Here is a 124,302-nt window from a genome sequence, read left to right as displayed (position 1 = left end):
ATATACACACATATACATACACACACATACACACACATACACACACATACACACATACATATACACACATATACATACACATACATACAAAAATACACACACATACACATATATACACACAAATACACTCACACATACATATACACACACATACACACACACACAGCAAGAAAAAGACAAACAGAGACAGAGAGACAGAAAGGTCTTAAAAATAAGGAGAAAGGTCTTATAAATAAAAATAATTAAAGATGAAATTTCGCCTTTGTGGAGAGGTAGGATTTGCTTTGAAGGATACACAGGATTTATGCAGTCATGTTTTGGGAAACTGTATTATTTGTTGCTGCTTTAACAAATTATCACAAACTTAGTAGCTTGAAACAATATACCTTGATTATCCTCTGGAGCTCATTTGTGATTTAGGGAATTGAATCCAGGCTCTCATGCATGCTAGGCACACACTCTACCACTAGGCTATATTCCCAGTCCTGCCTCAAAGTTTTGAAGGCCAGAAATCCAAAATAGATTGCTGTGGTAATTTGAATGTAATTGGCCCCCGTAATCTCATAGGGAGTAGTATTATTAAGAGGTATGGCTTTGTTGGAGTGGGTGTGGCCTTGCTGGAGGAAGTGTGCCATTGGGGTGGGCTTTAAGGTTTCCTATGCTCAGGATACCACCCAGTGTATCAGTCAACTTCCTGTTGCCTAAAAGATGCAGGACTCTACGCCATTCCTCGAGTGCTGCCTGCACACTGCCGTGCTCCCCAGCATGATGATAATAGACGGAACCTCTGAAACTGTAAGTGAGCCTCCTTAATTAAATGCTTTTCTTGTAAGAGTTGCCAGGGTCATGGTGTCTCACAGCAATAGAAAAAAACCCTAACTAAGACAATGCCGCTGTGTAAATATAAAGTTGTCAATGGGGCTACTTTCCTTCCTGGGAACTGTAAAGGTGATTCTATGTCTTAGAGCTCCTTTCCCAGCTGCCATGTTCCTTGACTAAGCCAGCCAGGCATGGCCATGTTTTTGATATGGCATCATAGCTCTGATTTGGACCCATTTACTGTTCTTTGTCCTCATTTGGGTGTCACGTGACTGCACTTGCGGCCACTTGGATAATAACCCAGCCTAAAGTCTTAAAGTCAGATAGCTAGTCCTTTTCATTTCATCTGTGACCCAAGTTCTCTTTTGACACACAGTGTAACATATTTGCAGATATGGGATTAGAGCGTGAATGTGTTTGGAGAATAATTGTTTTTCCTAACATGGGGTCCTTCAGCTCTCTTTACTTATAAGCAACTGACATTGTCTAAATTAAGTATATTGGGAATTTAATACTTGGGAAGAGTTGAGCTTATGAATTATAGAAAAAGATGTTTTATGTAAAAAAAAATAACCCATGAATTGAAAATATCTAGAAAGTAAGAGATAATTGGCATTCTCTTTTAACAAACTCTACTGGCTTGAAGAATCAGCTCCAAAATGTTTTGTTCTCATACGGCTCAATATTAAAACTCCAAGGAGACAAGGAGAAGTGTGCCAGTCTACACTGAGTGATGTATACGTTTCTTAACTGGGGATAGGATGAACAACTTAGCCGAAGAATCCACCAAGAAGAATTGCCAAGATTGTTGGCAATAGGAAGGGGGTTCCTCATCAATGGGAACCCGAGGTATTAGAGTCAAAAGAGAAGCAGTATCATAAACAGACAAGCAATGGAACTCCCACTGGACCAGATAAAGACATGCTGGGTAACAGAAGCAATGCCCACTTACTTGTGTAGAACCCTAATAAATTGGATACTTGATGAACAAACTTAGTTTTGCTGGTGTGGAACCTACAAATGGCCTTTATAGGGCAGCAACAGGAAGGGAGTGGATCTCATGGTATAGAACCGTCCCTGAATAATGGTGAAAGAGTTTGAGTCAATGTCAGAGGAATGGGCAGCTAGCAAGTGATTCAGGGTAAGGATACCAGAGCTGGAACTATCCTGGGAGCCTCAAGTAGTGTCTTCATTGGCAAACGGAACCAGAAGTTAACTGAGAAGTATATTTACAACACAGTTCTTTCCTAGTTATTTCTACTCTCACTTGTATTAGAAATGCAACTTCTGGTTAGTGGCAGACTAGTCTGGTTTACTAGAGATCAGTGGCCTCTTCAGACCTTTAGGGAACAAAGTAAGAGTTAAGGCTGTTTGTGACTAGGGCTGGAATGTGGCTATGGTTCAGTGATAGGTTTTTCCCAGTGTGTACAAGGACCAGGGTTCGGTCCCCAGTGCTGGAGGAAGAGAAAGATTTTCCGTGGCTTCACCTCTATAAGCGCCCACTCAGTCTCTGTATAACCTCACATAATGACATCTACCAATACACACACAAAAGTACTCCTACCGCACTCCTTTTCTTTGTGACTGCCACATTTAACATTTTTCTCTCTTTGTTCTTCCTACTCAGGAAGCGTTCCTCAGTTCTTCAGGGAAGGAATTATGTATTCAACCAAGCAGAGTCCTTAGCTGAAATACATGCCACATAAAATTGCTAGGTGATTCTCAAGGAAAGTAACAAAGAAAGCAATTCACTCTAAGGGTGATCTTTAGGCTTCTCAAGGAGAAATTACTAAGGTAAGTCATCTGAAGGTTAGAAATGTTTACAACTTAAATACACACCACAAAGATAAAAAGAATTTCTGGTCAGACCTGCTCCTCGGGAATTCTGGAGGCAATGTGTAACCCAGGCTGAGTCTCTCGAAAGGAATGCAAAGTATTAACAAGTGCAAGCAATGTGCTGTCGTCGTCACTGCCTGGAAATACTTCCCCCTGCTTCTGAAACAGCATCCTTTTTATCTGCCTTAGAACAGTCCCTCTTCTCTCTCCTTGTTTTGCTGGCCAGGGGAACAGATGAGTCATTTTACCATCTGGGCTAAAGGAAAGAGAGATGTATGGCTGAATAAAGCTGAATATTATCTGCATAATGATGGCCTCACGGTCCAAAGTATCTCTTTTTTGGAGTGTCCTCATCTACACTTGCATCTCTCCAAAAACAAAATTAAAGGGTATTTTACAAAAGCAATTTGTGGCTACTTATTCCTGTGTCTAAGTTGACATTTCCAGACTTTTGGCAGTATAGACAACTAAGGCAACACTGGGTTCTCAACAACCTGGGAAAGTTGAATTCAAATAATTTAGTAAAAATATGTAGTGCCGTGTTTTGTTTTTTAAGTGTCATTCAAAATCTTCAGCCGCACCAATCCCTCAAACCAAAGTCAAGAACTGAAAAGAAATAAAGCCATTATTTGCTTGTAGGTAGAATCAGTGCTGTTCAAAGGTTGCAGAATTTCAAATTGTGTGTGTGTGTGTGTGTGTGTGTGTGTGCAGAATTTCAAATTGTGTGTGTGTGTGTGTGTGTAAATGCTGATAAATGTCAAGTCAAGAAAGTAGACATATTTCTTAATCTCATGAAATACATAGATGAGTAAGATAAAAATTATATTTTTTCTTCTAGAAATATGAGACCTTTACTCAAAATATCATTGTTATTCTTTTGTTTAAAAAGAAGAAAAGAGAAATATTGAGACAGACATATTGACTATAAGTTTATTATAAGGACCGGCAGAATGGGGAGACTAAGAGGAGGAACAGGGTAATGGCTGACTGCCATGGCCGGTCGCCATAGAGAGACAGAGCGGGGAAACAGAGAGAGGGGACAGAGAGCAGGAACAGGGGGAGAGAGAGCGAGAGAGGGCAGGGGCCTATCTTTTAAAGGGGTCTTCTGCACCTGCGTGCAGACTTCTTTCCCATGGAACCTTGGGCTGACCAGGGTATTGCCTGAGTGAGTTCCACCAGGTAACAGGGGCAGGCCAGCATAATGCCTGAACCTTTCAATCATAGTAGATAATTCTTGATTATCTAAAATTAGAGTTATTTCTTTCATAAATAATAATGAAGACCATATATGGTTTGTGTATTATATTATATATTTAAATATACCTTTATACTCTATCTATTTTTTCAAATATGAGTAAAAGTTCCATATTGAAGTAACTTGAAGAAGTAAGTTTATTAATACTAGCCTACTAAGTACTATATCCTAATAGTAGCATCGACAAGCATTTCTGAGGAAGATAACAAAATCTATGAGTCTTGGAATCAAATGATACAAAATTGTAATATAATACAAAATATAATTTAATTTCTCCCTCAGATTTTAATCACACAGGTCCTAAAATCCTTGTTATTCTCTAAGTTATAATGGTGAGCAGATTTTTTATTTTGCTATTTGGTCTTTAGCCATGGTTCCTGACTCAAGGTTTATTTTCTCAATGACAGGGATTTCTCTTGCTCTAATGACATGCTCTTCATGGGTCCTGGATAGTTTCAGGGCTAGTACAGAAAGAACAACCATGATTGGCAGTTTGGAATTTTCAGCCCCAACCCTCCAGGAAGAGAAGAGCCCCTGACTATTAAGGGTGATGGTGCTGATGCCTCCTGAAGCCAGCAAGGAATCCCAGCTGTTTATACTGGGTGCATATATGCTCACACACTGGGCAGGAGACACCCAGCGTCTTCTCAGGTAACTCTGTGTTCAGGCCGCCCCTAAGCCTTTGCAAGCACTTGATGATGGAGTTTTTCTCTGCGTCCTTCGACATACCCCTTCTAACACACTGCGGATATGCTTCTCCGAGTTCTACCACCCATCTTAGTTGTCGAAATCCTGATTTGTAATCAAGTAAGCAACAGGTAGAGTGACTTGGCAACTCACCAGGCGAGGTTCGCATCTCAATCTGGGGCCAGTCTTCCGGACGGGGAGCTCTTAGGTTACTAATGCTGGGTAGATAATGCCTTGGAGGAATTGTAAAATAGTCGGCCAGTATTGGAAATCAGCCAGTGTAAAGAAAAACAAAACAAAACAAATAAACAAAACCCCCAAGTGTTGGAAAAGGGTAAGTATAATGGAAGAAAGATTCCTTTTCATTCAGTTTCCTGTATCATTTCTATAGGGAATAGCCAAGGGAACCATAATATTTATTCAGCATGAAAAACGGATGACGCCAGTGTATAGAGATCTTGGAATTTTGAACCATCAGAACTACAACTCACGGGGCTATGCTGTGAGACAGCATCTTATCTAAGGAAAAAATTTCTAACATTTCACCTTTAACAGTTTACAGTTAGAATGAACTCCACAAATGCTGTTAAGTGTTCAACAGTTTTGGAGAGGGACTTCCTATTGACTGAAAAAAGCAGTATCAGTGTCTGGGCTCATTGTTTGTCAACCTTACACAAGCTAGAATTATCTGAAAGGAGGGAACCTCAATTGAGAAAATATCCCCATAAGATGCAGCTGTAGGGCATTTTCTTAATTAGTGATTGGTGTGGGAGGGTCCAGCCCAGGGTGGGTGGTGCCATCCCTGGGCTGCTGGTCCTGGGAAAGCAGGCTGAGCAAGCCATGGGAATAAGCCAGTAAGCAGCTCCCCTCTATGGCCTCCGAGCCAGCTCCTGAGTCTAGGTTCCTGCCCGGTTTGAATTCCTGCCCTGACTTCTCTTGATGAACAGTGATAGGAAAGTGTAAGCCTGATAAACCCTTTCCTTCCCGAGTCGCTTTTGGTCATGGTGTTTCATTGCAGCAATAGAAACTCTGACTAAAACGGTCAATTCTTCTAAGTTTTTAGATTTTATTTTTTTCACTACACAGTTCATAAAGTGTCATGGATCCCATAGCTTATTTGTCTCTGTGTTTGGCAATTTCTGTAATTTAAATGTATACAGTAAGTGTCTGAAACACCCACATATTGGGAGCATGGGGGGAGGGAGGGAGGAAAAAGAGGAATGGAGAAGAGGAGGGGGGGAGAACATGAGGGAACAGGAAGATTGAGTGGGGAGAGGAACAGAGGAGAACAAGAAAGAGCCATCAATAGAGGGAGCCACTGTAGGTTTAAAGAGAATCTGGCACTAGGGAATTGTACAGAGATCCACAAGGATGACCCCAACTAGGACCCTAAGCAATACTGGAGAGGCTACCTCAAATGCCCTTTCCCTATACTGAGATTGATGACTACCTTAAATGACATCCTAGAGCCTTCATCCAGTAGCTGATGGAAGCAGAAGCAGAGATCCAGAGCTAAACACAGAGCCCAATTCCTGCAACCCAGTTTCAGGGAGGGAGGAGTGTCGAGCAAAGGGGTCAAGACCATGTTGGGGAAACCCACAGAAACAGTTGACCTGAGCAAGTGGGAGCTTAGGGACCCCAGTACGACAGCTGGGGAGCCAGCATAGGACCAAACCAGGCCCCCTGAACATGGGTGTCCACCCTGAGCACTGGGCAGTCTATGAGGCCTCTGACAGTGGAACCAGGATGTGTCCCTAGTGCATAGACAGACTTCGGGAGTGCATTTCCCATGGCAGGATATTCCCTTAGCCTAGATGCACAGGGGAGGGCCTAGGTCCTGCCCCAAATGACTTGACAGATTTTGAGGATCCCTCATGGAAGGTTTCACCCTCCCTGGCTAGTGGATGGGAGGTGGGATGGGGCGGGCGGTGAGGGCAAGGGAGGGAGAGGAAACTGGGATTGATATGTAAAATAAGATTGTTTCTAATTTAAATAAAATTTATATAAAAAGAATTAATGCTAAATGTTCTGATATTGGTCAGGTACCCTGCAGTGGGCATTTGTCATTTTGTTCAGAATCTGAATTTCTTTCCTATTTGAAGAATTTCCTGCTGTATGAATTTTATACAGAGGCGGACCTTCCTATTATAGCATCAGAAAGTCAGCTACCGCTGTCCCTCTCTCTGCTGGCGCATGACTTAGGCTCTGGTAACCAGATGCCCCTTCCAGGGACTTTGGCTCAGGACCAGATGAGATGAAAAAGCGTGGTCAGAAAAGGATTTGTTTTGGCAGAGCAGCAGCCGGTTCTGAGCATTCAAGTAGTTGGGAGCCTGTACCAGAGCTGGCCGTGTCATCCCATCCCATGCCCAGTGGAGTGGCTGCTACGTCCTTGCCAGTTTGGTTATGCTGAAAGCCTCAAGCTCTGAAGCTTCATAGCCAACCTCCTCTTGCTCCTGCCAGTTTTCGAAGTCAGCCACTCCAGTCTTCTGGGACCTATCTTTCAGAAAATAAGCCTTTCGGTTATGTTCTTTGTTCTTTAACCAGCCAGTTTCTATTACAACCCTGTTACTGTTCCCAACATAAGGAAATACGAGTATCCACTCAGTTTGACATCTTCCCCTTAAAAGTATGAGATTCATTATGAGTTGAACAATTCTGTGCCGTAAATGGTGCTCTATTCTTGCCAGTGCTTGAGACACACATGGGCTTATAACCCAGAGTGTGCCTGCTAGGCTTGAATAATCTATCTGCCAGTGTGTGTGTGTGTGTGTGTGTGTGTGTGTGTGTGTGTGTGTGTGCATGCATGTGCGTGTGCATGTGAGTACACGTGTGTTCAAAAAGGCGTGTTGTCTCTTATTCCTCCTGAGTACATTAGAATAACATTAGAGCATTTTCTAACCACAAGCCAGAATCATGAAGAAAATGGGAGTGAGGACATCAGTACAGAGACAGCCACACACTGTTAGAAAACAGCTTTGAGTGTTACTGATGGATTCAGACACGGAAGCTACAGACTCAAAGCTATTGGGAAAGGGGTCATAGTGGAACTGGAGAACAAGAGAGCAAAGCTGATCCCCAGGCTGTTTAGCATTTTAGAATGCTAGGTTTTGTTGCTACATCAGCCGGTAGGAAGAAAGACCGGGATCAGAAAACAGGCCCATCTTTATGGATCTGATCACATACATCATTTTTAGTTTTCCAGAAACCCAACTTGAAAAGTAAAAAGGAAGGTAAAATTAAATTTAAAACTAATAAATGTAGAAATTGTTAGTGACATATATATTTGGGGGTTTTAAATCTTTAAAAACTGTTTTATACTTTGTATTTCCATGTATCTTAGTAGGATGTGCAATGTCTGAGGACCACACAAAGCTATATGTAAAAACATTTAAAAAGAAGATATCTTTTCTCTCAGACAGACAAAGGTAAAAAAAAAATCCCCTGTAAGTAATTTTATTGTCCCAATTCACATGTTTGTCGTTTGTCATTATAATATTTGGAGTTTTATCAGTAAAACAGGTAGCTACTCTTAAGGTAAGGGCAGTCCATAGTCACAGAAGTTCCAATAAATGTATTACTTTCAGATCCCAAAGCAAACCAAATGTCGTCATGCACACGAAGAAAGAGGAATGCTGAAACAGGAAGATGCTATCAATGGCACTAAAATAAATGAACTCATTCTAGAGAAAGGAAGAACACCTCCCCCCTCGAAGAAAAAGAAACCTTTAAGTTGAATCTTTGGAGAAATTAAAAATATTATCTTAATAAAGAGCAGTGTGTTATGAGAAGAAATCATGGAAATGAAAAATACAGTGATTGAAATAACAAGTGAAAAGAAGCAATTAAAGAGAAAGTGTAAGAACACTCACAGAAAGACAGACAAAAAGATGAAAGGGTGGTGTTAAAGAAGAGTCTGGACACACAGAGATGGGAGGCTACTCGAGGAAAGTTTCCCCTTTGATCTAAAAGTCTTCACACAGAAGGATTTTCCCAGTGCCCAGGAAGAAAACCAAAAACGATCCACATTCAGAATAGATCATAAAATTTTAGTTCTTATCCATAATGACACTATACTCACGTTTTCCAAAGGAAAAACTGGGTCACCCACAATACTACTTAGAATCATTCTAGCAAGTTTAGGCAAGGTTCACACTATGTCAGGGGAGGCTGGTAGAATAGACTCAAATGAAATTACATATATATATGTGATATATATATATATATATATATATATATATATATATATATATATATATCTCAAAGCCACACGGGGATACCAAGAGAACTTCTATCCTCCCCACAAGAATAAGACAAATCAAAAACCAAGAGTACCTAGGGGTGTTAATCCAGAGAAATTTATTGCTGCAAAGCCCAACTTGTGCAAACCACTCTGAGCACAAGCCACACCAACAGAATTCCAGTCTCAACTCCTAATGCTGCACTTTCACAGAGCTCTGTACCAGACAGTAGGCTGGCTTTCCACCACAGCTCCTGGAGGTGATTGTCAGCTTTGATTTGTCACATCCTTGTACAGCCTGGGGACTTCCCTGGCTGGGGCCACGGGGGAATCAAGAAGGGACAGACACAAGGACACAGAAAAGCTGGGATCCAGTGGTCCAGGCTATCTACTGTAGAAGTTGCAGCATCCCAGAAGCTCAGTTTGTTTATTATACAGCCTGAACAGGTAGAAGTGGTTATTCCATACAGATAAACAAGGAGGAAGGGGTTAGGTCGTCTCATAGGAACAGTCTCCATAGGACAGCATCTTCGAGCCCTAAAAATGGGCTGAGGGAAGGGCTACCTGGACGTTTTCCGTATACACTGTCAGCATGTGACCTTGGAGCCAAGGAAGTCTATGCCATCCCTCTGAGCCCATTCAGGGAAGGCTATGCTGCTCCCATAGGACTGAAGCATCAGTCCTTGAAATGGCTGTACTCATGTCCACAACACCCATATTCACCCAGGAATGCCTCTAATTGGCTGAACCTACATTATATGTGGAAGTCTGGAAGGAAAGGATCTAAGTGAATTTCTCAGCTTTTCAACGACTCCAGAATATAGGAAAGTATATTAGTAGGTTGTACTGAAGACAGAGGAAGCAATTCTGAATGGTCTATCACACACACACACACACATACACACACACCTTCTTTCCATGTTTAAACTTGTACACAATAGTTGCCATGTAACTGTATTTAAACTCTACAAAATGGGAGAGTCAAAATCTTATTTTTGTTAATCTCAACCTAATGCTGATGTTCACTATAACTCAATATTTCTCAGAAACTACCCTGTGTTAGAGTCACCCACGGAACTCTTTAAAATACGGATCACAATGCCCCATTCCCATTGTGCCTGATTTAACTTGTCTGTTGATGTCTGTTGAGGTAGCCTCAAAATTTGAGTTTATAACAGTTGCTGGATGGTGCTGATATTGCTTGGTCAGTGACAACCGTTTGAGAAGTACAGATAAAATCTACAGGGAAAATGATGTCAGAAGATGTAATTGATAGTGTTTCTAATTTATTTTTTAAAACTATTTCCTGGTCCCTCAACCACCACTCAGCTGGTCAAATAAGGCATTTGGATTATAGCCTAAAGAACAACTTCTCCCATTTCCTATGCTCTTGTGCCACTAGGTCAACTCCATGAGTTCTATGCGGTTAAACAATATCATTTTAGTCTTGAAGAGATATTATCTAGAGTGCTTAATTACGACACTGTTTCTTAGAAGAAGCAGGTGCTTGGAGGATGGCATGCAACTGACATAAGATGATGAAATGGTGGGTATGCAAACCATAGTCTCAAAGAATTAGGTTAAAGTAGCTAACATGGACTAAAGATATGGCTCAGGGTCTTAAGAGCACTTGTTGATCTTTCAGAGGACCTGGTGTCAGTTCTCAACACCCACCTGGTAGCCACAACTATGCATAATGTCAGTTCCAGAACGTCCTACACCCTTTTCTGACCTCCATAGATACCAGGCCCATGTGTGGTACATATACATACATGCAAGCAAAACACATATAAACAAACAAAATTAAAACAAAGCAAAACAACCCTAGCTAACACTGCAGTGAGACTCGGAGGTAGACACAGTGCCTGTGGAGTCTGTAGTTCCAGGAGCAGAGGCCTAACAACAGATATTACTGAGGCGCTAGCAAAGGATAAGATGAATCAGATGGGCAAGAAGTGGCTACTTTTAAAAATAGTAATTAAACAAATTCCAGAAAATTTGAACTACAAATGAGTAGAAACAGGAGCCTCCAAACGAGGGGAGGTTTTGAGCAACAAAGGTTAACCAAGTCTCAGGCCTGCCCTTCCCACCCACGCCCGATGGCCTCCAAGTAGTCACTGTTAAATTGAAAGGCAGGCAAGGAAGCCAAAAATTAAGCTGGACGAAAATTAAATGGGGGGGGGGGCAGGACACTGAATGTGGCTAATGACTCACAAAACTACCTGGAAAAGGATGTATCAGATGTTTACCAAGATTTAGGAATTCTATTGTTGAGGAATTCTATGTGTCTAGACCAAAAAGGTGTTTCCTTGCTAGAACTTCAAACGCCTGCCTGGTCAGCTCCCAGTTGCAGCTGCTACTGATAACTTCTTTCAGATTAACCTTCCTGCTGAAAGAAAAGACAAGCAGAGCAATACTATGGCTGAGTGTCTGCTTGCACTGAGGAGTTAACGATGCTTAGGCCATGACTGTGAAAACACATGAGCTAAGCTCCCCATTCATCCTGACCTTGGCCAAAACATGTTGTTCAAGGGAAGTCCAAGCAGAAGGTGACATCCACAATGTCCTTATTACCCACAAGACAAAGATTAGGGTTCAAATTTGTCCAAGAGAATTTTTTAAAAACCCTCATTGGATGCAACAAAGAAAGAACCTAAGAACCTCTGTAGAAATCAAATCACTGGCTGAGCCAGTTAAGACACATGCAAAGACCAAGTGGAAGACAACAGCTGGTGGAATGTGGCAAGTGTACCCATCCCTAAGCATGCGGTGTTGCAGGTTGTCTTGATAAAAAAAAATTGTCTTTATCGAGACAACCTGTTGGTTTATTTCTAGAGTTCTGGGAAAGTTGTTTCTGACAGTTTTGCTAGGATTCCCCCGGCTTACATCAGTGGTTCTCAATATGTGACCCATTAGCAGTGACCTCCAACTATAAAATTATTTTCATTGCTATACATAACTATAATTTTGTTAAGTTATGAATTATAATATAAATGTCTGATATGTAGAACATCTGACATACCACTCCTGTGAAAAGACTGTTTGATTGATTCCCAAAGGGATTGTGACCCACAGGTTGAGAACCGCTGGCTTAGCTAGAAAAGAGCATTTCCAGAAGTCTTTATATTTCATGTTTGTTGACTTCACTCTAAGACAATGATTAGAACCCAGGGCCTCTCAGCTGTCCGATTCTTTGGCTTACACCCACAGCTATTAATGTATATATGCATCAGGATTGCCTGGAAGGGTTGTTATATACAGGTGGGTCTTCACAGGAGTTTCTGATTCAGGCCTGGAAAATTGTGATTTCAAAAAGTTCTCAGCTGAAACAGATGCTGTTGTTCTGGTGAGTATTCTTTAAGAGTACACACACACACACACACAGAGAGAGAGAGAGAGAGAGAGAGAGAGAGAGAGAGAGAGAGAGTACAGCATTCTGTGTGGTTGCTGCTTTAGGGAGTGCTTTCCAACTACACAATCAATAATTCATTTACATTAATACATACTATTATCTCATGTGCATACAATAATATACTTCATAAACTCATGTATTGAGTACTTGATTCTAGGCATGATTTTTTCATGTAATGGGTTGTTTAATCTGTACCAACAATGCATAAATGGGTGTCATTACTATCACATGTTGAAGTGGTAAATCCAGGCTAGAGAGGTCAGTAGATTACTGAGAAGTACATAGTTACAAAGGCGGGAGCTAGTGTGAGAACAGATCTGTCTGGGTTTAGAGTTCATGCTTTAATGCCCCTTCCCAGTGCTTCTCAGACTGCAACATAAATAAATCACTTGTGATGACTTGGATGACTGTACTTAGGACATGCTTGCAAGATTAAAAGCAGTGACTCACATAGTGAGAAAGTGATTGCTATTTTGGGTCTATTTTTCTATCTTTTGATGACATTGCAATAAAAAATGTCATTCAAGTGCTGTGTCTTTATCATATGTCTAATGTTTGATAATGTACCCTTACAAGAAAAAGCCTTTAGTTGGTGTATTAGTCAGGGTTCTCTTGAGTCACAGAACATATAGATAGATAGGTAGATAGATAGATAGAGAATTCCATATATATATGGAATTGATTGGAATGATTTACAGGCTGCAGTCCAACCAATCCAACAGTGGTTAGCTCTGAACACAAAGTGCAAGAATGTCCTAGTTGCTCAGTCCCACAGGCTGGGCATCTCAGCTGGTCTTCAGCAAATGCTGGAATCTCAAAGAAGCAGGCTCCAATGCCAGTGAAGGAAAGATGTGCTAGCCAGGTGAGGGCACGGGTTAAGAGCAAAAGTTTCCTTCTTCCATGTCCTTGTATAGGCTTCAAGAAGAAGGCGTGTCTTCGCACCTCAAGATCAGGATCAGAGGTGTGTGTCTTCCAGCCTCAAAGATTCAGACTACAGCTGGCTTCGCCCCGCCCCGCCCTATCAAACCAAGCAGATTATCTCTTACAGGTGTGCTCTCCATTTCTGGATTGTAGTTCATTCCAGATAGTCAAGTTGACAATCAAGTGTAGCCATCCATCACAGTTGGCAAACAGATTCAAAAGCTACTATTTTGTATTCACTTTTTTTTTAGTTACCCTCAACTTACTTGGAAGGTGATATTGTTTTCCACTTAGGGTACTTTCATAATCTTCTCTTTACAAATTGAAAATACATTAATATGAGAAAAATAATACTGCAAGCAATATACACAGATATGGTATGGAAGCGATTGAAATTTGAGAGACCCTGTACTTGCCAGCCGGTTAGTGTGTTCCATTGAACCAATCTGCAAGAACCTAAAGGGGGAAATTAGAGGAATGTAATTAAAACGTAAATTCTCTTTCAAGAAAGCAAGGACTTGCAAACGCGTAAAAGAGAGTAGTATCTTTTTTTTAAAAAATAAAATATATGCTACTGCAGCATTATGGGAATTAAACTTGGTTTCAAAAAAAAAATGTCAAGCAAATTCTCGTAACCTAGGATTCTACGGGAAATTTCGGATAAATTGTTTACATCAATGGTGGAAAATAAATAGCTCCAGTTCCCTGGCGGATTTTACAGTTGAAGGACATCACAAGAAGTGGGGCTCTTAATTCGTGGGGTAGGCGACGTGATAAATATATCCCGGGCTTTGCGCACTGGGCGATGGAGCTGGAGGTGGAGGCGGGAGTAAGAGAAGAAATCGGATCTGTAATCAGAGAAGCGGCAGGCCTCGGGATGAGAGGAGAGGACACGAGTATCACTGACATAATGAACTTAAACTGTGACTGGGTTTAAATTAAGCAAGGTGTCCAGGGACTTCAGCTGTTGTATTTATTTTGGTTACATGTGACGGGACCTGTTACCTCCCAGCCTGACAACCGATTTAGCTGAGAGATGTCAGCTGCTAAACTCCGGTCAGGTCAAAACTACATGTCGCCTATACCTGCCCTGTGGGAACAGAATCAGAGACCAGGGCGGGGGTCGGGCTGGTGGCGGATTAATCGTCGCGGAGAACCGCCTGGGCTAGCAAAGAGCTCTTCCTCGGGTGCTTCCTCCTTCCCCCACCCCCCGCTGCTGCCATCGGAACTGCAACCGCCTGGGGTGGGGGGTGGGGGTGGGTAGGGTGGGGGTGGGGGTGAGGTTCTTGTTCGTAAACTGCACATATTGGGCATCTTGTTCTTAAACTCTGCAACCCCTGGGCATCTTGTACTTAAGCTGCAAACCCTGGGCATCTTGTACGTAAACTGCAACCCCTGGGCATCTTGTACTTAAGCTGCAAACCCTGGGCATCTTGCACGTAAACTGCAAACCCTGGGCTTCTTGCACGTAAATTGCAAACCCTGGGCTTCTTGTACTTAAACTGCAAACCCTGGCCTTCTTGTACTTAAACTGCGAACCCTGGGCTTCTTGTACTTAAACTGCGAACCCTGGGCTTCTTGCACGTAAACTGCAAACCCTGGGCTTCTTGCACGTAAACTGCGAACCCTGGGCTTCTTGCACGTAAACTGCGAACCCTGGGCTTCTTGCACGTAAACTGCGAACCCTGGGCTTCTTGCACGTAAACTGCGAACCCTGGGCTTCTTGCACGTAAGCTGCAAATACTGGGCTTCTGGTGGCTCGGGGTCGAATTCAGCACCTCCATCTTGCCGGAGGCTGCGGGAAGGCTGGCGACTGAAACTGCGCCAGTCCCCCGCTGGGCTCCGCACACCCCCTTCCCGCCAGGAGACCCCGCCCTTCTCTCCCAGCCCAAACCACAAAAGGCCGAACCGCCTGGGCCTGGCCGCGGCGCCCCGCCCCCGCTCCAAACGTCGCAGTGCTGCAGGGGCGGGCGCTGGGCCAGGCGGGAGGCGGGGCCGAGCGCGTCTTCCCGCGCCTCGGCCAATCGGCGGAGGCCCTCGGAGAGGGCCAGGGCAGCGGGGCGGGGCGACGGCTGGAGTTATTTTTTCCCTTTTTCTGCCACGTCCCACCATGACGTCAGCCCACTTCTCGGGCTGCGATTGGGCGCACGCATTTTCCCCGCAGAGGACCGTGAAGCCTATTGGCTGTGGCCCCGGGTGGGCGGGACTAAGGCGCTCACTTCCTCCGCCCCTTTCGCGGCGCAAGGGGCGGGACGCGCCGCTGCCGCCGCCGCCGCGCCGCCGCCGCCGCCTCTGCTTCCGCCGCCGCCGCCGCCACCGCCGCCGGCGCCGCCGCCGCTGCAGCCGCTGCGCGTTCGGCGGGGGAGGAGTCGGAGGCGGAGAAGAAGGCGGTGGTGGCGGGTGGAGGATCGAGCGCAGCTCTCGCTCCGGAGCCGCTGCACATTCCGGTGAGGGGGACTTGGTGGTTTTCAGCTCCGATCGGGCTGGTGTGGTCGAGCGGGTCTGGGGGAGCGGGGGAGCCGCCGCCGCCTCGGCGCCCCGGCTTCGGGGCCTGCGGAGCGGGCCGGGCCGGGCCGGCCATGGTGGGTGGGGTTGGCGGCTGGGCGGCCGCTCGCCTCCGGGCCTCGTCCAGCCCGCTCGGGGCCGCGCTCTAGCCCGGGCCCCCGCCGCTCGCCCGCTCGCCCGCTCGCCGCTGCCGCCGGCCCCGCCGTCCTTGGTGCCCCCGCCAAGGACCCGGCGCCTCCCCCTCGGGCCGGCCCCGCGGACCATGGCGCCGCAGGCCTGCGAGCGTCTGCCCGTGCGGCACGCCCCCTCCCTCCCTCCCTCCATCGCGGCCTCCCGGCCGGCCGGGCCCCGCCGCCCCCCGCGTCTGCGTCTCGTCCTCCCCGGTTGTCACCGCGGCCCAGGCCCCTCGCTCGCCGCTCGCCCGCTCGCCCGGCCTGTCAGACGGTGCCAGCGGCCCGGCCCGCGGCGTTAGGCCCGAGCACGCCTGTCAGAGGCACCTTCAGGGCCGCCCCCGCCCCCACCCACCCACCCCACCCCCACCGGCACCGAGAGCCCCACGGCCCGTCGTTTCACGTCGTTTCATGTCATTTTTGCGCACATACAAAATGGTGAGTTGAAAGCTACGCAGACCAAGTTGAAGAGAACGGGAGAAGGTAAAAAAAATAATAACAGGTTTTTCTTTTTCTTTTCGGGCTGGAGAGAAGAATCGGGGAGGTTTTTCCCCCCCTCATCAGGCATTAAAAAAAAAAAAATCGTGTCTACCCAAGACAACTGCTTTGAGTCATCTCGTTCTGTCAAGTATACGACTCTTTCTTAAAGAGGCCTTAGCTGTTCTATTTTTATCACGAAATATTTGCTCGTATTTCTTTTTAAGATGGCAGTCATCGTTGCTGAAGACTTAACAGGTCATTGGAAGAGTATGTAAATAACGTAAAAAAATAACAGAAATAAAGGTTAACATTTTTTGTGATTTGTCTTCTGGATTTCATGTCGTTTTTTTTTTTTTTCTAATATGAAATAACTTGAATCTCTTATTACAGACGTGCAACCTTGGTGTAAAGTTCGACAGTATAAAGAAAGGAGGATTAGGTAAAATGTCATATTTTCACAATCCAGTGCCACATGAGAGCATTCAAATGTGTGGTCATCCTCCAGGGTGCTTTCACAAATGGGCCTTTAAAGACACACATACACGCAGAGTTGTCTGACGCAGGGGTGGGGGTGAGGGTTCCTCCCCCTAATTACATATCTTGGACATACCCCTTGTTTGATGTAGGCCTCCCTAATACTTTCCTAAGAGTACGTATTTCTTTAATTTGATGGACTTTGATCATGACTTCCTATTGAAAGCCATAAAGTTATGGTTTATGCTAAGGGTAATTCATTGCTTGATGATAGTAAGCTTTAAATCCTTGATTTTAGAACATTTCACAGTGTGGAAGATTGCCATGTAAAAAGCAAGCAGAACCCTTATAGAGTACCTCCATCCCAGGATTCAGCCGTTGTTAATCATTGAAGACACAGTGTTGTGGTCATTTCTGAAGCACGGATCCATGTACACAGAGTTGCAAAGGCAAAGGATTTGAGTATTTAAATCTGATAGTCATCTAACCCTCTTTATTTCTCTTTTCAAAGCTATTTTGACTACTTCCTGAGTGTTTTTTCTAGGTGATCTTCAAGCCCCTTGTGATTTGAATTTTAAAAACCCTATTTTGAATAAGGTTATGGATAAGTTCTTAGAACTGTTTTATAGTGTTCCGGCCCTCCCAGTTTGTTCTCACCTTGTATTCACACCTACATCATGGTAAAGCTTCAGTTATCCCCACATGTGTCTGACACTCCTTTTCAGGGTCTCCAATTCCTTTATGCTTGGGTTGCTGCTGTAGATGGAAACTCTAAGGTAACTTTTTTATTTCCTGTTTCTGGCAATATAAAAGGGTTTTTTTTTTTCTTTCTGTTTTTCATGAAGCTAATATTTTTAATTATTTGTAATGATCTGGAAGTAGTCAGTTTTGTGGTTTCCTTTCTTATTTTTATAACATTCTGTTCATTGCTTTGCCTAGTAGGAGGTAACTACATATTGAGTGGTAGAGCTAATATTTAAAATATATTGTTATTTCTTTCTTTAAAGTGAATGCTAGCATCAAATATGATATTTCACAAAGCTCCCTAATAAGCCAATATTAAGTTAAAACATGCCCTTCTATTTTTAGCTTACCAAGATAATGTTATTTTTATTTTTAAACACATTTATTTAGCGTGGGTGTGTGGGTGTGTCTGTACACTTGTGTGTTGCTATGCCACACATGTGGAGGTCAGAGGAAGCTTGTGGAAGTTGGTTCTCTCCTTCTGTCACAGGGCTCTGGAGGTTGAATGCATCTTGTCAGGCTTTGTAGCAAGCACCCTTACCTACTGAGCCATCTCATTGGCTGTTATTTCATTCTTGTTAATATTTTTTTAAGACCTTAAGTAGTAGATGTGAGGTTTCTTTTTCTTTCTTCCTTTCTTTTTTTTTTTTTGACATCTTTTCAATTATATATGTGGTCTATTTGGGTATTTTGTTACCAGTGGTTCTTGTGTACTAGTTCTCTGAAAGGTTATCTTTTCAAAAGTCAATTTTATGGAGAATAAATTAGAAATAGCAAAATGTACATATCTAAAATGTGCAGCTCATTTGTTTTTATAAAAGTATACTCTTATGTCATTACACAAGAATAGAATAAATAACACAATCAGGATAGTATTTTCTTCTCTGAAAATCTCCCTTCTGTCCTTTAGTAGTTAGCCTCACTTTGACCTGGGACCCCACGAAACCACTCACCTTTTTCTCACTGTACATTGGTTTCATGTGCTCTACTATTTCATATAAATGAAATTATTTCTTTTATATTTGCCATTTCCCAGTATCATGTTTTTGAAGGTGTGTGTGTGTGTGTGTGTGTGTGTGTTATATTTAGCTGGTTCACTTCCTTTTTTTGTGAAGTAGTTCATGATTGTTGATTTCCTACTGTTTTAGTCATTTTATCTATTTATGGATATTTGGGTTGTTGCTGATTTAGGGTTGTTATTAATAAAGGTGCTGTGAACATTAATTTTGAGTTCTTCTGTGAATTAAAAATATTTCTTACCTGAAAAAAAAATCTCTGGAAGTGGTATTTCTCGGACTGTGTGGAAAGTGAATGTTTAATCATTATCGAATTTTACTTGTCTGCTATTGTCATGACAGTTTGCTTTATCCCCATTCTCACACCCTTCTAGTATGTGTATAGTGACATCACACTGATTTTTACTATTTTTTGTTGACTTGTTATTATCTTGGTCTTTGTGATAAGAAATCTTGCTTTGTAACTGAGGCTGTCTCAAAGTCAGTATGTAGCCCAAGCTACCCTTGAACTCTCAATCCTGCCTCAGGCTTATGGCTACTGGGATTCCAGGCATCCCTTCATTCCTGACTCATGGTGAGTTCTAACTTATATTTGCTGGATGACTAATGATGCTAATTGGCTAAAATGTGTATATTGTCATCTGTAAAGGTTTCCTGCAGATTGTTCAGCTACTTTTAAAAGTCAGCCTATCTCCATGAATTTTAAAGCTTTTTTCTTAAAAATATTTTCTTCATACAGCAGCATTGACCAACATGAAAACACACATTTCAATATGAAGATTTTTGTTTTGTTTTGTTTCCAAACTATAAATGAGAGGAGGTGCTGGGAGATGGCTCTGCAGTTAAGAGCACTTTCTGCTTTTCTAGAGGACCCAACTTCAGTTCTCAGCATGCACATTGGTCTGCTCACAAATGCCTGTAACTCCAGCTCCACGGAATCTGATGCTGCCTCTGGCTACCACAGACAATTTCACTTACGTGGCACACTCAAAAATCTCTTTAAAAGAGCTTTTAACTAGAATTAATTTGGCTGATAAGTTTATGACTTTAGCTTCCATGTCCCAAGAATTCTCTGCCAGTTGCAAAGATGTACAAGTTTCCTCATATTTTTGGTTGCATATTTAATATTTTTGGTGTTGGGTTTTTTGTTTGTTTTTTTGGGAGGGGTTGTGTCCCCCTCTCCCCCTCCCCCAAGAAGACAGATATATATTTGTCTGTATAACAGTCCTGACTGTCCTAGAACTCACTGTAGACTAGGTTGGTCTCAAACTCACAGAGATCCTCCTGCCTCTACCTCCTGAGGGCTGGAATTAAAGGCATGTGCCACCATACCTGGCAATAATTTTGTTTTTTATATCAAGATACATAATACATTCTGAGTAAGTATTTTGTTTTATGATGTGAGGGAAAGTTTAAGGCTTGTTTTCTTAACTACTGAATGTTGGTTGAGAACATTCCTTGTTGAATTTAGTTGAAAATCAGTAGGTCACAAATATGACCCGCTTCTGGACTTATATCTGTGCCTGCAACTTTGAAAATACCACACCGTCATGGCATTTTTATTTGGCAGTAAGTCTTGAGATCTGAAAATATAAATTTTTGAGCTCTTTTTAAATATCACTTTGGCTGGGGCTGGAGAAGATGGTTTGGTAGGCAAAGTGCTTGCTTCTTAAGCAGGAGGCTTGAGTTCAAATCCCTGGCACCCACATTAAAAAGGCCTAATATGGCCATGTGCGCTGTGACTGCAGCACTGAGGGATAAAGACAGGTGGACCACAGGCAGATAGATGACTGCTCAGAGCTTGCTGACCAGCTGGTCTGCCCAATCAGAGGCAGATGGCCACCCAGGGCTTGCTAGCCAGCTGGTCTACCCAGTCAATGAACCCCAGGTCCAGGGAAGAGACATTGTACACACACACACACACACACACACACACGAGCAATAGAGTTACTTGGTCCAACACCTAACCTTGACCTCTGGTCTCCAGATCTTCATGACCAATGGACACAATCTACATACAAACATGGACACATATATTACTGGTAGTTTGAATTAGAAATGTTCTTCATTGCCTCATGCATTTGAACATTTGGCCCCTAGATGATGGCACTATTTGGGGAAGTTGAGGTGGCACAACCTTGCTGGAGGATGCATGCCACCAAGGGCAGGCTTTGAGATAAAAAACAAAAAAATAAAAAACAAAATAAAAACCCTTGCTTCCTTGTGGTTTGCTCTATCCTTGCTTCATGGCATGAATTGAAATGAGTTCCCTGGTTCCTGCTTCCCTTTCATCGTGCAGCTGCTCACTGCCCTGTCTCCACTCCATCGTGAGCTCAAGCCCCTGGAACCATGAGCCAAGACACATTCTCTTCCCTGTCTGTGGTTATGGTTCTTTATCATAGCAACAGAATAGTATTCTCTCTCTTTCTCTCTTTCTCTCTCTCTCTTTCTCTCTCTCTCTCTCTCTCTCTCTCTCTCTCTCTCATATATTTTGGCTGTTCTAGTTCTTTATAGAATTTTAGAAGCATTGTGTTTCTTAAAAGCCCAGAAGGAATTTTCATTTTGATTGTGTTAAAACACAGATCAGTTTGGGAAGAATTAGTATCTAATTGCATGTCCTAGTTTGCAAACAACCTATTTCCAGATATCTAGGTCCTTTTGGTTGTCTTTTTATAAGCATGGTACAGTTTCAACTTTCAGATATTATCACCAATTTTGTGTGTTTATATTCATAATTTTGATGCTGTTATAGATAAATATTTTCTGAGATTTGTTTCTATTTTACTGCTATTGTATAGAAATGCAGTTGGTTTTTGCTTATTGATCTTGAAATCTGAAGTCTTCTAACTTGTTGTGTTAACTTATTTCATATTTTTTTTTTCTGATTCTTTGTCATTGTACTTAAGGAGTAGTTTTATTCTTGTGTGATCCCTGCATTATCCTTCCCTTTCCCTCGCTGCACTGGAGGGACTTTTCAGGATGATGAAGAGTAGCCATAGCAGATGTCCCTGTCCTCTTTCTGATTTCAGTCTTGCGTTACCATAGAGTGTTGCTATAGGCCAAGTGCTTGTGTCCTCAGAATTAATGGGTTGAAAATTATCCCCATTATGGAAATATTTGGGAGGACTAGAGTTTGGGCATGTGTGCTGTTGACCCGCAAATGAGGGTGCAGTGAACAGTGCCGCCTCGGCACTGGAGAGCAGCCTCTGCAGGTCAGACTTGACCCCTAGTGAAATGACCTGCCAGAGATTAGTTTCTGCCGGATAAAAACCACCCAGACTCCCAACGTTTGCTAAGCGGCCTAAGAGAGCAAGGCAAGTGGCCTTTTGTCTTACTAGGTTCATCCCATTCTGTTAGAGACATTGAATTTTAACTCTAAGTATAGAGTCTGGTTAAAGAAAAGTTTTTGTTTCTTCCTATATTTAGGGAGTTATTTTCTGTAGTTTATAAATGTAACAACTTTATTTTCAAATTTGTCACCTTGCATTCTGTGGTTAAACCTTAATTAGTAAGCGTTTTTGTTTTTGTTTGTTTTTTTATCTGTCCATGAGGATACCTTTTTGTTTAATTCTTCGTATTATGATAATGCTAGCTTGGAAATACATCTTTTATATTTTTTTTAAAAATGTTCAAGTGCAATTAGTGTTCTTCATCTTTAAATATTTAGAGGACTTTTCAAACTAAACTTTTTTTTTTTTTTTGTAGTTTTTCAAGAAAAGCTTTCTTTGTGTAACAGCTCTGGCTGTCCTGGAACTCACACTCACACAGATTCACCTGCCTCTGCCTCCCAAGTGCTGGGATTAAAGGCGTATGCTATCACTTAAAATTTCACTTTTTTATTCTCTTATTGTGTGGTATTTTTCCTGGTTTTTGCCTCCCCCCCTCCTTTCTTTCTTGTTTATAATAGTTTGGTTTGGTTTTAATTTTGCCCTTCTTTATTTGTATTGCTCTTTGCAAAGAACCAACTTGTTATTTTTCTATTTTTTCAGTTTGGTGGTTTCTGTATTTTTTCAGTTTGGTGGTTGTTTCTGTTCATGCTATTTCTATATATTTTCTTTTCAAAGTGCCTTGTTGATTTCTCAAGATGTACACTCACCTTGAAGACATGACACCTTCTTTCTAACAACTGTGTTCAGTGCCACATATATTTGATAGTTAATATTTTTTAACGTTTTGTGTTTGGTGATTTTAGTTTGACTTTGTGGGGGGGGTGAGCAGGGCTTCAATTTGGTCATCTTGGCATATGCTTCAGGTATTCTTCAAAATTGTGCTTTTTTTTATTTTGAATACAGTGGGCTCTTAGTCAGGGCAAGTTGGCTGACTTCCTTTAACTTAATGAGCTGGGGGAGGGTTTTTTTTTTGTAGTTATTTTGTTAATCACTTAGAGAAGACTTGAAGTCTCCAAGTATAATTGAGAATGTGTCTTGTTTCTTTCCTGTCTGTTTTGCTTACTGTCTTTTAACCTCTCTTGGTTCAAGATTAGTGTGCATTGTGATGCCTGGACCCCATTATTATTAACCCATGCCCCTCACCTCTGAAGTCTATTTTAATATTAATACAGATTCTCTAGTACTCTTTTGATCAGTGCTTGTGTGATAAATCTTCTCCATCCTTATATTTTCATTCTCTGCTATTTTATTGAAAGTGTGTTTGATTTAAGCAGCTCATTTTTTAAAAACATTTTTGTATGTGCTGTGCCTGACAGTATAGATGTGCACTCTGTGCATGCAGGAGCTTGAAGTCAAGTGTTGGATCTTCAGGAACTGGAGTTAGTTTAGATACATTGTGTAGATGCTTGGAATTGAACTTCCCCTTCCTCTGCAAGAACAGTAAGTGCTCTTAACGACTACAGCGCCATCTCCAACCCTGCAACTCACTTTTAGTAACAATTTATCTTTTCATTGAGATGTTTAGGTCATTTACATTTAATGTTGTTATTGGTAGATAAGATGGCTGTCTTAAAGTAACTGTTGCTGTGAAGAGACACCATGGCCACAGCAACCCTTGTTATGATAAATCTTTCTGCCAAAAGCTGCCTGAGCCCCACCGCCATGTGTGAGCTTTACGCCAGCTGCCCACCCGAGTTAGGCCCAAATGAATACACAGAAACTTGTATTAGGTTCAAAGTTGCTTGGCCAATGACTAGGATTCCTCATCTGTTAGCTCGGTCTTAACTATCATACATCTACATATTTTATAAGACTTATCGGATGCCTTATTGGCGTCTCTCCTTGTCAGTGGCTCACATCTTGTTGCTGGAGGAGGCGAACGGGGAAAAAAGGCCCCTTCCTGTTTCTCCTTTGATTAAATATGAGTCTCCTTGCTATGTCATTTCCTGCCTGGATCAGCACTTCTCTCCTACATTTCCCAGAATCCTCTTTGACTCCTAGTCCTAACTTGCTGTCTCATTGGCCAGACAGTATTTTATTCAATAATCAATAAGATAAACATACACAGTACATTCCCCATCAAACACTTATAAAGGAAACATTCAATTGGGATGGCTTGCTTACAGTTTCATTGATTCAGTCTAGTATTATTATGGCAGGGAGCATGGCACCTCCTAATAGTGTCACTGCCTTTGGGGGCCATTTTCTTTTAAACCACCACATTCCACTCCCCGGCCCCCAAAGGCTTATAGTCATATCATAATGCAGGGAAAAAAATGCATCCAGTCTAACTTTAAAAGCCCCCATAGTGACTTCTGAGACCGAATAGTAATCCAACTATAATGCCCCTGTAAAATTCAGAATCAAAAAGTAGATCACATACTTCTAACATATAATGACACAGGATACACATTAGCATTCCAAAACACAGGGAAGGGAGCACAGTGAGGAAGCACTGGACCAAAGCAAGACCAAAAACCCAGCTGGGCAAACTCCAAACTCTGCATCTCTATGTGTGATGCCAAAATGCTCTCCAGGTTTCCTGATCTCCAGTTCTGTTACACACTTCTTTCTCTTGGGCTGGTTCCGCTCCTTGTTAGCAGCTCTCCTCAGCAGATATCCCACAACTCTGGCATCTCTCACATCTTGGGGTCTCCAAGGCAATCCAGGCTGCAACCTCACAGCTTCGCAATGGCCTCTCTACTAGGCCTCCATTCTAAGTTGAGCTTTTTATAGCTGTGAAGAGACACCATGATCACAGAAACTCTTATAAAGAAAACATTGAATTGTGTGGCTGGCTTACAGTTTCAGAGGTTCAGGCCACTATGACCATGAAGAGGAGCATGGCAGGCAGATGTGGTGCTGGAGCTGAGAGAGTGCTACATCTTACAGGCAACAGGAAGTCAACTGTCACACTGAGTGAAGCTTGAGAAGAAAGAAACCTCAAAGCCCGCCCCCACAGTGACACACTTCCTCTAACAAGGCCACACCTCCTGATAGTGCCACTCCCTTTGGAGGCCATCTTCTTTCAGACTACCACAATAGCTATTCTTGGATGTCAGCTTTAACTATATCTGGAATGAACTGCAGTCCAGAAATGGAGGGCACACCTGTAAGAGATTGTCTGTTTGGTTTCAAGAGGGTGAATCCACTCCTAGTCTGGACCTTTGAGGTGGGAAGACCACCTTTAATCCAGATCTTGATGTGGAAGACACACCTTTCATCTGGGCCACACACTCTTCTGAAGGAAGGGTTGGTTCTTCTGTTTGCCCTCACCTTGCTAGCACATCCATTCCTTTGCTGGCTCTGGAGCCTACTTCCCCAGGCTTCCAGCATATACTGAAGACCAGCTTAGACCCAGCCTTGTGGGACCGAGGAACTACCAGATTCTTGCACTTTCCATTCAGGGCTAGCCATTGTTGGACTTCAGCCTATAAGTCATTGTAATAAATTCCTTATGTATGTATATGTGTGTATGTATATATTCTGTGAATCTAGAGAACCCTGACTAATATAGTAGGATTAGATTTAAATCTGTTAGCTTACAAGTTGCTTTCTGTTGAGCTTACCTGCTCTTTACTTTGCCTGTCAATTCTTTGGGGCCAAATGATCCTCCTGTCTCAACCTCGAAATAGCTGGGTCTCTTTATACATGAAGAAGCTATCTCAGGCTTAAAACCTTCACTACCACCCCTTCTACCAGGAGTGCTGAAGATCATCCAGGTAGTAGGCAAGTGTTATACATCCTGCCCATCTACCACCCAATTTTAGCTTATCTTGACTTCATTAGTAGATAGAATATACATGTGCTTTCTCTCTAAACTACTATGGTTGGATGTGACCTGCTACCTCCAAGCTCATGCCTTTTTGTTTTTGTTTTTCATTTTTTTTTTTCAAGACAGGGTTTCTCGGTATTGTTTTGGAGGCTGTCCTGGAACTAGCTCTGTAGACCAGGCTGGCTTTGAACTCACAGAGATCCTCCTGCCTCTGCCTCCCGAGTGCTGGGATTAAAGGCATGCGCCACCAACGCCCCGCAAGCTCATGCCTTTGAGTTACTTGGTCTCTGGCTAGTGATTCTGGTTTGGGAGGTTGTAGAACTTATACATAAGTATAAGTTGTTTTGGTCTTTTAAGACAGGGTTTTTCTGTAGCTTTGGAGCCTGTCCTGGAACTGACTCTGTAGTCCAGACTGGCCTCGTACTCACAGAGATCTGCCTGCCTCTGCCTCAAGCATGCTGGGATTAAAGACGTGCCCAGCAGGAGGTTGTGGGACTTTTAGTTCCTTTTTGCCAGGTATTTATTGGTCACAGCAATAAGAAAATTAATAATAGAATTTCCCTATTATTTATGTTTCTAATTAAAGACTATATTCAAGCAATATATGAGGTTGTTCCTTCCTACTGTCATTTATGTCATTGTTGTACATTTGATTTTACATATGCTATAAATTCATAATTCCTTCTTGTAATTGTATTTGGCATCTGTAGGACTTACTTCTTAGGACCCACTGTGGATACTGACACTTGGGGATATTAATCCTTTATAGAAAATTACATAATGTGTCACATCTATCTACATTCTTGCACATACATGAAATATTGATTATAATGTAGATGTTAGGAGTAGTTGTTATCCTACATTGAATAATTAAGACAAATAAATGAAAGGCTATTAATGTTCAGTGTTGGTGCAGTCTTTTTCCTTAGAGTCATTTCCATCTGAGTTTCACAAGGTAATCACTAGGGAGTGTAGCTGTTGCGTTTGTAGTAGTTACTATATGGAGCTGGAGCAATAGCCACTCTTGGAGTTATCAAGGGGTGCAGTCAGTTGCAGTATCACTAAGTTATCTTGTTCATTTCAGATTTTTTCTTCAGGTTACTTTCTGACTTTAAAAATAGAATTTTCAACTTTGTAAAATTTCTTCTTTCACATTTTTGTCTAAATCATCCTTCCAATTCCCATTCCTACTTTTTTCTTGCCTTCAGCTAGATAGAACTTTGTATATTTTCAATTAGAAATGGAGATTGGGCCAGGCGGTGGTGGCACATGCCTTTAATTCCAGCACTTGGGAGGCAGAGAGCGGTAGATTTCAGTGAGCTTGAGGCCAGACTGGTCTACAGAGTGAGTTCTAGGACAGCCAGGGATACAGAAAACAACACACACACACACACACACACACACACACACACATACCCCAAATAAAACTAAATAAAAAACAAAACAAAAAATGGAGATTGGGTACTTTTTAAAAAGTAGTAATTTCACCATTCAATGGCTATAGATTTTTTTGTTTGTGTTTTGTTTTTGAGACAGGGTTTCTCACAGCTCTGGCTGTCCTGGCGCTCGCTCTGGAGACCAGGCTGGCCTCAAACCCACAGAGATCCCCCTGCCTCTGCAGTGCTGGGATTAAAGGCGTGCACCACCATTGCCCTGCTTGCTTGTAGCTTGTTGATTGATAAACCTTGTCCTGAGAAATTGATTTTAATTTTTAAAGTATTCTAAATGAAAATCAGTTTTTCCCCTGAATGCTTTTTCTGCATCCAACAGAGATGACAGTGGATGATGATATAGTTAATTACATCTAATGATGACTGTTTTGGAAGAAACTCACTTTATACCATTTGGTATAATTATTTGGCTTTTTATATTACTTAAATTTCTTTGTATCATTACTGCTGGAGTGGTTCTGTAAATTTTTTTTGGTAGTTTTGTTGTTGATTTTAAAACATTTTTTAAATTTATAAAGTATATTTTGAAACAGAATTTCATGCAGCCCAGGCCAGATTCAGCTAGCTATGTAGTCCAGCTTAGCCTTGAACTCTCTATCTTCCTGACTTTACCTCCCAGGTGCTGGGATTACAACATGTCTCCCTCAAATGCACTCCACTACACATCCCTGGCTCAGGTCCTGATTTTTCTGTGCTTATAAAATCAGCTACATGTTTTTGAAATTATATTAACTTTTGTGCTTTTTGGAGTGTAATATAATTATCTCCCTCGGATGCATGGTAGAAATATTTATTAAGTCCGATGGGACCAGTTTTCTCCATATAGGAAGAGGGCTTTGTTTTTTGTAATTACACTTATTTATTTGTGTACAGGGTAGGGAGTAGACAAATAACCAGGTGCTTTTGTGGGTGTCAGAGGATGACCTGTGAGAGTTGATTTCTTCTTCTGCTGTGTGGCCTCTAGGAATTGAACTCAGCTTTCCAGGCCTGATGACAAGTGCTTTTATTCACTGAGCTCTCTCTCTAACCCTATCTGGATTTTTTTAAGTGATGAAGGATAAGACTTTATTTTTATTGTATCCACAGATGTCAGAATAGAGTATCAGATCTCTTACCGGTGGCTGTGATCGGCCTAGGTCCATGATGTCACTAGCCCTAGGTAGTTGGCTAGGTTTTCACTACCTGGAATGGTACCCTTTTGTTGAGTGGTTCCTAAGTCTGATTAGAGAACTGTTGGTGACCACCAAGGTCACCCCACTACTAATGTTCCATGCTGCTCATTGTGGTCCATACACATCAGAGCTGATTGGAGCTGTTGTTTGCTTCCCTGCTTTGCAAGTTTGTGTAGTGATATTTATGATTTATTAAAGCTTGCCTGAGGATTCAGAAAGCAAACAAAGACACAAGCCATAGAAGCCAGGCACACGCCTTTAATTCCAGCAGCCGGAAGCTAGGAGGTGGTGGTACTCACCTTTAATCGTAGGACTCAGGATGAAGAGGTAGACAGATCTCTGGGAGTCCAAGGCCACCTAGATCTACACAAGAGTGAATCAGTCTAAAAGAGAATTATAGCTCACACCTGTAATCCCAGCACTACAGGGGTATAAAAGACATGAGCAAGGAGTCAGGAGGAGGCTTTCATTCCCCAGCCACACTGAGGAGAGGTTACATACAGTCTGTGGCTTGGTGAGAGCTTGTGGAGACAGGACCAGCACCTTCAGCCTGAGGTAGAGGTGAGAGCTAGTGGCCAGCTGCTTTGCTTTTCTGACCTTCAGCTTGAAATTCGAAACCCAGTGTCAGTCTCTGGGTCTTTTGTTTTGTCATGTTAAAACCTTGTACCATGATTGCTAGTCCTCAGGGAAGAGGACTTGAGGTCAGATCCAGCCCAGGAGACTTTGGACCCCATGTCTAAAGTACATGGTGCCTTTAGCAATAGGACTTACCAAATAGACGTAATACATACCTACATACATACATACATACACATATATACATACGTGTGTGTGTGTGTGTGTGTGTGTGTGTGTGTGTGTGTGTGTGTGTGTAAACCATTTGTGAGGTAGACTTTTTTAATTAATTAATTTATTATGTATACAACATTCTGCTTCCATGTATATGTGCACACCAGAAGAGGGCACCAAATCTCATAACGGATGGTTGTGAGCCACCATGTGGTTGCTGGGAATTGAACCCAGGACCGATGGAAGAGCAGTCAGTGCTCTTAACCTCTGAGCCATCTCTCCAGCCCCGTTGAGGTAGACTTTTAACAATTAGAATTGGAAGTAACTTTTTTTTAACAACTTAGAGAAGATTTTTGGCCTAAAGATGCCTCTGATTAAATATACAGTGTTACTAGGTTATGTTTGTAATGTAATTTTTTCCGTATGGTTTCTAAGTTTATTTCTCTTTAGCAGTGTACAGAAATGTTCTTAGAGAATAGTAGTTAAACATACTTAACCTTTTCTGTTTAGCATTGGTTATAATGGGCCTAGTAGCAGGTTACTTTTTGATGTTCCTATGAACAGTTGTACTTTTCAAAAGGTTTATTGTTACTATTTAGGTGTATGTATGTGTATATGTGAATCTGTGTCACGTGTGTGGGTGCCTAAGGAGGCCAGAAGGGGGTGTTTGATACCTGAAGCTGGAGTTACAGGCTGTGGTGGGCTGCCTGATGTGGGTGTTGGGGACTGAACTCAGGTCCTCTGGACAAGCAGCCACACTCCTCTGCAGCCCAGCAGTTGTACTTCTTTTTCTTTTTTCTTTCTTTCTTTTTTTTTTTGGTTTTTCAAGACAGGGTTTCTCTGTGTAGCTTTGGAGCCTATCCTGGCACTCGCTCTGGAGACCAGGCTGGCCTCGAACTCACAGAGATCCGCCTGCCTCAGCCTCCTGAGTGCTGAGATTAAAGGCGTGCACCACCAATGCCCGGCTCAGTTGTACTTCTTAAATTGCTACTGTTGAAGTCTTTTAATCAGCTCTACAGTTGTTCCTTTGTTGTATATTGAAATATTTGTTTCAGCTTCCAATTACAGTGGTTATAGGAGAAGAGCAATTGTTTTTCTGTAATTAGCTATGCTAATGTGTCTAGTTTTTATGAGATAGAGGAATGATGTCACCTATCCTTTCTTATCACGTGTCTACCAGTTAGGAAACAGATGTATTATAGACAAGCATGTGTGGTTATGGAGAGGACAGAAGAGCTAATGCCCAGATAAGCTGCAGGAATGAGCTGCTGCAATCATTAAGTGAAAGCTTTGATGTTACTCAGAATTTTTCACATATTAATCTCTTGAAATATGTGCTTTGCCTTAGCAGCTGAAAATAGGAAGATAAGGCTATAAACTAAATTACAGTATAGTTGATTCTAAGATTTGTGAAACAAAAGTTAGAAATATTTGTTTTAAACTCTTTTGCCAGTCTTATTCTTAATTTGTAGCTCTGATGTGACCAGTGGTATAAAAGTTTCAAAATTCTGTGTTCCTGAGGAATTACTTTTTATATAAGTAATGCAGATTAGGTAATCAAACAGAAAAATTTAAATGCATCTTAGGGTACTTTTAAAGCAGATGTATAATGGTAAAATGTTGGCAAATGTAAAATAAATCTTGCAATAGAATTGGAAGAATAGGGAAAGACTGACTTTAAATAAGAATGAAATTATATATGTTTGTCAAATAGAACTTTTTTTTTCCCCCAGAGGAAATACTAAGTTATTTTCATAAGTGCATGAACCCAAGCTGTCAGTTAAAACATGTATCAGCCCAGCTGATTTCACCCTTTCTCTGCTAAAACAACATGTAAATTAATTCTAAAAAGGCGCTGTTGCTTTGTTAAAAGACTAATGTGTACCTCTTAGGTGATAGTGGCATGTGGGTAGCAAGCATCAGTTCTGAAATTGCCAAGAAGCAAAAGACCAGTATATTTAATATTGATCCTCCCTTCCTCAGTCTCTTCTCATTCAAAATAAAAATACAGTTTCACTTTTCTAATAATTGAAAGTATAAGAACATTCAGTATTTAAACACTTTATATTACTTACATATGTTATCTATCGAAGGATAACTTGTAATGTGTTAATCTTCATTAAACTTAGCAGCTTAGATATTTATTGTCTCACAATTTCTGTAGGCCAGAAATTGAAGAGCGGTCTGTCTATGTGTTTTTTTCTTCAAGGCCTCTCCTGAAGTTACAGTCATAGAGAGCAGTCATATGATGGCTTGACTAGAATCTGTTTCCATGTGAAAGAAGACCTCAGTGACTCTTGGCAGGAGAAAGGCTGATCAGTATTTCACCATGTGGCTCTTTGCACTGGGCTAGTTGAGTCATCTCCTAATGGAGCACCTGCTTCTCCCAGAGTGATCTGAGAGAGCACAGGGAGAAATGTACAGTAACTTCCTTAGAGTCACTAAAGGGGCGGGGGAAGGGAGGTCTGCTATTGAGAGCAGATATTTGTTTAAGCACCACAGTTTGGCCCATTGTATTCCCCAGCTCCTAGCCTTCTTTCTGTTATCATATTTCCATTTCTGCAGTTACTGTCTAAGTATTATACATATTATTTTTATTGTTCAGGGTTCTCCAGAGGAGCAGAACTTAGAAAATCATATATTTACGATTAATGGCTTACAGGCTGTGGTCCAGCTAGTCCATTAATAGATACCTACCAACAGAAGGTCCAAGAATCCTGTAGTTGTTCAGTTCCACAAAGGCTGGATGTCTCAGTGTACACCAGAATCCTAAAGAAGTAGACTAATGCCAGTGGAGGAGGAATGGGCTTGTCAGAGACAAGGATGAGCAGGCAAAGAGCAGGCTTCCTTTCCCATAGCCATTACAGGCTACTAGCAGAAGGCATGATCCAGATTCTCAGGTGGACCTTCCTATCTCAACAGATCCATACTAGAAATGGGTCTCACTGCTTCAATGACTTAAGGGGGAAAAAATCCCTCACAGTTGTATCCAACCACTTGTGTTTTAGTTTATTCCTGATGTAGTCAAGTTGACAAACAAGAATAGTCATCACAGTCTCTTAGATACTGTAACAGACACAGGAGCTGGGTCCCTCCAGTCTACATGTTGGAGCAGAGGATGAGGAACATAAGACCGGTGCAAGTGCCCCAAGGCACTCACCACAGATGCACAGGTCAAAGCAACTAGCAACACCAGAAAGAGACTCAGGTGACAAGGCTCTGTGTGTTTCATAGCATCATTTCTCCCTTGGTGCTTAGGGCCTCACTCCATGCTTCAGGATCATCTTCAAGCAATGGAACAAAGGGGGCTCCAGAAACGGAGCTGAGGGAGATGGAACTGGCATAGGTACTGATGATAGTTTTTTGCTTCCACTGGGGCATTGCCTTCTTTGCCTCTTTTTACTAATTTTAAGGTTTGATCATCCAGTTTATGTTTGTTCCAGGAATTAGTTATCTCTTCCTCATGATTAATATCCTTACTTCCTTAAGTATTGTGATAAAAAATCAGAATTAATGCCCAGGTGACCCAAAATTGAACAGGACTATTTCCCCCTTGTTTATATGCATATTCAATATTCTTTTGGACTCTGTCCCATACTTCATCAAAAGTTCCTTCTTCTTGAAACTAGGAATTATAATCATAAACAATTTGCAAGCAATCTGATACTTGTGATTTTGATACTTGTTTTTCTCTAAGAAAAAAAAATGCACAAGTTCAATGTAAGACAGGGCCTTCTCTCCCTGGTTTCTGCTCCATGGTTCTCACTCACCTCCCTCTGGGAAGGCCCCGGGTTCGAGAGGGTCCCCACTCTTATCTCATGTCTGACCTCAGGGCCCTGGCTGAGGTGCTGCTTGTTCACTGGTTGGCAGTGGGGCCTGGGAGAATGAACCAGTAAATGGAGTGGACTACAGTCTCCCCATATAACCAGCTTTATTCAGAGCAGCAGACTATTTATACTCTTGAGTGCTGGGAGCAGTCCATGAGTAAAGTGTGCAACCACGAGGATGAGCAGCACTTGGAGAGTAAGCTGCATGCCACAGAAACATGTTTCCATAGAGGCAGATAAACAAATAACAATAGCCTATTTAGGCTATTTGATGAAGTAGCCCATTAAAACAGCTATATAAAACTGTTCACTGTTCTTCAGGACTATTCCCTGTCTTTCCATCTGTAAAGGGGGATGTTATAAATCTGGCTCACCCCTCCCTGCTTTCCTCCTTTCCTAACTATTACTTTTTGCACATTATAGACTAGTACTTGATTCTTGGGGCTTCTCATTACAATCTTTTCTTCAGTAAGCCTAGAATGTTCTTTCCCTGTGCTCCTCCTCTTTCACATGTTTGCTTCAATGAGCCCTATTAGTAACACTGCTCCCATTAATAACTTTGCTCTCTTTTTAATCTAGGATCAAGGTCTATGGCATATATTTATTCCTTATTTTACATTTATTCCATACTATAGTTTTAGGTCAACAGATATATCCATTCATTTTACACATTGTTATATTCTCAGCTCTGAAAATAGTGCATGGAACATGTGAGAATATAGCCTGACCTAACAAGACTGGATAAAGTATTTGTGATGTAAACTTAAAACTGTGATAATTCTTAAAGACTGCCATGCACAACACAGTGATCTGTGAAGTTTGGTTATTTCAGACTTTGTTAAAAAGCAATGTTAATGAGAACCTGTGTGTTTTTTTTTTTCTTTGACAGCATAGTAAAATTAAGATTTTTATACATTCCTTTGATTTGATCCAGATACATTAGAAGACAGCATGTTCCTCAAATTTGTTAATTTTATAAATGAATGTAGATATCTGCTCTCTGTTGTAATTAAAAAAAAAAAAAGAAAGAAAAACTGCATGAGAGAAAGACACCAGGGGACAGGGTTCAGCAGAGGGGAAAGGGGAGGGGGTAGACAGGCCTCCAGGGACAAGAGCAGCAGGAGAGAGGAAGTGGGGGCACAAACAGAAGGAAAGAGAGAAGTGGGGTGAAGGTGGGCGGGGCCCTTTTAAAAGGGAGGGGAGCATCGTGACTGTACACAGGCGGTGTTCTTGTGGCTGCAGCTGAGCGGATTCTGTCAGAACCCCAAGGACAGGTCCGTGCAGATGGCTGAATACTAACACTCTCTAAGTAACAACAGTCAGCATAACAACCCATTTGTGGAGTGCTTATCTAATAAGTTTGTGTTACTGGTAGAAAATTAGTGGTAGTTTGTGTGCTCAAATATTAAAGTGTTTAAGTACGAAAAATAAGCTGCTAAACTTAAAAAATTCAACTTCTATAATAGTAAGTGTATTAATTTCAAACATGGGAAGTTGGCTTTTTGTTGTTGTTAATGAATGCTATGTGTTAGTCTTCACTGGTTTAGACTAGGTTCTGGGTTAGAATATCTGATTATAACTGATAAGGACATTGTTACTTGTATACTTTATTTCAATTTTTCATTAGGCATTGTTAAGGTAAATATTGCATTTTTAGGCTTAACAAGAATTTTGCTAATAAGAGCTCAATGAATTTCTGGAAAGGCCAAGATAGCATGGTGTAGACACCAGCATAATTAGGTCATTGTTTTATTTTCTCACTGTTGCTGTGATAAAGCAGTGACCAAAAGCAATGCTGGGGAAGAAAGGGTTTATTTGACTTATAGGTTAGTCCATTATTGAGGGAAAAACAAAGCAGGAACTCCAGGCAGGAACTAAATTGGAGACCATGAAGGAATGCTGCTTCCTGGCTGGCTTCCCACAGCTTGTTCAGTTTGTAATCCAGGACCACCTTCCCAAAGATGGTGTAGCCTACAGTGGGCTGTGTTCTACAACATCAATCATTAATCAAGGAAATCTGTTGCAGGGAATTCTGTAGTTGGATGTTCTTGCCCCCCTCTTTCCTTTAAAGGGGTCATGCTGGCAGACAAGAAGCTTTGCCTCTGTTGGACATGATAGCCCAATGTCATGGGCGGCAAATACCCACTGCACTATTCCTCAGCTGAAGTTTCTTTTTCTCAGATATGTGTAGGTTTGTGTCTAGTTACCCAGAAACTTACCAGCAGTGTCACATTTTACAATCAGTTCCTCAACAATGTGTTTGATTATTTACTTACAAGTTATATATATATGACTGGTTGAGGTGTCTTTTGTCTGATTCTTGTTGGTTTTGCCAGATCAAGTTGTATTTCTTTAAGTAAATGAAAATCCAACAGTCTTTACTACTATTACCAAATTTTGCCATCTTTTATTCTTTTGTTACTAATATTTTGTTCAATGCATTGTTTCTTTATAGGAATCATTTGCAGTTTATTTACTGTGTAAGTAAAAACCAAATCACATCCATAATTGTACTGACCTGGGAGCACAGACGCCGCCATCTATGTCACAGTGCACTGAAAAAGAACCTGCAGGTAACGAAGACACATGCTTATTCTTCTACATGGAGGACTTCTTTTTTTTTTTCTTGAATATAGTGCTCACACTTTTAATCCCAGCACTTGGGAAGCACAGACAGGTGTATCCCTGTGAGCTCAAGGCCAGCCGGGGCTACATAGACCTTGTTTCAAAAAACAAAAGCATAAAAGAATATTATATATGACATGTTATATCCTCTGATAGGTGATCTTATGTAAAGACTCATTTTGAGTCATCTGTAGCTATTCAATATTTGTAAAGATTTATTTCTAACTTAATTTAAAACACCCCCTCATTTCTATCATCCATTCCATTTTGGAGGCTGTTCTTTTGGAGGAGTAGATGATTCTTACATTACTGTAACAAAATGTCACTGTGTAGTTTAGGCTGTCCTTCAGTTTACTGTCTCCTTGCCTTAGTGATGGAGTTACAGGTGCATGTTTTCACACCTGACTTCTTAATATTTATTTTGACTTTTGAGTGGTTAACATCTCAAGGTTGTTGAAAGGATTAAATAAAAATAGTATAATATTTGATAGCATTTGAGAAATAGAAGTTTGTTATTTGTACTTTGAAGTGATTGTTTTCCTTTAGTGCAAAAACAAAAACTGAAAACTTTCACTTATTGATTATACTATGTACTGTGAGGAAACACCCTACTCTTACATAGACTATATAATAAGTAATTGACTAAGCAAGTTTAATATATTTGTGTATAATACTATACTATTTAGTAAAAGGTGAGTTAATATTCAGGTTTTTTAAATGTTGTGGCTTTTCTTAACTTAATGTCTGCCATCCATTTGTAATTTTGAAGATGTAGCATGTGTTTGATTTCTTCTGTGATTACTTCCTTTTAGAGAATTGTATCTGACCCTGGCTTCAGGGCATAGGTATGTACTTGTTGTCATCCATACACCATTTTAACAAGACACCTGTTCAGTGGGTTAGTTTAGTAAATAATAAGCATATTTGTTGAAGCACTTTCCCCCCAGCTTGTTGCCATAGTAAAGGTCATTGCTGACCTTTAATTTAATTTATATTTTCAGTAATGGATCAAGAATCCAGTAAGGCAGCTTGGCCTAAACCAGCTGGAGGATATCAGACTATAACAGGCAGGAGGTATGGAAGAAGACACGCATATGTCAGTTTTAAGCCATGCATGACCAGGCATGAGAGAAGTTTAGGTCGGGCTGGTGATGACTACGAAGTGTTGGAACTAGATGATGTTCCAAAGGAGAGCATCTCAGGTACGTAACATGCAGTCGCTCGCTCAAAGGCTGCCTTTTGAAAATGCGTACTTTTGAGTGTAAATGTGAATTCTTTGAGTGTAAATGTGAATTTTTCTCTACGTTTGGACGTTTGTATTGAATTTGCTAGCAGTACCATATTCATTAAATATAGAAGATTCAATATGGCCGTCCACTAAGATGTTACTGAGTGTTATGGCAGTGATCACACAGCCACATCCATGAGCTAAGTCCTCTCCCAAGTCTGTCTCCATTTGTCAGTCTCATCTGTCTTTACCTTTACAGCAGACGTCAGTGTGCATTACTTTCCACTGGCAAGCCTTGCTGACTCACTCCCAAGACCTAGGGGAGCTCAGGGTTTTGTTCTCAGTGCTTTCCTTAGGAAGATAGACGATGCCAAGTCTGTAATGGGAACGCAGAGTGTTTTTCCCTGCATATTATATTTAAGTATCTTTTAATTTCCTCTAAATAATTTAGCTTAGCTTATTTATTTTTTTTCATTGTTTTGTAAAACATGAACACCAAGATATCTGGTAATAGTTATTCAATTAAACCTTCTTAATTATCCAGTGGTTTGAAATGTTATATACAAATTCCTGTACCATAGTTACATAGTTATGTATTATATATATAAAGTAGTAGTTATGTATGTATATAACCTAGTTTTAGTTTTCTGGTTCTAAACAAACTGGATAATTTTAGAATATTTTCATTGAAATTTGTATATCAGAATGTAAATTGCTAGCTAAGTCATTCCAAGACAAGTCTTTTCTAAGATTAAATTTCAGTTATTTTATGGTTTACGCACTTGATTACAACAGATCTCAATATTTTTGTGAAATTAATAATATAAGATAGTTTAAAATAATTATAGATTTGATTTTCTTCAAGTGTCAGAATTCTGACAAAGTATGGCAAATTGAATCAGTATACTCACTTATTTTTCACTTGTATCTCTAATACCTAAATTATAAATGTATTAACAGTACATTTTAGTCATAGAAGTCTGATGCATGTCTAGAAACTTAGTTGTAATTTTTTAATTAATACCAAATTACAATTAAAATCTCATTTTAAAATCTATTACCTGGGAATAACATTATATCAGTCATAGATTGTTTATTGAAAATTTTTTAAACTTTGTAATTAAAAGGTAGCTTTGTAGAGTAGTTGGAGGTAGATTTTTCTGACTGCTTTGTGTCTCATTATGTAGCTTCCTGTTAGCTTCATTTTTGTCATAGAGAAGATGTTCAGTATTGGGACTTAAGTTTTAAAAACAAAATCTGTAAAAGAAGCACAAGGGAAGGTGATGAGAGGCTGTCCAGGGGTAGAGCTGAGTTGGCAGTGTAACCAGTCTGACTGTAGAAAAGTCGGGACTGTGGAAGAAGCATTCGGCATAGTGTCAAATAGATAATGATTTCCATGGAACTGATAAGATATATAACATTTCATCTAAATAAATCGTCCAAATTGTTGTCTTCTGTTCTTTTTATGAAGGTTCCAGTTCATTGGATCAAGTCCATTCTTCTTTAGCCAATGAACCAACATTTGACAAAAGTGAAACAGAGATTCCCACTTGTGGTCCAGCGCTGACTCAAACCCCTGAGAGCGGTCCATCCATTGCCACAGTGTGTCATAGTGAGGCGGCCAGGGAGGTCTTAGAAAGCAGTGCACATCTTCAGCATCACGCTGAGACAGAGTATACTCCAGCAGTTTGTAATGTCTCAAGTGTCCAAAATGGAATTGTGTTGGTTCATACTGGCTCTGATGACCCAGGCAGCAGACATGGAGAGAATAACGGCTCTCTTCGACTCTCTGCAGGAGCTGTGGAAGGCGGTAGGTGTCAGGAAGTGTTAGGCAGTGCAGTGTTTGAGCTGGAAAATGGAGAGGTGGAGATGTACGCTGACCTTTCACCATCTGTTCCCTCGCTCAACTGTGAAATGAGTGAGCAGTTTGAAGAACTAGATTCAGCACCTTTAGAGAAAACTTCTGCTGTGGATGCTGAGCTTGTCCATCAGAGTGGACAGGGATTTCAGAGGGCTTCTGAAGATGGCACTGTTAGAGAGAGGCAACAAGACCATACTGGTCAGGAGAGACAGGCAGAAAGATCAGCTGAAGATGCAGACTGTGTTCCAGGGCATATTTGTAGTGAACAAAATACTAGCGATAGAGCCAACCACCATGGAAGCTCTCCTGAGCAGGTAGTAAGGCCCAAAGTTAGAAAAGTGGTAAGATCAAGCCAGGTGGACCAGGAAATCGGTTTTAATAGGCATGAGGCCAAACAAAGAAGTGTTCAGAGGTGGAGAGAGGCTTTAGAAGTTGAGGAATGTAGTTCCGATGACCCTATCATAAAGTGTGACGACTATGATGGAGATCATGAGTGCATGTTCTTGACTCCACCTTACTCAAGAGTTGCACAGAGGGAAACCGAAAATAACCGTGCAACATCAGAAAATGGAGCTGTAGCTTCAGGAAGGCAAGATGCTCGGGATAATTCCTTTTGGAATGGCTGTGGAGATTATTACCAACTCTACGACAAAGATGAAGACAGGTAAGCTTCATACAGTTTTTGGTTGACACGTGTATTGAGCAAGGTTTTCTTTTTAAAAATATTATATATTCATTATACCAAGTATAACATTCTCACACATGTCCATCTTGTACTTTGCCTGGCTGCCATGTTTTACCCCGCCTTTCCACCTTGCTGGCTACCTTTCTCTTCTCAGATAGTCCCCTCCCATTGTCATGTCTAGATCCTGCCCAAGAGAAAGCATGCAGTTGTTTTCTGGGTCTGACTTGTTTTGCTTTACATGATAATCCCTAGTTTCATCCAGTTCTCTCCCAGGAATTCTCCTCCTCTGGCAGCCCCGCCTACCTTCCTGCCTGGCTATTGGCTAATCCATGTTTTATTCATCAGCCAATAAGAGAACCATATATACAGAAGGACATTCCCCCATCATCATTCCCTGCTCTTTATGAATGAACAAAACTGCATTGTATATGTGCATCACATCTTTATCTGTTGTGTCTTGATGGACATTTGGTCTGATTCCTCAGTTTGGCTACTGTGAATAGAGTTGAGATAGAGCCAGTGAGGTGGCTCAGTGGGTAAAGGTGCTGACTGCCGAGCTGAACCTGGTGACCTGAGTTCAATTCCTGTGTTTCACAAGGTGGAGGAGAGAGTTGGTTCTCAGCAGTGGGTTTCTGACCTCTCCGTATGAACTGTGGCACACTTACATTTACATACCTACATATGTACATGTCATAAATGTGATTTTAAAGGTGAACTAGTGCTGAAATAAACAAATGTGCAGGTTGTTTGTGACATGCTGACCTAGACTCCTCTGTACATTTATATCCAAGGTGGTATAGCGTGGTCAGATTGTAGTTCTGTTTTCAGTCTGTTGGGAATCGTCATACAGATCTCCATAGTGACCAAATACAAATTTCCATTCCCATTAGCTGTGGATATGGATTCCTCCGTTTATACATGCTCCCTGGCATCAGGTGTTTGTTTTCTTGCTCACAGCCATTCTGACTAGGGTGAAATAGACTCTCCGTGAAATTTTGTGTTTCCTTGGTAGCTAAGGATGTTGAACCTTTTGTAATATTTTTTGGTTGTTTGTACTTTTGGGAACTACTATTTGTTCAGTTCACTTGGCTATTTATTGATTATATTAGCATTATTGTTTCTTTGTGCTTGTTTTTCTGCACTAATCCCCTGTTGGATGTATAGCTGGTAAAATTTTTGTCTCATTTTTTAGACTCTTCTCTGTTAAGTGTTTTATTGTGCAGTCTTACCCATCAGAAAATCCTTGCCTATTCCTGCACCTTAAAGTGATTTGCATCTTTTTTTTCTTGAGACAGGGTTTCTCTGTTTTTGTAAAGGGATGTGGGGGATATTCAGTTTCGCCAGCACTATTTATAAGAGACTACCTTTGTTCCAGTGTAGGCTTTTGGCTTTATTGTCAATATCAGGTGACCATAGCTGATGGGTTTGTTTCTAGATTCCCTGTTCTATTCTATTTGGTCTGTCTGCTAACAAAGTGCCTTATTGCTAATAAGATGGGCTATCTTATGTGATAGAAACTAGACATCTTGATGATCAGATATTCTGAGTACATACCGTACATGTGAACTGCAGAGTATTTTGCTTTCTCTGAGGCATTTTTACGGACATTAGACTTTCAGATACATAATGGTTATTACAAAGTATAGATGTTGATTATTTTAATTCATGGTATTTCAGTGAATGAAATGCAAAGTATGAATTTATTGCATTTTTTAAAATCTGTGTTAACACAATCTGTTTAAACAGTAAGGTCACTGTTGATTGGCAATACTGCATTACCTTTGTTAATAGTTAATGTTATGTTAATAGTACCCATTTCTTTCTTTATTGGGTCCTTGTTCCCTCTTCCTATCACTAAGCTTACTTCTTACTTTTTAAAAGTTTAATTTCTGAGTATGGTGGTATAGACATGTAATCCCATCATTCTTGAGGTTGAGGTAGATCATATATTCAAGGCTAGCCTGGACTGCATAGGGAGATCATATTTCAAGCAAAAATTCCCATTAGGAGTTCTGTATGGTAGGTGCTGTTTTTCCTCTGTCATAGATGAGGAAACAGGTATAGAGAATTAACTAGTTGGTATGTCGTAAGTATATGAGTGTTACAGCTAGGATCTGATGCCGTGAACTCCAAGAGGCTGTGCTCCATGACTGTACTGTTACTGTCAAGACTTCCTAACTCTGTGTCAAATATAGATTTCTTACCCCTTCTCCACACCATGTGAAACAGTGAGGGCAAAGGTCGAGTTTTTTTCATACAGCTGCTCTGTTTTTATTGCCAGAGTCCAGATTTTTGTACATCTTTTTAAGCTAGTTGCAACCCCAACAGTTCTCAGTTAATACACATATTTTACAAACTATTAAAAGATAATTTTAATTAGAAAGTAGCATAAAGAGAATTTACTAATCTGGACCTACTGTTTCTTTGTTTCATTTTTTAAATCGAGAGTTAAGTCTTTTTTTTTTTTAATTTTACTCTCAGAGTTCAGTACTTAACAAAAAAGATTAGATACTGAAGGAGAAAAAAAAAGAGAAAGGAAATAATGGGAAAAACAACAACTGACATATCACTGAAAAATATGTGTTGAAATTGATAAAAAAAAAATGGAGAGTGTACAAACTCAGTGTCAGCTTCTAAGTTGGAAGGAATCCAGAGGTAATTAATTCTCTTGTGCTCTATGCAGCCCTTCGTTAAGTCACCCCAGGTTCTCTCTACGAGGCTGTGTTTGACAGCTCTCTCCTATAGAAAGGTAGGGTTAATGAGGATGCTACCTATGGATTTAATTCAGCAAAAATATTAAATGTTTGATCAGATGACATTGTTATAAATAGCTATTAAATAGTGGGATTAAAAATAACTGGGGTAAGTTCTGATCTCTAAGAGTTAGGGATTACTAGAAGACATACAGCATACAGAAATGTAGTAACTAAATCTACATTGCTCTAAGCTCTAGATAAACAAATTTCTTAGGAGACTACCTACTATTTAAGTTGAGAGTAAAGTTATTTCCCAATTTATATGTATCAGTTGGAATCCATGGTCTTTTATTCAAAATCCACAAAGTTTCAAAATCATAAATTGGCCATAAAACTTGATCTGAGATTAATTTCTCTGATAAATTCTCCGTATTGAAACTAATGAGATACTTTCAAGCAATTTTGATCAGGAAATATCTGTATGTTTGATAACTATTTTCTGGCCTGGATTCTATCGGGTGATGTTAGCCATTGCCTATGAATTTGGGAGAAAAGATTTAAATTCCAGAGCATTGAGCTCCAAGATCTTTTGATTTAATTGAGTCTCTATATACTTCTAGATAACTATTAAAAAGAAAAAAAAAAAGACAGTGTACTGTTTTTTCCAACTACACATTTCTTCAAAATTATTTGACTTGTCTGTAGCTTCACTATTGTGGACCCATGAAAATAAAACAAAATAAAGACTCTTAAGCTTTGCATGCTCTTTCAAATGAAACTGCTAAAATCTTCTTTAAAAAAAATCAGCCTTAGAACACAATATAGATGTCTTTATGGGTTCTACTTTTTAAGAAAATGGTTGGATTTTCTCCACCCAGTTGTAGGACATGTTTTTGTCTAGGGAAATTTTAAATCGCTATAATATGTTTTTGTAGTATATTTAGAAGTGATGTCAGTATTATATGAACAGTGATAGATTTTTGTAAATATAATGGACAGTAGGAGAAACTTAGTGTTAATACAACCTTTCCTTTCAACTCTGTTGCAGTGTGTTGACTGGTAGAACTGGTAGTTGGGTGTGCCAGAATGATGGGATTTAAAACACCCTGAAATGCAAGACTAGGTTTGTGTTATTTGTTTAAGAGTTATAGAAATTGGACATGGAAGCCGGGCGTTGGTGGCGCATGCTTTTAATCCCAGCACTGGGAGGCAGAGACAGGTGGATCTCTGTGAGTTCGAGGCCAGCCTGGTCTACAGAGCGAGTGCCAGGATAGGCTCCAAAGCCACAGAAAACCCTGTCTCAGAAATAAAAAAAAAAAAAAAAAGAAAGAAAGAAAAATAAATGGGTCATAGAGGCACACACATGTAATCCCAGCACTTGGGAAATAGAGAGAGGTAGGAGATCAGGAGTTCCTGATTTTCTTTGGCTATGTATTAAGTTCAAGGCCAGCCTGACTTGCATGAGATCCTGTGTTAAAAAAACAAAAACAAAAAACAATTACAAAATAAATTCTGAGAAATAATGAGTCTACTTTAGACGCCAATTGTATTTTGTAAGATTTAAAATGTATTATAGGATTGAACTAATTCAATTCTATCTCCTGCTCTTATCTGACTCTGCTAAGTATTCCTGCTAAGGATGCCTTTTAATATGGTACTAGCCTAATGCCAAAACAGAGCAGCCTCAGACTGTAGTGTAATCTGACCCTCACTCATCTACATGTTGACTTTCTGTGAACTCAAATAGCAGTACACTGAAGAAAGGGAGAAACAGTGATCACTTTTCTAAAGTGTCTGGAGAAGGAATGTATACAGAACTTTGAGTCTAAAAATGTTTTTAGAGTTAATTCTCTCCTTTTTAAAACTTTGTTATGTTTGTATTATAAAGGTAACAACATTTATCAAGAATACAACTAAAATTCATTTGGACACTATTAGGTATTTTAATCTGGCTACTTTAAAATAATAGGTGGCTCACCGGGTGAGAACATTTGTTGCTCTTGCAGATAGCCCAGACTCAGTTCCCCGTAAACACATAGTGGCTCACAATCACTCGTCACTACCAATCCTGGGGATCTGACACCCTCCTCTGACCTCGATAGACACCAGACTTGCATGTGTACACATAGACACCAGGTAAAAGCTAAATACACATGCATAAATCTAAAAACTTTTAGTAACGAATATTATAAGTAGAAAAGAGTTTGACTAATATGTGGTCACTGTCTTCCCTGAAAAACTTAAGTGATGACTTAATCATATTAGAACGTTGCATTCTATAGGATAAACATTTCTGCCAATAGCATTGTTCTGGGCTGTTTTACAGAAAATAAGTGCTCCACTGTTGAATTAGAAATGCAAGGGGAATTTTAACAGGCAATGTATAACGACCAGACCTGGTCTCAGACCAAAGAACTGTAGTGACTGAGGACAAGAGTTAAATTAGGGAGAGGGAGGAGTAATAGAGCACATTTTAACCTTGGGCCTGTCTGAAGAGAGACATGCCATCTACTGACCATTTCCTACAGCACTTGAGGCTTCTTTCAGACATTTGCCTGTCGCTTGGACTTAATCTTGCTTAAAAGGTTAAGCAAAGCAAAACAAAAACACCTTAACATGGAGGAAAACCATTGGATACAAATCATTTTAAGTTGGGCCTGGAGTCCCAGGTATACAGGAGGCCAAAGCAGAATGACTGAAACCTGCCTGGGATACAGAGTGAGTTCAAAGCCAGATGGGCTACTTAGCAGGACCCTAACCTCAACTTACAAAATAGAAGTGGGGCCAGCACAGTTGGAGAGTTTGCTTTGTGTGTGTGAGGCCCTAGATTTAATCCCTATAGCCACACAATTGCAAACCAAAAAAAGGTACCAGACTCTGTTACAGGTGTTCTGTAAATACATAACAATGCTCTCCATTCCCATGGTGACCACCGCCTTGGAGAGAAAGGAACAGAACACCCAAGTTCATTGCTATAAGGCTGAGATCGACTCTTTGCTGTTCTGTGTAGGTTGTCTGAGTCTCACACACAAAGAGATTTTCTGACATGCAGGTACAACAGCCAAGAAGACGTCAGACATCCACAAGCAGCCAAAACAACTCCTAAATCACACACTCAAACATTTTTACAGATGTTCCTGACTTGTTTTCAAAAGAATTTAGTAATCCCAGCACTTGGGAGGCAGAGGCAGGTGGATCTCTGAGTTTGAGGACAGCCAGGGTTGCTGTTGCAAGAGAAATACTGTCTTGAAAAATCAAAAAGGAAAAAAAAGGATAATTTAGGAGCAAAGTAAAAAATTACATACCTCTCTAATCTTGATGTGGTTATTGTCCCTTGGTAGCACTTACAGTTACATTCAAAATCAGTAATTTAAACTTTACCCGCTTTAATCATTCAGTTGACAACCAAATAGTTTTTTAAGTATGTTTTTTTTTAATAATTGAGACTATCGTACAGTGTATTTTGATCATAATCACTCCCAATTCCTCCCAAATCCCACTCTGCCTCCTACCTTACCTTTAATTCTATAACCTCTTCTGCTTCTTTTTTTATTATAAACATCTATTTTAATAATTCAATCAAATGAAATACTTTATTTGTAAGTCTCAAGTGAAAGTGAGATCCAAAAACTACTGTCCAAAAGCACCATCCCATTCCCTGGCTCCCCCGGGACGTGGTTGTTTTGTCTTTCTAGGCTTATATATCCATGTATACATGGCATTCAGGGTAGTGCCACGTCCAGATGATGATAACCTTTGTCTGAACCTCAACTCTGAAGACAGTTTTTAAAGGATCATATTGAGTGGGTATTTTTGATTTTGTGAATAAAAAAAGAGGAAAAGGATTTAATTCAAAATACATAGAATTACTTAGATTCTAACCATTTAAAATTGGAAAAAAATCTTAATTTCTGTGTCATGAAGAAACAGGTGACCTAGTTTAGGTGATGGTCTAGTTTGCTGGTCATTAGTATTAAAAAAAGACTGAAGTTGGGTTTCCCGGGAAGCTGATGTGGCCAAGACAAATGAGCTGGTGTAGAGTAGCTTTCCTTTGGCACAGAAAAGAGAGAAATAGTGATGAGCCAGTAAGTAACCTCACTGAAATATCTACATACCATGCTTTAAAAGAAGCCCATGGCTGCCTTTTAAAACTATTCACCACTTTCCAAAAATTATACTACACATTTTGTTTCCAGATTTTAACCTAAACATTATTGTAAGCTTGAAACTGAATGTTAATGATGTCACCCTATAAATGAGGAGATTAAACACACAGAAATTATTCTGGATTCTAGGCCATATTCTGACTGGTTTCAAAGCCTGTTCATAGAAATTGGATAACATCAATAGTATTTGTGTCTTCAGTAAAGAAATTGGCTATGGCTGTAGTAGGAAGTTGTGATGTCTTCTGACCTTCTAAGCCAGTTTAGGCTTTTAGAGTTACCAATTAGTAACAAAATTATATTGTCATAATTAATAACATTCACATTAAAATAGTATGAAGTATGCTCATGTATTTCTATTATTCATCACAAATATACATATACTTTTGGAACATTCTTATAAATGCCTACTGCTAGCCTTTCTCAAATCATATAATGTCAATAAAATTTTATATTTGAAGCTGTGTGATCTTTTTATAGTCTTTTTATTAGTTCAAATGAGAAACAAGGCTGCTTCACATGTCAATCCTTTCTCCCTCTCTCCCCTCCCCCCAGCGCCCCCCAGCTCCCCCCCAGCTCCCCACCTCATCCCCCCTCTGCTCCCCAGGGAGGGTAAGGCCCTTCATGGGGGTTCCCAAAAGTCAGTCATATCATCCTGGGCAGGGCCTAGGCCCTCCCCCATGTGTCCAGGCTGAGAGAGCATCCCTCCATGTAGGATGGCCTCCCAAGTCCCTTCTTACCCCAGGGGTAAATACTGATCCACTACCAGGGACCCCCTAGAGTGCAGAGGCCTCCTCATTGACATCCACGTTCAGGGGTCTGGATCTGTCCCGAGCTGGCCTCCCAGACAGCAGTCTGGGAGTCCATGTGCTCCCCCTTGTTCAGGTCAGCTGTTTCTGTGGGGTTTACCAGCCTGGTCCTGACCTCTTTGTTCTTCACTCCTCCCTTTCTGCAACTGGATTCCAGAGTTTAGTTCAGTATCTGTGGATGTCTGCCTCTGCTTCCATCAGCCCCAGGATGAGGGCTCTAGGTTGGCATATAAAGTAGTCATCAGTCTCATTATAGGGCAAGGGCCTTTAGGGTAGCCTCTCTGCCATTGCCTAGATTGTCATTTGGTGTCATCCTTGTAGATCTCTGGAAATCTCCCTAGTGCCAGATCTCTCCTCGGACCTATAATGGCTCCCTCTGTTATGATATCTCTCATCCTGCTCTCCTCTATTCTTCCCCTGAATAGTCTTTAGTACCTACTAAGAGCTTGTAAACATGTAGCTCTTCTGTCTTCTTAAAAGCTTCTGGGAAGTTATTAGGAAACCGATTTATATTCATATAACTAGAAAAATACCTTAAATCAGTTAAATTTTGTAACGTTTGTTCTAGTACAACAAGACAAAGATAATTCATGAATTGGACATCTCCTAGAACTAGAGCAGGATGAAAAAGTTACTCCAAAAAACACAAGTAGCTAGAGTTTGGAAGGTGGGTGTGAAACATAGGAAACAACTTACTGACTCCATCTTAATCCATCAGTTACAGCTCTGTTCATTGGCTAGAAGGCCATCTATAGCCAGCCAGAGCTTTGTGGGATGAAGCTGTAGGTGCTTTTCATTTGTTGAGCCCAAAATCCCTCGTGGGCGCTTAAGGAAAGTGAAAGGCACTGTTTAAGAAGTAGCAGCAGTGCAGTGATTTGGATTGAATAAGCCAAGTGCCGAGGCTATGAGTAATTGCCCCCCTTAGAAAGCCATCTTATCTAGAAATATCTTGATAGAAATGAAGTCTGGTCTAGTCCTGAGGGGTGAGAGTCACCAAGTGTGTGGGAAAACATTTTAATGAAGAGAGAAAGCACTGAAGTAAAGCACCATGTGCAAGGAAAGAAGAGTTAGTTACAAGAAGAACGTGGGATTGTGTTGTTGTGAATTACAAGTGTTATTCAAAGAAGTTTTCATGCTGTTTGTAAGCTAGCATTTCCAAAGTAAATATGTCAAGCGGCTCACAGGTTAAGGTTTGTGATTTTAATTAGCGCTTATTTGAATGAGAGTTTAAAAACTGGCTGGCATATCACACCTGGGATTTAATAGATACAGCTGATGCTGTAACTAAATGTATTTGATTAAAAATATGTTTTTAAGGAAATGTTTTTGCTGACAGTTATTTGTGTCTTTCTATTTTGCAGACAGTATAGTGATTGATATAACTTTCTTGTCTCTCACATAAGCTCCACAGCTGTTAGATACTATTAGATAGTTGTATTCACCTAATATGTGGGAAAGGAAAGCCACACAGCAGTTTTCACAATTGACAAGAGGTGGATTTAGGGAAACTAACTTAAGAACCCGTATGGTCATCTTTTGTACTTTAGTGAAGACTGCAAATACTGAATGGCAGAAGTTGTGAGAGTGGTGGATGTCTAACTTAAGAGTGTGAAGTACTGCCTTAAGGAGAAAAGAAAAAGCTTTGAGCCGTTTGTGGAGCTCTCCTGTGAAGGTGCCACTTAATGTATAACTTGAAATGATGATACTACGCAGAATGTGTTTTTTAAGTGAGTGTAGGAAATGGGACTAAATTTAGGAAATCAGTTAATAGATTCTATAGGTATAGGCTTGTAGAAAATCTCTTGAATGTTTTTTGTTGTTGCTGCTGTCATTATATTGTGGGTTTTTTTTGTTTTGTTTTTTTTTTGTTTTTGATAGTGGTAGAAGTTTAGGAAAAGGTATTAGGATGTAAGAGCCATATACAAAATAGAATGGAAAATAAAGGATTTGAACAAAGAAAATTGGGAAAGAGTTAAAAATAAGTAGTTTCCAAAATAAAAGCATAATGACACTTCATCGAATAGAAAGTAAGTTAAGGGACTCATCCGGCAGATGGATTTCTATAGTAAGAATATAATTTGAAAGGAGTGAAAATGCTCAGTGTCTATTTAGTATTATAAGAGCTTAGTAAGGTGCTCATCGCTGGCTAGGGTTACACTTAATAGAGGGTTACTATGAGTATTGATGATATAGGCCCAGAGTCTGTAAGTACTTAAAAAAGGGGTCAGTATGTAATTCGAAAATTGTTTCATTTAGATCAGGTTATCATTCAAGATACTGTTTCTGATTCCCAAATGACATTTAAATTTTTATGTGGAAATATGTCAAAACTCTTACATATGCCATGATCATTTGAATGGGTAACATTCTGTTGAGTGTTTGTTTCTGTTTTTGTTGTTGTTGTTGTTTTGGCTTGGTTTTAAGTTTTGAAAAAGAATGAGCACCTGACTAAGCAAGGGCATCCATCAGCAGTCCTAGCTATCCCATAATGCCTGATAGAGAGGAACTCAGTAGTGACAGTAGTTTTTTCTGTTCTGGTTTGCAGTTCAGAGTGCAGTGATGGGGAATGGTCGGCTTCTCTGCCTCACCGCTTTTCTGGCACAGAAAAAGACCAGTCCTCAAGTGACGAGAGCTGGGAGACCCTGCCAGGGAAGGATGAGAATGAACCTGAGCTACAGAGCGATAGTAGTGGCCCTGACGAGGAAAACCAGGAATTGTCTCTTCAGGAGGGGTACGTTTAACAGTGAGGTTCGGTCTTGAGATTGCATTACACAGGAGTGCTGCACATGCCACTCAAGTGTTGTGTGTCCATCAGTCACATTTAGAAGCCCATGGTGAACACATAAATTGACTGACTTCACATGGTGCTTTGGTATTTTGTAGGGAGCAATTTTAAATGCTAGCAATTTCAGTATTTTTATGAAGATATAATGTATGTTTCCGTGTTACTTCCTAAGGGAAATTTGAGCATTCACAACAGTAGTCCTAATGCTGTGACCCTTTAATACAGTTCCTCATGTGGCGACCCATAAGATTATTTTGGTACTTGATAAATGTAATTTTGATACTGTTAGGAGTTGTCATGTAAATATTTTAGAGATAGGGGTCACAACCTGCAGGTTGAGATTTGCTGATTTCAAAGGTCATTTCAGCTAACTTAGGAATAATTGAATTAATATTGCCCATTGCCATACAATGCAGAGACTTGGGAGAACATTCTGCCTTGAGGTAAATCAGTGTAGTAAATTACACTTAGAATGTCACAGTGATTTACTCATAGAAATTGAGGCAGTTAGTTGTAAATAAATATTTAATATATTTTTATCTAGCTCGATGGATAATATTCAGAACATCAGAGATGTATGGTAAACATCTCTGACTTTATAACTTGAATGGAAATATTCCTAAGCTAGGGGGTTCTCAAATTTAAGGGGCGAAAAGCCAAATAAATATTGGTTTTGTGTGCCTGTCTGTTGCACTTCTCATCTGTTCTAAGTAATGGCAGGCTGGAAAGAACCTGTGCTCTCCTCTTAGCAATCCTTACCAATCCGAGTATTCCACCTGTGAGAAAGGGTGAACCCATTTCATCTCCCTCCCCCACCCATCTGTGTGTCTCTGTGTGTCTGTGTCTGTTATTTTAGAAGCTGTTGTGAATGTAATTTTTCCCTAAATTTATTTCTCAGCAAGTTCATTTACTTCTATATAGAACATACTCATTTTTTCTGTTTATTTTTTTCTGTTCTTCTGCTTTGTTTGAAGTGTTTACTGAATGTGTAAGCTTTCTGGGAGAGTCTGTGGGGTCTTGTAGGAGTAGAAACACCATCTGCAAGCAGAGGGGATTTGACTTCCTTCCTACTTGTTCTCCTTTCATCCTTCCTCTGGCTTTATTGACCTCGGCAAGACATGAGTAAGCGTAGCCAGTAGTCACCTCATTCCTCATTCCAGAGGGAAACAGTTTTTAAGCACATTATACAATAACAACTTTTTATCTATTTATGGGATTCTGCCAAGAATATTGAATTTTAAGTCTTTTCATTCTCCATCCTTACTTTTTAAAAATAAACCAAACATGGCCGGGCGTTGGTGGCACACGCCGTTAATCCCAGCACTTGGGAGGCAGAGTCAGGCGGATCTCTGTGAGTTCAAGACCAGCCTGGTCTCCAGAGTGAATGCCAGGATAGTTAAAGATATACAGAGAAATCCTGTCTCGAAAAACCAATATATATATATATATATATATATATATATATATATTATCATGTATATATAATATATTATATATATACAATATATATTATATATATTATATCATGTATTTATATATATATATTATATATATATCAAACATGATCATGTAATCATAGTTTAATGTTGGATTGTTTGCTATTATTTTGCATAGGTTGTAACTGTTGAGATCTTTAAGCATGGTTTCTAGATTTTGATTTCAGATACTTATTTTCCTATAAAAAATGTTTTTGTACTCTGCCTCTGTTGATAAAATGTTATTCATCTGGTAAGCATTAGCATTAGGTGATGAAACACCATCTAGCTATTTTATTATAAAGGAATACCTTTGATTATTTAAATTTTTATGATGACAGTTAAACTGTTTCAAATTTTAGTTTCTCATAGGATATATTTTCATAAGTTATATTTTTCTTGGACTAATATTGACACTTTCATGTCTTGAACTGCATAAATTATAAAAATTATTATACAAATAATTTAGTTAGGTATTAATTATATAAAATAATTTAGTTAGGAAAGGTATATAATAAGAAAATTAACCAGGCAATGGTGGTGCACCCATTTAATCCCTGCACTCAGGAAGTAGGGGAAGGCAGATCTCTGTGAGTACAAGGCCAGCTTAGTCTACAGAGCGAGTTCCAGGGCATCCAGGACTACTAAACAGAGAAACCCTGTCTTGAAAAAACAAACAAACAAAAAGAAATAGAAGGAAGGAAGGAAGAGAAAAGTATTAATTACAAACTGCTGTTTACTACTGAGAGAAGAAGACATGGTAGCTAATAGAAAACATTAATTAGAGTGGTCAGAGGGATGCCTGAGAAACTGACAGCGCCCCCACTCCCACCCTCACCCCCGAGACAGAGTTTCTCTGTGCAGCCCTGGCTGTCCTAGTACTAGACTAGTGCTGGGATTAAAGGTGGGTGACACCACGGCATGGCTTCAGAAATTGACTTGTTTATTGAGATCTAAAAGATGAAAATTGGGTGGGCAAAATGATTCATTGGGTAAAGGTACCTGCCATGAGGCCTGAGTTTGATTTCATGATCCATATGCTGGGGAAAAAAATAATAATCAAATTCCCTTGTAAGTTGTCCTCTGATTGCTACAAAAATGTGGTGGCCTGCATGTACCCACACACACAACAAATAAATAAGTCAATAAGAATTTTTAACGGATTTTTTTAAGATAAAAGATAAATTTAATGGTTAAGGTAGGGCTATTTAGGTAAAAGAAAAGTTAAGAAAGGAAATATTGAAAAAGAAGAGATTTGGTAAAGTTGGTGATGGTGGTGGAGCTGATGAGATAAAAGTAGGTAGGAACCAGACTGCAGGCCATCTGGAAATTTCTGAAATTTATTCAGAGAGCAGTGAGATTTTTCTTCCTTTCTTCTTTCCTTCCTTCCTTCCTTCCTTCCTTCCTTCCTTCCTTCCTTCCTTCCTTCCTTCCTTCCTTCCTTCCTTCCTTTCTTTTCTCTCTCTCTCTCTCTCTCTCTCTCTCTCTCTCTCTCTCTCTCTCTCTTTTGCAGGGGGGGGGCGGTAGGGTGGCTAAGACAGTTTTCTCTGTGTAGTCTTGGCTGTCCTGGAACTCACTCTGTAGACCAGGCAGGCTGGCCTTGAACTCACAGAGGTCCTTCTGCCTTCCTCTGCCTCCCAAGCGCTGGGATTAAAGGTGTGCATCACCACCTCAGCCAGCAGAACAACAATGAGATTTTTAAATGCCAAATTAACTGACCTGATAGGCATTTTAAGAGATTGTTGTGTGCTGATTAATTGCAAATGGACTAAAGTTTTTAAAAGAAGAGGAATTGTTCTGGTGAGTGGGTATTTGTGAATTTTAGAAAACAAGCTTTATGGCTAAGCCTATAACTCTGTGGTAGAGTACTTGTTAGCATCCATAAAAGCCTGGGTATGGTTATCAGCCCCAGCCCTCTCCCTCCAAAGGGGGGGGGGGGTATTTTGAAGTTTCAAATAATAAAATAGATGTTGGATGTGGGAAAATGAGAAACAACTATTGTTTAAGTTCTCACGTTGATTACTAAACATATATTGATCTTTGCTTTTATAAGGTAAAGCTTATCAGAATTTTAAAACCTAAGAAGGGACATTTAAAGTGTAAATATATAGAAAGATTAAAAGGGAAATACAGTATTTTAGGCAAACACTAAACTGGAAAGAACTAGAAGAGTTATATTAATATTTGCAAAATAAACATAGATATTTAAAAAAGTAGAATTAGAGGCTGGAGAAGTGATTCAGCAGTTGTGTCACTTGCTGGACAGTCTGAGGTCAGAGATCAGCTCCCTGCTCTCAAGTCAAGTCAGGCAGCTAGCTCATACCTGTGACCCCCCTCGGAGGGCTTGTTGGGGCTTGCTGGCTTACAGAGAAAATGCAAGTCCCAGGTTCAAGGAGAGACACTGGCTCAAAGGAATCCGTGGAGCCCTAAGACGAGGATACTTAATCCCTTCTTTTGGCTTCTGAGTTATGTGTACAGGCATGCACAATCTGTACACACACACACACACACACACACACACACACACACACAGAGAAATCTTTTTAAAAGGGTGTGTGTGTGTGTGTGTGTGTGTGTGTGTGTGTGTGTGTGTGTATAACTTGTGAAAGTTGGTTGTCTCTGTGTGTCCTGGGGCTTGAACTCAAAGTCCTTAGGTATGGTGACAGGAGCTTTGACCCACTGTGTCATCTCACCTGCCCATTTATTTTCTATTGAAACACTTTTGCAGGTGAGAAAACCCTTTATTTAGAATCTAAACACTACAAAAATGTAATATTACATGCAAATGTAGAATATAAAATATGGTATGATATGTTTGAAATTTTTTTCCTCCTTCTAAATGTTTGTATTAGGGAGCAGACATCCTTGGAAGAGGGAGAAATTCCCTGGTTACAGTACAATGAGGTCAATGAAAGCAGCAGCGATGAAGGAAACGAGCCTGCCAATGAGTTTGCGCAGCCGGAAGCTTTCATGCTGGATGGCAACAACAACCTTGAGGACGACTCCAGTGTGAGCGAGGACTTGGACGTGGACTGGAGGTATGTGGCCACCTACGACATGCTGTGACTCGCCAAGGAGCGCTTCGGCTTCGGCGGGGGCAGGGGCGGGAGAGGCATCTCTCTTTTCTCACCCTTCCTTGACTTCACGTCTTCAGAGCATGGACTTTAAGAGAAAAATTTTAGAGGCTGTTGTTTTGAATGTGTTAATACCTGGAATAATTTTGTAATTAGAGAAAAGTAGAAAGATGGTAGAGTATTCCCATGGGTCCTTCACTGAATCCCTTAAATGTTACTATTTTAGAAGTCTTCCTGCCATATTCTCTTTCCTTTTCTCCCTCTATTCATCGTAAGAATTCTTCTGGCCTTTTTATGAATAAGCCCACAGGCATTTATTTACCTATAAAAAAACCTAATATGAATTTCTGAAAAAAAAAATGAACGTTTTCCTGTGTAACACAAAATTGCTGAAACTGAGAAATTAGTATTGGTATAGTACTAATAATGTAATCCCCAGAACTTATTCTAATGTCCATAGTTATCTCACCACTGACTTTACAGAGAATGTTTATCTGTTCTAACCCAGGACTGCCATTGCCTTATTGCCTTTAGTTAAGGTTTTTGGTTTTTTTTGTTTTGTTTTTTGTTTTTTTTTAGTCTGGACATATCCTCAGTTAATTCTTGCTTTTCATGCCTGACAAATATTAGAAGTTTAGACCATTTATTTTATGGACTATCCCTCACATTGTATTTGTTCAGTAGCATACATAGACTTACATATTTTAGCAACAAAAAAGATATAATTTGTCTTTATAGTACATATCAGAAGATACTTTGTGGCATATAATTTTGATACTAGTGCTGTTAATTTTGTTCATCTGGTTATGATGTAGCCTTTCAGATTCTTATACCGTCCAATTACCGTTTCCCCCTTTTATGGCTATTTTGAGGCTATAAATAGCCTGTTTATCCTCCAGCTATCAAATTTCCATCTGCTAGGGTTAGCATCCATGAGTAATTCTTGTCTGAAACATGAATTTTTAACCAGTTACAACTATGTATCAGGTCGTGCATGTTTAGGGTTGTTTATACTACTGAGGAAAGAAAGATTAAGTCATTTGAATGGGTTTTCTACAGTAAGTGGACCTGTTTGTGTCCAGGAAGAGGTGAAAGTGTTATGGAGAAGTACTTCTTCAGTTTTAATCTGACCTATTGAGAAGCAGTGTGCATGGGAGGGCTATTTCTTTAGTGCTGTGTGTGCACTCCCATGCCTGGATTTTCTGATTTTGAAAATCTTAGTAATTTGAGAGCCAGGGAAAAAGGTAGGAATCTGACTTGTAGATAAAGGAAGTAGCTTTAACACAAGAGACAAATGTATTTTTCATGAAAGGATCATAGTCTTTTGGAACCAAAAGTCATAAAAATGAACAGTTTGGCTTGGCAGTAGTGGCACATGTTTTTAATTCCAGCACTAGGGAGGCAGAGGCAGTTCAAAGTCAGCCAGTCTTCAGCCTGGTCTACAGAGTGAGTACCATAATAGCCATGGATACACAGAGAAACCCTGTCTTGAAAAACAAAATAACAAAAAACGAGCAGTTTGGGAAATAATAACTTTCTAGCTCTTAATAAGTGAAGGAGGCCTGATTCTCAGCCAAAGGGAAGGAGAGAGATTGAGAAAATAAAATCTTGCAAAACCCAAAGTAATTAAGCAGTTCAAAGTGTGTGTGTGTGTGGGGGGGGGGTCATGACTAGCGATAGAATTTAAATACAATAATTTCCTTTCTCATATTTTCACCTTCACCCAGATTGGAAACTAAATTTAACAGAAGGAAAAATATAGGGAAAGGATTATATGCATAAAAATACTACCAGTCAGCAGGCTTTTGAGTCAGAAACATGAAAGGAGAATTTCCTGCATGTGTAGTAAGGTAGCAGACTGGGGAGCAAATGATGTTATTTTAATTCTTTATATTTAACACTTAGCTTTTCTGTTGTTTTCTCTGTTCTTCAGCTCACACAGTTTTAGTTTTCTCCTTGAAAAACTTGTACAGCCCATCAATATGGTAATATAAAATTATCCTTAACTGTATGATTTCTGACATCATAGATATGGATCTTGTTTTTTTCAGCCTGTTTGATGGTTTTGCGGATGGACTGGGAGTTGCTGAAGCTATTTCTTATGTGGATCCTCAGTTCCTCACCTACATGGCACTAGAAGAACGCTTAGCCCAGGCTATGGAGGTAATTTTATAACTGACAAATACATGGAAAATTGGTAGAATATAAAATAATTTAAAAACTTTAATGGTTTCTTTTTTTTAAACTTTGTTGGAGAGACAGTGAATGGTTTCCTTAGCAATTTAATAACTGCCTAGTAGCTATTGTTATTAGTATGTGTATATGGAGTCACTTGCTGCCATACCTATTTACTTCAGATTGCAGAACTAGTTATTATCTCATGAGCTGTTTCTAAAGGGTTTCTTTTCCTGATATTATTGATCTCATGTAAGAGCTCTTAAGTTGGAATTGTGACCATTCATCCAAAAAGTGCAGTTATAAAGAGCAAGTAGATGATTATTAAAACAGGACATAGCTTTACTTGTGATAGGTTAGGCTTTCTGCAGGTGGTGTGTGTGTGTGTGTGTGTGTGTGTGTGTGTGTGTGTGTGTGTGTGTGTGTACGAATGCCATGTACTGGTGAGACATGGGTATTTGACTTAATGATCGTGGTGGTGGGTCTTTCGGAAGGGAGCTAAAGGGACAAAAGAGTAACAGAAAAAGAATACGAGAATATGATAAATGTAATTTGATGAGACAGCTTAAAAATAGTTCCCATTACTATTTTAAAGAATCTCCTAACAAAGAGCTATACTTTTCTTTTTCAGACTGCACTGGCACACTTAGAGTCTCTTGCAGTGGATGTTGAGGTGGCTAATCCACCAGCTAGTAAGGAAAGCATCGACGGGCTTCCAGAAACGCTTGTTCTAGAAGATCATACTGGTAAGGCAGGTCAACATTCTCAAGTCTGGGATACCATATTGTGTGCTTTGATGTATTATTGGGGCAACTCAGTGACCAAGTAGTTGATCATTACGTTTTTATAAGAAGCTGACAAACTTCCACCTAGTAGAAAATGCTTAATAAAATATATAGAGACCAAATGTTTACCCGGTCAACTTTTTAAAGAAGTAATGTTTATGACATTCTAAATTAGCATGCTAGAATATGCTTGCCAGTTACTTGATAAAACTGCCTCTTCCATCTTCATAGCCATCACAGTGATTAGTTTTGTTAGCCCTGAACTTCACCTTACGGCTTGATGGATGCGCGTTGTTTGTGTTCTCAGCTATTGGTCAGGAGCAGTGCTGTCCAATCTGCTGCAGTGAGTACATCAAGGACGACATAGCCACAGAGCTGCCCTGCCACCATTTCTTCCATAAGCCTTGTGTCTCCATCTGGCTTCAGAAGGTGAGCTTTAGATGTACTTCCTTAAAATTAACATTTATATAGCTTCTTCTACAAGTAATAATTGTACATTAAGCATATAGTCATAGTATTTCACATTAAAGACTGGCTTCTTTTGTAGAAATTTAGACAACAGTAACTATTTAATATATTTTCATTCATAGCTCTGAAACTGCTTTCAAAAGTATCTCAAAAGATTCTTTTACATCAACCAAAGTACACTGTAATAATAAGAAAGTGTTCTACAAGTGTGCATGGGTGTTGCTGAAAATGTATGAGGAAAGTACAACCAAGCAAATAACCCCTCTCCTGCTTTTTATGTGCCTACGTTAAAGACGTACCAATCATTTGAAGTGTATTTGAGTTACTTTGGAACTAGAGTTTATTTACATCCCATGATCTCTGTTGGCACATGAAGATACTTATCGTCTAGCTCAGTAGAAACCTCTACGTCCTTTCTTGGCATTTTTCTTGTGGTTATAGCTCCCTCTTCTCTATAAACACTCCTACCCAGTCCCCTCTTCTTAGCTCTTTCTCTCCTTTTTTCCTGCTTTATTCTTCACTGTCACTTTATCCTCTTAAAACTGCATTGAAAATCTCTGAGCACTAATGTAGAGATGTTCACTATTCCTTTACAAAGTCTGAAGAATCATTGTTGCTTTTGCCTCCTGTGTTGTGGTTAAGTGTATACTTACTTTCTCATTTGCTAAAGTCTTTATTATTCCTCTGAATCCCTCAGCTGCTGCTTTGCCCTACCTCCAGTAACCAATACTCCTACTTACAGTGGGCAGATTTACATGTTCCCCAGTTGCTGACATTTGTGGGATTGTTTTTTTGCTTTTATTCTCCCACAAAAGGATTCCACAGTCTTTTTTAATACATAATTTTAAAAATTTATTCCTGAGTACTTTTTCTCTGTACAAACTTTAAAATCATTTTACTTATTTGTTTTTCTCTCCCAAAATAATTTGTTTTGGCTGAAATTTATTATTGTGATGGCATTAAATTTATACATTCTGCTGTAGACTTGCTCTGAAATACTTTTAGAGTTGGATTAATGAAACACAAAAATATCCATGAAATGCAGTGTTCTTTTGAGTTGAAGTTGAGAGTTTTATCCCTATTAGTGCTGGCTTTTTCTTTTTAATTTTAAGGTTTTTTAAAACATCCATTGTTTTGGAGATGTGTATATCACACCATGTTGTGAAAACTAGTTTGATATACTAGGAAGCAACCAGGGCCTAGTAAATGTTAAAACATAAATTACATCAATCCTATTAGTAAAAATTAGAGATGGCTTGTTAATAATGAAATGGCAAAAAGAAGCTTAATTTATGGTACAAATTGCAAAGACCTGCCAGCAGACTTCAGTAAACTACATATTAACAAAATGATTGCTAATCAATTAGTGCAAATAATGGGTGTTTGAAGTCTCTTGAGACTTCTGGCATTCCAGGTATTTTGTTTTGTTTTTTTTCTTTAACTGCTTATTTGGCATTGTGTTGATTATAGTATAGATGGCTATATCAAACAATATAATCTGTCTACCTTGAATATAAAGTTGAAATAGTCCATATTGAATTTAACTAATTACCTATAAACAAATAACTGGTATAGTGAGTTAGCAGAAGTTAAGTTAGCATTAAGTAGGAAAGAACGTGTAATCCCTGTGCATGATGGCAGAGGCGATGCAAGAGAGAAGGCATCTCTGAAGTTAGCAGGGAAGCCATGTATGCACCCAAGCTTGTGGTTCATGTCCACTCCTGAAAATCAGGCCAGCCACTTTTACTTCCTTGTCCGTGGTAGTTGCCTACTTTATTCCTCATCTTCATTGTAGGTGTTATCTGAACTGTAGCTCTGCTCATGTTACTTTGCTTGCCCTAATGGGAGAGATTAGGTTGGTTTTCCTTCACTTGCAGAAGAGTGGATTTCTGTCTTGGCTTTCAAGGCTTTCTGTGCTCTAGCCCCCAAGCTGTCTGTTCAGATTTGTTATTCTGTACACTTGGTCATGCTTCTGTACATTTGTTCCTGAAGGCTGACTTCCCTCCGTCCCATCTGTAAGATGAGGTGGTGTAAGTAGAAAAGCTGAGACCTCACCTTTTCTGTCTTGGATACAACGAGCTTTCTTTACACTCTCACTTAGTTACAGAGATTTAAGAAGGACACAGTGTTGTGTCCTCTCGGTTTCAGAAACCAGTAGACGATTCCCCTGTGTTTGCCCACTTTGTCCGCACAAAGGACTGGAAAATGTCATGGTGTTCTAGTCCCTAGACCAGTGATTGTTACCTGGGTTAAGATGATATAGCTGGTCCCGTCCAGGCTAAAACTGCACTCACTTGTATGACAGTGCTGATAGAGGCCATTCATTGTGGCAAGTACATCGTCAGTGTGCTTGGCTTTGCTGTAGCACAGGATAACAACCTAATTTTTGTCCTCTGAGGAAAGAAATTAGTATAAAGCCTCCCCTGGGAAAAAGGTTCCCAAAATGAAATTCTTTGTCACCTTCAACAGCATGGTAGCTTCGCTGCCCTTCCTTCTATCAGAGAGATGCATTTGGGAAAGGCCAGACTTGCAAGGACATGATGTGTCTTCTGTGAGGTGACAGGTCTCTGGGCTTCCATTGGTTTTAAAGCTGTTCTCTTCCCATCTTCTGTCCCAGGTCTGTGGTTAGTTTGTGTTGTTACTTAGAAGGCACATAATTGTCTCTTTTTAGAAAGGGGTTACCTGGCTAATAAAGTAAGGTCTGAAGTCAGTCTGGTTGATCACATCTGTCTACAATAAAGTGAGGCTTTCATGTATGTATATAACAAGGATGGGCCTGATGGGGCTGTAATTTTCTGAGCCAAAATTGTGTGGGGTCTCTTGTATGTGCCTAATAGATAAATTATTGGGTTCAGGTCATTAATAAGCTTACCTGACTGATTTCCATGAGACAATGTACTGATTCGTTGCTCAGCTTTGACCACAGCATCCATGCCAAGCATGGAAGCTGTAAATAAAAATTCATTGAGTAAAAGGTGAGTTGAATCCAAGGTACAAACATGATCATAACGTGCTGTTTTATATAAAAGAAATTTGAGCTGGGTGGTGGTGGTGCACAACTTTAATCCCAGCATTCAAGGGGATGGAAGTGTGGCAGAGGCGGTGGATCTCTTGAGTTTGACCAGCCTGGTCTACAGAGCAAGTTCCAGGACAGCCAGGGCTACACAGAGAAAAAAGACAGAAAGAAAAGAAATTTGGCATTGAAATTTTTGAGATGGCATTAAATAAAAGGCATTAAAATTCTGTCTTATGCCGTGTGGGTGTGAAGTGTATTTTTTGTTTTTAATACTTGATTTGGGAGCTGGAGCAGTTAAAAGTGCATGTGCACTTAGAGGAGCCGAGTTTGGTTCACACCCGTGTCAGGTGATCACAATTGCTGGAGCCCTGCTCTGGAGGAGTCTGGCACTGCCTCGTGGCTCCACAGGCACCTGCTCCTACGTGCATAGACACACACACACACAGAATGTAAGGCAACAAATGTGTTTTTAAAGGGCACTTGATTTGTTTGCAGCTAATGATGCTATGATTTTCTATGACGATAATGCTGGTCTATTGTTGTGTTGTGTGTTAACTGGTCTGTCTGTCTGTTTCCCTGCAGTCGGGGACCTGCCCTGTGTGCCGCCGTCATTTCCCACCTGCAGTCATTGAAGCATCTGCAGCTGCTTCCTCTGACCCTGACCCTGATGCCCCGCCTGCAAATGACAATACTGCAGAAGCCCCATAAGAGAAACATGGAAATGACACCTGAAGTCTATCACAGTAAATCTGCAAATTTCCTCTAAATCTGATGTGCAAATAATTATATATAAATATATTTAAAATGCTATATATAGTATATGCCATAGTTTAGAAAGAGAATATTAACCTTTCTAAACTGAATTTAGGTTTGCAGAGCATACTAAATATTTGCAAGCTGAATGCTGAAGCAGTGCATCCATTTCCTTTAGTTGGCTACATCTTAGACGTAACCCCGCTGAGACGTTAGGTAACGCAATATTCAGTGAACACTGGATGCCTTTAAAGAAAGGCTAGCAAAGCATGTGAATGGTCTGGTGTGCTCAGTGCTCGGCACAGTTACATGTGTTTGGCTTACGAAACACTGTCTAAGCCCTTATCAGTCTGCTTCTACTTGTTAAATACTTGAAGGTCCGGAACACTCTTGACATCCTCGTTTAAGAAGCTGGCTCTAGTTACTTTAAGGTCGTTTGGTTTCAGAAATAGTTTAGAAGGTCTGAGGACTTGCACATGGCCATGTTTGTAACTGTGTCACCCCAAATAAAAATTGCACAGCTTTTAGGTGATCACATGAGCAGGCAAGTCTCTACAGATGAGAGTGTAATAGGTGGCTTACAGATGTCAACACCAGAGAGGAGTGGCTGAGACGGCACAACACGGGAGCACACAGCGAGTGCACATCTGCCTGTCCATTCTGATACAGCTGCAGGAATACCTACAGAGCTTCTGAAATGCACAGCTTCATTTCAGTTGTGTAATATCTGAGTAGTCATTCTTTCTTCTTTCTCCATTCTTAAAAATAAGTGAATTTTCACTGTTGGCACATTTGAGGCTTCACTATAAGGAATATAACACTTGCATTCTGATTTTTGCATATATTGTAAATGTGGCTGGTATAACAGCAAAATACTGTGTATCCTTTTATGGGTAAAACAAGTGAACATTGCATGCAAGTAATGTGGTGAATTTGTAATTTAGGGGTTCTGGGGCTTCTGTGACTTTGGATGCTTACATTCAGGCCTTAATGTTGCGCTAGCTAGCATGCTTCCTTCTGATGTATATAGTCAGCATTGTACAAACTAATCTTTGCTTGTTTTCTACTCTGTGGTCTTTCCATACCATATTTCATGGATGATGAGTCAGTGTCAAGAAGTCACACGAGATTCACATTAGTCCTCATGTGTACACTGTGGAGGTTTGTGGGTTGTGTGGTTTGTTTGTGTGTTTTCTTTTATGTACTGTTGATTAGTTGTGGCACTTACTGATTAAACTTACATTGCTGCAGATTGCTTTGTAACAAGCCACATGTTATGTTTAGTCAGTAGTAAGGGACCTTGATTTTTATTCTCCTAGATAGCAGCTGTCCCAAAGAAAATATTTCTTCTTTGCCTATTAAGATTTAGCTATTATCTGCCAGTTGTTAAGAGGTTTGGTTCCAAACTCAAGCAGAGAGTTGAACGTAAGATAGCTGTTGTCCTTTTTGCTTTCCATCTGTTACCGTCCTTCATTGTTGGCTCCCAGCTACGTATACACACAGCTGCTGTGAAGAAGAAAGCTGAATAAGACTTGCTTTAAATTTTTTAAAAAGAAAAATGAAGTTCTAGAACTTTGATGGTAACAAGCCAGTATAATCTGAGGCTGACAAGTTCAGACCCCAATATATTATTTCATCTTTTTGCAAAGTTAAGAGTATATGAAGGTAAATTAGAAATAGTAAAAATATTGATAAAATGTCATTTATCTTATTTCTCTATTTTTTGTTGTGACTTGGCCTAATAATTTTAATTTTTTGAACATTTTATTTCTTGTAATACGAATGCTGATATTTAAAGTTAGACTCATGTGGATTTCTTTTGTTTCTTAGTTGTTTATCTCTAAGCTAACTAACTTCTAAGATTATTTGTGATATGGATTTATATATAAGCTGTTAAATATATATGAGCTGTTAAAATGGAATGCAAGGTTTCAAAAGCCCAGGTCTAACTGTAATGATTGGTTTATTGTTATACAATCCCAGCCCGCCATTTTCCGTGTAAATCATAAACAATAAACAGGATATACTCGGTGGTCATTTCTAATATTTAATTGTGTAATCCTATCACTTCTGTAGCATAATCCTTAAAGGATTTAGAGTCAATAACAAAGAACCCAACTTAAAAAGAACACTAGACAGAGCAGACAGGGACTGTGTAGAGAGGAGCTGGTGGGCTTGTGGTGTTCCAGAGGCTCTGAAGGAGGGGCTGCTGCCCTTTTCTGCCTGATACCCTCAGCAATCCCAGGCTTCTGCAGAGCCCACTTCTGACATCCTCAGCAATCCCAGGCTTCTGCAGAGCCCACTTCTGGCCTGACGGAGACTGTGGAGCCTTTGAGTTCTTGGTGCTTCACTCTAGTGGCTGTCTCCAGACCCAGTGCAGGACTGACTGTTGTCAAGTATGCCCACTGAGGATGACCTCGTGGCTCACAGACGGCTCAGGGATTGTTTTTGAGTCAGTTGGGTAGTGAATAATGTCCACATTATTAATTAACAAAAACAAATTTTGTACAGAAGTGTTAGAATTCCATTTCCTAATACGCATGTTAGAAAAATACAGTTGAGTTAAGAATAGCAATGCTGTGCATATGCCCCTGCGTAGTACCGAAGAACTTCTCAAATGGCATCCTTTGGTCCAGCGGTTGCTGGTGCAGCCTTTTGTACCCTGCGAAGGCAGGGTTTCTCTCCAAAAACAGCATCATTCAGATCTCTGTAGAGCATACAGCTCTTACCTCTTCCTATCCTCCCTCAGGCTTCACTGTTTTAAGTGTTCCATGATGTCTGACCCAGACCCGTCTAAGGCTGACTCTTCCATCATTCACTTAAAATGTTTGCTCACAGGCTAAGAGTTCTTCTGTAATCTTACCAAAATATGATTCAGACACATTTTGGCAGCTTCAAAATTATTCTGAAGGCATAGGTGCAGTTAGTTGCTGTCATCCTTCTTAGGCAAGTGTGTTACATGGCTGAAGAACTCCATGGGCATTGCCATTCCGCCTGTGTCTACTCCTAACGCAGTTTCTTCATAACCTAACTGAAGGGCACCACTCTCCGTCTCTACTATAAACACGTAAATGCCTCGAGGCCTCTGTCAGCGCCAGTCTTGATGAAGCATACTTTTCATGTCAGGGGCTTGTTTGTTTTCTGAAGTTACTGTTGAGTGTTGAGCATTGTCTACAAAGCCACAGTAGAGCATTGTGGGCAGCCCTCTAGGTTGGCACTTAGACTTCATGGAACTACCCATCACCCACCTAGTGCGCCTGTTCCATTCCTTCCTGGAAAAGACACCATAGAATGTTTGCCATGTTTCAGAGATGTGTCTTTGAAAACACTTGGATCTGCTAGTGCACTCGATTAAGAGGGAAAGGGAGGCAGCTGGAGACGCCTCCCTCCTTAACAAAGCTGCAAACTCTGCTTCCTGTTGCTCGTGTGCCATCTGCTCAGTAGGCTGTTCTAGAATTGATAAGTCTTCAGTGTCAAGTTAATCGGAATGTCTGGAACCTACCTTTTCCCTGCTCAGAAGTTATCTTTGAAATAATACATTGACAACTCATATAATTACTCTGCTTCCAATTTTGCTATAAAGTGATGAATCTAATTAGGTTCTGTACTATTGTTCAGGAGTAAAAGTTTGAAACATTTTTTTGTTGTTTATGTACAGTCCTGACGGGAATATTAAGTGCTTGGTTTCCACCATTGCTTTTAGCAATGCCTTTGGAGTTTGAACATTGCACATATTAAATTGTAACCCCCCCCCCAGAGATTGGGAAATACTGACAGGAGAACTTGAATAAGTAAAATAAGATTTGTAATCCCCCTCAGAGATTGGGAAATACTGACAGGAGAACCTGAATAAGTAAAATAAGATTTGTAACCCCCTCTCCCCCGCCCCGAGATTGGGAGATACTGACAGGAGAACCTGAATAAGTAAATTAAGATTTGGGCCCCAGGAGATGGCTCAGCAGTGAAGAGCATTTACTGCTCCCCCAGAGGAACAGTGCGCATGTCAGATCTCACATCTGCCTGGAGACCCAGCTCCAGGCTGGCCAACAAGCTTCCCTGGCTTCTGCAGGCAGCTTCACACACATGACACGCAGTCACATGGACACACTCACATAAATACAAATAATTTTTAATCTTCAAAACAATTTATTTTAATTAAAGGCCTGGAATAAATGCACTAAAAATAATAAACATTTGATCACTTGTTATATGGTCTCATAGCCAGTTATAGTTTTTATAGTGAAAATTGGTGAAGGGGTCTTTCTCTTTTACTTTTAAAAGGAAACTACTCTTAAACTCCTTGTCAGCAAGAGAAATTTTGACAGCCATTATGATTTTTCCTTTTTTTTAACAGCATTTATTTATTTATTTATTTATTTATTTATAAGATTGATTTTAAGCCCAGTTTATAATAGCTCCTATTTACAAAGTATTTAGCTGAGTGTTAGTAAGCCCATAGCTCCCTGTTGTAACTGATCTTCTTGGTAAATCTGAAGGTCACCATCTTAAAAACAAGATCCAGAGAGATCTAAGAGCCCTGGTATACTACCTCACACTCATACCTGGTCAGTGTTGTTTACCTAATTCTGTGAGATGTGATCTAATTTTTTTTTAATGAAATGTTCTTAGGAGGAGATATATCTTTACTGAGCATGTGTCTAGGCTTGCTTTCTGATCACAACTGCTTGAAGTTACATTGTAATAGGTATTATAAATAATGTGGAGGTGATTGTGATACATCAGTCATATACAGAGTATCATATGCAGATACTCTACTGTGTTTTATGCAACAGCTAAGCAGCCGAAGATTTTGGTACCCACAGTTGTCCTGGAAGCCGTCTTCTACAGATGAAGAGGGATGGCTGCTTTATGCTAATGCCATAGCCATTTTTACACTGCTAACCAGAATTTTAGTGATGCTCTGGTTCGTGAACTACATTTCTTAGTCACTTAAGTGCTGGTGAGAGCTTGCTGCCTTTGCCTGATGACTGGGATTAATATTTATTCCTAAGAGGCTGTCTCTGGCTTGAGATGTGTAGCATCCTGTTGTCTGGTTAGCCAACCTAGACCTGACTGAAAAAGAACACAGTAAACCTCCCCAACCCCCCCACCCCAGTTGACACTAAAAGGCAGTCAGTCAGTAGGGTAATGCATGTTACAAACATAGTGTGACAACTGTCTGTGTGACTAGGTCCCCCATTGTCATATGTGTGTGGTATGTATGCATGTGGCTCATGTGACTAGGTCCCCCATTTTCATATGTGTGTGGTATGTATGCATGTGGGCTCATGTGACTAGGTCCCCCATTGTCATATGTGTGTGGTATGTATGCATGTGGGCTGATGTGACTAGGTCCCCCATTTTCATATGTGTGTGGTATGTATGCATGTGGCTCATGTGACTAGGTCCCCCATTGTCATATGTGTGTGGTATGTATGCATGTGGGCTCATGTGACTAGGTCCCCCCATTTTCATATGTGTGTGGTATGTATGCATGTGGCTCATGTGACACTGCACATGCACGTGTCATCCTCAGTTGCTCTTCCGTCTTATTCGTTGAGGCAAGCAAGGTCTCTCAGTCAAACCCAGAGCTTGCTCAATGGGTAGCCTTATTCTTCAGCTGGACCCGGGTCTCCAAGCTTGTTATGTCAGTGTTCTAGGTTTGGTTTTTCCTGAATATCAGGTTTGTTTAGTTTAAATCCACACTGAAAGCAGGGAAAATTGGTAGTGGGGTGCTTTCAGAGTCAGTGTTGTCTGAAAGCTAAGGATTGTCTCAGCTTTGATTGTTGAAGAAAAGCAAAGTGGGACTTGTTTGCAACCCATATCTAAATGAGTCAGTAGCACCTGAAGCAGCATGTCTAGACTTTTAAAGCCATAAGTTTGTGAAAATAATACATAGGACGTCAAACTGTCATCCTCCCCGATCTGCCCAGAAACATCACCAAAGCCAACAAGTTATCATTTGCATAACCTTACCTGAGCCATTTACTATATTTACTGAATGCCTAGTCCATTGTAGGGAGAAGACTGCCTGTAGCCCCAGCTCTTGGCCCCATGTAGCAGGGTTTCATCTGTAAGAATTCCATCTTAGGGGGCTGGAGAGATGGCCCAGCGGTGAAGAGCACCAACTGCTCTTTCAGAGAACCCAGGTTCAATTCCCAGCACCTCCACGGCAGCTCACAACAATCTGTAACTCCAGAATCCTCACACAGATACACACATGGGTAAAACACCAGTGCACATAAAAACAAATACAGAATTCTGTGTTAGTGCCTTGTGCTCAGGTCCCTAGCAGATGCCATGTGGTCACCCAAGCTGAAAACAACCAGAGTAGGGAGAACACTGAAGTCCGAGTCCCCCAAGGGGATGTTAGCTATCAGACCATACCAGAAGCTAAAGGACCCATTGCTAGGCAGGAGACCTTAGGGAGTTCCCCATACACCCTCCAGGAGCCGTGATGTCTCAGCCACAACAGGATCATAACAATGCGTCTGTGTGTGATGGAGAGAAGCCAGGGTTTCATTTTCTCTGAAATGTATTACCTTGCTCTAAGACATTTCTCACGAGCTTCCACTAAGGCCTGACCTCAAAAGGGAACATAAGCTAGACAGTTCTGCAGCCCTGCTGGCAGAGCACTCCTCTGTTGGGGTGTGGGTAAATTTTGGTGACCACAAACACAGTTCCCTAGAGACTGCTTTACCAAAGGCTTCCTTCCCAAGGAATAAAAAAGACTTCCTCCACCATGGCCCTCACAGCCGCTAAAGAAGCTCTATGTTCTCACACTGAGCCCCAGAGGGACTAACCGCTGTGCAGGCACATAGTCACGCTATGACAGCCTGCTTTAGCCAGCGCCACACCATGCTGTCCAGTCTGGTCCTGTAGGCAGCACACTACAAAACAGTGTCCGACACAGTACAGCCACAACCCCTGTGCTTCAATGAGGTCTCCTGTCTCTGCCGGGTTCTACATTCTAACAGAATATGTGAGACACCTGAGTCAGCGACTGGTGACTGACTTCTAGCCTAAGTGTTGGAACTGCATCTGATCTCAGGATGACGCAGAGCTTGTTGGCAGCAGGTGCTGTACAGTCAATAGTTTGTGTCACAACTGAGGAAATCAGCCTGAGACAGCTACTGACAAACCTACCCTGGAGCATGGCATCCTTCTATCCTAGAGCAGGAAACAGATCTGTCCTCTGACCTGAGGGGAGCAATTCGTGCCTTTAAAATTGCTTCTGCAAGGGTGGCTTTAAAAAGACAAAACCCAGCTACCCATGCTTGTTGCCCAGAAGGCATCCAGAAACAAATCCCTGACCAGGGTTTTCTCCAATACCCAACTTTGCTAATGCAACAAAGATCACAAAACCCACTGTGCAAGAGTGCTTGCAGAGGCCAGCAGTAGTGCGAGGGAAGGAAGCTGAGCCTGTGTGTGTGGCGGATGGGTACTAACCAAAAAATGAACACTCTTGTCAGATGCATACAGAAGCCACCACCAGAAAGGATGGCTGGTCCTCTTTTTACTTGGCTATTTGATTGTAAAGAACTGGAAAGTTGAAAAAAATAACTGGCATTAACATTTATTAAATGTACATACTGAGAATACTTTGGAGTCATTTTTGCATGTAGCATCTTAGTTAACCTAACAAAAAAATTTTTAGATGTAGACTATCAGATGATCTCCAAAAGGAACCAACAAATTAAACCAGTAGTCAGTCAGCTATGTGGCCCTTTAAGGCCATCCAGTGCTCACAACTTTTGTTGTATTTGCCTCCTGCCTAGGAAATCCACTCTACTTGTCTTGCCCTGCCCTAATTGGTCTCTGTCCCAGGCAGCTTATCCCTTGGTTAATGGATACCCAGAGCCTCCTCATCTCCAATACCAGACACCAGGGGAGGCTGTGAGAGTTGCCAGAGCAACTTGGCAGAGGTATTTGTCTATTCCTGGACTGCTTTGTACTTAGAACCAGTGTAAAACTAAGAACATAAATCAGCCATCTATTATCTGCTTTATGATGGCAACAGTGGCTTGCCTAAAATCACAGTCACAGAATTCTGGGTTTGGGGCTTGAGTCTGCAGCTTCTGACTGCACACACCTTTTCCACTGTGTCAAAAGTCCTCTTTGTACCCATCGTCATCCTCTGATGAGCCAAGCAGCAGCCAAGGTTAGATCAGAAAAGGAGGGCAGCAGTCCAGTTGGAGCTTGCACTCCTACAGCCTGTTTGCCCTACAACCTGTTGGGAAACATCCTACGGCCTGACCTGAGAGACGTGGAAAGACATTCAACACAGGAGGCCCTAGGCGAGCTCTTTTTTGGCTTCCTTTTGGATGGGGCCGGTTTTGAGTTCAGGGGCTTGGGTGGGGGAAAAAAGGCATTTCTCTCTAAGTGTTCACTCGATAGTCAGCTGGCCCTTTGACAACAGGTACAGGATGGAGTCTCCAGCTCTTTAAAGAGGACAGGGCTGCTTGGTAATCCCTGGCAGCTGGGACTGCTCCTTTCGCCTTGTAAATTGAGCAGCAACATTCTCTGGTATTCTGCTAATGTCAAGGATGATGTCCACAAAAGTGAAGATGAGCTTCACCCGCCCAGGGAGAATTTTCATCTCCAAGTAGAAATGCAAACAGAGTTGTTCTGCAGGTCTGGGTTACAGGGAAGGGGTTAAAGGATCTGCACTAGCTGTTGGCTTCTTTCCCTTCCTGCCCTCCCCTGCCCTCCCCTGCCCTTCGCCAGCTGGCCATGCTGAGCCTGAATCCTAACTATGCCTCTACCCAGTATCCTGTGCCTATTGCCTCCCCAATTTCAGGGTTGGGAGGATTGAGTTAATACGGATGATATTCTTAGAGTCAGTCAGCGTGGGAACACTTCCACAAGTCAGGCATTCTTCTACTGGGACACTTGGCCTCTCCTACCCCTGGTCTTCTGGGAAGTGGCTGACTTTGGCAAGCACTGGAAGGCACACAGTGCCATGCCTGTCTCAGGTCCTTTGACTCTCTTGGAGAGTGAGCAAGTTGTCTCTGCCTTATAGTTTAGCCTGGCTGCCTAATCCTGGAGCTCCGTGTTAAGACCTGTTTCCACCCTGGCCACAGAGTTCTTGGGGCATGGAATTGCTTCCTTAAGGTGTTTAGTCTGGGTGCTGGAGAGATGGTTCAAAGGTAAGAGCACTGGCTGCTTTTCCAGAGTTCCTGGGTTTAATTCCCAGCAACCACCTGGTGGTTCACAACCCTCTATAATGAGATTCGGTGCCCTCTTCTGGTGTGCAGGCTGACATGCAAGCAGAACACTGGATACATAATAATTTTTTTTGAAAAGGTTGAAACTTAAAAAAAAAAAAACAAAACAAGATATTTATTCTCTGCCCAGAGCCAGGACCCATTGGAATGTCTGGGTGACAACTAGAGTAGGCCCCATGGTCTGTGTCCCTTCAGGGGGTTCTTGCTGTCTATCTACAAATGGCCACAGGGTTGTTCTCCAGGCTTTGGTCTAAAGCTGGCCGCGTATGTCTGTAAATGACAGCAAGATCCAGAACCACACTGAGTCCAGTTGACTCTCATGTCAGACACAAAGCAGTTTCAGGGCCCACGTCACCCAAGTCCAGCCTCAAGTGTGTCACACTCAAAGGGCAGAAAGTCCCCTTCATCCTCTGTTACCACTCCCAGTTTGAACTCTGAGGGCTCTCACCCCACCCCTGCAAGTGGTCTCCAGTGTGTGGTCCTGTCTCATCCAAGGTCACAAAACCCTATCACTCCCTGTACTGGTAGCCCCAGCTGTCTGTCCTCCCCTACCTCCTCATGACTGTCCTGGTTAAATGGGCGTCAAGGATGACTCCCATTTACTCCAGCCCTCCACTGTGCTGATGACAGGTGTGTGGAAGTCAGGGGCACCCCCCGGGGAAGAGTCACACACTAGGAGTGAGCACAGTCTAGGGAGTCCACGTGAGGGTGTGGTTGAAGCAAGGCTATCTTGCTTATCCTGTGAGATTCAGACCCGAACACTTAGCAAGTGTGGAGTATGGATGATGGTTCTCATCTTCCTGCGAAGTCCGGATAAGACTCAAGAGGTGGCCGTTACCAACCAGTGAAGCACAGCACACCTTTGATAGCGCACCATTACTCTAAGGTAACAGGCTGACGGAGGGCAGTGAGTGATGCTGTAACCAGCATTGAATTGGCACACAGCTACAGTGGCAAGAAGGCTTACGGCATTCCAATATGAAGTATACTTTTCCAAACCCATTGTGGGGAAATAGGAAATTAACCAGGAACTGGGCACATAATAAAAAACATGAATAAATGGTTTCTGGACCCTGGAGAGCGAGCGATGCTACCTGGCCAATATGAGCACTCCTGCCATGTGCCGAGTCCACAAATACACCACGCTTCTTTCTCTTTGCCCCAGGCCTCCACTGGGAAACTGTAACACCTCACATGCTCATGAGATTTGCCGTCAAGTGGATCATGTAGGTAGAAGGCTAACAGAAAATTGTGGCCTAAGGAAGTCCCAGAGAAGAGCATGTACCCACTAAAATGAGTCATTTCTCTGTCGGAAGGATAAACGGGTGACCTAACAACCAAAGGTGGACTGAAACACCTGCGGGCTGTGAGGCTCCGCCCCCTTCCCCTTCTGATGGAAGGGCTTCTGATGGAAGATCCTCATCCCAGCCTCCAACCCTCTGAGACCACAGGGGAACTGACCTGCAGATGGAATCTCCATCCGCAACGTTCCTTTCCGCCCTGTGAAACCCCAGGGGCCCACGCCACATGCACAGGCTCCACTCCCCAGGAGACCCTGCGGCCCTCCATCTGTTCTGATTGTAAGAACAATTCGGCTTCTGGAGATGCCTGTCTGCTGTCTTTATCTCCATGTCACCTCCATAAAGGCTGATCTTACACCGTCAGCATCGGTCAGCAACAAGGCTGCTGTGCTGGCCACTGTCTGCCCCTCGGTTTGTGTCCAATCTGATGGGGACAGAGAAGTGTTACTTATTCTGAATCCTCAGATCTCAACAGGAAGCACTTGATAAAGGTAGGTACTGTCATTTTTCTAGGTGTCCCCCAGGGGACTATTTTATTTTAGGTCTTTTCCTTTAATAGTCTTTGGAGCTTACTTCCTTTAACTTCATAAGCCCTGCTCTGAGCTCAGAAAGATTCTTGTTTGTTTATGCTTGTTTGTTTTTCACAACAGTCTTATACAAACATGGGCACTTGAACACATGCACGCACACGCGTGCATACACACACACACACACACACACACACACACACACACACACGCACATACAGTCCCCTTAGCTTCCATCTGTATTTGGATGGAATGAAATCCACTGTTTGCCCACCTGTAGTGGCATCTTGTTCCACCAACAGATTTGAGATATGGGTCCTAGGGTGTGGCTGCAGTGTGCAGACATGATCCCTTATAAGGAAGAGGAGGTGCCCCCCCCCCCCCGTCTGTCTGTCTCTCTGTCTGTCTTGGGTGGTGGTCTGAACATCCTGCATCACAGCATCCTGTGCCTCCATGAGCAGAAGACCGTGGGGGCTATTTACCTTCATTGTGTGAGTGCCCCTCAAATAAAAACCTGTTATTCTTTTATCTGGGCATTCGTCAACTTCCTTAACCCGCCTTCAGCCACCCTTACCAGCTCTACTCCTGAGGCTGATGCATGGGCTAGAGAGGAGGGCACTCGTAGGTCACACAGATCTTCCAGGGGTACAGAGCAAAGCCAGAAGCCTAATGATGCTGATGAAGGGAATGAAACCAAACAATATGGAGCTTCTCACAGGTGTCTAGGAAGACCAGGGAGCTACAAAGAGCTTTGGACCGTGGGATGCCCTGAGCAGACACGTAATAAACATAGGCCCTGCAGTTATAGCTCATATGATTGAACATGTAAGCAAAGATGGGGCTAAAATAACAGGACTTAAGAGCAGGCTTGGATTATGACATTTGCTGTTGTAACAGTTCTGTAGGTTTTGTCCTTGCAGAGGAAACATGGCCTGCCCTTAGGCAGTCACGGGGTTCACCACGCTGTCTCCCCCTGCCCCAGAATGTGCTCAGAAGATATTTGGACTCTAGAAATGGGGCTCAGGAGTCTGCATTCTAGGCAGGTTTCTCGGAGATTCTTATGCACACTACATTTTGAAGGAAGATTGCTTACTTTCTCTACCGAAGTCATTAGAAAACCACAGAGGGATTTGTCTGACTTCTTTCTTGAAGCAAAATTAATCTACTGCAATTATACTTTGTATGTTTGTATTTCAAAGACTCAACACAATGGGCTTTTATTTATTTATTTATTTATTTATTTGTCTAGAAATATTCACTAATAGTTTGCTATATTTTTTTATAAGACACCCTAAAAGACTTAGGTTGCCCTGTCAGGATTCCTAGTCCCCCCCACACACCCACCCACCCATTTGAACCCTGCCATATTCAGAGCTGCTTGGCCTGAAAAGTCACTTTTTACTTTTTTGACAAGGATAAAACAAAGGCCTTGTAAAGGGTTTCAGTTTTCCTAAATTCTCTGTTATTTCAATGCCCAGAAACACCCAGTTATGATGGACCCCATCCTTGTCCAGTCTTGAGCCCCGCTAGCAACCCCGTTGGGGCCACTGGAGTGCTGCACTAGAGGGGTGGGGCACCAGAGAGGCTCCCGAACTCCAGGTAATGCCCCGCCCTGCAGAATTTCACCCAGGGCAGAAACTAGGGCCTCTGACTTTCTAACAGCTGTTTAGGTGGAAGCCCTTCCGCGTCCATATACCCCCAGAAGGTTGGGATATTGGGGATCTCCAGCTAGGGTCCACATTCCACGCTCTGGTCTCACTTCCCCCACTCCAAACCCCACCCCCAAGAAAGCCAGCCCTTCAAAAAACAAAAGTCAGCCCTTCCCTGGGGCTGCTCAAGACTACGCCCACAGGCTATAGAAGATCTGGTAGCCTTGTTTGCGGTGCCATTCCTCTGCTGCCTTCCCCAGCGTCACTGACAGAAGTTGCTTTGCTCTGTTCATTAAACCTGGATTTGTCAGTTAGGTTTATTACCTCAGCGGCAGAGAAACCCAGAAACTGGGGATCTGATACCTATCAGGTTTCAAGACCTGTCTTTCAGAAGCCAAGAAATTCCCTAATCTTTTAGAAAGGTAAGTATGTTTCTAAACAGCCGTGGTGTTCCTCCCTCTGGGAAAAGTGACAGCGCACAACTCCTTGGTTGTAACTCCTTGGGTTGTGGGGAGGTCATCACTTAAGGAGGAGCCTGTCCCCGGCTTGCTGTTGGTGTGCCAAACTCTGCTACAATGTAGCTCACAACCCAGTAACATTAACTTCTTTCACTTTCTAAGCCTGTGAGTAAACACACTTTTTTAAAGCTCATGTTTTCCTTTCTAATCATTTGAAATTTCTGCCCAGGATAAAATCATCACCCAGATTCTCACAGAACTCATGAATAATATTTAAATCCACTCTCCCCAGCAGCAGGGCCTCTATTTAAATAGAGCTCTAAACTAAACGCAAGCACACATTTATTTTCAAAGCTCTGAAAATAAATGATGAAGCCGCCTACAAGGTTATCTTTTATGCAGCAGAGGAGAAATATCTTTGAGGGTCAAGTTGCCCAGGCTGGGGAAGAGCCGGATTCTGTGCCAGAGGCTATGGGGTCCCCAGAGGCTGGGTGCAGGCTTTCTCAATGGAACTATGCAATTGCTATTGAGGTCGGTGCTGATACATCCCTTCAGTTGTGCCTAGGCTAGGCCAATAGAAGTCCTTCCTCAGATGATTGGTTCCCTCGTCCATTAAGGAGTCACTTCTACTAGACTACATTCTACTTTAAGCATACACAATCAATCCCTCAATCCCCTGCCCAGAGCCGGGAGTACAAAAGAGCACAGGCCATTGAGCAGGAAGCCTGTCTCTCCTTTTCAGTCTTTACAAAGAGTGTGATTTGCAGCACCATATCTGCTTTTTAAATTTACTTTTCAAACAAAAATCTTTCCTTCCCCAACAACGTAGTGCCAAAATAAAGATACCAAGTAGGGCTGCAAGGTAGGGTTGCAAACCAGTGCGAGGGGAGTCCACAGCTGGAGCCTGCACCCAGGCAAGGGGGGAGGACCCACCTAGAGCAGCCCGCCACAGGTGTCAGCTATAGGAGCTGAGAAAGGCATCTGCATACCTGGGACAGCCTGGTGCAAAGGGCTGCATCTGGACTAAGGGGGTACAGGCGAGTGCCTGGGAGTGGCAGAGGTGGCACAGCGCAGGGGATTTGATGAAATGAGTGAATGATGAATGAATGTATTAATGATTGAGACTAGCGATTTTTTTTTCATTATCAGTCCCAGGTATTGCAAATGTGGAGAGGGGGAAACTAGAATAAGCCTGGGGGTGTTGAGATGGAAGTGAGTCGGTGTGAATTCATAATTTCCAGTGATATATATGCAAATATAGATTGTGTATGCATACCCTACACACACATACACACACACACTCACACTCACACACACGCGCGCACACACGCACATACGCACACATAGTGTCTGCCTCGGTTGCCTGGAGGCTGTGACAATTAGAGCCTCTTAAAACCAACAGAATCATAGATGATTACAGAGCTGGGTCAAGAAAGCAAAACTGAGCCCAACACGTCTTGGACCGGAAAAGGAAATGACCGAAGAATGATCTACTATGCCCTGATGGGAGGAAAAGTGGGGACAGTTTGTAGGCCAAGCTAAATAGTAACAGTAAACCATTATAACAAGAAAGCAGTCTATCCAGACATATAGAAAAAGTGGACAAATTGAGCTTAATGAATGAGATAGTAATATAATTTTTAAAATTTCCCATCCCTGCTTACTAACTTTACAAGCATGAAGACCAACTTTACAATGAGAACGTCTGGCAGACATCCCCTGTGGTGGTTTGAATGAGATCAACCCCATAAGCATCTGAATGCTTGTTCTGGAAGCATTAGGAGGTGTGGCCTTGTTGGAGGCAGTGTGTCACTAGCGGTGGCCTTTTATGTTTCCAAATCCCACCCCATCCCCAGTTAGCCCTCCTGTGTCTACATCGCATTTGCAGGTCAGATGTGAGCTCTTGGCTGCTGCTCCAGCGCCTGCCTGCCTGCCTGCCTGCCTGCCTGCCTGCCTGCCTGCCTGCCTGCCTGCCGCCTGCCTGCCTGCTGCCTGCCTGCCTGCCTGCCTGCCTGCCTGCCTGCCTGCCTGCTGGGGCAGTTCTTGCCAGGGTGGTCATGGACTCACCCCTGACACTAAGGGAGCCTCCAATTAAATGCTTTCTTTTGTAAGTTGCCTTGGTCACAGTGTCTCCTCTGCATGGCAATAGAAAGGTTAGACACCCTTACTCACATGGTCACAGTGAAGAAACTTGGCAATCAGCTAGGCACTTAGAAGTCCAGAGCCACATGGTAGGCAGCACAGACAAGGACTCCTGACACTTCCTGCCCAGGACTCGCCACCAGAGTGTGACTAGAAAACAAGAGAAAAGTCCCAATCCAAGGGAAGCCCCACAGGATGACCGCACGCATGAGAAGCAGACTCAGACAAAAGGGGCCTGAGCGATTGGAACCCCAGTGTGTGGTTTGGAGCTGGAGCCTTTGGCTGTGAAGCTGCAGTTGGGAGAACTGGGGCTCTGAGACCCGAGCGAGCGTTTGATGCTTTTCTCATTTCTGGTGATTTCCTGACACCGTGTTTGTATGGCACAATGCCCCATCTGTTTGCAAATGTATACGCAAAAGCATTCGGGTGGGGTGGTGGTGGGGAGTGGCATAGACAAGTTGGAAGTTACAAATAGATCTAGAGTTATTTATGACATGATCATAGACTTTTGTGGTTGGCTCAAAGTTTGGAAATTGACATAAAAATGTTTTTGTCAGTTCCCACCTTATCATTTAAAATTCGGAGAGGAAATGTCACAAGCTCACAGAGGTCATTCGCCATCACATACTCATTACTGAATAACATACAGTTCAAGGGCCGGGATACAGCTCACATGCTCATCACTGAGTAACATACAGTTCAAGGGCCGGGATATATCTCATCCTGCTGTCTTTGCCTAGTGTCTATGATGTCCTGGGTTTGATACCCATAACCACAAAAAGAAAACAAAAATTAAAATTGGATTACAAACTGTGAAGAGCATCATAGCCACACTTTCCATGATCCTACCTTCCAAACTCTTGGCTGAAATACAGGTGCTCACACCACGTAAAAGCAAAGTGGAGGCTGCATAGGTGACTCTGTGACAGAAGAGCGAGCTCGGTTCCCAGCACACACATTAGGCTACTCACAGCCACCTGATGCTCCGATACAGGATCCATTTTGGCTCCCACCAGCACCCACATGAGCGGACCGCCACCCATTCCTCTCATGCACAAATTCAAAATACCGGAAACACAAATTCAAAACACAGGATCTCAAGGATGATTTTAATCAAGATGTTTGGTAGACGCCTTCATTCCCCGCGACTGTGAGCACTCCTCCTGAGGGGCTTCCTGACATCTCCCTGTCTCCCTGTAAACTTGGAAACGGTGACCAAAAAGAAGACTCTGATGTAAATAGGAATGCATGCCCGCCCCTGCAGGCCCACCCCTGCAGGCCCATCTCTGCATGCCCACCCCTGCATACTCACCCCTGCATGCCCACCCCTCCAGGCCCGCCCCTGCATGCCCACCCCTGCAGGCCCACCCCTGCAGGCCCACCCCTGCATGCCCACCTCTGCTGGTACTGCACACAAGTCAATGCAAATGTGTTCCCTTGAAAGAGACTTTAAACTTTATGTTAGGTGAGTATCATAAATTTGTTTAATATAGCTGCTGCCTCAGCATCTATTTTTAAACCTGACAGGAGTTATTTGAAACCAGGCCACACCTGGCCCCCTTGGCCCCCTGAAAACACCTTCTCCCTGAATGCAGATTTGGAATGGAGCCTGTTTGTGTCTCTCAGCCCCAAGCCAGCACAAACCACAGCTGTGGACCATCACAGGCCTGATGGCAGCACCAGAGTCCTATTAAACAGTTCCTCCTGTCACTCGTGCTGCCTGGTCCTAGCCAATCTGCAAGCCAGGAAGCCCGAGGAGTGAAGCCTTGGATGCAAGGACAGGGACAGACATGGTCTCAGGGATGCTCCTACGCTCCCCATCCACCGTGTGAGCGCCCTGTTGCCAAACTCATCAGCCCACAGTGGTACCCCTCTCTTCTTCTGGACCTGTAAGTGATAATTCCATGTATTTTGTTGTGATCCCCTGCCTGTGTGGCATAACACACCCAGATCCAAGTTCTCCTGGTCTCAGCACTCCTAGAGGAGCCAGTTTGGTAGTGGAACTGGTCAGACGAGATCTGCAAAGGTGTGTACCAGTGTAAAAAAGCTTCGTGAAACCGGAGTACAGCTTAGTGGTCCAGTGCTCACCTAGCATGAGCATAGCTCTGGCTTCACTCCCAGCCTCAGGTAGCTTGGGGTGTATCCCACACTAAGTGCAGCTGGCATAAGGAACTGTCCCGTGGGGAGCACACATGTCCAGAAGTGTCTCTTACTGGTGTGCTGGAGAGAGTACAGCCACTTTTTAGTGAGAGACGTTGAGACCAAGCTAGAGAAAAGGCACAATGAAAAGCAGATATGACGGCGCTGAAAGTGGTGACTGTAGCTACTGGATACCCCTGAGGAAGAGACAGAAATGTGTTAACTCTGACTTATCTGTGCCCCCAGTGTTAGCTCATCTAAAGTTGCTTTTTATAACAAGGGAAACACTGACTTGGGGTCCAGGACAGGGTTCAGAACCTGCCTTTGGTTTTTGTGGGTTTTTTTTCCCTACACTTGGCCTATCACTGAATTGACCTTCAGCTGTGGAGATTCTGTTTGTTGCCTCTAGTGTCGACTCACCGTGTGTGTGTGTGTGTGTGTGTGTGTGTGTGTGTGTGTGTGTGTGTGTGTGTGTTATGTGCTAGTGTTTATGCATGTGTGTGGAGACCTGATGTCGTCAACATTGGGTGTCACTCCTTCGGAGTCATCTGTCTTGTATCTTTGAGACAGGGTCTCTTATTGGGACCACATATTAGGCAGGCTAGCCAGTGAGTGCCAAGGGCCTCATGTCCCTGCCTCCCCAGGGCTGGAATTCTAAGCCCCAGTTTCTTATGTGGGTGCTGGGAACACACTCAGGTCCTCTTGCTTGTGTGAGAAGCGTTTTACCAACTGAGCCGTCTCTCAGCCATTATCACTTCCTTCTTACGGTCAGAAGTTCAGTTTGTGCCCGTGGTAGCACATCTAGTCTTCTTGCCTCTAAGGTTATTGAAGTTATATTGCAGTTGGCTGCTGAACCACCTGTGTATCTGACGTGGGCTGATCTAGCGATACAATATGGAAGAGGCAAAGATTTGACACGTGTTATTTACTTCCTTGGCCCAATCTAACATTCCCCAAAGAGGGACATTTGGCCCCTAAACATCCTCCTCCGACTTGAACTTCATGTCCAATTAAAGGAGTGGGCTGAATCACCTTTAGGTGTGGCTAATAACCTGCCGGGTTCTCAGTGCTGAGGGATCCAAGTGATTTTAATGAGAATTGGGGTTATACTTTGTGGCAAGTGTAGGGCAGAAGTTAGAAGTCTGAAAGTTCTAGAAGCCCCTGGCCAGATCTGGTCATCACCATGCCCCCGCTTCGCCCAGACTCCCAGACATCCCTGAGGAAGTAGAAGGTGCAGCAAGCTCTCCCAGTTTACCAACGAGGAACAACTTTGCGAGACTCTAAGTAATCTCTTAGAAGTAAGCTCGGTTGTCAACTTTACATCTTCAGCCCTGTATAAAGCTAAGCTATCTGTGCCATTGATCTGAAATCCATATTTGTAATAGATGTAATGAAAAATGCCTCACAACTTTATAAAACCACAAGTAAAGCTTCCCTGCCAGCCTCTGGTCCACTCGCTGGCAATGGTGCCCGGATGAGATCTTTCTCAGACAAACCCATCGAAGTCCATTTCCAGGTTAGATTTGCGGATGGGGTCCACACCTAACATCCGCAGTGTCTTTAGAAAATTTAGAATTAGATCCCAGAGAACCAGGTTATACACTCTTCAATCAAGTCCAAGGGCAGCAAACCATTGTTGAGTAGACTCTGAGGTCATGTGATTGAGTCAGCTGTGCAGGTGGCTGTCATGATCATCTAGGTTTTGTGGCTTTTTTGTTGTTCTTTTCTTTTCTTTTCTTGTTTTGAAACTGAGCAAAGAGCAGATGCCTGGTGTACTTGTCCTGAAATGTATTCTCCAAAATCTACAGCAGCAACTCTAAGCGAGGTACCTGAGACTATTTAGCTCCCAGTGCTAGAATGATAAGGCCTAGCTGGCCACTAGCAGGACATGAATAGGCTTTTGTGGCTGGCTGGCCCCGGGACCAGCTTTCTCCAGGAGTAGCTGAGTCTGAGGCTAGTATACTGATGTCTCTAGGATTTGATGTCTCTTCAGTTTTCAGTTGTGCTTCTTCTCAGGTTCTTTCCAGTGACTGTCAGCTTATCTGTTCTCAGGATAACATCTGCAGCTCCAGCCTCACCACCCTTGTGGGGTTGAAATTAAAAACAGAGTTCAGCCAACTTCTCCTCAGTCCTTAGGATCACTGTCCGCTTTGGTCACCTCAATGCCCTTCCTAGTCGGAGTGACTGAAGAATGCTATGACTAATGCCGCTGTGTGTTTGTGCTTGGACAGAGTCAGATCCACTGACAATGGTGCCGGGGGTCCGTTCAGTGGAAGATCCAGGCTAGTGAACAAGGTGAATGCCGGGAAAGCAAGGAACTATCTAAAGATATCAAGAACCTGCAAAGCTCCCTGAGACAGCTTCACTGTGATGTGATACTTTTAAATTTTTCTTTATTGGTTTTTTTTTTTTTAGATTCATTTATTTTACTTTTGTAGGGTAAAAAGTCTGAGCTGACTTCTGGGTTTTGAAAACCCACAAATCCCTGAGTTCAAAACCCCACAAATCCCTGAGCTTGAAAACCTACCCATCTCTGAGCTTGCCTAAAACTCAGGCCTTGAGAAATAGCTAATCCCCACCCCCAAGAAAAACCCCCAAGAAAACCCCACCCCCAAGAAAACCCCACCCCCAAGAAATCCTACATAAGCCCACTCCCACTCAGTTCCCTTCTACTTCTCACACCAAGCAGAGGCAGCCACCACTCTCTTGTGTCTTTGCCCAAAAAATCTCATGTGACTTTTTTGTGCAGTGTGACTTTGTGGTATTCCTGTGGTATTCCTTGGCTCCTCACTGCCAGGGTACATTTCCCCTCAGAGCTGCAACACTTGCACCTTTATGAGTGTGAATGGTATGTCTGTATGCATATGTACCATGTGAGTTGGATTCCATGGAACTGAGGTTAATGGATAGTTGTGAGCCGCCATGTAGGTGCTGGGAATTGAACCTGGGTCTTCTGTAAGAGCAATAAGTACTCTTAACTACCTAGTCAACTTCCCAGCCCCTGTTATTTCAGTAAGTTCAGTTCAGCTAGAGGAAGTAACTCCTTCTTAATGTCAGTTGTCAATATTTATATTTAATTTCCATCTGAAATTAATGTACTCAACCTAGTAGACCAAGCTTTGTTTATACATCCCACAGTGCTGCCTGGAGCTCTTCAGACCTGTCAGGAAGTATGGTCTGGTAATAGTCCAACACATTTGGTCTCTTAGAGTTCTTTAAAATTTTCAATTTTGCTGTGTGTGGTGGTGCATGCCTTTAATTCCAGTGCACATGAGGCAGAGACTGGCAGGCAGATCTCTGAGTCTGAGGCTAACCTGGTCTAGAGAGTTCTAGGCCAGTTCCACGGTGACATAGTGAGACCCCATCTCCAAAACAAAACTGAAACAAATCAACAAAAACCAAAGTCCTTAATTTCTATGGGTTGGATAGCAACTCAGTAGATGGCTTGAATGTGTTTCCATGCCCTTGATACTAGTTACATTAGCATCTGTAATAACCTGCTCTACACTCTGCATGGTACTCTCAAAGTTCATGCCAAAGGATAGATAGGTTCTATTTTGCTATGGATCATATACATACATACATACATACATACATACATACATACATACATTCTTAAAATGCCTTACCCATGCATTGCTAAATATTGTTTAAGGCTTTGCAAGTTCAGCATGTAATTACACATCTACAATCCCAGCACTCAGGAGGCTGAGACAGGATCATGAGTTCAAGGCCAGCCTGAGCTACATAGTAAAGTCCCGTCTCAAATCTCTCCTCACGACAACGTCAGCCCATGAGTCAGGGCTCCTCGGTGCAGGCAGGACTGTTGTGTGGATTTTCCATTGTCCCATTTCTGATGAATACGTAAGTTTGACAACTTTGGATACATCAGATTCTAAAGACAAGGAACATGGCTGGGATCTACCCAAACAGCTTTTTTTCTTTCATGTGTTTACCGTTATAAGAATGTCCCATGGAGGTGTCTGTGGAGCAGTTCACTAGTCAGTGTGTAATGAAGTTGCAGCCATGGTGATTTCAAGGTTCATGGGAAGCCAACTTGGTCCGTCCATCACAGGTGCCATGTCCTGTCACTTGCCATGATTGGATTACAGTCATTACTACTATAGCATAGTAGTAACTTAGTGCTTCAAAACCCTGGGAATAGATTCTGCTGGGTGGTCAGTATCTCTGACATGATTCACAGTTGTACACACATCATTAGCTCTTCAATGAAGCTTTTGTCTCTCCTGAAGTGATTAAAAAAAAAAAAAAAAAAAAAAACTTTAGTTTTTCCCAAAATAAGTTTCAAGGAGCTTCTGGAATGTAGCTGCCGGATAGAACGCATGTAATTATTGATACTTTAGCACTGGTTGTAGGTAATAGTTTGTAATCATTTCCCTTCAGTCTGATCTCATCCTCCACTTTCATTACCAATGAGAAACATGGACATGAAACTAGAGGCAACATTAGACACCTGTGAGATGCTGTGAAGTTTGCAGATCTGAACTCCTGGGAATCCTAGAAAACGCATGGCTGTCTTCTCTAAAAATGTATGCTTGCAAAGTGTGCATGGAATTCTTTGGCTCCTTGATAGTTTTCTTAGGTATGGTCTTCAGCCATGAAGACCATAGAACTAGTTGATGGAGTTGGAAGTCAGTCTTGGAGTAAGCTAAGCACTCCAAAAGAATACTTAAGTGTCAGAGGCTGAAGAAAGTTCCTCAGGCGGCCCATGAAGTGCTGACAGTTTTTCTGTTGAACATGATGTTCTTTACATTCATGTGAAAATCATGTATCAAGTTACATATGTCAGATACACAGTTATTACCAAAGGAACCCTTGCTACTCAGGGTCCATTATCTACGGTCATAGCACTGTCCTATTGACATGGGGGACTGCTAAAAGAAAGATATTATCTAATGGGCCAATCATAAAAGTATTCTCCAACAACCTAGTATTTATTGGTGTTGATTTTTCACAAATTAAATGAATGGATTTGTTTAGACTCCTAGGATTCATTAAAAATATCCACATGAAAATGACTGGCAAGTGAAAACATAAATTAGGTGACAGATGCTGGATTTCACGAGGTTGATGGATGTGGTGTTGGAGAACTGCTCAAAATCCCAATGTTGATCCTTTGACAAACCTTTCCCTGCTAGAGTTCAACCAGGCATTGACTCAGGGGATGGCTCATGGAAGCTTACGAGCTAGACTTTCCACAAGGATATTAGCTTTGACAAGACAGAGAGGCAAGGCAAGGTAGGACAATTTCCTCTTGACTTCTATGCTCTGGGTGGTGATATTGTCAAGTCAAATATCAAGTGATACACAGTTTTTGCTGAAGTACAATTTTGTTTTAAACTGATGCAAAAATTTCAATGGGTTTTAATTTCATTAAATTGTATCAAACTGTTTTGTTTTTATCATTTACTAAGAAATTCTGGTTTCTATTTTAAATATATTTAAGCAGTCTTTTTCTTTTTTCTTAGTGAATATCTCTTGTTTCATTCTAACTTTAAGAAGCAGCCAATTGTATTATGTGTTGATTTTCAATTCTGTCTGATTCTAAACCATCATGTTTTGGGGGGATTGCTATATTTTACAAATCTCCCAGTAGGACGTATTTTGGTCAGCATCATAAAGATGTGTCGATAGTGACCCTTAGGGAGTAGAACTGTTGGCTACAAATTGAGTAAATTTTAACTAACAGGAAACTTTTCTAAAAGTCCATGTATAGAAGAACTCAATATAATTTTGAAAAATGGGAATGTCATTGAAACCAAAGGGCACAGGCATGAAATAGATGAGTTCCGGGTTATTTATGGAATGCCTCTCACAGATTGAATTTTATAAAGTCTTTTGTGGTTTGAATAATTTGTGTCCATGCAGGCTTCTGTTCCTGGACATTTTAATCATTGATGATTCTGCAACATAAAACACTGCTCGAGACATTTTCATGCTGTTTGTTCATCTAGGAATGAGTTAGCAAATTAATCTCAACTTCTAGATTGCTGGGTTTATCCAGAGGAAGGGAGTGATTGTTAATTTGAACTCAGGAATACTGAGCAGTTTCTCATGGACTTTTCCAGTAGGCACCAGGTTCAGGGGTAGTGTTTAGCCATGCTTCCTACTCAATCTGTCTGTCAACATCTCCATATTTTCTGCCCCAAATTTACATTGAGTACCAGTGGAAAAAGTTATGCTGGTAGGGTGATCATGTAACTTAACCAAATTAGGGCATTCTTGAGATGGGCTCTTCTAATGATTATACTGTGACAATAGCTGTCACAGTATAAGCAAGGATTATATAAGCAAGGATTATCCTAACAAACAAAGACCTGTGGCCATTGGAGCTGCTAGTGTTAGTCAGCAGCCAGAGATCCTGGCTACTGTTATTTCCTTTATTGTATGCACCTGAGACCCAGGTCTGGCCATATTAGAGCACACTGGCCTGGAAGGCATCTTTGCCAGAAGCCCAGTACACAATGAAGAGGCCATGCCCTAAGAAGCCAGACAGAGCCACAGCACCTGGGCACTCATGTATTTTAGTAGCAGTAAGTCTTTCCTTGGCAATCAAACAATTTAAAGACAACAATATGGCATATAGTATCCAGATTCTTTCTGTATTTTCCGTCTTTATGTGGATTTTTTATTAATTTATTTTTATTTTCTTTTTTTTTTCCGAGACAGGGTTTCTCTGTGGAAATCCACCTGCCTCTGTTTCCTTCAGCAAATCCTACTGGTGCCATCACAACCGGCTACTCTGTTTCCTCCTGTTACTTTTTCTCTCACAAGCCCACATATATTTTTTAATGTAGTGTAAACCTTTAGAGGTTTTTCTTTATCTGGATCTGTCTTTACCATCTCGGTAGTGCCCAGTCCAACACCCAAGAGCACCGAGACGGCGCGAGCCTATGGAAGCTGCTCTGATGCCTCTCAGTGGCCCGACAGGGCAGGCTGTGGCGGCAAGTTTCCCTCTTTCTCTGGAAACCTTGGGGCATGGGGTCATCCCGCTCACTGACACCATTCTGTTACGATAAATCTTTCTGCCAAAAGCCACCGAGCCCCACTGCCATGTGTGAGCTTTACGCCAGCTGCCCGCCTGAGTTAGGCCCAAATGAATACACAGAAACTTGTATTAGGTTCAAAGCTGCTTGGCCAATGACTAGGATTCTCATCTGCTAGCTCAGTCTTAATTATCATAAATCTATATATTTTATAAGACTTATCTTATCAGACGCCTTACTGGAGTCCCTCCTTGCCAGTGGATCACATTGTGCCGCTGCAGCAGGAGCAGAGGGGAAAAAGGGACGCTTCCTGTTTCTCCTTCTTTAAATATGAGTTTCTTTGCTATGTCACTTCCTGCCTGGATCACCACTTCTCTACTACATTTCCCAGAATCCTCTTTGACTCCTAGTCCTGTCGAACTTGCTGTCTCATTGGCCAAACAGTATTTTATTTAACAATCAATAAGATAAGCATACACAGTACATTCCCCATCAGTACTGAGATGGAAAACCAAAAAGATATGATTTATGGAATCTAGGGGAAAAGGATACTAGACCAGGTGAAGACCTAACTTATCTTTGGTACAAGGAATAACTGTTAAAGATCAGCAGAAAACACTAGTGATGTTGAAAACTAAGTCCTAAGAGGTCAAATGAGAGGCAGGAGGGGCCAGATCATTTCTCTTTATAATTTATGAAATTCTAAGTGCAGTGAGAAACCTTAGGGGGTTGAAGACATGGATGGCATAAAGGTAGCATCCAACACAGACTTTCCCAGCTGCAGACACTATAGCTAGATTCAGACAGTGCTGGTGGAAACATGAACCTCTTTTACAGCTCAGGCAGCTTAACAGGGGAGTATTGCTTCTGGTCATCTGGTAACACCCAAGGATACCACTAGGAAGTCTGCTGTAACCCGGTGGGCACCATTGCTAAGCCCTTCAATGTTCTTAGAGTTGGCTTTTGTTTTTGTTTTTTTCTCTGGATATTGTTTCTAGTTCAAGCTAATTTTGAAGGCCTTGACTAACTATGTAGTCAAGGAGGATCTTGACCTTCTGGTCTTTTTGCTCCCACCTCCTGAGGATTATTGGTGTGAGCTACCACCCCATTTTATGTGATGGTGGGCATCAAATATGAGCCTCAAACCCAGGGATTTGTGTGGGCTAGGCAAACTCTGTACTAAATGAGCTACGTCGTCAAGCCATGTTCTTACTATTTGGGTCAATGGCTTTGAATCTCAGTCTTCTTCTACTACATGTGTGATCTTTAATAGGATACTTTACCTTTTGGGATTATATTTTCATACATAAAATGGGAAACATCATAAACACCCAGCAGGGTTTTATGGCTTCAGTGAGATATATGTAATATGCCTGACACATTGTTAAGTACTCTATAAAAGTGGTATATGTATTTAAACTTAGTTTATAGTCCTGCAATTCACAAAAAAAAAAAAAAAGAAAAGAAAAAAAAAACCCTACCAACTTGCTAGCCCAGTGAGTCACTCTGATCTCTCCATCGGGGGAGATCTACCTGGAGTCCCACATGCAGCGGCTCAGCCTGGTCTGGCCACCTGTGTCTGTGCCTCAGCCAACCTCTAGGTCTCCTCTAGGACCCACCATCACCAACATGTCTGCACTGCCTCAGCCAGCACTTCCCCTGGCCAAACTGGCTACCTCCTACTCCAAGGTATACCCTAGCCTAATGTATCCCACACATCCTCTCTTCTTTCCCAAAATGCTTGGCTCAGTCAGACTTAGAACTAACGAAAGACGTCCACCTGTCCACATGTCATAGTACACTGAGAACACAAGCAACAACACCAGAATCAACAACACAATGACCACAATTGACACACACATTACAATAATAACTGTAAATACCAGTGACCTCAGTTCTCTAACTAAATCTGTTGTCTACAAGAAAGACATTGTGGGCTGGAGAGATGGCTCAGAGGTTAAGAGCACTGACTGCTCTTCCAGAGGTCCTGAGTTCAATTCCTAGCAACCACATGGTGGCTCACAACCATCTGTTACGAGATCTGGTGCCCTCTTCTGGTGTGCATATATACATGGAAGCAGAATGTTGTATACATAATAAATATATAAAATCTTAAAAAAAAGACATCTCTTCTTTGAAGATAGGCACTGCCTTAGAGTAAAAGGATGGATAAAAGAATTCAAATCAAATGGGACCAGGAAGCAAGTAGGCATTGCTACTCTGATGTCTGACAAGATAGACTTCAAACTAAAACTGATAAGAAGAGATAAAAAGGGATGATTCATTCTAATCAAGCAACAGTTAACCAAGGAGACATAACTATGCTAACTATATGTGCACTGAACTTCAGAGTGCCCAATTTAGTAAAAGTGTACTACTTGATTTGAAAAAACTTATTAACAAATCCATTAATGACAGTTGGTTTCAGTACCACACTTTCCAGTACACAAGTCGTCTAGACAAACAAAACAACAAAAATCAGAATGAACTGGCATCATGCACGAAATAGACCTAACATATCTATGGACTATTCTATCCAAACACCAGAGACCACACCTTCTTCTCAGCAGCACAGGGAAGCTTTTCTAAAGTAGATCACACCCTGAGACATGCAACAAATCTTTACAAATTCCAAAAGATTGAAATCCCTCTTTGTATCTTGTGTGACCACAATGCAATAAGACTTAAAACTGGCAGAGCACACATCTTTATTGAACACACAAACTCATGGAGTCGGAATAACTCACTATCGAACGATGAATAGACTAAAGAAGCAACCAACAAAGAAACAAAAATTTCCTGGATCTAAATGAACAGGAAAAGACAATACAACAAAGACCCTGGAGCCCATTAAAACTAGTCCTATGATGGAAATACATAGCTCTTGTTGCCTACATTTAAAAAGGCCCCATGAGCTGGAAGTGACCTGACACCCTCCTTCTTGTGGACTGGCTTTCATGGTACCAAACGCCATTCAAACTTCCCAAAGAGGGAAACAACCAGTGGTGTTACATAGCTATGACACATGTGAGCCACAACAATGACCAGCATAGTACCCTAAGACACAGCAGTGTCATGAAGACCTTGGCTGTAACCAACAGGTCTCTAATTGAATGTATGACCTACTTAACAAGAGGGAAACCATGCCTGGTACTGGAAACTTAGCTAACTGCTCAGTGCTAGTCATGGATCTTGGAGCAGAATTTATAGCACCTACTCAACTAAACCAGCATAATCCCTAACTACATTCTAAACATTTGCCCTTATACCCACACATTAATGTAGACCTCACTCCTTATCAGTGAGAGTCCTCTACATAGAGACAATTACAGAAAACTACAACCAATCAAGACAAAGAATTGTGGAGCCCAGTCTCAAATGGGTACGTTTGTAAACATGCCACCTCCCACAAGGCTCAGGGAACATTGTGGAAGAGGCAGTGAAAATATTGTAAGAGCCAGAGGATCAGGGAGTTTGCTATGAGATTGTCTCCTAGTAACGTCAGAATCTAAAACAAACAAACAAAACAGACAAACAAAAACCACCTCACTCGGCTGATGCTGAGGTGGGAACTGAGAGACTTCAGGATGGCCACACAGCCCTCCACACTGGTTTCTTAAAGATCCTCTTGTTCTTCCCGCCGGAGCCCACGCTCGCCCGGCATACCTGGAGACTAGCTCCTCTGTCCTGTGGTGGCGGCACTCCACCACGCTCCACAAGCTCATCCTTTATTCTGATGTCTCATCTGTTTGTCCCTAGCTCCCTGAGATGAGGTATGGCTTATCATGCCTCACGTGTTTCCTGTGTGCTCTTATTTGCCAAGTGAAAAGATGAGCAACAAGATGGCCGAGCGCAGTCCACCACCCGGCCCATAGACTCTCCAACAAGGCCGGATGCATGCCTTCCTAAAGTTGTAGGATTTCCGTCCAACCTGTGCTCTGTGCCTTTTGTGCTGAGGTAGGGTGCTGAAGACTCCACGCTTGCCTTTGGGCTTCTGGTGGCATTTGTCCAATAAGAGCCACAGGTGGGAGATTGGAAGGTGGGCCGAGAGGGAACTGGGCTAGGGGTTACTCTGTGGGACTCCTCCCGGCTTCCAAGATCTGCTCCATTTGACATCAAGCCTAGACCTTCTGCTTGTTGCTAGCCTAGAGGCTTTCCCTGCCAGGTCACAGCACTGCCCATACCATCATAAATATGTCTAAAAAATAGTAAAAGTCTCTCGGGCTGGAGAGATGGCTCAGCATTTAAATCACTTGCTGCTCTAGCCGAGGATCCGGGTTCACAAGGGTACTCAGCACACATGGTGCACATACATGTAAGTGCAGGCAACGCATTTGTGCATATGAGATTAAATCCTTTTTTAAAAAATAGAGGCTCAAGTTATCTGGTTTGGGTCTGCCATTTCCCTTCACAGATACCAATGAGCCCCATGGGGGACAATGTTCCTTTATCAGACTGCGCCTGACAGCCTAGCACACAGCTAGCCTAAGACAAGCTTGAGAAGAACAGGTCTGCTTTGCTACCCTATGCTTTTCGTGTTGCGATACTCTCAGCAAACACAAGCAGATGGAACTCTTCACTGTCTTAGAGAACTAAGCAACTGTTCCACAGGAGTTACAGAACACCACAGGCATGAACCTTTGCTGACAGTTAAGTGTTTTTAATGAGTAAAGTAAAATGTCACTTAAAGGGAGAAACTAAAAATAATGTTTTTAAGAAGTGTGTGTTGTGCAGGAGGGTTTTTTGTCTTTTTTTTTTTCTTTTTTTTTTTTTTTACTCTGAGTTGCCAGGCTGTGGGTGTTGAAAAGTCTTCAGATTTGGTCTGTCATGTTTAGATGGCAGTGTGTGTGTGTGTGTGTGTGTGTGTGTGTGTGTGTGTGTGTGTGTGTGTTGCATTGGAATCCACTCCATTGTCTCTTGTTGAAGTCTGGATTAGATGTCAGACCCCAAAGCTTTTGACTGGCATAGTCAAGGCCACCTGGCAGGTACCTAGCCTGGTGCCCCCAGATCCTTCTCTTCCCCTGGCTCCAGGCCACCACCTTGATCATCTGCCACTGAGGCCCAGGAACACGGGATATTCTGTCAAGCAGAACTGCGGAACTGATCAGAGAGCTGGATTCTCAAAGCCAGAAGCCAAGGGATGTTTGCATTTCCAAATGTGGCTTGCCTAGGGAGGAGACTGCTGGTCCTTGCCATCAGTGGAGAGGCACAGGAAGTAGGGTGGGTGCTGGGCTTTTCATCAGATTCTCAGGGACCAGCTGGGGACAAGATCTCCAGTTCCCGGATTTGGCAGCCAGAAGCCCAGGGCACTGCTGGGAAACCTGATGTATCTGTGCAGTGAGCTCCCCCTGTCTCCCCCCCTCGTTGGTGCTCACCAGACCACTCATTCTTCCCAGCCCTCCCTCCCCCTTCCCAGCCCTCCTTTCACCCTCCTCTGACCCTCACCTCCTGCTGGGGTAGTCAGGGAGGGGTTCTGAGGCTAAACCAAATTAATCTCCCCAGGCAAGCACAGCTCCCAAACTCTGTCCTCCCTTGAGGGCTCATCACTTTGATGGACAGGGGCCTTGGGCTCAAGCAGGTGGCTGGGTCATTCTCTCCCCACTGTCCAAGTCTCTGCAGAGATTGGAAAAGCACCAGAAAGGGTCATGGACCTCTGTTTCCCATCAGTGGCATTACAGCCAGTTCCTTTCCTGATTTTTGTTGTCATTCCATTTGAGCCAGACAAGGGCAATTCTGTTATATTATAGAGGGGAAAGTTGGTTAACAAATATATAAACAAAACAAGAGATCAATCCCTTCCTATTCCTTAATCTCCAAGAAACACAGTTGTGTGGCAGTTTCTTCTTAGATGAAAACCTCCCACTTTGGAGGGAGACTTCTTAAGACAGAATGTTTACAGGGAGGTAAAGCAAGGGAATGTTCAAGGGACATGAGACACTGCAGGGACACTCCTTAAGACAGGAAGTAAAGAACTCCAAACAGCTTCAGGAAGTCCCTGAGACTGAGCAGATTCACTAGGCCCCTGCCCTCCCTGGAAGTATATAAAAAGGAAAGCCTGCAGAGAGTGGCTCTCAGACAAGTCCAGCTGTCAGAAAGAATGCAGACAGGTGGAACAAAGTCCTGCTGAGCTGCCTGGGAGAGGCTCCCACTGACTCATGTAGCTGGAAAGGACATACTTCAGCCTGTTGGAGCTGTCTGTAGGTTTTAGTCCAGGTTCCCAGCTGTCACCTAGATTGGGGTGGGTTTTGGTGAAGTAGCTATGTTTGACTCATTTCTGTAACTCCTCACAAGCCTCTTCTGGCCCCAGTAAAACTCATTGGTTTATCAAATTGGACTTCAGTAGTGTCCATACTTTGGCCTGTCATCAGACAAAACACAGCAACAGTGAAAACAAAGCCCCTCCTAGCTTGATCACCACCCCCGGAGCCTCCGCTGTCCTGGGAAAGCAGTTGAAGTGGCAGGTGCTGTAGTCACCTGAGCCCTGAGTCCATGGGAAGCTCTGGGTCCCTGCGAGGAAGGCATAGCTGTTCTAACAGTGTCACTGGAGTGAACCAGCTCCTGGTGACAAGGGACTAATCTTTGCATCTAAACGAAATTCATTTTGTGCTGTTCTTGGGAGGAAATTAGACCACTCTGTGGAGAGATCCTGACTGAAATCAAAATTTAGGCAAAAAATCCTTTAGGTAAGAGAAGAGTCACAGCTGACGACCCAGGTGCCACTGTGACTGTCACGGGAATCTTGAAACCGGAGTCTTAGGCACAGTAAGAAAAGGCTCTGCCACCAGGCCTTACCTTTTGGGCTCAATTTAAACTCTTAGCACCTCAGAATGGTATGTTCCAAGTAGTTCCCAGCATTACATAGATAAATCCCCTCAGGAGTATTTAAAGTGGGCAAATTTAGTGCCTGCTTGACCTTGGATGTTATGATTAGTTAAGTCTGTGGAGCCCAGGAATCTTCAGTCCTTAAAATTTTCCTCAAGTGAGTCTACACTGCAGCCAGCTTCCAAACTAAATAAACCCATGGCTTGCCCCGGAGTTCCCAAGGGCATTCATTCCAACTGGCAACTCCAGGCGTGAGTCGCATCATCATGTTAGTGTGGGGGGGCCAGTTTCCTGTGCCCCTCCCCTGATTCTCATTCTGCTCCCATGGCCCACAGGGGCCTCTTCAGCCTTTGTCCCTGGTCTTTTCCTTCTGTAAGAAGGCGCAGGAAAGTTCTTGTCTTCTCTCCACCGCAGAGCTTTTGGGTGCTACCAGGAGGCTGGGGTATCTACAATATGGTTTCCTAGATCCATCCTTGCTGTGAAACTTAGAGGTTATCTGCACACATTGCTAGCACCACACCCCCAAAATGTCCTGTCACCCTGAGTCCCTTCTCACCAGCACCCTGAGATGATGGCATCAATATTTCCACTTCCTGGATTCATCCCTGGCAATGTTGATGCCCCAGGGGTGGTTGTTCAAGTCCTGGTGTGGGAAAGTCTCAAGAGAGCATGTGAAAGGGCTGCCTGAAAAGCCGGAAGAGAAGCAGGACAAAGGTCACCCAGATGCGGGATGCATTATTTTCAACAATGTATTCCTTTAGAAAATCAGAACCACTGTGACAGGTGGACAGAAACTTCAGTGTCAACCAATTGATGCATTAGCCGTGTGTCGGGAAGCAGAATCCGGCGATGCAGTGTAAAGGATGTCCTGCCTTTTATGGAGGAACAGAGCTGTCAAAACAGGTCCATAAATCCTCCCAATGGACACATGCTGTGCTTGTCTCTGCACACTGTACAGAGCTTGGCTTTGTGCCTTTGCAGGAGAATCCCTAAGACACACCAAGGAAAGAGGAGGAAGGTACCTGTGTGGAATCGAGTGGAGCTTCTGAAATGGGTGGAGACGTGGAGACAGGATGCTGTTTGACTCAAGCGCTGGGTTCCACCTGGTGTCTAAATGTCTTCAAAGAAATATTGCAATCTCAGCATTGCAGGGTCTTAGCCCAACCACGGAAGGCTGAGCTGGGTCCCAGGAAGGCTAAATGGTCTGCTCGCCTGTTTCCCCAGCCTCCCAGAATGCCAGAGACAGTCAGATGCAGCAGGGAGTCCAGTCAAGCAGGAACTCATTTATTGTCCCACAGCAAGCATCTTTTAAAGGAAAACAAAACAAAAACAAAAAACAAAAAACCAAAAAACACTGCAGAGTGGGAAAACAGCCAGTCAGTGGTTTTAAAGGTCAGCCTAGGCACCCTACTCTTTACCTAATGAACATGAGCTGTTCGTGTAGTGACCTTATCTGATTCGATCTAGGCAACCAACCATTTTTTTTTTTTTTGTAAACAACTCAGGACTCGCCCATCTGACTTCCCCTCAGCACCATCTTTGACTGGCTTGTGTGCCCTACAAGCATCTTGGTGTGCAGATGGGTAGGCATGTGTGCACTGCACCTGGTATTATTTTTATTAAGAATGAAGTATTCTGGATACATGACAATTTATTAAAATATATAGAAAAAATTTAAATACCTGTTGAAACCAGAGTTTCCAGTTATAAGAAAAGAACAAAGTAGTGGAAAGGCTTGTCAGGATGCCCACACTGTCATGTTGTTGAAACATAGCTCTACAGCCGTGTCCCAGGCAGAACTGAGAGATGCGGGCTGGTTCAGGGCTCCTTCCAGAACTGGGTGTAGAGTGGTTGTTTAATCTGAGACGATACAATCACATAACAGCTAAATACAGTCTGTCCCGTGGTCCCATAGGCAGAGAAAGATGGCAGTGCCACACTGTTACTGATACATGGCATACATCATGGTGTGTAGTTCCATGTAAGGGAAGAGGGAACCGTGCATTAAGGTCAGGGAAACAGACGTCACGTTTCCTGAAACAAGTTTTCTTGTCAGCTTGGGCAGAGCAAATGTTCTTGCTACAATTTAATTGTAAACTATATATAAACTTTTAAAGTGAGATTGTCTGCCACATAAAGGAAAAAATTAATAGCTGTTCCATGTTTCTTAAAAATGATTTATCTCTTAGATGGCACTTTCTGAGCCCAAAGCCAATTTCTATTTGGAAATTGAAAAATGATAGAGGATTTGTTATAAAGTGGTTTTTCCTCCCATGTCCTTGTACCCTTGGAAGGAACCAGACTTATGAACACACACACACACACACACACACACACACACACACACACACACACAAACACACACACACACACGATAGCAAAGTTGTCACCGTCTGTATTTATTTTTTGAAGAATACCATCTAATCAGACATTAGATAAAACCATTATGACCATGTTCCCAAGAGGATGTGGTCATTCTGTCTAAATACTTCACATATGTAATGTGATTGCAGGCTCCCTTCAGCTAATGGTTTTTCACTCGCTGGTACAAGCAAGACAAGAAGATCTTGGGATGAGAAAAGAAATAGATTTTCCATTTGGTTAAAGACCTGGAAAGACCCTTCAAGATCTGTAGGAGATAATGACAGAGAAAATGTATGCTCAAACTGGGGAGGACTCTAATGAAGACCCAGGCATGAGGTTTGATTTTTTCCCGCCTAGGACCTTTTTAAAGGCTATTTTTTTTTAACGTGTGTGTGTGTGTGTGTGTGTGTGTGTGTGTGTGTGTGTGTGTGTGTGTGTATGTGTGTGTGTGTGTGTGATTTTTCTCTTTGGTTATTTGACTCAATGTAAAACAAACACAAGGTAAACTGGAAAGCTCAGGTACGATTGAAGGTGGAAATGTATTCAGGGACTGTAAACTGACACACTGGACCTTTTCTCCTGGTCTAGGGTATGCTTTCTTCATCTCTACAGCCTGTCACCTGCCTCAGGGGACCACAGGGGCCTAAACACGACACAGGGCAGAAACAGAGGGAGTGGCCACCAGGGCTTCTGGGATACCAGTGTCACCTTGAGATGCCATGTCCTTCATAGTAGTTGGGACCTGAGAAGAATTCCAAACTATTTCCTCACAGCAGAAGAACTTTCTTCCTTCCTCACTTTTCAGTAGACAGGAGACAACAGCACTCGGCCACTTATTTGTTTGCTCATAAACATCCAATAACTTGACTCTGCTACTAGGAAAAAAAATAAAAACCCTCACTCCTGGGTCATCACTGGGATCCTCCCCAGTTTGACATACATTTTCTCTGAGGTGTCTTCCCAGGTCTTTAACCAAATGGAAAATCTATTTCCCCCCCATTCATCCCAAGATCTTCTTGTCTTGCTTGTACCAGACCTGGCAATCCCGTGACAAAATATCGACACAAACAACTTAGGGGGACGGCGGCAGGAGTACAAGGGGCTGCTATCCTGCTGGTGGTCAAGAAACAGAGAAAGGGGAATACAGAAAAGAGCCAGGACAAGAGAAAGCCCCATGGGTCTGCCCTGGCAACTGACTTCCTCCAGATCCAGTCCATCTTGTTTTCCGGGCCCAGTGATACAACCATGTCATGAATCCATCACGATATTAACCTACCAGTTGGATTAGAGCAGTCTGAGTGCAGCCACTTCCTAAAAGCCAGTCAGCCGGCTACCAAGGCCTGAATGCATGAGTCTATGTCAGGTACTTCATATTCAAACTATCACATTACTTAGGTGGCTTCTTGGGAACAAATCTTGCACATCCTACTAAGAGTCTAGCTTTTACCTACATGGTTTGATCTCTGCTAGAGCACCTCTGATGTTCCAAAGAAAACACCTCTCATTGTGAAGTTCTTATTGCCATTTTAGGGACAGCCAATCGGCTCTCTCTATACACACCCAATTCCTCACTGGCCTAGCAACCCCCAAGGACCAGGACACCCCCCCCCACACACACACACCCTGTTCTGGCATCTCATACCCTGTAAGCAGACCTGCACACAGGAGCTGCTCCAGAATGCTGGGCTCAGTCCGATGCTTCTGATCAGGAGCATTCCAGCCCAGACTGTGCTGAGGGCAACACTCTGATGCTTACCATAGCATGAGAGCATTTCCAAGAGCTGCCCCATGCCTCCAGCTCCACCTTCTAGATACAGCCACAGCACTGTACTGTGTGTTTTTCTGAGGTGGAGTCTTCTCTGAATCAAGGCCATTTATGAGGTCCCCTGCACCTTTTGCTTGGGCTCTCTTGACAAGATAACAATCCACGCAGCTAAGCTAAGGGCAGCGGCAGCAGCCACCTTGCCTGCTCAGAGTCCTTAAGTGTTTGAGTTTATCGTTCCCTTCATGTTCCTAGGTAGGATCATGCTGCTCCCTAAACCACAACCTCCTAGCCCCAGCAACTGGTTTTTCTGTTCTGGGGCTACTGGGAAGGCCTCCTCTCCACTCCCACCTCACCCCATGATCTTGACCCAGCTACAGTTCTCACAGTTGAACCTCTGTGCCATCTGCTCACAAGGGCCATTTTTACCTCTGACCTTTGAAAATCACGAGGAAGGTAAACAGCTCTGGAAAAACTTCATCGGGCTACGGAACATGAGCACTTGACTTGCAATGAACACATTGGTTCTTCTGTTCTTTTATTCACACAGCAATAAAAAGACTGAACCCCTTTTATGTGCCTTGCACGCTCTTGGTTCTTAGGATACACCAGGATACCTAGACCCCTGCTGCAGTGGAGAGGCGACAGCCAGTAAGGCATGGATTCAGTAGGTTAAGCGTGGGATCAAGTGTGGTGGGCAAGGGGCCAGAGCAAGGGCTGGGGGCACTGGGAATTCGGGGACAGAACATGAAGGTTGCTGGGGCTCAGACACCATTTGAGCAGAGTTGAAGAATGAGCCCAGTGGGAACTGGGGAGGCAGAACTGAGATCTTGTGAAGGTGAAGACCTGTGCACTGTTAGGAGAGACAGAAGGCTGGCTGAGGAGCCACAAGGAAAGGGGAAACCAGTCAGAGTATGCGCAGTGACGGTGGGAAGGGCCACCTAACCTGAGCCACCATACGTAATGTAAGACCCGGGAGTTTCTTAATAAGAGGAAAATAGTTTTTCTTACTGTAAAAGAAAAGGGCATGTTTTGAGGTGGTTGCCATGGATGGAGTGTGAATTCTTCACGGTCCTGAAGATGGCCGTGTGGAGTGTTCCCCGCTCTCAGGGAATGTACAGGTGCATTGTGGAACCCTGGGAGGCAGATTCCTGGGGTTGACCCGGCCCCGCACAGCCTACTTCTGATTTAGCATATTACACTGGAGAAGTCTTCCAGCGCTTTAGAGGGATACACAATGGATTTGCACCTGTTGCCTGGTAGCTGTTCTTTCTGAGTGAGGAGTTTGGGGAGAATGGGATCAGAGAGGAGCTGCAAACTAGTCTGGGTCCTTCTGCAGCCAACAGCCCTGGCATCAGCCCTGGCGGAACTGTGAGAAGAGTGACAGTCCCGCGCCTCCCAATTCTTGCTCTGCCCTGTTCCCTCTCACCTCTGCACCATCCTCGCAGAACCCTGAAGCAGGGGAAGGGACAACAGCAGCAAAAGTTGCCGAGGCCTCCAGGGAGACAGGGGCCTGGAAGAGGTGTTGGATTCGAGGAAGAGGGACAGGAGCGGCTGCTTTGGGGCTGAGGACCACGAGGGCGAGAAGAAGATGGCAGATGCTGACGGCAGACGAGCCCTGAGCACGGGGAGAGGCGTCAATTTCCAGACACAGGCTGACAACACAGGAGACGCAGGGGCAACTGACAGCGGGCGGTTCCAATCCCAGCCTCCGGGGTTTCTGAAAGATGATAAATGACTTCAGCCTACTCTTTGGCCTGTTGCTGAGATCCAGGGATCTGGTCCAGAGGGTATATTTCTGGCTGCCCTGTCACATTCGGAAGCCATAAGCACCATTAAGCAGGATACTGAGCACTGGGGCCATCAAATAAATCTAAGAGAAATGACGGCTCGTCTGCATCTAAAGTAACATGGTTGAGAAAAGACTCCCCGTGTCCTAATACATGCGTGACATTTTCTTAATGTCCTCTGAGGCCTGCGACTAATATTATGATGGAGCACTCGGAGCATTTCTGGAAGTCATTTCCACAGTCACATTATCCGATTGATTTTCATTAGCCCAGGGACCTCTTTGCTCTAAAGATCGATTGTGTTTGCTCCACCTTTAATTGTTTTAAAAACAAGCAGGGTCTCTGAGCAAGACGTTTACAGAGGCATAAATTAGTCTGACCCGAGCTCAGAACTCTGCTCTTAAGAGGAACAACGAAGACCAGAGCCAAAAGCATATGTCACACGGATCAGAATGACGGGACGCCAAGGATTCCCAGCATAGAGCCCCGATTCCGTCACCAAGTAAACGCTGGCCAAGCACATGAGCTGAAGCTGGGAATTTTCCACAAACGGGTCTCACAGAGGAGATAGAAAGTGCACAGGACCTTCAGTCGACCTTGGCAGCGACAAGGAAAGATTCTAGGCCTTGAGAACAAGTCCCTAGCCCCCCGGGGGGGGGGGACCCAGATGTTCCCGTGGCGATAATGTGTTACAGATATTCATGTCAGATCCCGCTGTGTGACAAGGATGGTCTTTAACGCTGTAAGGAGCTTTCTTTGCATTTCTAGGAATGCAAAGATGACAGCTACGTAGTCATCCCAACGGTGCTCGGATAAATGGACCCAAATGTTTGTTTCCTGCCTGGGAATGCTGTGTGTTGCATTAGGCACCACTTTCTGTTTTCAAGAGAAAACTTCCTCCTGAAGCTCAGGGAAGCGTTTCCAGTTCTTTCCAGAGAACCATGTACTTTTGTGTCTGCAAATAACTTCAGAGTTGGTTCCTGTTGCTCTATGGACTCGACCTGACACACAGCAGCAGAGAGCTGTTTTTCCTGTGTTAAAAATACACTGGATCTGGGGATGTATCTCAGGAGTAGAGTGCCTGGTAGTGTGTGCCTCCGTGTGTGCGTGCATGTGTGTAGATCGTGTACGTGTGTGTGCGTGCATGCGTGTGTGTGCATGTGAGTGTTCATGCATGCATACCCATGTGTGTGTGTGTGCTTGTGTGTGTGCATGTGCATGTGAGTGTTTGCGCATGCATGCGTGTGTGTGTGTGTGTGTGTGTGTGTGTGTGTGTGTGTGTGTGTGTGTGTGTAGACCAGGCTGGCCTTGAACTCAGAGATCCACCTGCCTATGCCTCCCAAGTGCTGGGATTAAAGGTGTGTGTCACCACTGCTCGGCTGAATTTCATTTTTTAAATAGCCAATTAATTAATTCCATTGTGTAAATGAACCACAGTTTCTATATCAATTCATCTGCTGAAGGACATCTAGGCTGTTTCCAGTTTTCTGGCTAAGATGAACAGAGCAGCAATGAACATGGTTGAGCAAGCGTGTCTGTGGTAGGATGAAGTCCTTTGGGATATACCAAAGGCTGGAATAGCTGGAACTTGAGGTAGATCAATTCATATTTTCCTGGGACATTGTCACACTGATTTCCATAATGGCTGCACTCCCACCAGCAATGGATTGTTTTATTGATTTTAGCTGTTCTGATGGGTCTAAGGTAAAATGCCAAAGTAGTTCTGATTTGCCTTGATGACTGAGGATGCTGAACATTTCTTTAAGTGTTTCTTGGTCATTTGAGATTCCTCTTTTGGGAATGTGCTACTTAGATCTGTATCCCACTTTTTAATTGGGCTATTTGTTTTCTTGATATCTAGTTTTTTTTTGAGGTCTTTATATATTTTAGATATTAGCTCTCTATTGGCTGTGTAGCTGGTAAAAATTTCTTTTCCTATTCTGGAGGCTGCCACTTGGTTTGAAGGATGCTATCTTTTGCTGTTCAGAAGCTTTTCAGTTTCATGGAGTCCAATTTATTAATATTAATACTATGAATTAATATATTAATCATTTTGATCTTAGTGTCTGTGCTGTGTTTTCTTCAGAAAGTCCTTTCCTGTGCCAGTGAACTCAAGCCTGGCTTCCATTCTCTCTTCTGTCAGGTTCAGTGTGTCTGGTTTTATGTTGAGTCCTTTGATCCATTTGGAGTTGAATTTCGTACAGGGCGATAAGTATGGATTTATTATATTTTTATTGTTCAGGATTGTTTTAGCTATCCTGGGTTTTTGTGCTTTCATATGAAGCTGAAAATCATCCTTTCAAAATAGTCTTTTCTGTGAAGAGTTGTGTTGAGGTTTTGATGGGGATTGCGTTGAATGTGTAGATTGCTTTTGGTAACAGCGATATTTTTACTATGTAATCCTACTGATCCATGAGCACAGGAGATCCTTACATTTTCTGATATCGTCTTAAATTTCTTTCTTCAAAGACTTGAAGTTTTTAATCATACAAGCCTTTCATTTGCTTGGTTAGTGTTACCCAAGATTTTTTATATCCTGCTTCTTGTAATTTAAGAAAAGTTGTGTGGGAGAGAAAGACAGGGTTCAAGAAGAGAGTTTTTTTAATTAGGGAAAGAGATCAAAGGAAGGGGGAGACCAGCATCCAGAGACAGAAGCAGCAGGAGAGAGGAGAGAGGAAAGGGGGAGAGAGAGGAAAGAGAGACACACAGAGAGGAACAGATGGAGGAAGGGAGGGAGGGAGGGAGGGAGAGAAGGAGAGAGAGAGAGAGGGGGGAGAGAGAGGGGGGAGAGAGAGGAAAGAGAGACTCAGAGAGCAACAGATGGAGGAAGGGAGGGAGGGAGGGAGGGAGAGAAGGAGAGAGAGAGAGGGAGGGAGGGAGAGAGAGGAAAGAGAGACTCAGAGAGGAACAGATGGAGGAAGGGAGGGAGGGAGGGAGGGAGAGAAGAGAGAGAGAGAGAGAGGGGAGAGAGAGAGGGGGGAGAGAGAGGAAAGAGAGACTCAGAGAGCAACAGATGGAGGAAGGGAGGGAGGGAGGGAGGGAGAGAAGGAGAGAGAGAGAGGGAGGGAGGGAGAGAGAGGAAAGAGAGACTCAGAGAGGAACAGATGGAGGAAGGGAGGGAGGGAGGGAGGGAGAGAAGGAGAGAGAGAGAGAGAGGGGGAGAGAGAGGGGGGAGAGAGAGGAAAGAGAGACTCAGAGAGCAACAGATGGAGGAAGGGAGGGAGGGAGGGAGGGAGAGAAGGAGAGAGAGAGAGGGAGGGAGGGAGAGAGAGGAAAGAGAGACTCAGAGAGGAACAGATGGAGGAAGGGAGGGAGGGAGGGAGGGAGAGAAGAGAGAGAGAGAGAGAGGGGGAGAGAGAGGGGGGAGAGAGAGGAAAGAGAGACTCAGAGAGCAACAGATGGAGGAAGGGAGGGAGGGAGGGAGGGAGAGAAGGAGAGAGAGAGAGGGAGGGAGGGAGAGAGAGGAAAGAGAGACTCAGAGAGGAACAGATGGAGGAAGGGAGGGAGGGAGGGAGGGAGAGAAGGAGAGAGAGAGAGAGAGAGAGAGGGGAGAGAGAGGGGGGAGAGAGAGGAAAGAGAGACAGAGAGGAACAGATGGAGGAAGGGAGGGAGGAGGGAGGGAGGAGGGAGACAAGGAGAGAGAGGGGGAGAGAGAGAGGGAGAGAGAGAGGGAGAGAGAGAGGGAGAGAGAGAGAGGGGAAGAAAGGGAGAGAGAGGATGGGAGATGGACAGGGCCCCTTTAAAAGGGAACATAGTGAATGTGCACAGGTGGTGCTCTTAGTGGCTGCAGCTGAGGGTGAATCCTGTCAGAACACCAAGGACAGGTCAGTACAGATGCTTGAATACTAACACTGCTACTTTGCCTAAAGTGTTTGTCAGCTTAAGAGTTCCCTGGTGGAATTTTTAGTGTCACTCATGTATACTGTCACATCATCTGCAAATAAAGATACTTTGACTTCTTCCTTTTCAATTTGTATCTCCTTCAGTGGTCTTATGCTGTAGTTAAAATTTCAAGCACTATAATGCGTAGGTATAGAGAGAGTGGACAACCTTTTTCATTCCTGATTTTAGTGAAATTCTTTTGAGTTTCTCTCCATTTTTAAGTTGATATTGTCTATGGGCTTGCTGTAAACTGCCTGTGTTGTGTTGAAGTATGCCCCTTGTATTCCTATTCTCTCCAGGACTTTTATCATGAAGGAGTGTTGGATTTTTTGCTTTTTCTGCATCTAATGATATGATTATGTGGTCTTGTCTTACAATTTGTTTATGTAATAGATTAAAGTTATCAATTTATGCATGTTGAGTCATTCTGGCATCTCTGGGATAAAACTACTTGATTATGGTGGATGATCTTTTTGATGTGTTCTTGGATCCAGTGTGCAAGTATTTTATTGAAAATGTTTGCATCTATGTTCATGAGTGAAATTGTTCTGTAATTCTTTTTCATTGTTGGGTCTTTATGTGGTTCGGGTATCAGAGTAACTTGTGGCTTTATAAAATGAACTAGGCAATGTTCCTTCTGTTTCTATTTTATGGAATAATTTGAGGAGTATTAGCATTAACTCTTTTTTTTGAAAGGCTTATAGAAATCATCTGGTCTTTTTTTTTATTGTTTTGTTTGTTTTTGGTTGGGAGACTTTTAATGACTGCTTCTATTTCACTAGGGACTATAAATCTATCTAAATTGCTTGTCTGATCTTGATTTAACTTGGGTAAGTAGTAAGTACTGAGAAAATTATCCATTTTCTTGGTATCTGTTCTTACATCCCTCTTTTCATCTCTGATTTTGACATTCTCTATCCTATTTGCCTTCTATTTAATTTGGATAAGGATTTGTCAATTTTGTTGATTTTTTTTAAAGAACCAACCCTTTGTTTCATTGTCTCTTTTATTGCTCTGTTTGTTTCTGTTTTATAGATTTCATCCCTGAGTTTCATTTTTACTTGCCATCCTCTCATCTTGGGGGTGATTTCTTCTTTTTGTTGTAAAGCTTTCAGGCATGCTGTTAAGTTACTAGTATGATATCTCTCCATTTTTTTTTTTATGCAGTCACTTAGTGCTATGAAGTTGCCTCTTAAAACCTCCTTCATTGTGTCCCATAAGTTTGGTTATGATATGTATTCATTTTATTCAATTTTAGAAAGTCATTGATTTCTTTCTAATTTCTGTCCTGACCTATTTTTGATTCAGTAGAGGGCTGTTCAGTTTCCATGGGTTTGTAAGTTTTCTGTGTTTCTGCTGTTGTTGCTTTAATCCATGGTGGTCAGATAGAATGCAGGGTATTAATTATTTCAGTTTTAGTGTATTTTTTGATACTTCTTTTTGTCCAAGCATGTGGTCAATCTTGAAGGAAGTTCCATATAGTGCTGAGAAGGTGTATTCTTTTGTGTTTGGGTGAAATGTTCTATAAATGTCTGTTAGGTCTATTTGGATTATAATGTGTGTTAGCTCCAGCATTTCTCTGTTTAGTTTTTGTCTTGATGATCTGTCTGTTGTCGAGAGCGTGATGTTGAAGTCTCCCACTACTATTTCATGACGGTCAATATGTGTCTTTTTTATGAACTTGGGTACCCTTGTGTTTGGTGCACAAATGTTCAGAATTGCAATGTCCTCTTGGTGGGTTTTTCCTTTTGTGAGTATGTAGTGACCTTCCCTACCTCTTCTGACTAATTTTGGTTTGAAGTCTATTTTGTCAAGATATTAAAATGGCTGCACCAGCTTGCTTCTTGGGTCTATTCTCTTGAGCTATCTCTTTCCATCTTTTTACCCTGAGATAATGTCCATCCTTGATGTTAAGGTGTGGTTCTTGGATGAAGCAGAAGGATGGATCCTGTTTTCACATCCATTTTGTTAGTGTGTGTCTTTTTATTGGGGAAATGAGACAGTTGGTGTTGAGAGAGATCAATGGCAGTGTTTGCTATTATTTTGCTGTTGCAGTGGTTCTGGTGATGTGTGTGTGTGTGTGTGTGTGTGTGTGTGTGTGTGTGTGTGTGTGTGTCCTCTTTTGATTGGCTGGTCTGGGATTATTTATTCCTTGTTTCCCTGGGTGTAGTTAACCTCCCTAGGTTTGAGTTTTCATTCTAGCACCTAGGCTAGATTTGTAGATAGATAATGCTTAAATCTTGTTTTATCATGGAATGTCTTATTTTCTCCATCAGTGCTTGCTAATTTTATATTAACTTGATACAGGCTAGAATCACCTGAGATGAGGAAACCACAATTGAGAAAACACCTTGATAAGATTGGGCTGTAGGCAAACCTGTAGAGCATTTTCTTGATTAGTGATTGATGGGGGAGGGCCCAGCCTATTGTGGGTGGGGCCATCCCTGGGCTCATGGTTCTTTGTTCTATAAGAAAGCAACTGGGTGAGACTTGAAGAGCAAGCCAGTAGGCAGCTCCCCTCAATGGCTTCTGTTCCAGCTCCTGCCTCCAGGTTTCAGTGATGAACAGAGATGTGGAAGCACAAGCTGAGTAAACCTTTTCCTCCCTGACTTGTGCTTGGTCGTGGTGTTCTATCGAAGCAATAGAAATTGTAACTAAGACCAGTTGTCACCAGGTTAGTGGGCATTGCTGTGACAGGCCTGCTCATGTTGCTTTCGGGAGGACTGTGGAAGGACTTTGGAACTTTGAGGCTAGAAAAGCCATTGAGTGTTGAGAGCTCAGTGGGCTGTTCTGTAGGAGCTTGGGAGATAGGAATGTTGAAAGCAGTGTGGATAATGGCGGCCTGGTTTGTGAAGTTTTAGAGGAAAGCAAAGACACTACTGAGCCATTTGTGGGAAGACTATGGTGTCTGGTCAGCTGGGGCTGGAGAATTGGCTGTGATTGGCCAGAGCTGAAGAATTAGCTTTGATTAAGAAAAACGTGAGGTGACTTCTTCTGGAAAGTGTCCCCAGAGCCAGCACATACAAGCTGTGTTCACGGGTGGCCAAGGTTGTACCTTACTGGAAGCAACTCTGGTCATGTGTGGGAATCTACCAGATAATCTTGGTTTTGAAGATGTGAAGGGGTCATGGAGAGCAGCTGAGGCCTGGCCCTGTGAGAGGCAAGGAGAGGCCATTGGTGAAGGTGCAGCTGGGGTAGCAGTGGAACCCTTGGGACTGAAGGGGTCAGGCAGAGAAGTTGAGGCTTGGCACCATGAAGAGAGCCTAAGAGAGGTGGTTGGTGAAAGTGTAGCCCAGTTGCAGCAGAATATCCCAGCATTTTGGGATTGCCAGCACCATGGGATGACCACCAAGAACAGCAGCAGCAGTGGAGTAGAGCCAGATGGAGCCTAGAAGACGAACTGTGTGTGGAGCAGAGGGAGGAGCCAGAGAAGCGACCCAAGCCTCTTGAGGAAGCCCAGAAGATGGTAAGTGAATCCCAAATGTAGAACATTGAATTATTTACACTGTTAGAGTATGGTTGTCCTTTGTTCAGATTGTGACTGTGCCTGGGTTCTCCCATTTTGAAGCAAGAATTTAACATGTTTTTTATTTTATAGGACCCCACAGTTGAGGGACTTTGAATTTTTAAAACACATTTCAGATTTTAAAAGAGACTTTGGATTTTTATAGAAACTTAACTTTTAAAGTGTTTGAATTGATAAAGGCTCTGGGACTTTTAAATCTGCAATATGCTTTGTATTTGTGATCTTTATTATTCTGAGATCTTGAAGATGAACCAAAAAAGAAAAAAAGGAAAGTTTGTGTCTTGTGTTCTGTGTCAAAATGACAAAATTTACTAGCAAGTTTTATGTCAACTTGACACAGGCTAGTATTATCTGAGAAGAGGGAATCCCAATTGAGAAAACACCTCCATAAGATTGGGCTGTAGACAAGCCTGTAGAGCATTTTCCTGATTAGTGACCGATAGGGGAGGGCCCAGCCCATTGTGGGTGAGGCCATCCCTGGGCTCTTGGTTCTTTGTTCTACAAGAAAGCAGCTGGGTGAGACATGAAGAGCAAGTCAGTAAGCAGCACCCCTCTGTGGCCTCTGCATCAGTTTCTGCCTCCAGGGTCCTGTCCTGTTCAAGTTCCTGCCCTGACCTCTTTAGTGATGGGCTATGAATGTAGAAGGACAAGCCAAATAAAGCCCTTTCTCCATATTTGCTTTTGGTCATGGTGTATCATCAAAGCATAGAAACCCAAACTAAGACACCATCTACTGTGATTGAAAGTTTTGCGGGGTATCATAATCTGGGCTGACACCTTTAGTCTTTTAGAGTTTGCAGTAATCTATCTAAGACCTCTGGCTCTTAGAGTCTCCATTGAGAAGTCAAGTGTTTTTTAATCAGCAGGGGATGGGACTAAGGAATTGGAGTGGAGGGGGAGAGGGAGAGTGGAGACCTGAAGCTAGATTGCCTACTTACTTCTCTAATAGGCTGGCTTTTGGGTTCCCAGGGATTACCTGCTGGAGTTGGGGGCTGGGCTAAAGGATAAGCACCGAGGACCTGTCAGAGGAGACCATCTGTGGGATCCACTGACAATGTAGGTGAGACGGGGAGGGAGGCTGCAGCAAGCAGTCTACTACAGACTTGGGATTAAGACCTGGAGGCTGTATTTGGAGGAGCACCAGCCCAGGGACGGCACCAGCCCAGGGACGGCACCAGCCCAGGGACGGCACCAGCCCAGGGACGGCACCAGCCCAGGGACGGCACCAGCCCAGGGACGGCACCAGCCCAGGGACGGCACCAGCCCAGGGACGGCACCAGCCCAGGGACGGCACCAGCCCAGGGACGGCACCAGCCCAGGGACGGCACCAGCCCAGGGACGGCACCACCACCAACATGGGCTGGACCTTCCCCCATCAATCACTCAATGAGAAAATGCCCTACATCCCGATATTATGGAGGCCTTTTCTCAATGAAGGATCCCTCCTCTCAGATGACTCTAGCTTGTGTTAGGTTGACATAAAACCAGCCAGCACACCACAGGAGCGTTGTGTCTCAGCTACACGTTGAATGCTTTCCCCATAAACAGGTGATCCGTGTTGGAGAAGACAGATCTGTTTAGTCTGACTACACAGAGTGAATGTGTGTTCAAGTATATGGCAACCAATTTGTGTCTAAAAATGTTTTGAGTTGGTGATTATCAGCTAAACATAACCACAAAAAATAAACAGTGCAGTTTACTGAGAAAAAAATCTACAAGCAATTATTGAGTGCTTACTACATGTAAGATCTGGGGATTGTAATATGGAATTCTATTTGTCTCTTAAGGGTTTTCCCATTAAAGCACGTAAGGCAAAGCATTAAAAAAATTCTCAAGGTGCCAGTGAGCTACCTGTTGGTTGTGGTGGTAGATTTTAAGACTAATGTTTTCTAAAGATTGCCAGGAATCATGTGAAGTGGGAAGAGAATTCTAGAAACAGCAAACAGATCAGGTCTGCCAAGGGAAGGAAAGAGGTTCACAGAGTGATTTGTTCTGCGTCTTGATCTCGTCTGTGCTGTTTACTTGGCTCTATGAATTTTTCAGATTTATTCATCTGAATCTTAAAAGCTTTAATTTTCCTAAAAGCAGATTATACCTCAGTAAACTTGCTTTAATGAAAGACAGAGGTTTGAGGTGGGGATAGGAGCAGAGGGTCAGACAGGGGCTCTCTCTTTAAGCAAGAAAATGCCCTTACAGACTCACCTGCAGGCCGCTCTGGTAGAAGCAATTATTTTTTCAAATATGGTTCCACCTAGATGACCCTAACTGTGTCCCCACTGACAAAGGTGAACTAACACAAACATGGGCAAAAACGCAGACTCGCCTCTTCTGGTTTCTCTGAAGTGATTTTGAAGTACTCTTTGCAAGTCATTCACGTCACAGACAGAAAACAAATGGGAAAGGAAGTTGTCTTCATGAAACAGAGCCCCAAGTGTTCCCAGAGGGCTTCGGCCATTGCCACAAGTGGTATATGTCCCTCAGTTCTGCCTGACCTCTGGCCTAGACCTGAGTTAAGGGAGAAATACAAAATTTTGTGGCAGTAACTTCCAACAGAAAGGCCAAGACGAGAAAAGGACATATGTAAACAGCAGCACAGTTTTCTCAGAAAGACTGCAATTGAGGAGAATGTAGTAGGGGTGGGAAAAAAAAAAAAAAAGAAAAAGGAGGACATGACTGCGTCTAGGTTCCATGAAGGATATTTATTGTAGACATGAGGGAGAACATAGCCAAAGGGGGAGGCAACCGGAAAAGTCCTGAGTAAACATGGCCAAAGGGGGAGGCAACCGGAAAAGTCCTGAGTAAACATGGCCAAAGGGGGAGGCAACCGGAAAAGTCCTGAGTAAACATGGCCAAACTGAGTTGGGCCGTGTGAGTGGAGACAGGAGTGAGAGCAAGAGAGGAGCCACCAACCAAGAGAGGTGGCCTGGACCAAGAAACTGTCATAAGGGCAAGAGTCCAAAAGAGTAAAAACAGGGCCAGGGTAGCTAAAATGGCTGGATTTTATAGGGAAGGGCAGCTGGCGCCAGGGGCGGGGTGTTTGTGTATGTGTGGGTAACCAAGCCCCTGGTCTACAAAGGTCTGTGGTAGGGAACAGGGTATGCCAGCCTAGAAGACCTGGTAGGGACTGAGGGACACTGGGAGAACCTGGCAGCCAGAGTCTGATTTGGGTATGTTAACAGACATCTCAGCTATGTGTCCTGGGTTTGAGACCTAACATGGTGGAATTCCAGGAGCGTGCTTGGATGTAGGTGTGTCTGTGACTCTGGATGTCTCATTTCTCACCCACACTTCTGTGCTATCTGCAGTGATAAGAAGGAAGGAGGCCCGTGACTTCCTGACCATACTTGACTCCCATGTCACTGTAATCTCTTAGATGCTGCGTCCTACTCAAATTCAGCTTTGCTGGCTATAAACACTCCTTGTTGACAGCTGGGCTGATCCAAGACTTTCCTTGAGACCCTGATGTTGGAGAAGGAACACAGCTCCTTCTCAAAAGCCAGGAGTATGTTTGGCAGAGATGGTAATGGCCTAGGGCCAGAGCCTTGAGGGAGCTTCGGCTTCAAATCCTGAGAATCTACCACTTCCCACAGTATGGGGCTGTGGTTGTCAGTCCCAAGGCTGCTGTGTGCCCGGACTGTGATGCTCTTGAGACACCCTGTGGTCCCTTGTGCAACACTGCCTGATTAGCTTCTTGTTGATTTCATCTGTTGTAGCTTCTGCTGGCTCCACCCCATTTCTCCCGTGGAAATAGTGTAGAAGATGCTGTAGTTCTTAATAAGCTTGCCCAGCATAAGACATAGCTTGTGCAAGACCTCCAGATCCCAAACTTTCTCATCTTCTTTTTCTATTCTTTATCTCCTGGTCCTCTCTCTTAGGACCCTGTCACTGAAAATGACCCGCTGGTCAGAGTCAACTGCTACCAGTGAAAGAGACAAGTGAAATGTCCCTTGTCATAGAAAATACTTGTAAATCCTTAAATTACAACAGAGGCTCTCTACATAGAGAGGAAGAGAGACTATAAAAGGGACATTCACTATGGAAGACAGTGTGACAGTTTATGCAAAAGAAATTTAGCAGGGCTGGAGAGATGACAGAGATTAAGATCAGGGGCTGCTCTTCCAGAGGACCCAGGGCCAACTCCTAATATTCACATGTTGGCTGCGAACTTTCTGTAACTCCAGGCTCAGGGGATCCAACGTTCTCTTCTGGCTTCTTAGATTACTGCATGCACATGGTTCACAGGCTGAAAATACCCACACATGTAAAATAAAAATAAGGTTAAAAAGAAAACTAGCTACCATATGATCTGGCAATTTTATTTTGGGGGTATGTATTGAAAAGAATTGATTAACTTGGTCACACACACATACACACACACACACACACACACACACACACACACACACAGAGAGAGAGAGAGAGAGAGAGAGAGAGAGAGAGAGAGAGCACTGCACCCTTGGTTCATCTTTGCATTGCTATTCATAATAGCCTAGAAGTAGAAGAAATTCCCAATTTCATTCAAGAAGAATGGCAGACAAAACACTGTTACTCTACCAAAACAAATAGATGAAGCTCGAGTATGTTCTATAACCTGAATGAACCTTGAGGGTATCATGCTAAGTGAAATAAGCTAGTCGGGTATAGGCAGAAATTGTAATTCTGTTCAGTTGGAATATAACAGCTAATTAAAACCCATAGAGAGAATGGAAGGGAAGGTGCTGCCTTGGTTGGTGCTCTGAAGTTGACAAACCACCTGGGAGACGAACCTCTGGCATCTTGCCTGAGGAAGGGACCCCATGCTCTGTGGGTGGCACCAGTCAGTCCCAGCTGAATCCTGGGACCTGAGCCGCAACATAGTATTCACTGCTTCTCTGCTTCCTGGTGGTGGATACAGGTTGACCAGTTGCTTCAAGTTCCTGCCACGGTAACTTTTCCATCAACCCTGTTCTTGGATTATGGACAACCCCCACCCAACCAAAAAAAAAAAAAAAAAAAAAAAAAAACTTTCTCCTTTAATGTGCTCTTGTTGGGAAACTTCTTTTTCTATATAAAGCGAGATTTTGATTTTGATCATATTTACCCAACACCATTTCCCACTAGTTCCTAGAATCTATCCCCCGACCAACTTTAGAACCTCTTTAAAATTTTTATTTGTTTATAACCTGCTGTGTCTAACTTGTGTCACTCATATAGCCCTGGATATGGAGCCACCCACTAGTGCATGGTCAACCCACCAAGTGCTACAACCCTTCCTTGATGAAGGCTGACTCCTCCTCCAGCCATTAGCTCTCTACAGCTCCTCCATTAGGGGTCAGGGGAGGGGTGGGATCACGCACCCCTTTTGTCCTCGAGGCTACAGCCTGCAGGTTTTGTGCAACCTCGAGTCCTGAGTTCATGAGTACAACAGTCCAGCCATGTCCAGAAAATAATGCTTCGCTCTAGTCCTTCCCAGCCTCTGGATTTTATAATCTTTCTGCCCCCTCGTCCAAGAAAGTCCCTGAGCCTTTGAAGGTCATTTTCTTCCAGCAGCTGGAATAACTGAGACAGGAGGAAATGGAGTGTGGCTCTGTAATGAGTGCAGAGGTTCTCCATGAGAGATGAAAATGTTATGGGTTTCTATTTCATAGCACTATGAACACGATTACCACTTCGGAAAATAAGAGCAAGATGGAAGTTGATGTGTTTATGAGGGCTTTTAAGTCGAAACTTTAAAAAAAAAATTCTAATAGGACAGGCAGAAGGGGGGGACAAGGAGTGTGAAAGAGATGAGATTCATTCACGGAGAATATCCAGATAATCATATTTGAGTCCACAGCTTTGGGCAGCAGCTTTTTTCCTTTATTTTCTGCTTATGTTTTAGGACCACAAAATAACATTTGAAATTTAGAGCTGAGATTTTAGCAATGACTGAGAAGCAAGCGTGGCAGCTGGAGGATTGAAGATGAGGAATTTCCTGAAGCACACAGTTGTTTGCTTGCATTTTTTTTTCTTTTCTTTTTGACAGTCACTGTTTTCTCACAAGATGGTGAGCCATCTCGGGGAGCAGGGAGAGAAAGGGGGTTATAGTTTATGGTTTGCAGAGTTTACAGTCTACACACCTAACCTGGAGAGAAAGTTCCAGACAAAACAGGGAGGCCTGTTCAGATGAATGTAGGTCTCCAACTTGTAGGGACCCGAGGATGCTGATTTTATGGAATCCTTACAAGTCATGAAAGCTGCATGGAACAGGCTTCGGGCACCATCCTGACTCTGCCAAGGCCTGATGCTTTGCTTATTTTGTTTCTACTTTGTTTCTATATATTTGTTGCCAGATTTGATGCCAGATCCTCCGGCAGGTAGGGCTGTGGGAGAGCAGGTCCAGCCGGGTCTCATCCTGGGGCCAGGCAGGATAGTGAGTGTCAGTGATCCAGACCCTGCTCCTAGTCACCAGAGAGAACCACACTGAGTCAGGAGACTTGTGGAAGCAGGATCTTGTTTTATTGCAACAGGTAGGAACTTATATAGGGTTGAGGTAGGGAATGGGAATCTTAGGATGGGGTAAGGTGGCGTGAGAAAGGACCAGTCATATTCCATCACTCTAGCAGTTAGCCCGGCGGAGGCAGTTCTAGGTCGGGCGGTGCTGAATCACCCATGTGCAGAAATTATGGCCAAAGACAAGTCACCAAACTCCAGTCAGGCTCAGGAGGCTACAATGGGCCTCAACTCCGAGCAGTTTTAGGCCCAACAGGTTGATACCTTCCATGGAGGACAAACTCGGCATCCCATGAGTTTCTTGGTCAGACTTACATAACACAAATCTAGTTACTCTAAATTTCAGCACATTATTTATCCATAAACTACAAATTCCATAACCTGTAATAATGAAAACCACGGAATTGATTTAAAACCCAGGCATCTTCCCACAGAGATGCCGGGCATACTCCAAGCAGACAACAGAGGGAATTGGGGTTGGTTTTCTCTCCTGCCCTCAAACACTCTTCACCTCACCTTGCCTCAGCTGCTCAGTTTATCATGTGGCCCATGTTTGCTGTTGCTGACATAAAATACTAAAGCACTATTTGTGTGTGTGTGTGTGTGTGTGTGTGTGTGTGTGTGAGAGAGAGAGAGAGAGAGAGAGAGAGAGAGAGAGAGAGAGAGAGAGAGAGAGAATCACTTGTTACAAGCAAGAGGATTTCTGGCCTAAAAAGGAGGCCATAGATGAAAGTGGACAGTTAGAATAAGGATACTTAGCTTTGAATTCTGACTCGACCATTTAGTTGTGTGGCTTGGTCAAGTTGTCTGTACTTCTTCACACCCTCTGTAAGATGAGGATGGTTAGCAGAGTGTTGACTTTTCAGAGCTGACTGGGAATGGAGAACCAGCAGGAGGCATAGGTGTTACGAGGGCACTTTAACTGGAACTGGCTTATACAGTTGTCCTATTTGGTCAAGCAAGTACCATACCTATAGCTGTTTGCTCTCTCTTATATATTTTCTATCTCTTTGAACCCTTAGCCAGGCACTTAAGGCCCACCTGGATTATCTGTTTTGGATTCCACATGCAAATGACATTGGGTAGCTTTTCTCTTTCCGAGCCTGGCTTATGTCTCTTGACATAATGCAGTCCCTGTTACTGCTGGTGAAATTTCCCTCTATTTGTTAAAGCCTAAGTGGTATTTTTTTCATGTGTATATTCATATCCACATAGATGCCATAGTGCAGCTGTGAAGAAGGAAGCTGCCAGGTGAATGGAAAGACAGATCTCTCTTTTGGGTGGTGGTAATGAAGGGAGTACTTAGTTTATTTACTTGTAATAAAACATGCAGTCTGCACCTTCATTGTAAAGATAACTTCTCTTCTCACTTATCATTATCTGTCATCTATCTCTTATAGACATGCCTTGCAATTTAAAAGACTTGAAGTGGCTAAATTAATTCTTAAATTTTATTTTCTTTATACTCTTTCCTCCAGCTCCAAGCAGAACTTCCTCTCCCTACACACCGAACTTTCCCTCCCTCTCTCTCTCTTTCAAAAGAACCCCCACAAAAACCACAGAGATAGAAATAAAAAACAAGCAAGCAAAACAGACCAATAAGACAAAAAAATCCAAACAAAATGAAATGAAGTCTGTAAAAAACATAAAACATGGAGTTAATTTTGAGTTGTCAAACGGCTCCTAGGCACCGGGCCTGCCTTCGAGTGTGCTTGATACACTCAGTGACACTCCATGGGAGAAAACTGATTTCCCGTTGCCAGTGGGTGTCACAACCAGCTTATTAGTTGGGGGGGGGATAGCCACTCCCCCATTGGCACTGGGACCCTGCCTGACTTGCACCTGTGCAGGTAGCCACAGGCTCTGAGTTCCTATGTGCGTCTGTCCTGTTGTGTCGGGAAGACACTTTCCTTGGAGTCACTCATCCACTCTGGCTCTTACAACCTTCCCTTCCCCTCTTCCACATGGCTCCCTGAACCTTTGGGGAAGGGATTTGATTAATCCATCCTACTTAGGACCCAGTGCTCCCAATGCCTTACTCTTTGTACATTGTCTTGTTGGGAGTCTCTGTGCTAATTCCTGTCTACTTCAGAAGAAACTTCTTTGAGGTATGAGAGAGGCATCAATGGCCATAGCTGTATGTCCTTAGGAGTCATTTTATTGCCACGTTCCTTTGGCAGGATAGTCTCGGTTGTGTCTGCTTCAGCAGTCAGGTATGCTTTCATCTCATGGACTGGGCCTTATGCCAGTTTTAAAAAGTGGTTGGTTGCCATGACTGCACCAGCATAGTTGCAGGCAGGTCATTGTGGGTCACAGGAAATGTAGCTGAGTCATACTGAGGATGGCTTTCTCCTCCAGTAGTGTGCAGAATGCCTTTCAGCACCAGTTGGGGTGAAACTTCTAGTTGGGCACAAGTTTTGATGACATAATAAGTGTTATCTTCTGTAGGCAGAGTTTTTCTGTGTCCTGGCAGTCACTCCCAAATAATCACACGAGACTTAATTATTGATTCTAAATGTGTGGCTGGTAGCTTAGGCTTGCCTCCAGCCATCTCTTACAACTCAAATGCACCCATTTTTATTAATCTATGTGCTACCTCAAGGCTCATTGACTTCATCAATGAGCTTTCACTGTTGCTTCTTCAGAGTCTGGCTTGAAACTCCTCTGACTCTGCCCTTCTTCTTCCCAGCATCCTCTCTGCCCTGAGAATCCTGCCTAGCTATCAGCCAATCAATGAGAGCAACACATTTTCACAGTGTACAGAGGGATTTTCCACAGCATTTCCCCCTTTTTGTCTAAATAAATGTTTTAACTTTAACATAGTAAAACTATATATGTCAAAAACAGTTATCAAGTAAGAATTACAGTTACAATATCCAGTCCATTTGTATTTGGCAAAATTAGAGAAAATACTCTAGTATCTATCTTATCTTTGTGTGTCGAAAGTTTTAGACCTAATTTACTATTAACATATGCTCAAAAGCCTTGCCACCGGGTTGTGAAAAGCAACCAGTAACTTTGGCAATAGATGTGTTTTGGGGGGTGGTTGCCATAGGACCCCCCCCTTTGGCCAACAACTCAACAAGTTGTAACCCATTCCTGTCACTGGAGGTTTTACCTGGTACCTTACGATGTCTAGTTGGGGCCTTGCGTCCCTTGCTAAGTGGTGACTCATTTACACACCTTTCATTTAGGTTTCCCTATGGTTCCTCAAATTCCCTTTAATGCATTTCCCCTACCTATGTATTCCCTCCTTTACTGGTGTCTCCTGTCCCCACCTATTTAACCCCCCTGTTCCAGTTTCCCCGCTGTATCCCGAGAACATTGCATTCTATTCCCCCTTTCTTAGAAGATCTTCCCTGCCCTGTGCCTTAACAGATAATGAAAATGTGGTACATTTACACAATGGAATATTATTGAGCTTTTAAGTGAAATTATGAAATTTTCTGGGAAATAGATGGCTGTAGGGGGGAAAATCCTGAGTAAGGTAGCCCAAAGACAGAGAGATAAATATGTAAATATGTTTTCTCTTTTCTCTTACATGCAGATGTTAGCTTCAAAGCTTTTGATACCTGTAGTACAATCTGAATAGCCACAGATGTCCCTTTGATGTATTGATTTTGTTTCCACTACACACACACACACACACACACACACACACACACACACACACAATGTGTGTGTGTTCAGTAGTGGGATTGGCGGTGTATGAAGTGTGTTTTAAAGGCTTTTGAAGAGCATCCATGCTATTTTCTGTAGTGACTATGCCAATTCCCATCCTGGCCTCAAGTGTATGAGGGTTCACTTTTCTCCTTGCCAACTGTCTACCCTGTTCTTGACAGTAGCCATTTTAACACACGTCAGATGGACTCCCGTGGGTTTTAATTTTCATTTCTTTAATGAGTAATGTTGAAAAATTCCTTCATACATCAAGTGACAAATCCTGAGTTCTTAGGAGAAATTCCTGCCTGTGTCTTTAACCTGATTTCAAAAGTAAAGATGTCATGGCTGGGACGGCACATCAGTGGGTAAGGTGTTTGCTGCACAAGCAAGGGGATCCAAGTGTGGCTCCCTGGAACTCATATAAATAGCTTGGCATGGCAGCGCATGTCTGTAACCCCAGTGCTGGTGGTGTGGACATAGGGGGGTCCCTGTCATCTTGCTCACTGACAATCCAGCCTAGCCAAAATGGAGGGCTTCGGATTCAGTAAGAGATGGCACCTGGCGCCTCAACAACTAAAGTGTGGAGCAACAGAGAAAGATGCCTGACAGCTGCCTCCAGCCTGCTATGCATAAGCAAGCGTCCTCTCATACCCATGTGTATACATGCATGCACGCACACACACACACAGACACATGCACACATACACACAGACACACACACACATGCATGCACACACACACAGGCACACACACACACAGGCACACACACATAGGCACACATGCACACACACACACAGGCACACACACATGCACACATGCACACACACACACAGGCACACACACACACACACAGGCACACATGCACACACACACATGCATGCACACACACACACAGGCACACATGCACAAGCACGCACGCGCACACACACAATACACAGACACAGATACATGCATACACATGCACACACATCAGTATGTTTCTACTTTCTTTCTTTCTTTTTTTTTTTTTTTTGATGCAAACTGCATGAGGCTTTGTTGTTGTTTAACGAGCTAACCCCATGTTGGCTCGGGTCTTTCATCCACCCGCCATGGCAGATGGCTAGAAAAGACACTGCGAAGCCACTGCATAGAGATCTTATAGGGCAGCATAAGGGGAGTGTCTAGAGGTACGCACAGGCTCAGGATTGGTGTGTCTCCAGGCTTGGAGGGTTTGCCCTGTGTTGATTGGTCAACTGGTTGTTATGGCTCATAGGCCCCCCCCAGGGTTGCTATGCTCTGCAAGTCATTGCTGTGCGCTTGTCTGTAAAGCACACCCAGAGCCGTAAAGCATAGCACCACCAGCTAACTTCTGATTGGTTCCTTGCCACAAGGCAGGCATCTAACCTCTTAGTGACTAAGGCAAGGTCATACAAATACATGTTCGGCTGTTATGGCTGCCGAAATGGGGAGCTGGTCCCTTCATTCCCCCATTTTTTTTTGAGATTCCAATCATGGAATTGCTGTCTCTCCAGCGTCCCCGTCAGGGAGTGAGAGAGATTGGCATCCCCGTGCAAGGGAGTTCCTTCTGACTTAGCATTTCAACAGGGAAAATGTGCGATGTATTCTTTCCCATGCTACTTCTTGCTGACTTTGAGACGAAGTTAGGGACCCAAGAAGGCTGAAATGCTAGTCAAAAGCAAAAAAAGGAATTTAGGCAATGGGGAATCCATCAGGAGCTTCTGGTTAGCAGAATCTGTTGGAGAGACAGGGGGTGTCCACATCAGCTGGACTGGTTCACATCCATAGCAAGTCCAAGGCCCATAGTCTACTTAGAACAGCCTGTAGTCAGCAACTGATACTCAGATGTGTCTGCCAGAAGCAGAAATCTGTTTAAGACATTTTTAAACTAGGAACAGAAGTTAAAACTTATTAACTGAAGCCCACAGTGCAGAAAAAGCAGATATCTAGATCTGTTCAAACAGCAGGAACATATTTTTAATTTTGAGTCCTAGCAAAAACTACAGATTTGGGCTAGAAGCATGTACATTTTTCTTCTGTCCAGAGAGCCAGGTATGGATTGGACAGAGGTGCCTTTGGCCTGATGAAAAGCTCTTTGAGTTTATACTTAAATGACAACCAGAATAAACCTAAAAACCTTGAGCTTGTGTCTGAACAGTAGATAGTCACTACTTTATCAGCTAACATGCTGACTAGTCTATAGTGGATCTGACTGCCTGATGCTGTCAAGCTGACAACCATTAATATTTCAGAGATCTGAGAAGGGTATATTTTATACAGTTTCTGAATCTATTAAAAAGCAACAGAAGCCAGTTAGAAGCCAGTCCATATACAGTTAGCCATACCCAAGTCTCTCCATTAACGTTGGAGGCAGAAGTATCAAAGAACAGCAATCTTCGCCAGGCCTATAAGGTGAGAGTGTTTTCCTCTCTGTGGAAGAGGGACATGGAAAAGACTGACCTTGTTTAGTCTAGACAAAGGGGGTGCAATCAATTTCCCAGTGTCCAGCAGCTTTGTCCATAGTCTTGGCCAGGTCCTGGAAGGCAGCAGGTGTCACATCTGAGCATCTCGCTCACTGGTCAGCGTCGTCATCATCCAGGTGCAGGAACTGGGGTGCCTCATAATCTTCTTTGGAGACTTTGGGTCACTGTCAGGATCTGGCAATCTGTCTGATATTATAAACTTTTAAAACAACATTTTTAAATGCTATATTCTGCAGGTCTCTGAAGCATTAGAGGTCTGTCTGTCTGTTTTAGTTACTTGCCTTAAGCAAACATTAAGCACACAGGTGGCTAGGTAAGGTCTTATTTCTGTAATTAATTAATTTTCAGTCTGACTGTAAATGGTTTAACTTAGTAAAATATTTGAAACAGCACAGTTGAATTTAAACTGCATTGAGTTACCTTATATTCCTTAAATAGTAGCTACATGTACACATTTTAGCTGCTTGCTTAAACTTAACTTCTTTCTGAGACAGGGTTTCTCTGTGGCTTTGGAGGCTGTCCTGTAACTTGCTCTGTTGACCAGGCTGGCCTTGAACTCACAAAGATCTGCCTGCCTCTGCCTCCCGAGTGCTGGGATTAAAGGCATGTGCCAACGCCCTAAACTTAACTTCTGAAAACATAAACTGTAACATCTTAGATTAGTAGCTTTTAGAAAACAAGAACTTTACATGGTCAGGCTTTGCTTAAAAAATGATTCTAAATTGAAACTCTTTAAGTACAAACATTAATAGAAACGCTTTAAAAAACATAAACATTAAAAAACTGGTTTTAAAAAGAAATTTAAACTCCCTTAATGTCTTTCTGTAATATATAGAAGCATTTAACAATTTAAATCTTGATTGAAAAACTTGTTTCTAAGATGGTACCTCTAATTTCCATGTGGTCTTTAGTTAAGAAGGCAGTTCAAGTATCTTTTTTCAATTTCAGCAAAATGGCTACCAGTCAGCCATGTGACCAGCTTGCCATGTGGCTGGCTGCAAAATGGCAGTGACCTGTACCATTTGTTTTAGCTGTATGCTTGTAACAGAACTTAGGTTATGCCAGGAAACAGAACATTTCAAAACAAGCATACATAATTTACTTGAGAAATACAGAACTTTATAAAACAGAATTAACTTAATATGGTTAAAATTTTAACTTATATTACCAATTTTTAAAATTTACTATTTGTAGACATGAGAAATCCTAACAGTTTACATTTTTCTCTGACTTTTAACAACCTTTCCTCTAACCTTTGACAATTTTCCTTTGACCTTCTACGACTTGCTTTAACCCTCTATAACTTTCTGTATATCTTCAGTTCATTCCTCTGATTTCCTTAGAAATTCTTAGACAAATTCCTCTTTCCCTTTCCCTCTTTATTACTTTAGTCTCCTACATTTTCTCTTATTTCTCAGTCAACATAAAAACTCTTATCAAAGTCCTTTTTATATTTCTTAATAACTTTAAGGCCGTTTCTTTAGAACGTCCGGATCAGGCCAGATGGTTCACCCACCCCAGCTCCATGTGCTCAGGGCAGAGACCTGGGGTGTATGTGCTGGTATTCCCAGACCCTCTGCCAATGCAGGGGTGGGAAAAAGACACCGAGGTTTCCCTGCATACCACGTGTGTGGAGCACAGAGAAGGCCAGGCAGGCAGGCAAATGGTGGCCTTGCAAGCCATGTGCTCAGGGCAGGGAAACTCCTGCCACAAGCCAGGACCCATGGCAGGATGGCAGTTAGGGCAGAGAGAGCCCCACTTCGCATGCCTCACAGACAGGCAGGTGAGGATGGAAAGACAGAGTCACCTACACCAGCCAGGTTCAGCTGTAGGGCCGCAGCAGTGGTTGGAGTTCAGAGTAGCAGCCTCAGGGGACTCCGCCGCAGCACTCTAACCCATGGAACATGGCAGAAGAACTCATGTCCCGCACGCCACGTGCTCAGGGCAAGAAAAGACCCCTGACCCATGCATGCCCCGTGTGTGGGCAGTAGGGACAGAAAGAGATGCTTAACAAGCACACAACACAAATGTGAAACTTGGACAGACAGCACAGTAACACAGACTAGGGTTCTATTCGGAATTTCAGATGGCTAGCCCCGTGGGGAGGACAGAAACACACACAAACAGTAAAAACAGAAGGATGAAACAATACAGACAGGACAAACAGCATGGCAGACATGGTGCCAAACCAAAATTACAAACAACACTTGGACTTTTGTCCAGGGCCGGACCAAAGGGCCCAGGGCATGTCTGCCTCCCCAGTGGTCCAAACTACCAAATACAAGTCCTGTGCAGGCACAGATTCAAATCCATGTCAAAACAGCAAGAGACATAACAAGACACATTATCAAACATGGACATAACAAGACACATTATCAAACATACAGGTTGTGACCTCGACCTTACCTCCAAGATCGACTCCACTCAGGTGAGGGGTGGTCGCAAATCCAGGACGAGCCCCCAAATGAAAGACCCCCAGAAGCTCAGGCCCCCAGGATCTCAGCCCAGGACCACAGCCACCCCAATCACCAGGCGGAGGCGAAAGCCTGATGCAAACTGCACGAGGTTTTATTGTAGTTGTTTAACGAGCTAACCCCATGTTAGCTCGGACCTTCCATTCATCTACCATGGCCGATGGCTAGGAAAGATTGTTTCTACTTTCACATTGGGTCGAGTTCTTTTATACTGTGAATATTTGCACTTATAAAACATAAGATGTATAACTGTTTTCTTCAGTCTACAGGTTCTCTTCTTCATCTTTGTCTGCTTCACTGAGGAGAAGGTCTTTATTTAAGTGTGATCCTTTTCATCTCTTGCTGCTTCTGTGCTTTTGGGGTCACAGGAGACACGTGTGTGACTCAGCACAGCTTCAAAGAGCACCCCTCTGCTCTCTTGCAGTATTTGGGGCTTCAGTACTTTGTGGCTAAGACAGTAGTTAGTGTTGACGACTATACATAGCCAGAGACGGGATCTAATTCTACCTTCTGCACATGGCAATCCAGATTCCTCGGCATCACTGTTGAGTAGACTGTCCTTCCCCCGTCGTGGATTCTTGGCATTGCTGTTGAAAACCCATGGACTGTAAATGTGAGGCTCAATTTCTGGGATCTATATGCAGTTTCTTTGGCCTATATACTTATTTTTACACCAGTACCATGCTGTTTGGATTGTTACAGGGTTTTAGAAAGTTTTAAAGTCAGTTAATGGGGTACTTATAGCTTTGGGCTTTTGCTCAAGATTTGTTTGGCTGTTTGAGTCTTTTCTAGTTTCACATGGATTTTAGGATGCTGGTTAACATTACTGTGAGATACATTTCTATCATGCTGGTAGGGACAGCATTCGTTCTACAGATGAGAACATAAAATGTCTACATAATTTTAGCCATGAACATTAAGTGTTTTCAATCTTTTTATATTGTTATCTACTTTATTTTTCAAAAGAATATTCATCTATTTGAAAATTTAAAAGCTGGAAAGCTGAGATTGGTGATCCCATCATTTCAGTCTCTTCCAGGGCTCTCTTGGCTGTCCTCAACATGGCAGAAAAAATGACAAGAGGGCTGGGCATTTACAGAAGAGGCCAAGTGTGAGGGACAGCCTTCTCTGTAGCACTGCACAATTTCAAGGACTAATCAGTATTTTTCAGACACCGCACCATTCCCTCTCAGGGAAATAGCTATGATAGTCAAACCCCTTAAAGTGTTTGGCACCTTTGACACTGCCAGTCTGCAGACCAAATCTCTATCACACGAACCCTTCAGAAAGCACACTCAATGCTTATGTAAGGTGTTCCCAGGATATATTCACAATTACCTATATCTTTTAAAATTCTGTTCATCAATACCTTAGTAGTCAGTGTAACACCTTGATTTGAATTACCTTGATTGAATCTGTCCCTTAGTGATTTATGTATTTATTTATTTACCTATCTATGTATTTATTTAGTAGCTGTTATAAGTAGATCGTTTCCTTGACTTCTTTTCCAGGTAGTTCATTGTTACTGTATTGAAAAGGTATGTTTTTTGTATGTTGACTTTGTACCCTATGATTTTACTGATTTTTTTTTAAGCTGGGTCTTCAAGGTTTTCATATGATTATTTATCTACAAACAAGGACAATTTTAGTTTTCTTTTCAATTTGAAGGATTTTTTCTCTTGTCTAATTTCTCTGGCAATGACTTCCAGTATTATGTTGAAAAGAAATGACAAGTCCTTGTCTTATCCTTTATTTTCTAACAGAAGTGTTCTACCTTCTCACTGTTGAGTATAATGTCAACTGTGGGCTGATCACATCCGGCTGTTAGCATATGACATCAGTTCCTTCAGTACCTAAATTCCTGAGTTTTTGTTTAAATCTGGAAAGTCTGAAGTTTGTCAAATTTTCTTTCTGCGCCATTGCTATTTATTTGTTGTATCTTCTCTGTTCTTCATTCTGCTAATGTAACATACACCACATTTGCTGATTTGTGTATGGCTGACTGATCCTTGAATTCCTGAATCATGCCGTACCTGACACTCATTGATGAGTGATTTTGCTGCTGTTGTTTTCTTTTTCTGAGACTGTGTTTCTCTGTGTAGCCCGGGCTGTCCTGGAACTCTACATTGATCTGGCTGGCCTTGAACTCACAGAGATCCACCTGCCTCTGCCTCCCAAGCACTGGGACTAAATGCACACACCACCACACTTGGATGTTTGTTTTTTAAATGTTGAATTTGGTTTGCTAGTCTTTTGCCTCTTAGCCCATACTTGTGTTTTCTTGTAAAGCCCTTGTCTGGTTTTGCTGTCAGGGTTAATGCTGTAAATAAGTTTGAAAATACTTCCTGAATTTCAGAGTGTGAGACTGATTAGTATTGGGTTTTACATGTTTGAACAAGCTTAGTGGTGAAGCCCCCAGGCCGTGTCCCTTTCTTTCACATGAGGCTTTTTCATCACTGCTCATTTCTGGTTCTTGCAGATTTCCCAGATTCTATTTGGGAGGATTTCGTGTGTAGGGATTTCCCCATTCATTCTGGGTTCTCCGATTGTTTGAGTATTGCTTTTCATAGCAATCCCTTCCCTTCCTATTTGTGTTGTGCCTGCTACAATATTTCCTCTTTTCTTTCTTATTTTAGTGGATTCTCCTCTTTTTCTTTAGTCTAAAGATTTGCTATCTTCCTCCTTTACAACAAGCAACTTTTATACCAGTTAAACTTTGCAGAACTAATCACTGCCCCTAGAAAACTAGTAATGTTGATTTTTTCCTATACTGTTTTTGTTCTTGATTTAATTTTTTAGAATTTTTTAAATTTTTATTATTTTTAATTACTCATATTTACATATCTATCCCCCCATTCCCTCACCTCCCCTCCTCCCATGTTCCCCACCCAACACACCCCCAACTCCTCTCCAGGGATAGTGAGGCCCTCTGCCAAGTATCTTCAAAGTCTGTCATATTGTTTGGGCGAGTGTCTAGGCCCTCCTTGCTGTATCTGGGCTGCAATAGTATCCCTCCATAGGGAATGGGCTCCCAAAGTCCATTTGTGCTCTAGGGATAAAG

General features: G+C 42.5%; 2 protein-coding genes across 3 annotated transcripts; both read left to right on the top strand.

Moving 5' to 3' along the window:
- Positions 1–15,277: 15,277 nt before the first annotated feature.
- LOC118238209 (verprolin-like) lies at positions 15,278–18,764 on the top strand. The gene is made up of 3 exons (XM_035438858.1): positions 15,278–15,443; positions 15,534–16,280; positions 16,372–18,764. Exons 1-2 carry the CDS (start codon positions 15,278–15,280, stop codon positions 16,142–16,144), a joined length of 777 nt encoding a protein of 258 aa, XP_035294749.1. The 3' UTR covers positions 16,145–16,280; positions 16,372–18,764.
- Pja2 (praja ring finger ubiquitin ligase 2) lies at positions 15,459–63,603 on the top strand. 2 transcript variants are annotated; one of them, XM_027397750.2, is made up of 10 exons: positions 15,459–15,614; positions 35,415–35,532; positions 36,586–36,786; positions 38,284–39,337; positions 49,572–49,757; positions 54,139–54,324; positions 56,412–56,523; positions 57,167–57,281; positions 57,628–57,749; positions 61,387–63,603. In XM_027397750.2, exons 2-10 carry the CDS (start codon positions 35,502–35,504, stop codon positions 61,510–61,512), a joined length of 2,133 nt encoding a protein of 710 aa, XP_027253551.1. In that variant the 5' UTR covers positions 15,459–15,614; positions 35,415–35,501; the 3' UTR covers positions 61,513–63,603. The 2 variants fall into 2 exon arrangements, with proteins under 2 accessions (XP_027253551.1, XP_027253552.1); XM_027397751.2 differs by lacking the exon at positions 49,572–49,757.
- The last annotated feature ends 60,699 nt before the right edge of the window (positions 63,604–124,302 follow it).

The sequence above is a fragment of the Cricetulus griseus genome, chromosome 2 (genome assembly GCF_003668045.3).
Source record: "Cricetulus griseus strain 17A/GY chromosome 2, alternate assembly CriGri-PICRH-1.0, whole genome shotgun sequence".
Lineage (NCBI taxonomy): Eukaryota > Metazoa > Chordata > Mammalia > Rodentia > Cricetidae > Cricetulus > Cricetulus griseus.
Note: the sequence above shows the minus strand (reverse complement) of the source record. Positions and strands in the feature narration are given on the sequence as shown.

Coding starts and splice junctions, on each gene's coding strand:
- LOC118238209 (XM_035438858.1), top strand. CDS start 15,278: ATGACGTCAGCCCACTTCTCGGGCTGCGATTGGGCGCACGCATTTTCC. Junction 15,444..15,533: donor GCCGCTGCCGCCGCCGCCGC/GCCGCCGCCGCC, acceptor TCGGCGGGGGAG/GAGTCGGAGGCGGAGAAGAA.
- Pja2 (XM_027397750.2), top strand. CDS start 35,502: ATGTCACAGTGCACTGAAAAAGAACCTGCAG. Junction 49,758..54,138: donor GAATTGTCTCTTCAGGAGGG/GTACGTTTAACA, acceptor TGTTTGTATTAG/GGAGCAGACATCCTTGGAAG. Junction 57,750..61,386: donor TCTCCATCTGGCTTCAGAAG/GTGAGCTTTAGA, acceptor GTTTCCCTGCAG/TCGGGGACCTGCCCTGTGTG.